Here is a 144,179-nt window from a genome sequence, read left to right as displayed (position 1 = left end):
GAGTGGAAGGAATGAGGCAAGTTTTGACTTTTTGGTATGCTCTGAAGAAACTCTTCCCAACTCAAGAGCGATGTAGAGTGCAGTACACAGCATTTAGCTAGAAACAGGGACAGAGGAAACATATCAGCCATACGCAAAACTCAGATGACAAGAGGCTTAGAGCTGCCAAAAATTCAATAGCTCAAATTCACTCACCAGAATCTTCTAATCAAATGACAGTATATTGAAGCTCCTAAAGGAGGAGTAATGCTATGTGTCTCCAAGCACATGTCTCTGTGCTCACTGGATTAAATTTGCCACTTACAAAGAAAAACTTTGGGTTTGGAGACGGTTCTAATACTGGCGAGATTTCTACAGCATTTAGGAAAACCATGAGGAGCTGTAAATCATTCTGTAACATGTGTTCATGAGTTCATGGGTAGTAGTGTTCCTTGATTTGAGTATCTAAGCCTCAAAAACCAGAGGGACAATTATCATCTTTCTTGATGACGTTGGAGTCACAAAAGATAGCTTAAACTTCCAGAGTGCTTGTCTGCCAAAGCAGCGTACTGAGTATGAACCAAGGATAAACTCTCCAGTATACTGTGGTATGGGACTGAGTTGTCCTGAACAGAAAGTATTCAGGTGGCCATGGGAACACCTGGTGCTCAGAACCTTTCATAAGAAGAGTGCATTTATACATGAGCTGCATTTGCTTTTTAACAAACAAAACCATCAGCAAAGACAGGAACTGAATTCCACTTCATTCAGAGTAACACCCAATTTGCCTATTGTGTTACAGATCTCTCCCACATTTAAGATTCAATTTAGGAGATAATGTCAATGAAATTGAACGTTGTGACTGGATAATAGACAGCTGCTGAAAGATAAATGCTGAAGAGAAGAGATATATTTTCAGAGAAAAAAACTATTTTTTTAATGATGAAAGTTTTGTTCCATTACTATTATACCAACTGAGATGCTATTATTTGTGCCATGCAATAAATGATTTTCTTCTATCCATAGCAAGCGAAAAGAAGATATTTCCTTTTACACTTCACTGTATTTGATTGAAAACCTACATTCCTGTTAGCCAAAAGATGGAGCAAGTCAGTGAGGACTTATTCTGTATTTCAGTGCCCCAGATACCTCTATAATCAACCTGTTCCATCTCCTTTTATAATTACCTAAACATCGGTCATATAGATTAACATCTCGAACTATCCGAACCAGGGGATCATTCAGAACTGCAGAAATGTTCAGTTCAGGATCTGGCCAAGACTTTTGCTGGCTAACACTGAGTTTATATGGTATACTTGCTACAAAGATTGCATTAAAGGAAAAGTAAGGTTAAACACCAAGCATTGGGGTTTCAAAGTTCCAACATTTAAAACAACAAAAAATTAAATAGGTCTGGAAAACTTGATTCAGACCTTTTATACATACACTTTACACCACAAGTCTGTGTTTTGTTTTGTATTATAACAATTTGACCTCACATGGTTATTCGCCATCTCTGCTCCTTTCCCTCTCTCCGTCTCTTATCTGTCTTCCCTTTTGTTTTCTTCCCTAGTCTAATTTATCATTCCATCTTTGCTTCCTTTCTTTCTTCCTCATCCTTTAGTGTTTGCTGCAGCAGGCACAAGGAAAGTCTCCAGGGTCTCGGTCCTCATGTCTAGGCACTATAACAGCCAACCAGTGAAATGGCAAATCCACATTAGCTTCTGCCTCCCTGTCTTAAATGTACTCAGTCACTTTGTTGCTATAAAAAAAAAAAATAATCCAGCCATCAGTTAGGAATTTTAACAGAATTCAAGATCCTTAGTGTTTTACACAGGTGAATCTAACAGCCAGACTCTTAGAAGTCGTGGGGAGCCACTGATTTTTTTTTTTTTTTTTTTTTTAAGGTAGGGCAAAGGCAAATGGAATCACGTCATTATATATGAATAGAGAAAGCTGTTTTTACAAATGTGTATGCACATGGAAACACGCTAGCTAACAGCACACACAATTTCAGAGCTGATCTGCAGGACAGGCTTCCAGAGTGATTGCTTTCATAAATGTATTCATAGCGGATGTCTCACCATTGTCCTCACAGGCACTGCTTGTTGTGTTCTTTTAACTTTCTTTCTTGACCTCGCTGGTAACATCTTGGTTTAGAGGAGTCTGAGCAATATGAATTTAATATTTTGTTATATGGTAGGTCCTGATGTCAGTGCATTGCAGACATTGAAGGAATACTGTGACTGCTAGACAGCCCTTATTAGGATGATCACCAAAGGTTTAAAGGGTACGTTACATTCCAAAGCCAGCCAGTCTTGCATGCCATATAGATGCATCCAGATGTCCTAGAGCTGCCCTAGGGATCTGAAGCATTGGCATAGAGGAATCACTTCAAGCTTGGGACTCTATGACTGTGACCGCACTTGAGAGGGCCCTAAGAATCAGGAGAAGCTTGGGGGTCAAAAGTGTAACAGGCAGAGCTGAGCACAGCTGTGAGCCATTACATCTCCATGCCCTAAGTAGAGACACACGTTTTTCAAGTATGTTGGGGATCTGCTGTTGTGATAGGTGTGCATGGAGTTTCATCAACAGAAACTAATGGAAATATTGCCTAAATTGGACACTTCATGCAGGTAGTTACTAAAATATTTACAAGCATGCCACAAGGTGAAATAATTAACTGTAACATTAATGGTTTTCACGGTAAGTAATATGAGTATCCTGCAACAGCATCTGTTGTTTTCAAATTCCCCACACAATGGGAGATTTCTTTTTGGTTCTTTTTCTTTCCTTCACATTAGACACCATCATATCTCAAACACCATGTAGATGTTTGGTTGTCTTCTCAGCCAACCAGTTCAACAGAAGCACTATATGCCTTATGGCAGTTATAGACTCACTGGAAGGCAAAAAGAGAGACTGCAGCTGTTTACATCCTTTCATTTGTGTTAGGTTTACTTGGCCTCATTGGGATGGTTATTATTTGTTCCTTGTGAATATTTCAATTAAAAGGCAGACTGCAGAACAAATTGTTTGCTACCAAAATACAATACAGGCTTTTCTGAATGTTAATAATAATAATAATAATAATAGTAATAATAATAATAATAATAGACAGTATTATGAAGGTTGTACCATGTCTTGGAAAAGTACAGTTGAGTGTTGCTCGGTATCCAGCAGGGCTTATGGACAGACTGATAAGCCTTCAGTAAAAAAATTTAAAATACATAAACAAGTAAATCAGTGGAAAGGGATATAGAGCTTGTTGTTTTCATCAGTTTTGCATAAGAAGTCAGCAATAATACAAGTATTTCATTTGTGGCTGTATCCAGGGGGTCTCACATGCTGTGCACAGGGCACAAAAGGTAGATTCAGATTTTTAAAATCCACTGTACTTTCCCCCATCAATAGGGATTACATGGGATTTGTTTACCCAATGTGTTTACATTCTTTGACCATCTATAATGGCCATATAATTTCAAATGGATATAATATACTTTAAACATCTATGAAAATATTCTGAATCTTCTGAAAAAAAAAAATAACGTATAACTTACTAAAGAACATCAAAGGGAAATTGCAATCTTTGTCAGAGTTTGAAAATTATTAATAAAAATGTGTCTTTGGAGATTGCAGGCACCCTTGGCAGTAAAGGGGCTTGATGATTTTGTTTTTTCTTCAGTGCAATGAAAGCAAATGATTTCTATGGGGAATATTCTTAATTCAGTGCTGCAGATTCTATTACCTAAACCAATAGTGTTTTTTAATGCAATGAAGTCAAGATATTCATAGGAATTAATTTTTTTCATAAAGTTTTCCACAAAGAAATGAAACAATGGGAAATGCATAATTCATGTGTTTCACAGGGAAGGGGACACATTTTATTTACTTGTAAAAATAAAAAAGAATGTATGTTGTAAAGTAGCCTGTGTAATATTGGATCAAATTCAGTGTTATTAAAAGATAGTGTGAATTAGAGACATAAGGTTCAGGAAAGAAAACAGTTGAAACTGTACAGAAAAAAACCCTTTTGAGGTCTGGTATAGAAAAAGCAGAAGACTGGAGGAAGTGGTTTAGAAGATTTTATCCGAAATATTTTCTGTCAATGAGAACAGTGGGTTCATTTTTAGAAATGTGTAAAGTGATATTACTGCTTATCCACTTCAATCCATCAAATTAGTTCTATAACTACAAATTATTTCAAAAGGGTGCATTGTATTCCAAAACCTACAGAATTCAATTATTTTGATTCTTTTATATTGTAGGTTTATATACTGAATTTACAACTGTTTCTTAATATTGTATTGGGTTAACTGCTCAGTGAATAATAGTATAAATGAAGCTGGAAGGGAACACTCCAAGCAGGCTGTCTTCAAAGTTAGAGCAGGTTGCTCAGGGCTTTGTTCAGCTGAGCTTTGAAATTCTCCAAGGATAGACATTCCACAGCCTTTATGGCAAAACTATGATGATGTCATAGTAGTATTCCAAGACATGTCTTTTTTTAGAAATATGTGCATTTTGTGTCTAAATTCCAACTTTAAATCCTGTTTACATGCCACCTAGAGCTGTACAAGTCCTGAATTTCTTGCTCCCAGGTCAGTATGTTGACTATATTTCAGTTATTTTCAGCATTTTAATGATGTATATGTGAAAGACACATCAACAAAGAATATAATCCCCATAGGATGCATTCAATGTGTACAGCAATGTAATGCTGAATTCATTTCTGTAGTACTGGATATGTTTATTATTGCTTGAAAGCATTTATAATAATTAATATAACTATACCGAGTATTAACTCCTATGGAATAAGTACATCAAGTCCTTTCCCTCTTCTTGAAGCAGCAATTAAAGTTTTATTTCAATAAAGAATTTACCAGAAAATGCCCATTTTCATTCCTTCTTTTTTTCTTTTCCTAAAAGAAAGTGAAAAAATCCTGGTTTTCTCCCAGATATGTAAAGAATCCCTAAACTCTACACGTCTAATGTGGTTTCCAAGTCTTTCAGTTGACTAAACATTCCTTAAACTCACTTAAATTAACTAACCTTGTCTCACTAATTTGTAAGTGGTGGAGAGGAATCTAGTCTATTCTTTGAGAAACAATATTTTTCATATTTGAAAGAATATCTGTATCTTTGAAAGATGGTGTGCATTATTGTAGACACAGATTTGGAAGGTCTATTTTGGAGGTGATGAGGAAAGACAAATCAAATGGTGATAAGTTTTGCAGGCAGTGATGAGAAGCTAAAGCCTATGGAGTGGTGCCGTGAATTTTTATTTTATTGGAGGAGGAGGAGATATTGCACTAGCTAGTGCTCCTTCTGCAGAAAATATCAAGTGCATAGAAGGTGATGAGTTTGCTTTTTAGTATCCACCCTAAATTCAATCAGCAAGATTAAAATCAACTACAATGTGCATGCAAAGCATGTATCTCCTACAAATAAGCAATGCACTCTGAGTGCTCTTTCATCTGCTGCAGTAGACCAAGGTTACACTGCTCACCACTCAAGAAAGAATTTAACTTGATGGTGGTGGTTTGGTTTTTCGGGTTTGGGTTTGGGGTTTGGTTTTTTGCTTGGTTTTTTGTTTTTTTTTTTTCTTTTTACTTTAAAGCTGCTCTGTTATTGTGAAACCCTAATGGTTTTCCTATCACTTGGATAGCCAGAATATGTGATGTTATCCATTGTGACAATGTTATTAATTCACTGTAACAATAAACCATGACTATCTGTAGCACACATGCTGCACACTGAAATTCATATGATTACATTAGTTAATAGCGAGGGATTTTATCTGCCTTCCTTTGTTGTTTTTTCAAACAGCTCTTCATGAAAATTTCAAGTGTCTCCTACTCAGGAACAAGTCATAACTCCTTGTAGGTGCTTCTGTTTTGTCATACATGGTGTAAAGAATGGTCTGCCCTTTCTCCTTCTCCTTTTTTTTTTAATTACTGTAATTACTACTTGAAATCTCTGTTCACCTTCTTTTGATAAAGCGCGTAAAACTACAAAATCTCTTAAGAATTCAGCACTGTCCGTAGTAATGAAACAGACCTAGATGGTGTTTAGCTGTTGATACTAGCATGATCCATTCTGCTAAGTAGAGATTTGGTTTATATATCTTTCTGCATGTATTTAGAAAAACATTGACCCAAACACAACCTTTGCTTCAGTTTCTTGAAGGATAGCTTTGCTTTATTCTCACTTCAGTGACTGCACAAACTATCCAACCTGGCCTTTATCAAGGGAAGAAGTTCTTTTGTAGTGGTGTTACAAAAATGAATTTGGAAGAAGCGGTCTCACAATTGCTCTGAACTGCCCTCCATTAATTTCAGGTAGGGCTCCCAGGTTTCCATCTGAGATTTCCTGGGCAAAATATAGGTCCCAAGAGCTCTACATTTTTCTGGCTTACTTACAACACGTGCAACCTACCAAGGCTTGTGCTAGGGAAACAATATGTTCATTCTCATTAAGTACAGCGCGCGTCAAACACATCAGACCTACTGTGCGGATGATCAATTATGCATGCAAGGTTTAGCATAATGCAAACATGCAAACATTTGCCATCTGAAAAATCCAGCAGAGTAGTCCACTTTCACTTAAAGGATCTAAAATGAAGTCTCCAAAGTCAACAAGGAAAGAAGGTGCTTTGTACCACATCTTATCAGCCTGATCCATCTCTTTGTGAAGACCCTCGCAAAGATTCCCACTGGTTTCAGTTATGGATGACTACCCATGCATCTCCTTCCACAAGAGGAACATGGGCATAGTTTCACTATCTAAGCCAGCAGTGGTAACTAAAAGATGATATATATGTTCCTTCCAATACAATGATACCAATATCCAAAAGCAAACACATCTGTCTGGTTATAGGGGCCATTCTTGTTAGCAAAAGTTTGTTATTCTTTCTGATGTTTTTTGGTTTTTTTCTTTTTTCCCTGATGAATATATTACAATTTTCAACAAAAACAAAATGTGCAGAGCAATGTTTCCTACAGTGCCCCCAAAGGACTTCCATAGGGAACCCAAAAGTTTAGACGAAAATTACCTGGGTAACCTTCACTATTCTGTCAAATGTCTTTACTGTGGCAAACAGTAAATGCCACTATGCACTCCAGAGATACCATAATACATTATTGATTATTACAGTTCCATGAGCAGGGGAAAGCTGTATGCTGCATTATACTCTTCACTGGAAGTTTCAGGAAGATTTATAGTCCTTTTTCTATAGTTTATCCAAAACAGCTGATCATGACTATACAGTGATAAAGACCCAGGCACTTAAAATATTTTAACTGCAGTTTATACTCCAATTTAACAATTCAGTAATATCTTCAACTATCCCATGTATTAATTATGCCACAGCTTCTTCTCCTTATAAGGGTTTGAGAGATGGCATAGTAAGAATGCAGCCTGTCAGGCTGCTTTATCCTCACTTCTTGGGTTAGGAGGAGGAGGGAAGTGGGGGGTTGCTTAGTAAAACACACCATCTCCTTGAATTTAAGTGGAGTTTTACATCTCTGCTGCCCATATAATCCTTTCAGTGAACTCTCTAGAAATAAGGCTGCAAAATCAGGGAGGGGAAAGAGTGAGTACCTTTTCTGCACAGTGCAGCTGCTGTCAGTAGAGAATGGCCTCTGTCACTCACCAGTCCTCTGTGTTGTGTGATCTGCATCCAGGGATTCATGTATGGAGCTGGGTAAAGTGCAGAGAAAACCAATACCTCTCAACTATGCCATAACTAGGATGACTTATTTCTCTGGGGAAAAAAAATGGATATATACATATATAAATTTAGCTGGAGCTTGAATAAAAATGCATGGGAAGGGAGAAGGCATATTCCTTTTTTACTATCTTCCACTATTGGAAAGCCATTCCTTTCACACTTTAGCACTTAAGTACAAGTGGACATGCCATTTATCTTCTGAAGCCTCTTTTTGCTACAGAGAGATTTCTTGAACTTGTTCTGGTGTTCAAGTTCACTTGACAATTTTATTATTCGTTGTGTTAGATCAGGTATATTTAGATCCTTGATCTTCGGGAAAATCATGATCAAGTGCAGGACCTCTATCTATTCGCCAGCTTACCTGTGTCTGTTAAGCTGCGATTGCTTGTATCCACATATCCACAAAGCCATGGCATGTCACTTTGCTTCTGTGTTTTCACTTGCTCAGCATATCCTCTCCTGATACCCAAATTTAGATTCAGTAGCAATTCGTTCTGCAATGTGTACTGCTGACAGGGTAGACAGTTCTGTGGCGATATTCTCTCTGATGTGCTGAACACTGCACAAGACAGAGAAGAAGTCATTAATGTATTAAATTTAACAAGATGACAATTAATGGAGAACATGGCTCTCTGGATGTGTTTCAAGCGTACATTTAAAATACGAATGTAAATTCTTTTGCAATCTGAACCATTCTCTATTTAAGTTTCCTAATCGGGATTGAGAACTACTAATGATATTGACCTGATCTCAAGCCACTTGTGCCAGGATTGATTTTGCAAAGGGATGAACACTCTGGACCCAACTGTGCAAGTGCTTCTTATGCACATGCCTAACTTTAAGCCACATTAATAATTCCATTTAACACAAAGATCATTCTTGTGCTCTCAGGTTGAACATGTACTCAGCTGCTTTGCTGGAGCAGGGCAGGAGCATGCACCCCTTTCAGTAGTTTTTCACCCACAAAAATTTAATTATCTTATCCAATATCTTGTTGCTTGGCTTCCAGGTAAGTCATTTAGACCAAAGTCTCCCCTCTAAATCTTCCTTCCCTTTCTATCTGTTTAACTAAATCTCCCATTTTTAAACTGCTGCAACTGCTGCTATGCCAAACAATGTGCTTTGGATTAGCTTGACATTATTTAAAATTGAATTCTTTTCAGCATGTTAGGAGAAACTTAAAGAAGTCATGATGAAAACTAAGTAAGGATTTTGCATCAGGTTTAGGTCAGATGCATATATCCAAACAATCTTCTTGACTTTCCCTATTATTGCACATCACTTGAACTGTGTCTGCCCTGATGTGGGATAGCACAAGGAGAAAGGAATCACAGGTCCATTGTGTCTGTGTGTTTTCACTTAAATATGGGGCATATGTTGTACAATAAATTTAAACTTAAATTTATTTCACTGCAATTTAAGAATAGCCAGATTATTTTGAGTTTGCCGTGATTATTAGTGTACATCTGACCATCACCATGATCAAACTGAAAAAACTCAAATTTCGTCAAACCATAGCTGCTAGATCATGCGGCTCATAAAATACTTCTGAGACCCATTTATGCCAAGTCCATGCAAGTTTCTTGTGTATACAAGTCTCAGCTTAGATTAATGCATCATGTAATCATGTATCAAGCAGCAGTAACAGCATCACAAACAGGGTAACAGGTGGCCAAACATGGCACAAGCCCAGCTGTAGGGAGCCTGACCTAGTGAAATCTAGTTTATCTGAAGTCCAGTTTATGAATGCTCTTGCAAGACTGCTAACACAGTTATGCACCTAGAAATACATCCGTGGCCTACTGCTTCCTACAGTGAGGAGGAACGTAGACCACAGTGTGGAAAATCAGTTCAGGAAAGGTCTTCTTTGTAACAAAAATGCATTCTTGCTTAAGAGCGCCTAGCATCCTCTGCCCAATCCAAAACCACAGAGGCAGAGTGACAAGTAAGTTTCCCTCTTTAAAGCCATAATGAAGAGCTACATTAACAAGGCAATAAAAAAGATTGTCATAAATTAACTGCTTGGTTTTCTCAGGGAACATCAAAAATTTTCCTCAGTTTCAGCCCTTTCCACCCTCTACACTAAAACGCTCCCGGGGCTGGCAGTCGCTTGGTCCCATGGGGGAGTCCTGCTCTCCCTGTGGGAGATCTGGTGAGGATGGTGCCTACCCATGGCATGAAATATGCAATCTCTGTCCTCTCCACCCATCCACAGTGCTGCAACAAGGAGCCCAGAAAGTTTATTTAATACCTCCTTGTTTGTGTGTAAATTCTTTCTGTTTCTACAGAAACAGAATAACATCATCCTTACAAAGATAAGAAAGCATGAGGCTGAAGCATGACGTTTATTTCCATACAGTCATTTTATTGTGGCTATATATTAATGAGTAGCAGGATCCTAAAAAGCAACAGATATGGAGCTCATATTCTCATGTTATTCATTAATTGTTTTCTATATATCAAATTCAGCAGACTAAGTCTCTTGCTGGGAAATTTCTTGGTATAAAGGTGTGTGGATGTGCATGCATACATGCGTATGCCTGTGCACACACATATGCATGAACAGCTCCCTGTGAGAAGTGATGTTTTAACAGTGTGTTTGCTGGAGCAAATGGTGTTCATGCAGTTCCAAAGCGGATGCACGATATCCATATGCTGTGCTTTTTTCTCTCTTAAACCAGATTTACTGTGAAAATATGTGGAGTATGTGGTGGTAATTTTTAGCTTATCTATTTATCTCTACTGGGTCTTGGATTTTTTCCTTGCTTTACGTGTTTGTGAGACTCCTGGAAGAAGATTCATTATTATTTACAGAGTTGATAAACAGTTTCTATTCTCCAGTCTTGTTATCATTTTCTATTACATTTTTCAAATCAATTATTTTTATTCATTGATATCCAGCCTTGTAAAAACAACTTTGAATAACCAGCACATTCAAATGAAACACCCATTAGAAAACATTTGACAAGAAGTATCTGTCCCCTGCCCTTTGATAGGTTTTCTTACTATCCTAAGCAAACATTTCATCTCTAGGCTGCCCAACAGCTAGATACAGATGCACCCATCTGTCTGTCTGTCTGTCTATCTGCCTACCTAACTACAAGTCTTCTGTTTGCTTACTGAAACAATTTTCCTGGACAGTTTATTTTCTCAGCAGCAATTTACAACTTCTGAAACAAAGTGAATAAAGGGTTGAATATGCTGTTATCCAAACTCTCCCCAAAAAGGGGAGACTTTAGGAAGTTTTCTTTAAATGCTCAGATCCTCAATACTTCATATTCTCTGCAAAAAGAGTGAGTGAAAAATGAACAAGTCATGGATTTTCAGTGCTCTAATGACTTATACTAATGTATTCCTTCATCTAAATACAGATTTCTATTTAAAATTCAGTATGCAGGGGTATTATGAATTCAAGTTTAATAGATTCCAAATAATTGCCCTTTAGAAATGATGAATAGCTGTTTAAAGCCACTGATAAGAATATACTATTTCTCCCCTAACAATGGGCCTTCCACATTAACTGTATCATATATGCTTGAAATTAGTTTATTAATTTTTTTTATTGATATGCAAACTACAAGCTGATGGCAGATGGCAAATAACCCCTCACTCTAACACCAAACCCTCCAAAAAAAAGCCTTGTCTCTGCTACTGTTCTTGTAGGGGGACAAAAAAGAGAGATAAGAAGATAGCTTTTATATTGAAGGCAGGCCACTGAAATGCAGATGATGCCATCCTCTCTTGTACTCAGTTTTCAGATTTTCTGGCATAAAAAGAATAAGATATAAGGTTGAATTAATGACCAGATTTTGCACAACTACAATTCAAGATGCTTTCTCTGTGCTGTTCATGCTATCTCTGACTGCCCTTTAAAACAACCATTCTAGACTTGTTCTTTCATTTAAAAGATGAGCATCCAGAAATACTGAAATTAAAAATACATTATTCATATATTCAACATAGGAATGACCTGACAAAAATTTCACTTAACAGAGCTGATGCTTTCTTCGTAACATATGAAACCTTTTGAAAACACCAAGCAAAATAGATTAAATGCATCTACAGTTGAATTTGCAGTTATGGATACAACAATATTGGAAGTTTCTGAGCCTGTATGTGTTTTGTGTGCTAAACACACCTGCTGTACTTATATGCAGCACTTGGGAAAATATATGCAAAATGTGAATCTATTAGAAAACTAATACTAACAGCTTGTTCCTTAAAAACTATGGGGGGGGGGGGGAGGGGGGAGGGTTGTGAAGTATTATCTCAAATATTTAAGGAAACGTACAAAGATATTGGACACCAACACCAGTGTTTTTGTCAGATAATGTGGTAATGCTGAAAAGAGTGCTATATATATATATGGTTATATATATTATATACATAATGGCTGGGTTCTACTAAGCTTTTAGATTAGAAGCAGAAATAAAACACTTGCTGGGTGAAAAGTACATATATAGGTATATGTAAAAAACTATATTGCATTAAGGAACATCATTAGCATTTCCTCTTATGTGCATATTGCGCAATGTAACATCCTTGTACTAGCGCTTGCTTGCTCTCTCTGTCCAGAGGTGACTGCATGTAATTGTATTTGTGTACAGAGACTGCACCTCAACTAAATGTTTGCTGCTGGAAAAATATTTGCCAGCGTCCTTGTTTGCTAACCCTAACAGCAAAAAGAAAACCTTCATTCTTTCCTAGAGGTTAGAAAGTTACTGTAAGAATTGTTTTACTTTGCTCATTTTCATCTTTCCTACCTACAAGCAACTTAGATTTGCTTTCTGATTCATTTTCCCTTGGCAAAGTTAGCAACACCACAAGAGGTCCTAAAAGTGGGTTAAAGCAGTTTCATGTCTTAACCATAGTTGCATCTATAATGCTTGGCTCTGGTCCCTTTAGCCTTTTATTTTTTTCTATAGGAGCAGGGCAGTTACCCTCCTCTCAGGGCCTTTTCTTCCTCCCTCTGGGGTAGGCTGCCTTCTCCACACACCACTGGTACCCAGAAAAGAATGGTTCTTCTGTTTGTCTGGCTGCCTGCATATTGCATCCATTGCTCCATTCAGCCTGTCTTTTCAGGTCTGCTAGCTGCTGTACAACTTAGCTTTTGTGCTCTACTGCCAGGGGTTTTCTGAAGCCAGACGCTTTTTCAAAAGAGGGTATATTTGCATAAACAATACCATGTGAGGAGGTCTGCTGGAAACAAAATCAAAATTCAGCTGAGCAAATCTTCCTGAACAACTCATTTCTTGCAACCAACACCTCCTATCGTTACCATCTGTGTACTAAATTATGGCCGAAAAATGTGTGCAGCTCTTTCTTTTCACTTGCTCTTGTGTACAGATTCCTCATATCAGCTGAAGTGTATTTTGTTTTCAAATTTAGCCTGAACAGAGACCCTTAAACAGAATTTGGTATATGGAATGAGAAAAATATGGTTGTGTTAAATAAGGAACAGAAGGCCAGCCATGCATCAGCTAGCTTGCAACCCAGATTGGATTTGTACTGAAGGCTCATCAAAATGCATATCAGAAACAAGATCTACCCATCAGCTTGCTGAGATTTCAGGTCCGTGATGGCAGGGCAGCTTTATCAGAACAGAGCAGGGAGAGGAGGGCTTACTACTGTGGCTGATAGCTGAAGGAATCATTCTGGAAATATGCATGCTTAAAAAAAATCTCTAGTGGCTTAAAATATTGGATATACCGAGCGCATGTGTATGTGTATGCACATAAACACAAACATAAAGGGGTCATACATATGTATACATGAGTGAATTCATGTATATTTCTATGCACAAGCAAACATACACACATGGTCTGTGCTACATCCTCTGTGTGCATTTACAATATCTTACCCATGGGAATAAAAATAATTAGGCTAATCCTGCAAAAAGGCAGGCAGGCAAACCAGAAGTAGCCACATGGAAAAAAAGGAAGAATACAGTTTCATAAGCCACTGCTCAAATCTCCCACTTATTTGCATTTTTTATTCAAGTATCTAGCTAGGTAATGCATCTCTCACTATCCCATTAAATTGCAATCTTAATTTTGCTTTCTTGCTCAGATGCTTTGGATATAATTAATAATAATATTCAAAACGTGTCTCCCCTACTGCATTAGGTCTGTACGTACAGCATCTTCTGTTTTGCACTGCCTATTAAACCACACTACTCTGTCAGAAAAATGGTGCCTATGGATGCATTCAGCATATAAAAACACCACGAATGAGAGGTTCTCCTTCTGCCCTGCTGCCCTTGTCACTGCCCACTTTCCAAGCCCTAATGCCAAGCAGGTTGGGAGAAGCCAGATTGCCTCCGAGTGTTGACTCCATCCACAGGTTAAAACAATGCACAAAAAGGATTTTTGTGGGCTTCTTTTATTGATCTGGTTTCTTCTCACACAAAACCCAGCTCAGGGGAGCAGTTTGAACAGAACATCTCATATCATATCTTGTCACCTACAGACAGGGGTCCTATCAAACAGCTTCCCAGGCACCTCCCAAGTGTCTGAAGTAGCCCCTTGCCATGAGTCAGACTTCATTTCTGTCACGGGGCTCCAGTCATGGTACACCTCATCCTGAGGATGTACCCAAATGGACAGGTAGCAGAGAACTGGAAAGAAATACATTCACTCCTTCATATAATTTCCAAGTACTCTATAAGATGTGGAACTTTATTATTCTTACTTGGAATGTAAAGTGTCCCATTTCATATAACACTGGAAAATGAAGGTCAGTGAAGGTCCTATTAAGGAACTGGGCTTAGTAACTCTTTTTACTAGATTTCAGCTTGAGGGAATCATCCCTTTACAGTATTTGCCGTTTGTTACATGAAAAAAATTACTACACAAATAACATACATAAAACACATCCATTTGGGTTTGATAGGTGTGCTAGAGATAGGAATGCCCACTACATAACATCTGTAAATATGACTTTATTATTCTACTTCGTTGCCCATAATAAATCCTTCATTATTCTGAAATCAAATGCATAACCAGTACCCTTTATTCAAATCACCCCCAGTATTAGTTTACAACATAAGTGACTGCATCAAGCAAAAGAGAAAACAGTAATAAAAATAACCAGAATTTTGTGCTTGACCAATAAAATCCAAAATATCTGCTACAACAATGTCATAAAATTATGAGTTACATGCCCTAACACTTCCAGGATGAGTGCTCAGCACACAAGAACTGGTTTCAGTTATGCCATAGTTAAGGAATGCTGCTTCTTTTTTTATTAATTATGGATGATTTTATTAATGTGTGTGCTATAATTGCATTTGTCCTCAACAAGAAGAGTAAATATAAGCAGCCTGGGGAATCTCTGAGACAGGCAGGGCCTGCTCAAACTAGCTGCGGATAAAAAGTTGGTATTGATGGAGGTGGAAATTTGAACACAGGTGCGTTAGCAAGTCTGGATGAGCTGCAACATCAAACTGGGGTCAGCTGAGGGTCAGAAACTGGCCATGAATGCTCTTCTAGTGGTAGCCTGGGACACAGGCACAGCAAGTGGCCATCTACTCCAGCAGAATCTCAAGCTCAAGCACCAGAGAGCATGTTTGTCACCTGGCAGCATCGTCTCCTGGTTTTGTGGTGAAGGAGCGAGTCTCTCCCAAGCTCACTCTTCTCTGCATGTCCCTGCTTAGCCCTGCAAGGCCAAGCAAGGTCCCCTGTCTCTCCAAAAGCCAGACATGACACTATTGCTACCTCATCCAGCTCACTCTGTTCCTGGCTGGTACTCTTACCCATCTTCTCCTAGCGAGGTCTGAAACAGGTCTACTGATTTCACTGGTCCCTTCAGCGGGGGTGAAACTGTTGTAACCTCATGGAGCCCTCCACTGATGTCAACAGGAAAACATCTATATCAGCATATCGAGCTTCAAATCACTGAGGTATAGAGAGGTGTCCTGGTTTCAGCTGGGATAGAGTTAATTTTCTTCTTAGTAGCTGGTATCGTGCAGTGTTTTGGATTTAGGATGAGAATAATGTTGATAACGCACTGATGTTTTGGTTCTTGCTGAGTAGAGTTTACACTAGTCAAGGACTTTTCAGCTTCCTGTGCTCTGCCAGGTGCATAAGAAGCTGGGAGGGAGCAGAGCCAGGACAGCTGACCCAGACTGGCCAAAGGGCTATGCCGTACCGTACGGCGTCATGCTCAGTATATAAGCTGGGGGAAGAAGAAGGAAGGGGGGGACGTTCGGAGTGATGGCATTTGTCTTCCCAAGTAACCGTTACGCGTGATGGAGCCCTGCTTTTCTGAGGATGGCTGAACACCTGCCTGACGATGGGAAGTAGCGAATGAATTCCTTGCTTTGCTTTGCTTGCGCGCGCGGCTTTTGCTTTACCTGTTAAACTGTCTTTATCTCAACCCATGAGTTTTCTCACTTTTACTCTTCTGATTCTCTCCCCCATCCCACCGGGGGTGAGTGAGCGAGCGGCTGGGTTTTGCCTAGTTGCCGTCTGGGGTTAAACCACGACAAGAGGGCAAGCTACATTAGTCTCACTGAAGGCAACTCCTCATGTTGCAGCTAGGACATAAATAGGGAAATACAGGAGAAACTCATATTTCAACATTAACCAGTGTCACCTCACTGGTCCAAAATATGGTATGTCCTCCCTTCTTTTAAGATCGGTTAGCTTCATGGTGACTGGGCTGCTTCTTTAAAATGACCCACAAAGGAAGACTGTTTGTAAAACAAAGCTCAGGATATGTCAGTCTGAAAGCAGAACTTGCACTTGAGTGATTAGCAATTTCGCATCCTGCAGTCAATAGGCTCCACATATGTCAGCATACACATTAATCTGTATGTTAATCTCTCTGCTTTTCTGAGGATTTTCTCTACATTACCCTCCCTACCCTGAAAAAAAAAAAAAGAAATTCACAGAAGAAACGATAGTGTTTATGTAAGAGAGACGTTGCCTGATTAGCTTTAGCTGTGCGCTCGTTATAGTGCAAGAGAAATTAGAGGGGAGGGCTGGAAGTAGGAGAGAAGGAAGAGTGAACTCCGAGTTGTTTGCAGAATGTGTTTTTCATGGAGTCTGCAAAATGCTTTGGAGGGTGGTTTGCATGACTGGATTTTGTAATCCTCATAACTTGGAAATCAATAAGATAAATGGAGGAGAACCGAACAGCTAGTGGCCTCAATCTTGATGATTCCAGGATAAATCCTTTTAATAAACATGAAACTGCAGCAGAGCAGAAACTCTAAGTCCTACTTTTGATTTAAAGATGTTTACCTCTGTATCTGCTACATTTCTCAGGTTTTATTCTCCTCCTATCTTTTCAATTTTATCTCTCTGGCTACCCATACAGTTAATTGGTTTCTGCATTTATTCTTCAACAATGAAGCATGCGTGTACGTACATAACACATTAATATATGCAGACAGCGGGAACATACATATAGTTTTGCTTTATAGTGGCTCCCAAGAAGACTTAATGGAAAATTACTGTCATCCTATAGTCATTTTGTTCATGCTTAAAACATGCTGTTGTCTGTATGGGAAATTCACATTTGTGAAACATGCAGAGGGAGAGGAAAAGAAGGGAAATGTCATTTAGAGAAAACTTACTTACAGGTAGATTTTGCTGGTGATGGTGGTGACAAAGGAATTCTTTAAAAAAATGAAACAAACTGCACTGTTTTTGCAGCATTAGGACTCCTTCACTAGTTAATCCATCGGAATTGGGATTTGATGAGGCTTGGTTTATATAATAAATGTTTGATTAATTTATTAATTTCTACAATATAACAACAAGAATTTGGAAGTTCAAGATTTAATATCCAGGCTTCCCTTGATATACACAGGGGCAAAAAATACATTTAGATCTCTCATTTATTTTCCAATTAACTATTCTTTATCCCTGCATTAATATTACAGATGTCTCAAGAATAATTAAAACAGATAAGCAATTTATAAAAATCTTCACATTTCATGCTAATTATCATAATGGAATGTTACATTTCTATTAGCAGCTTTTGTTCCCTCCCCCCACCCTTTACTTCTAGCAACCCTGGGACCTTAGCCAGTCAGCATGTTATAAATCTTTGTTAAAATATGACGCGAAGCTAAGAAGCTTGCAACCAAGCAAATTGGACAGTGATGGAGCTCTCCTTTCTTTACCTTCATTTCCCAATAGCCAACCTGTCATCAAATATGAAAACAATAATGGTTTTTCACAACTTCTTGCTGTGAAGGCTAAGGGGATCCCAGGACAAAGGGTTGTGAGCCTGGGCTTTGAAGGATCTCAGCCAGGCCATAAGAAAGGCAGAGGAGAGTAACTTGATCCTAGGATCCTGTTAGAGACATAAATCATGGGCCCAGGAAGGAGCTACAGAGTCAACATACCTACTACCACCGTATCACGCAATTATATCCGCAAGAAATTAAGTCCTGTCTGAAAATGAGTTGGCTTGTTTGTTCCCACCATTCCTATGCAAGATTATTATGGGGACTGAAAAATAACCATTCTAAGGGGAATTCCAACTGATGTTTAATGGTCAAGCCATGAAGTCAGAGAAGTAATGCCATGTGGTATTACATGAGCTCTCCCACACCTCCGTTCCATCCACCAGTAGAACCAAACACGTAGTCAAGCCAAACAGCATGGTTATTGTGAGCACTTTGGAGTAAGAAATAAAAACGGGTTCAAAACCCTGATCTTGTGAACAGTTTACATTGATAGAGAGGTTTTCCTTGCTGAAATATGAGACTTCATATCAGTAAAATTATGTACGTGCTCAAGTGTTTAAAGGAACAGGATAAACTTGTCCAATGAATTATCTAGAATGAACAACGTGATCAGCTCCGCTGGTGGCAGTACAAATGGCCAGCACATTAGCACGTGCACACGCAGAGGCACGCACATGTGCACATCCCCTTCTACTCTGGTGCTGCACAGAAAAGCAAAGTGTTCAAGTGTACTGTTAGTTGCATCTCTCAGCAGCCTCTTCCACTCAGCCTTTGAGCAGTAATTTGTGTCATAATACAGATAATGTACCTCCATATGTTTCAAAAATACACTCATCTAAGCTTTCAGAAATAATAATGTAGTTTAGGTTTCATTTTGTTTTTATTCCTGAAATAGACTTTGATACAAGGTGGCGGAAATGAGATATTAAATAAAAATCTTGCTCCGGTGCCAAGTCCTGAAATCTTTCTTTAAGGAGAAGAGTACATATGTGCATCTCCTCAGCTGCTACCCAGTCTATTGATTCAAAGCTACAACATTTTTTTTATATTACTTAATTTATCTTTATTTATTGCAACATTGATAACATTCAAACTGCATTAGATAATGTACTAGATAAGATACCTTTTTAAAACCTCTTACTGAGATCCTATTGGGACTGGCATGTAATTGAAAACACTTAATGGAATATTTCAGGGCATATTGCCAGAGAATGAACAAGAGAATCACATTTCATTTTAAAATGCTGTACAAAAATCACTTAAAATTATCATAGCTGTGGTTTAGTGTAGAAAAGGATGGGTATTATAATTTACATAGACTTTCTTTCTTTCTGAAATTATTTTCTCTCTTTGTTACATTTGACAACTCACCCACTGTCTTTTCAGAAATGCCTGACATTCCTTTTAATTAAGTAGTGAGGGACGACAAGCAATATATTTCTAAAAGATTGCTGACTGCGTTGGGTGTGTTTTCAGCCTCAGGGCCAAAACCCCAGTTGGTTCGCTCCCTGGGGAAAAAATATCAGTGCTTACAAGTTCTGCCTTGACCTATTCTATGATGGTACAAAGCCAAATTGTAATACTCTTAGTTAGGTCTTGGTTTGAACTAAGGATAGTGTTAGGCCATAATAATGTTTAGGTCTTGGAGGGCTTAAAACTGTTAAGTTCGGAGGTTTCTGATGACAATACAGCAAAATCCAGCCAAGACACTTTTCAAGCTGGACGTCTTATCATTAATTTCCTGGGTGCTTGCACAGACTCAGACAAAAGGAGATGTCCTTCTTCATCTATTATAAGTAAACTGAGGAACAGAGAGTTTAAGTGGGCTTTCCTGTGATCACACAACAGACTACCTAGAAAGCTGGGACTAACAGCCAACCTGCCTGTCCTCATCATCCTATAGACTACAGAAGGAGATCCTCTGCAGGCAGCTGAATTCCGTACACATTCATACTGCAAATTTACCATTGAAACTCTCCCTCAAGCACTTTTGAACAAGGAAAGCTTTTGCACAAGAAAAACCATTTGTGCAAGGAAAAAAAGTTTCTACCAAGAGTGTCGTAGTCAGGAGAAGCACTAAAAGACATCTTCAGCTGACACAAAAAAAATCTCTAAATTAAATGAATAAAAGCAAGGAAACTCTTTTCAGATGCAAATTTTCAAAACACGACTGTCCACACACAGAGGCAAGTATATAATATTTTGCTGATTCAGGCTTGGCCAGCCTCATACTAGGGGCCTGTCTTCATATATGTGAAGAATTACAAGGGGAATACATAAATGTTTTGTTGTACCTGTGCAACTTTAGCAGCCTTGAGCACTCAAACCCTTTTACCCTAATTTTGTAGACTAATATTGTTTAATTGCTACTGACATTTTAGCTCTAATTAATGCTAAAGGTATTCATGCCACAAAGACGTGTGTCACCCAGCTCCATTGCATTCTAACAGCAGGCAAAGAATCCACCTGGGGCAAATGATTGTGTTTAATTCAGCTTCTGTTCCTTTTGCAGTCTCCTTTGCAAGCTACATTTCAGAGGTAAACAGCACTGGATTGTTTTTAACCTGGCAATGGGCAAGAGAAACATGTCCTTTTTGTGGCCTGGCATTAAACATTAGGGCTAAATCCGAATAAAAACCTTGATTTCAAAATTCCTCCAAACACTGTATTTTGACATGCAGCTCCAGATTAAAATGTGTTAGAGTCCTGTTTGTAACTAACTCTTCTCAGAGGAATCTCTTAACATCAGTCAGCCAACATCTTAAAGGGTATAGCTCATCCCTTGTCTATAATCCTGGTCCTGGACCTGGATTCACATGAGCACAGGGATGTGACCACGCATTATCACCGTGTGTCAACATATATTTGCCTGCAGGTTTGAGAACCACAGTAGTAAATAGGCCCTTCATAAATGTGCAGCAATGACAATAAAATATAGCAAATGTTCTGACTAGCTCATCCTTTCCACTTGTCACTATCTACAAGAGTCTGTGCTGCTATCAGCTAATGTTCCCTGCAGGCAGATTTTTCCCACTGGGTGCTCAGAAATGATGAGGTTCACTGGAGCTGTCTCTTTTCTTTTCTGTTCTTTTGAGTCCATTGGAATGATGACCCTAAATCTGGAAACTGAACGTAGCGAGGAAGCCACAATAACCAAAATTGAGATGGCTTATCAACTTGATTCCTGTTCTGCAAAGGTCAGCCCCAAGCATTCCCTGATGCTGAGAGATCTCATCTTACAAAGATAAGCCGAATGTGGAAAGAGCCACAGAAATAAGTAAGCAGAAATCTCCATACCAGAATGGAGATTGGAAATCAACACACTCAGGTTACAGCCTGTGGAAAATAAGTTGAATGTGTGAGCTATCTGCATTCATGGTTTTGCCACTGGTGGTGTGGGGGATTTACCAGCTGTTTGAACAGCACTAGCCAATTTATTCAAAATCTTAAATCATGGTCTTCCTAGCTAATAAAAGCAAACCAGTGTTAGTCACATGATTACTAATAATTAATGCCTCTTTCAGAATACATCCAAACCTCTCAAATAAAACAATTGTCTAGATAATATCCTATCTGCCTCTTGCAAATCCCATGCACATTCTCACCAAATGTTCCTGCCATTGGCTTCTGAGGCAAAGTGATCAAGACTGAACAACACACAGCATATGCTCACATGTGGGACATGTCAAAAGCAGGTTTTGAACCAGGGCATAGCACAGAGATGCCTAAAGCAGCAGTGATAAATACCTTTCTTATAGCTATGATTTAAAGCCCAGGTTTACATTGTTTGACCTCATCTGCCTTTGACAAAGTCACAGGTACCAATGACCTATTTCTGTTTATGGTGCCAAGCTGAAGTGGATGTTGTCTTGGAGGACACACTTCATGTATCCTCTGGTATCTGAGGTGATGAACGCAGGCAAGATACAAAAAATAAATAATCAATCAGCGTGGTGAATGTGCCATGCAATTTCACATACCCATCATGGGGGAAGGGGTTTGCAAGGGTATACGTGCGGTGCTGCTTGCCAATAGACACAGATTGTTTAACAGTCACCTCCAGGCAGTAAAACCGGTTGCCAGTTCAAGTGCCAGGTAATTTTATAGGATAATTATTAACCTTACTGAAGTTATTAGAGACTAGCTACTGGGAGACTTGTGAAGTGTGAATTATCGCTATCCATCTGACCAGGAAGGATAGCTAATCCTCTCAGAAATGTTATGTTGAGCTGAAGATTATCCCCCTTTTTAGATATTAGAAAAATCTTCAGAAAGGATCAAATTACATACAATTTTTACAGTTGTGAGAGAGCATTTACAAGATTTCTCTTCCATTTCTCCACCACCCACCCACCACCCTTCATAGCTACCCTTCTTTCCAACAATATGTTAGGAAAACACAGTTCTGTCGCAGCCCTCTCTGATACTGCCATCTTCTTAGTACACCACAAGCAGTGAAGTAGTGATGTGAATCTCATTATATCTTCCATGGAAAATGTTTCTAAAGATGATAGCAGAGCTAACACCATGTGCTAAGGCAGTCAGCACAGCTCTTTCAAGGTCCCACAATCTCCCCTCCTCCTCCTTCCCACCAAAAGTAAAATATGTTGTGCTGAGGATATACACACTTTTTTTTTTCCTTCTTATCAAGCCACTGATGAACTACCACTGCAAGGCAGCGTGGTTACCTTCCTCTCCTTCCCACCACTTTCACCCAACACTGTCCCTAATGTTGAGCTTTCAGTACCTGTCCCAAAGCCAAATGTCACTATGGAACATTACAAGGCCACATCCTGTGAAGGAAAGTGTGAGCAAGGAAGCTCTTTTGCATCTACCAGGGCCAACTTGCTTAAAAAAAGCATCACATGTATGTAGTACTGAAAAGAAATGGAGGTTAACCAGAGGGGAAGAAATTAAGAAAAGCTGTAGCCCAATTTTTGGAGGGTCCCTTCAGTCTCCTTGAAAAGGGAAATGATAGAGTATCACCACAACATGCCCTCTTGCATATGGTATTCCTCACCATTGGTGTCTCAGCCCTGCCCTAACACACAACCATGTGTTTGCACATCCTTTCTCCCTGGGTGTCTGGCACAGTCATCTGTGAGGAACGTGCAGAACTTGACTATTTCTGCAACAATTGCAGAAACATGGTCTCAGTACCCCCAGGGATGCTAATGTCTTTGTTCCAAGCCCCAGCTGATGATGCTCAACCCATTAAGTTCCTGCCACATACCTGCATCCATACATCCTGGTGTTAACTGCACAGATGGAGAGATGGTTTCCTGATGTGAGTTACTGCCATTTCCAATCCATGGCTGGCAAGTGTCTGCCACTAGGGAAAGCAGTAAATTTCAAGTCTGTCCTTTGTTGATTTGTTACCCATCTCACGGCTGCTTCCTCTCCTCCCTTCCACATGTCTCTTTTGAAATAGCACATTTCTATTGGCATGCTTTGAAGGGATGTTCCCTTGATTATCTTGCCCTTTCTTCTCCTATCCCCAGAGCTTTGCAACTGTCTTTTTTAGCCCCGAGAGAAAAAAATGTACTGTGCTGTTGTCTTCTTTTTCAGGGAACTGTTACATGTTAGTGCACACAAGCTTGCATTCTTCATACTGTTGGTCTTCTCTCTACCCACCTTATTTCTTGATGCAAGATCAGGAAATATCTTCTTCAAGGACCATACAAAGGCAGAAATTTGCTATTTCTGTTGCACCAGAAGAGGTAAATCTATGTGACAGTACGGTTGCAGAAAATGCAACTACCCAGGTTCCCACCACAGAGCAACTCCTGTTTTGCACGGCCACAACTGATAGAATGACCCCAGAACTGCAAGGCATGTGGGAGTCCAGCAAACGCTTTCAGTCATTCCCCTAGTATCCCATGGAGATTTTTTTTGTCTTACTTTGATTTGGACTTTTCTGTATGTGGCACTACATTAAATGTGAATTTTCTGTTTCTTATGCTATCTCACTTTGCCTAAGGATGCTCTGCTTATATATTATGTTTGTGCCGGTAATAGACACCTTAGTTATTCCAGAAGCTAAGAGACAGGGACACTTGTACCAATGCATTCTCTTTTACGGAGCATCTGGTAGCTTTGCTTTATTCCCTAATTTTAACTTAAAGCTCCCAAAACACTGACTGTCTTTTCTCCTTTTACACTCTATGTTATAACGAAAAAAGAAGCTTTTTGTTATCTATTTGCCTTTTTTTATAGAGGTCCTGGTGATATATTTTGTAAACTAAGAGAATGCTGAGACAGCATCATTTAAGAGAGGGTTTTAAACTACTCTTTTATATTGATGGGCTTACTTAATTTATTGAACTCCTTGCGCCTTCTACCAGTCAAATGTGAAAATTAAAATAAATTTGTAAATTATTGGTATTTGTTTAGATAGCAGGGGAAATAAACTATTGCAGTCTCTGTATATATAGACTGGTAAGGAATCTATGCATGTAGCTATAGATTCTGCTTAATCACAGCCCAGAGGCCATTGCTCATCCAAAGCAATATTATTCATTTCATAAAGTATAAGGCTGACATGTGGGATTTCTTTTCCTTCGTTCCTTTGCTGGATTTTTTGATTAATCCAAGACACGGCTTGAGTAAATAATTTCTTCTTTTTGTTGTATTGTACCCATTTTGTCCATCTGTGTTTTTTTAGCTTGTTCACTCTCTGGAGTGAAGTTGTATGTGTTACTACAGTGCTTAATGCACTGTGGCTCTGAGGTCAGGTAAAGACTCTAACTAATTTCTAAGTAAATACCACCCAAAGGAAGAATTTGAGCCATCGGGTTTTGTCCCACAAAGACTTCCTGGCTGGCCAGTAAAAGGTGTGAGACTTGCCCTGTCTTTAATCTTGGAGGACCCAACCATGTGTTTGCATTGGTAAGAAAAAATCAAAACATAGCTGTATTGTGCTGGCTGGGGGGAAGGGGCAGGGCAGGTCAGTCTAGACAGGAAAAATGAGTGAGAACAATTGCTTCACAGGTCTGTGCCTCTGAAGTTCCTCTGCCAACAGGCTGATGCTCTCCCATTAGACAAGGACACTCTTTTACTCTTAAAGGTGCTACCTGCAGCAAATACATCTCTTTCCAGGTACATAACGAAGTATCCTGAAAATATATGACGCTAAATTAATGATGCCTGATAGTCAGTTTTTATATACCTTGCTGTTGGAAGGGAACGTCTGCAGGGAAATTTATTTTATTTAATGTACATATTGCATCCCATGATCAACTTTTAGATGAATTTAAAATAAATTACAATAAATATTTCAGTGTGACATGCCAGCTATATCAATGTTGGCACAATGGCAGCAAGTCCCACATCAATAAATAAAGTCAGTCTGGGTCTTTTAGGTCATTTTACTCCTTGTAGAAGTCTGTTCCAACACACACACACCCTGACAGCTAGTGGCATTTACGAGGCGGGGGTCGGTCTCTTCTGCCAAGTAACAAGTGATAGGACAAGAGGAAATGGCCTCAAGTTGTGCCAGGGGAGATTTAGATTGGATATTAGGATCCATGGGGTGAGTGGAGATTTGAGGACAAGAAAAAGTAAAATAAAGATTTTTCATGGTCCTTTTCCTTTATATATAGAGAATTCTGATTGGAGGACTGTGATCATCTGGGGACTTGGAGGGCAAAGTCCCAACTGCTGCACTTAGTCAAACTGTTTGGGTCAATGGGACCTTGCTTGATTAAATAGGGAGTTTCAGAGTATTTAGGATCTAGGCCTATCAATCATTCCACTCTGTACGCATCTTGGCTGATGAAGGTCTTAAATTTTACTCTTGCTAAGTCTTAAATGAGACTCTGACTCCTCTTGCATCCAATGTTCAGGAAGAGTTCTTTCACTGGAATAAAAACATTCCCATATGTGTTTATTTCAAGGGAATGCACCCATTTTTAGTTTTTCAGTTTCCTTGATTTTGTTTCCTGAGATGTAAATCTGTTCTGGCGTCCTTGCCATAGCTTTTTTCTTTCTTTCTTTTTTCCTTTCTCTAATCCTCAGTTATTGCTACAGTCCAGGCTCAGGTTCATAAATTTTCAGCCCGGCTGAATTTAAAGAACCCCACTATTAACTTCCTCCTGTTGTGTGTATCTGAATATGGTAGTGTCTTTTTCCTATGAAAAGCTTTGCCAAGAGACTGATAATCTAACCTTGTGTCATTATATCTTTCATGGAAAACCATGATGTGGAGAGGTCTTTACCATCTGCTTCCATCAGGAGGGTTATCTCAGTGTCTAGACACTATAGTGATAGGCTTTTTAGGGTTGCTGATAGATCGATGGGGCTTTAGAGAGCTTGCATTTAATCCTCTTCAGATGTGGATGGATGTTTTCCTGCAGTCTGGGATGAAGTTCAGGATTGTATTTCAAACAAACTTGCCCTGGAGTGTAAATGGGACAACTTTGGTTACCAGTAAACTCTAACAGGTCTGAGGGATTAAATGTGAGATTAAATAGTATGAGAATCAGAGAGAATCAGAGAGCCTGCATTTTGATATAGGATATGTTTATCTTCTTTTGTTTTTTTTAACACAAATTAAAATTCTTCAAGCAGAGTAAAAAATCACTCATACACTTTTAATGGTAATGGTTTCCTTCAAGAAAAACTGTTATAAAAAACATAAAAGAGCAAAATAGAAGGAGTGTGTGCCTATATGTACATGAAACTTTTATCACTGACACTTTAAAATATATAGATTATAAAAAAAAATTTTAATCTTGCTGCTGCTCACCATTTGTTTATTTTGGCACAATTCTGTTCTCAGAAAATGAGAATAAGGCAAACAAACATACTCCTGCCCCCTGTTGCGTTCTGGTTCTCATGTGAGAGCACAATGCAGCAATGTTTGGGTCTCGAACAGCAGAAAGCAGTGTCTGTTCTGAAAACCTGCCTCCGTGGAAACTTTTAAAACTGCCAGACATTCCTGTGCTGTGAGGTGTATGTCCTCCAACAGCACTCCTGGTGTTCACGCAGTCCCCAGTGCAAGGAATGCAGTCCCCGCTGCGAGGTGGTCAGTGCCCTCACAATCAAGTGGTTTCAAAGATGCTGAATGTGCTTTTACCTGACAGGAGGAGCTCACTATTGAGGTGCTGGTTCTTCACCTGTGCCCTTCTCTGGCTGCTCTGAGTGCAGCTCTTGACAAATAATTCCCCCACCTCAACCACCTCACTTGCAAGCCTCCCTGGGCAGACTCACATCATTCTTGCCCTGGCTCCTACTCTTGCCCCAGCTCCCCAGTCACCTCGCAAATTGAGTTTGGTTACTTTGGGTAGTACAGCTGGGATACGCACAACTCCCCTTCAGGAGAACTAGTTCATCAAGGGGAGTTCCTCAGGGAGGAATTCTGGGACTGATCTTATTTTATTATTTACTGGTACAAAAGTCGGAGTGTGAATGAGTGAATGACAATTAGCCATTAGCAAGGACAGAAAACACTGTCAATATGGAAGACGGAAGGAAGGAAGGAAGACGTTGTTGCCCTTTCAGATTGAAGAGGTAGAAATACAAGCATAAAATTACTCATTTTAAGAACTAACAATATCTTATGGGATATCTTATGAGTTATGAGATAGAATAAGCTGAAAAATCAGAAAGCATAGACATGTGTCCAGATTAGTCACATACAAGATGGTTGGAGCTAGCACTATAATATGGTTATGAAAAAGGTATTTATGGCCCTTGGAGACACACGTCAACTATCTCCGGCAGAGGAAAGAAAGCATTCATGCCCTTGTAAGAAGGTGTTAATAGCATCCCAACATGAACATTGCACACTGCATTTTGGCAATCCACGCTTATAAGCAACAAAATTGGGAATGCAGGAGACCCATGTTACATGGAAGGACTATCATGCAAGAAAGATTAAAAGACCTAGGCCTGCTTAGCCTAGCTAAATGAAAGCTTTAAGGAAATACTATTGCTGAAGATAAATGCAAAGCTGGAGGAGAACTACTGAAGTTATCAATCAGACAGTCCTGGCAGCAGAACAAATGGGTAGAAGGGAGCCATGGATACAGCCATGCTGAGAAGCAAGTGAAGGTTTCTAACCACCAGTGTCCGGAGATGCAGATCCCAGCATGTGGAATAAGCAGCATATTCTTCAGTCTCTTCGAGACAGAACCAGATGTGTTTCTAATGGAGACCACAGAGCGTGGCTTTCTGCAACACCAGAGGACTGAGCTGAGTGACCCCGCACATCCATCACTCTGTGCCCAAAGCTGCTTCAAGCAGCTTGTGATTGGCAAGGAGTACAACAAAGCCAGGCAGCCTTCTTACAGCATAGTACCATTTCAGTTTAAATTTAAGCCATAATACCAAAGTGAAGAGACACCAAAACTTCGACATCTTTGCCTTTCCTGCTGTCTTTTCCTAACCATCCTCCTGAGCAGCCTTCTACAATTCTGGTTTCCTCAACTCCCTGGTCCCCAAAGTATAGCTTTGCTTTTGCTCTTCTCTCTCTCATTCAGAGATTTGTCTCATCAAGCTTTCAAACCCTTTCGTCGGCCTGGTTCACCTGTGGGAGACAATTCTGCACAGTGCTGGAGAAGGAATTTAAAATTCCACTCTGGAGATGAGTCCTACATATTGGCTAAGACATGTTTGTCAGCACATACTTCAGTGACTGCACAGCAGGAAACCCTACATACAGGGCTGAAGGATGGTTTTATTTGCTGCCTCTTCAGTCATTTACCTGTTGAAAGAGACTGTTACAATGCAGTGTACAATAGGGTGGATTAAAAGTCCACCAACACACTCAATGCAAGCTGCTGACCAGCCATTGAGCTTATCAAGAGTGCTGTGTGCCAGCTTGGCATGCACACATCCTAAATCTTTCATTGCCAGGCCTGTAAACCATCCAAGTGTTTTCCAACACGTGGTGGTCCTGCAATGATACTGCCTTTTGTCCACCAAAAGTCAATCTAGTAAATTATCACTGGTAAGGCAAGCATGGGTTCAGGTGCGCACTTCTGCAGAGAGGAGCACAATTCAATTCTTCCAATAGAAGTTTTACACCACCTTTCCTGAAATGGTTTTCTTGAAAGGTTCCTTGAGTAAAAGCATGGTAAACTGAGCGTTGCTTTAACTTGTCCTGGCAGCCAACAGTGCCAAGATGCCATATCTGCAGGTGAAGATACACAGCTGAGGGATTTATGGGATATGCTCTTTGATGTCTGACAGTCTTGCATGAGGAAGAGTGGATGCCCTGCCTCTGCAGCACCACAGAAAGCTGATGCTAGATTGAGCAGCTCTTGGACAGGCTGAGCTATACATTTCCCTTCAGCTGGGATTTAGAAGTCAGAACAACTGAAAGGACAGGGCTTTTTACTTGTGTTTTGCAGCCAGTCAGAAGAATGCATGCTTTCTGGTCTGAGACGCTGTACGGCTATCAGTGTCTGGCTTTTGTAACCGTTGCTTGTTATTGTTACTGAACAGAGAATAACAGGCAAGCTAGGAAAAAAAGAAGTTTATTTACCTAAGAAGTTCTTATTTGACAAGTGAAAAACTAAAAATCAGATAAACGTGAGAACAATCTGCTGTGGAAAAAAGTACTTAGTTGTAACTTAGAAAAACCACCCAAATTGGTGGTCTGCAGTATGATCAGAAATAAAGGAAAGCAAATATACAGTACGAATACAGGTATCCATCGTATCTGATCTGTGAATAGAGCAGCTTACATCCCTGCTCCTGTGTGGGTTATAGCTCAGATTTCAAAGCTCCACTGCAAAAAGTGTAGGAATCTGTTAAAAACATAACTGCTCTTAACCAACAGGCATGTCATAACTTCTCAAACTGTAATTTATTAGCTATTTGAATAGAAAGAAATTGATCATGATAGGCCTCACAAATCCTATCCCACTGTCAATATTCAATAGTGTTTTAACATACTGAAGAGTTTGTGTTGCCCAAAACACTGGGGTGCTATGATTTACTGGCTAGGATTGATTATGTTTCTGGTAGCACAGATGGCTGAAGTTTTGGTTGGGGGAATTTCTCAACACGATGGAATAAATTCTCAGTTGCCACATCAGGGCATGAGGGTCCTTCTCACTGGGGAGAAGACAGCATGCCCCCCATGAGACATGCTTACGGGTGCGTCTGTCATATTTGTGACCATACACACAGTTCTTCCTCTTCTCTCTAAATGCTTTCAGACTATATTCTCCTAAAGAAAACTTCTAGTTATCAGTTAAAAGCAACCAACATAATCACAGTTCCCACTGAAATGGCAAGCATAGACAACCAGTTAACTGGTGAAAGGAAGAAGATAGTTGGATCCAGCCACTGCTTGACAGGTCTTGCTAAAGATTAAATTCTGACCAGTCCAGCATGGAAGCAGTAGGATGAGAGAAGAAAGCATATAGACTTGCTTCTCTGTCAGATCAGCATAGAGTTCAGGGACACACTTGCATTCCTTTGCATATAGAAGAAGGGGAGAAAAAGAGCAAGAGCAGAACCAAGAGCTATTGAAAATTCCACTTGTCATCTGTGCTGAAGCAAGGTCCAACTTTCAAGCAGTGGATGGCAGGTGAGTAATGTTGGTCATTTCTGAAGCAAAAGGTGCTCACATACTTTTCCCAAACTGCTCTGTCAATTCAGCTTCAGCACGTGGGGGTCTTTGCCAAGTTTAGACAGGGTAGACAAGGGAAAGATCTCCATTCTGCACAGAAAGAATCATTGCCATGATCCCACAAATCAGGACATACACTTTCCCAAACCGCTTGGACTTTTGCACCCACTTCCACAGCTTAGATTGCCTGCAGTCCTGAGATGCCTGCTGACAAAGTTGGTGTCTGCACACACTCCTGAGCTTGACTTTGTTGGGTAACAGCTCCATTGTGAAACTGGCTGCCACAGGTCACAGCTGCAGTGGAATATATTGCCATTTGGGTAACATGGGCCACGTTTCTGAGATGCCAGCAAGGTTAAGGTTGTTTGCCAGAGATACTAGGAGCTATAAAAGGCTTCCTGGCCTCTGGATGCATTGCTCTGTAAAATTAGCTTGCTTTTGCCTTCTTTTTTATGCTTGCTTTTTTATTTTTTTTTAAATGAACAGACTTTTGTAATTTTTTATATCATGGCATGTACGTTATTATCTTATGCAGATATTTCATGACTTGTTTTTTTGGGTGGTGATTTGGACCCAACTCCAATTCTTCCAGATAGAATAGGGACTGTATAGAGAAATGTTTCCTTTCTTGTTAAATACTTGTCAGCATGGTTAAAGAGTTGAGCACATTTTGCTTCAGAAGACATCATTCATTGACAGCAGAGAATATGCAGGACTAACAAACGCAAAATCATCCATCTTTTCTCTGACCTTGGCCTGCTACAGACCTTCACTACTGTGGGGATGTTTTCTTACAAATGTACTTATTTTACAGCTGGAATATAGTGTTTCTCCCCACTACTGGAAATGGAGAAGCTCCTGCTGGCTTGCAGCAGAGAGTCTTTCTCTTGGAGCAGAAGTTTCCCCGATCCCTCACTGGATGTAGAACAGCTCACAAAGCTGAGAGGTATCACAAACAGCACCTTCCCATTACCTCTGTTCACAAGACAGGAATTCTCATGCGATGACAGTTAAATGAGTGAGAAGTCTCACTGAATCACACTGCGAAGTTTTCTCCTTGCTGGAGTGAGATAGTGTGCTGTAAAAAGCTGCTTGAAAATGAACAAGTCTCAGCTGAAATAAGTGAGAGCTGACAGGTTTGGTCCCGCACATTACAGTCTTTTGTAAAGCAGAGAGATGCTTTCTGTGAAGATTTTCCATGCTCCATTAAAAAAAATAATCTTTTGTTTTGCATATGTGCTGTAGACAGAGACCGGTTAACTGTAGCAGTGGATGGGATTTATAAGAAAAGCTAAACCTGTAAAGCAAGAGGAAAAAAAAAAAAAAAAGGCTTCATACATTTAAAGGATTACATTTCAGACTATGGAAGGATAAGAAAATAAATTTCACTAAGCGTTACTAACAAGACAGAAAGCTACCATCAGAATCTCAAGCACATACTAGGTACAACTTTCTAAGTCACAGGAGTTGTCTGTGGGGCTTCAGGGTTCTCCTGCTCTCCATAAAGCTTAGTCTATGAATTGAGGGGAAACATTCAGCCTAACATTTGGCAAACCTACCTCTATATTCCACTTTGTCATCATCCACAATAACTCACGGCTTGCACACCGGAGAGGAAGGAATCGCTGAGGAGGAGGAAGAAGGGATGCATTTACAGAAGTAATGAACCTAAGTTGCAGTGGGACAGTTTGGTCAGGCTTTCGGGAAAATCCAACCTCAAGCCTCAAATTCTGTGTTGCAGAAGCCAGTTTTCTACCACAAGAATGAAAACCAATCTTTCAAATTTCAAATCTAATAAATCTGAGGCATTTTGCTTGTGTGCTGTAGACAAAGCTTATTTTTATTGCTGGGGAAAAATAAAAGCTAACAATTAAAAATAAAAGCTGTAACTAGAACACACAATTTTCTTCTTACAAAAAAATATAAACAACTGTATATATGTGGGGAACGTACTAGCTGATACATTATCTTTTGCCTCTGTTCATTGCTAACTTGAGGACAGATGCTGATGCCTTTACTCACAATGAGTCAACTCTTACTCTTTAAGCAACTTTATCATTGACTGAAACAGACTCGCAAGAGGAGTGAAGTACTGCTTGAGTACTCCTTCGGGGTGTCAGCACCTGGCCCTGGAAGCCACATTGATTTTAAATATACTTTTGAAAACAGAACAATGTTTAGGCATTGCCACTTTTGATTGTTAGATTGCTATGACAAACTTTGCCAACTGGCCCATGCATACGCAAAACAGAACTACAAATGTTTGCATCCAGCACAGAGTGGTTACAGAATAAGCTTTATATGCTTGCATGTACACACACACACGTAATTCAGCTCTTTGAAGTAGAACCAGCTTGAGAAAAAGACAGTCCAGAAGCTTTTACCGTTGAGCTAAAACAAAGGCTTGGGTAACATGGTTCTGCTCGGTGCTCTCTACAAAACAGCTCATCCTAACTGGAAGCATGGCTGTGTGACTCCTCTGGGAGTGAGAAAGTATCCAGCTGTTTCCCTGGTAAATAGGTCACTGGTGAGGGAGCTGGCAAGCCAATGGCAAACACGATCCAGAACCTGCAAGAAGTGAAAGCATTTCCTTGTTAACCCATCTCTGGTATTTGCCCTGCAAATGCACTCTCCAGCTTCATTTGCTACCTGATGGCCCCCTGAAATCAGTGGCACATACAGTAAACCGTAATGATGAGAGACAGGACACAGAGAAGGGTCCTCTCAGCTCCTCCAGACCCCCATCTCTTTGTTAATAAACAGAGTTGCATCTGTTAGGGTATATCTAATGGTTGCACTTTACTTCCTATACCTTTTCACGAACAGAACAGCAGGAAATGAAAACTCTGAAAGTACTAGAAATTCAGGCAGGAAGACAGATGATCTGTTCTGCTCCTGATGAAGCCCAAGACCACCGGAGACCAAGAACATGCAAGCAGACATAGGGACTTATTCTAGGGACTGGAGCCAAATTAAATGTTTCTTTTTTAAAAAATATCATGAGCATCATCAATATTTGTGTTTGGGGAAATGACTGTAGTGGTTTGCTTTTCTGACTGACTAATCCCCTAGAAGGAAGTGAGTGCTAGGAGTGAAGAGCTATCACTCAGGAGAGGTTTACTAAACTTATCAGAAACCTTTGTTTGCTTCTCTATCTTATTTGTCTATGTCCTGGTTTCATGCCTGAGAGTCACAGGATCACAAAATCACAGACCCATTCAGGCTGGAAGGAACCTCAGGCATCTCTAACCCAACTTTCTGCTCGAAGTGAAGACAGCTGCAGGATCAGACCAGGTCGCTCAGGTCTTTATCCAGGTGGGACTTGAAAACCTCCAAGGATGGAGAATGCACAGTCTTCCTGGGCTTCTGCCCACTGCTTGGCTGTCTTCATGGGAAAGCAGTTTCTTCTTATATATAGTTTGAACCTCTCTTGTTTTAACTTATGCCCATTGCTTCATCTTCCCACCACACGCTGCTGTTAAGAGCCTGGCTCCATCTTCTTGAGTCCTGCTGAGGAAGCCAAGTATACCAGCAGGTATATTCCCAAAACTAATATGATGGGAACTTTTACAATGAGATTTAGTATGAGCATATTATCACCTTTATGACAGTAGACTTATTTTCTGAAGGTAGAGTGTAAAGTAATACAACCATTGCAAAATTGACCAATTCTGACAGAATATAGGAACACAATCCTTCAAGAGATTAAACATTTACCAAAAATAGACCAATCCAACTAGTAGTATGTAAAATTCTAATTCAAAGAATTATTTTGAATAATAATTCACCACCACACCATCACCTCTACCCCCCCACACACAGTGGTAGCTCCATGTTACAGAGTTTTTTAACGCTGCTTTTACAAGGAAAAGTACATCAATATTCTCCACAGCATCTTTTGAATACAGGCATGAACTAGGTAGGAGCACAGCAGATGGAAAATCTTCATACATGTAAAAAAGAAATGTTGTAAAGCAGATGGTGATCAGTTGTTCAAATCAACTAAAAGGAGGCATTAGTTTTCTTTGAATGAAAGATACTAGCAAAAAATTCCAGTTATGAAGGCAGTGAGGGGTGGACCACATGAGGACTCTATGAGAGTAGAGTAGGCTCAGTAGAGCCTTTTAAGAACAGGTTAACATCTGTTGGAGTTGAAAGGTCTACCTTGGGATACTTCTGCTTCAAAGCAAGAGTTAGATGAAGTTTGATTTCTGTCCATATTCTGGCTTCATGATATCTACCCTGATCTCATGGATCCAACTTTTCTTTGTCACCTTGATGGGTTAGCTCCCAGGCTTTTAATGTCACATGTGAGTATACAATTCAGGAGTAGTTAAAAAAAAAAAAAAAAAAAAAAAAAAAAAGATAACTCACTGCTGGAGATAAAGAATAGAAAAATTGTGAGGGTGGTACAAGGACAAAAAGGAAAGCAAATGAGTAAGGAAGTCAAAGACCTGAAGGACAACAGAGAGATGGATTCCAAGAGAGGGGTAAGGCCATTCTTGAATTTGCTGAGAAAAGTGGTAGACGGTACTGTGGAGAATCATAAATGCTTCCCAAGTCATAAGACTTGATTCCTGTTGCCAGCAGACTCACAACTTCACAGAAGAGCTGTGGATGGGACAGAACCCAAGAGGAAGAGTACCAGCCTTGGGCTGAGAAATGCTTTTATTAGCAAAGACCTTGCACCTTTAGATGATAAGTATCATTCACCCACATTACCGATGAGGTAACTGAGAAACAGAACTGTAGGCTCTTCGGTGTCAGGACCAGCTCCTACTCACTTTGAAGCACAGTAGAAGAATATTTCTTCATTAACTATGAAGTTGTACATTAGTTCTTAGAGAGAAGGCCACATGAAAGAGTATCCTGCTTCTGCCACAGCTCTTGCCCCACAAAACCTGATTTTTGAGCTCCAGTGTCAGGATGTGTTCAGGTTGGCAGGACAGAATCTGATTTACAAATTAGAGCAGAATCAGGTGAAGTAACTGTACCTGCTACAGACCTATGCTTATAAATCTGTACTTGCATTACACAGGAGGAATGGTTAGCGGTTAGATTGCCTGGCTCCTGCAAAACTGAGGGGAACAGCAGAAGAGTTACTTGCATAGCTGCAACAGGCTTAAGACTGTTGAGTGATTGAATGAAGAATGAAAATAAATATATTCACCATGAAATAAGACAATTTGAATCCAGAGCGCTTTTTCAACCATCTCCAGAATATTTAATTGGTATTAAATTGGAGCTTGTATAGTGTAAGCAGAACCCTTCAATTCTACCATGGCAGTGTAATCACAGAAAAAAGGAAAAACACAAGTGTCCTTATAAAGTTGAAGCCTGTGGGTTTGGATTAACAACGTGACATGATTTTTTTTTTTTTTAGATCAAAAGTTCAGTCTGGTTTCTTTTGCTGATTCCCCATACCTCTGCCCTGCCAGGCTTTGACTGAAAGGGACAGCAGAAGTATCAAAATATCTCATATATTCCTGTTCTTGCAATATTTCTGGCCCAACCAAAACCAGGATACTTCTGCTTCCCCTGACCACTGGCTGACTGAAGTCTGTTCTTCCAGGACGGTTATTTAAGAGGTGTGACTGTCAGACCCAGCCAAGCAGTGTTTACTTCCTCTGCCAATCCTCCTTCCCAGAGATTGCTGTCATTTTCCCAGAGGCACGCATGCTCAGAGTAGGGCAGTGCTTCATCAACCCCTCTGAACCATATGCAAGGCGGCTATTTTATTGCAGCACTGCACAAAGGGTTTCCTCCCACTTCTTTTTGTGCAGCCACACATGCTATACATGCCCTAATGTGGGGAAGAGCTGCAGACATGGATCAAAGCTGCTAATAGAATCATGGAATAAACAAGGCTTAATAGGCTAACTACTTCAAATGTGATTAAAGTTACAAGAAACCAATCCTTCTCCTTAACCAGGCCTGGCAGTTCCAGGTTAAAAACTGATTTTATGAGGTTAGATGCTCTTCTTCCACATTAGTCTAGTTTCTGTATTTTTTTCCCCTGTTCCCACAAGCCGCAATTTACACATTTCCCGACAGAACCCTGCCAAGCCATCAAACAGACAAGCTGGCAACTTAGGGACTGAGCAGCAGTTTTAAGCAGAAAAGGAGCCAGCCAACTACTCAGTTCCCCCGCCCCAGCAAATCTCCGCCAGAATTTTGTAGGTCCTGGTATTTTCGTTCACCTTGTACAACCAGTAATTTAGCAAGTTTGCCTCTGCCTGTCGCTTGCAGGCCTGCATATCATATTGATTTAAAATACAGAAGACACATTAAACTTAAGAGAGTTTCCTTGCAGCAGATACTGCATGCAATTGCAAATTCCATGTTTATCTTTGAAGGTATTCTACATATTAAAAATATGAAACAAGATTATTTTTTCATGTTAATTAATAGTTATTGTGACAGAAGGTGACCTAAATGTAAGAGAAATTGGCTACACTAGTGATAGATCAGGTGTATGTTCGTATTTTTTCATCTCTGTAAAATATGCCATGTTATTGTTACGTATTTGTAATCAGCCAGCAGTAAATTCAGGACAGGAGAAGACTTTCAGCTGATGCTACCTGGAATGTGATAAAAATAAATTGCTAAAGAAAGACAAGACAGTATTTAAGGAGACATGTTGCAACACATGTTGAATTTTTAAAGCATCCACCATTTTCTGCATCAGTGAGGCTAAGACCATTTGCAAGGCCCATAGCACTTGGTAAGGGACAGCTTTCCTAAAAGGAAGAGTTAATAATCAGAAGGGACCTACACAGAGGTCTGTGTAATCAAGAACACCACAGAGAAGGTGCACAGGGATTGAGCATTCACTGCCTATCACAATATGAGAGCTAGGGGACCTCAAATGAAATTAACAGGTGGCAGGTTTAAAACAAACAAAAGGAAGTACCTTCTTTTAACCCATTACACTATGGAAATTCATTACCACAGGATGCTGTGGATGCCAAAAGCTTGCATAGCTCTAAGAAGTGATTAGACACGATAAGGCAAAAAAGTTAAACAAAGGCTACTGAGCACAAAGGCATCGCGGTTGTTGCAGAACATCCCTGAGCCACAGGCGGCGGGGGAAGCATCACCCTTGCCTGTTCTTGTAGCCTTCCTGACATGTCTGTCCTCGGCTACCACCAGGGTACTGCTCCACAGGGCCCTTTGGTCTGAGCGAGAAAGTCATTCTTACACTTCTGTATTAACTGGCAGCCAATGTGCCACCTCTGGCCAATAAAGCACTCCTGGCTGGCCTGCTCTGTTTTCCCAGAGGAGTCCAGGAATAGCTGTTCAAGAAGCACGTGCCACCCAGATGGCTCAGCTACACTCACTTGTAACCCAGCACAGAGGAACAGCAGCTGCTGGGGGTGCAGCCTCTGCCAGACAGAGCCACAGCTCCTCACTGCCTCACAGCAGCAGCCATTAGGCTGGCAGGCTCCCGTCCCATCCCCAGCTTCCCCAGGGAAGCAGGGAGCACCTCAAGGGGTTTGCTCAAGACAGGGCCAGGAGGAACATTTATTGTGTGGGGGAAGAACAGCGGCTGGAACAGTATGAGCAGTTACCCTGTGAGAAAGGGTGATGCATCCTGCCTGTGGCACGGAGAACATGTGCACCTACAGGCCAGGCTTAACTATTGTGAACACTGGAACATTTTCAGCCTCACCTGTCCATTGAAACATGTCATAAAAAATGTAGACCTAAAATCTTCTGCATCTCTTTTCTACTCTCCTAGTATACATTCACTGAAGGGAACGGGAGCTCTGCTGTTAGCTGCAGGGGCATAGGATCAACCAAAAAATGCAGACCTGGTGGTACAGGGTTTTCACCCCCTATTTATCATAGTTTTTTCCTCCTTATGTTCCAGGGCAGAATTACATGGAAAATACATAACCCAGTGGATTAATCTAAATAAAATCTCTACTCCAGCTCCTGGAGGTAACCACCTGATCTCCTTATTCAGCATAAATTATATGATTCTGAGGTTTTTGAATGGCAGAAGCCAGAAATATCCCATAAAACATAAGGTACATCTGAATACATTTGATTTTGTAAGATGTTGTTAATATTCAAGGAACATAAGAAGCATGAGTTCATCATCAAGTATTCCAAAGACTGATCAATGTTCATTTATGAATGCATGTATAATGTATATCTCTCAGTCATAAGTTCATGGGTTACGCGCCTGTAAAGAAATCTGTGAAAACTTAAATAAGAAGCTGTCTTCCCATCAGCCTTGAAAAGCTGAGACAGCAGAGAAAGGTACTTTGCTAATGGAGCTCTGGTTCTATTTTTGCTTTCTACCTAATGATTTTCCTTCTGCCTTTTAGTTATTTCATCTACTTTGCAATTTAAAAATAACTATAACATAGCAGAATAGAACACACTGTGTTTCTAGAGATCCTTTAAGAAAACTGGATCAGAACCTTCCTTATAGCCTCCCTCTAGACAGTATTGCCTTTTTAAAAAAAGTTATTTTCTCTCCACCCCACTCCTGCCCCTCCCCCCCCCCCCCCCCCTCTGGTTTCACAGAGTCAAGTATCTTTATTTGTGCAGCAGGAATTAAGCAATTATTAATAACTTCATGATGGACAACATACAATTTACACACATATACATAACTAAAGTAACATCTTTCCAGCAAACACCACACTATCTCCTCCAGAAAAACAGAAAAACTTATGAAAAAAAGGGACACACACACCCCTTTTTCTTGAGCAGAAATCTCTTACCTTTCTAAAGCATTAAACATGTCAGTGCTTTAAAATACATCCTGCTATATAAATCACTGAACAATGGAAGGGCTCTTAAAGAACCAGAAATGCATCAAGATTTACTGCCATGGATGTGTACTCTTTCAAGACTCCTCCATCCACTGCTTCTTTTTCCTTTCCATTTTCCCTTTTTCTTTTCAGTATCTGACGAATAAGGTTCCTTATTCTTGTCCCTGCAGAGGGCAACAAAGAGCTTTGCTGCTAGTCAAATGATTCGATTTGCACCCTAATGAAATACTGTAGCCAGTTATACCATCCTCTGGCTACCAGGTGCCTACGAGGCCCTGACAGCCAGTCTGAAGCTCTGAGCTGACCCATCAGCTCTCTGAATGTGGCACTCCTGCCTGGCTGCGGGTGCATTTCACCAGCCGGCTGGCCAGGTAGCTGGGCTCCACATCAAAGGCTTGATTGTTCTGACTTATTGGCCCATGTGTCTCTCAGGGAAATGTGTAAACCCTGTAGAAAAGGGGATGGATGCAGGAAAGCTACATCATATAATGTTTTGAAGGTTTTGTTGTTTTTTTGTTTTGTTTTGTTTTTTTTTATCTCCTCTAATGCAGTTGTTGAAATACTGGGCTTTCAAAAATCTTAAATCAGTAAATCATTTTTTTCTTTGGAAGAGTAGAAACGTTGACTTAGCAGAAGTGCAGGATAATACATAAAATAAAGTTACATGTAGAAGCCATTTTCAGGTTCTACACTTTGCTTTTTTGCAGGAGATGTTATTAGAAAGCCTGAAATATTTAAGTACATGATAGTTCAAGCTGCATTCTGCCACATACAGGATATTTATTCTTATCCATATCTCTTCTCCCCTATCGTCCCCCTATCTACCACTTCATCTAAAAGTCTGTGTGTATATTTGTGCATATGTGTGTCAGAGTGGGGGAGAGCAGCGTTCACTCTGCTAGTGTGGAAGTTTCCAGCATGCCATATGCATTATGGCTTGCAGCACAACTCATGCCTGCAGGCTGACAGGTTCCCGTCCTGTATCTCTTCATTATCAGGAACCCCTGACAGCACGGCGAAACGTTCAGACAGCAGGATGAGCTGCATGAGTCCACATCTCAGCTGCATGAATCAGGGCTATCAGTCATCAGGTAAAGGATTATACTGGCAACTTTGAGAGACATTGAGGAAAATACAGCAGAGCCTTACACAGCGGGTGAAGAAAAACCTAACAGCATTTTCTGTTGAGTGTGTGAGCAGTGCTCCCTGGCTATGTTCAGGTGGATAAAGTTATGAAGGCATGCATAGATGCCTAATGGTATGTACCCCTACATTCCCCAAGTACCTACCAGTCCTACCGAATCTCTAGAGGTTTGGTGGTTTTTTGGTTGTGGGTTTTTTTGGTTTTGTTTTGTTTTTTTCAAGCTATAGGTAAGACTAGGGAGTTGAATAGCAGCACAAGACAGTGCAAGCCAGCCCCATACTGCAGTGGCTTGTTATAGAAGGGCAAGTAAGTTTGCAGATAACACCAAGTTGGGTGGAAGCGTCGATCTGCTGGAGGGTAGGAAGGCCCTACAGAGGGACCTGGACAGGCTGGACCGATGGGCCAGGGCCAACTGCATGAGATTCAACAAGGCTCAGTGCCGGGTCCTGCACTTGGGTCACAACAACCCCATGCAACGCTACAGGCTTGGGGAGGAGTGGCTGGAGAGCTGCCTGGCAGAAAAGGACCTGGGGGTGCTGGCTGACAGCTGTCTGAACATGAGCCAGCAGTGTGCTCAGGTGGCCAAGAGGGCCAATGGCATCCTGGCCTGTATCAAGAATAGTGTGGCCAGCAGGACCAGGGGGGTGATAGTGCCCCTGTACTGGGCACTGGTGAGGCCACACCTCGAGTGCTGTGTTCAGTTTTGGGCCCCTCACTACAAGAAGGACATGGAGGTGCTGGAGCGTGTCCAGAGAAGGGCAACGAAGTTGGTGAAGGGTCTAGAGCACATGTCTTATGAGGAGTGGCTGAGGGAACTAGGGTTGTTTAGTCTGGAGAAGAGGAGGCTGAGGGGAGACCTTATTGCTCTCTACAACTACCTGAAAGGAGGCTGTAGTGAGGTGGGGGTCGGGCTCTTCTCCCTAGTAACGAGTGATAGAACGAGAGGAAATGGCCTCAAGCTGCGCCAGGGGAAGTTTAGGTTGGATATTAGGAAAAACTTCTTCACCAAGAGGGTGGTCAAGCATTGGAACAGGCTGCCCAGGGAAGTGGTTGAGTCTCCATCCCTGGAGGTATTTAAAGAACGGATAGATGTGGTGCTCGAGGACATGGTATAGATGGACTTGGCAGTGATAGGTTAACGGTTGGACTCGATGATCTTAAGGGTCTTTTCCAACCTTGACGATTCTATGATTCTATGATTCTAAGTCAAACACTCCTTGCTATAAACAACTCTCCATCACATCTGCTGCAAAGCCTTGCTCAGATCTTGTAGCTGAGATTGTCTAAGGATAAGTGCAGGAAAGCAGGTAGGATGGAGCAATCTCTATCAACAGAACAACTGACAGAATTGGGTGGGGAAATCCAGGAAGGCTTTAGGCCACACCAGTCTTTTTCCAGGTCTGAAACAGTCTGGGAGAGCTCATCCCATGTTCACACAGGAAGGAAGGGTTTGCTTCCCGCAGGCTTAGCACATCGTGGGTACAACCACTCCCTTAGGTGACTCAGAATTTCCCATGTTGTACAACTTACACATTTGCAAGTTCAGGGCCTAAAACATGTTTAGAAACTTCAGGGCCTGGGAAAAAAGTCCTGGAAACATACACAGAAAAAGTTAGTGTTGGAAGGGTTTTTTTCTTGGGTCTGGTAGGGAAAAATTGGGGGGAAAATAAGGAGGCTTTCATGTGAAATACTCTGTCTCAGAATGAACAGTGAAAGAATGTTTAAAGCAATGTTTACAATGATACTGGAATTTTTCCCTAAATGAATGGTTTTTCTGAACATCTTCTTCCATCCCCTCCCCCTCCATACTTTCCAAGGAAAATATTTGCTTTCCAAACTTGCAACATTTCCAAAATTTTTTACATCTGTAGCAAGGTTAAGGCTAGGGATAGGACTGGGGAAAAGACCTGGGACAGTAAGGTAGGATAAAATAAGGCAAACATGTTGAAAAATAAGGATTATAAAACAGAAACTCAAGGCTACATCTCTGGCTGGTACAGACATGGGACCCCAACTGAGCTTGAGGAACAGTGTTTATTCCTGGAAATCCACCATGAGACTGACAGCTTTTGCAAGTGTGGATAACCTGACTTGGTTTAATCCTGAAGCTCACAAGCATCTTTCTGTAACAACCAGGTCAGACCTAATGGTTCCTACCATTCAGAGCAAAAGGATAAAATAAGCTACAGTTTTAAAATTAAGCTAGAGTGTGTCAAAAGGTTGCTGGACCCAGCCAAGGACCAGGAGAGGCAGTGCCTGGACTCAGGCAGACAGCAATCCTGTCTAGGGAAAGGATGCCCATGTTGATCTTCATCTTTGTTTCTGGAAGTGAGTTTTTCTATCTGTATTGTAGAGCTACAACTGGGTTTCTCTTTGAAAGCCACATTCACCTCACTTCTTGTTTTGTATAAAACTCAGCACCACTCTTGCTTTCTATTTTCAAGATTTAATTTTTACTTCCTGTCTTCGGGATACATCAACAGGCAGCAAATACACTCAGGAACACTGGTGTGCAGGGAAGCGCCATCTTCAGCATTTGGTACAGCCATTATTATTCAAAACTAAAGTACCTGTATGCATTTATTTTATATACTAATACTTTCTAAATTACTAAGTATATTTAGCTAGCTAAATCAGCAGACTTTATTCTTCTTAAAGAAATGAAGTTTCATTTTTATAAACACATAATAAAGACAAACATTTTGAATTTTCCCCAAATTTCTGGGTTCCCCTTTCCTCTAAGAAAAAAATGTCCTCTGACAATTCTCTTTTCCTCAAAAAGACCTGTAGATGTTCTGCCTTTTCTCACAGTCACATTTGCATAGCTCAGATTAACCTGTGAGAGCTGTATGTGTGTTCACAGTAAATATAAGGTAACTTGCACTCACCATAGTCTCAAAACACCAGAGAAAGGTACTTTAGCCCAGGATAAGATCCCATATCCAACTTCTTTCAGCTATGAAACCAATTTTGTTGGGGGCCTACTTCCCCTCCCTAAATAATGAGGTTAATTACAGTTCACAACTAGGTGTGATTCAGAAAAAACTTTCCTAATATAACTTCCTCTAAGGACCCAGCTGACTTCAAGAAAGTGTTTTTGGAAACTCAATTAAGAGCACGTCTCACCTGTTTTAATAGTGAGGCCAGACCTTGGGAAAAATTGTATCCAAATCCACGTGTTTTTACACCATCTCTAAGAAGTCATTTATACAGTGTAACAATGATGTTGCTTGTTAGGTTGGTATAGATGATAACCACAGCTGAAAGCGGATGGGAAAGGTTGACACAGAAAAAATGTATGGAGGGTAGGAGTTAATCAGTAGCAGTGCTCATTGCAGAGGCCTTTATCCGTAGTTTCTTCCTCCAGAGGTGAGATTATACAACATCCCTCCTCACAGTGCTGCACAAGTCTCTCTTCGCTTTTGCACCATGCATTTTTCATGAATATTGACTTCTCATACCTTCTCATACCCACAGGTCCGTGGCCCCATAGTAGTTAGAAAAATTTGACAGCAGTAAGTTAAACTCTGTTAGCACACATGCACCCTCAGAAATTCACTCTGGGGAGCCACACCATGACATCGAGCTGAACAGTATCTCAGTTACACCCTCAAGTAACTCAGGGTCAAGGCTTAGAATAACTCCTTGGTACACACCCAGCTTACAGTACTCACAAATTTCACCATTATTTGTGTAGGTACCGCAACTGCGCTGTGGGTTATCCACTCATAACACCCACAAACACACCTTAGCCTTCACCAGGTCTCCTCTGCTCTCCGTTACAGCTCAGGAAATAGCTGGGAGAGCAAAATTTGTTTCAAATGTTTGTACTAATACAAAGTTAATTTCTCAGTGAAGGTTTCTACAAATCTTTCAAGATTATTTCACATGAATCTTTCCAAACTCAAGTTCCCCAGTGTGAAAATCCACTGAATAAAATTCTTCCTACCTCATTCACCATCAGCAAATTTCAGCTGAGCTGTAACCCGACTGCAGACATTAACAATTCAAACAGACAATTTCATTTCTGCGTTTATAACTCGCAGTTCTCAGTGGGAATAGTTACATAAATCACCCTGTTTTGCTTTTGTTCCTGATTGCACAATAGAGCAGTGTGACCATACCAGGGTGAAATTTTCATGTCACACCCAGATATGGATTTCAAAATTTCTTCTCTGTTGGCTTATTACTTTGGCCACTGAAAAAGGGAAGGAAACAATACTATATAATTAACAAACACAGCGTACATACTTAGCTGAAAAATTAAACCATTAAAATTTGAATATCCTAAGTGTAACAATTGACGAGTTATAAAACAAATACTCTGTTCCTTTAAACTATTCTGACTGGATGTTTTACAATACATACCATAGGCAAGTCTTATTGATTATTCAATATAACTGTACCAGTAGAAGGAGGGAGACACAAGTGAGGCCAGGGAAACATGCACAGATCCCTCTATCTCTGAAGAGCTTGGCAGCAAGCTACAGCTCTGGCTCCATCCAAATATCCTTTTGTCAAACACAGCTTATGTATTTCTACCTAATCCGTAGGCTTTCTGAGCTCCCACTAAAGTAAGCCAACCTCACAAACACACTCCTGCTCAACGCGAAACAGCTCTGAAATATTACAGGCGCCATCAGGAATGGCATCCTGATGGGTTTTAGGCAAGATTCATTTTGGCAAAAGATTTCTAGCAGCAGGCTGCAGGTTTAAATTCCCCTGGATATCTGCCCTGGGCTTCCTGGAGTTGTGCCTAAATATCTGACTACATCCAGGTACAGAGAAGACCGAATTTGCTTTCTCTGGCCCAGAAGGCTTCTGCCGGGGAGGGCAGCAGCAGCAAACCCCAGGGGAAGTTTCAGAAGCACAGTCCTTTCCAGGGCTAGCCCTGCCAGCCTCAGACACTGAAATATTTTTGAGATGTGGGTTTAATTTTTCTGTTCATTCATAGGAGAGGTATAAGATGCACAGCTGTTTTGTTGGCCTGCCAATCTGTTCCTGTCCCTCGCACTGCCTTGCACTGTGTGCAGCCGTTTAAACCGTGGAAAGAGCAAGTACATCATTTGGCTTCAGCCAGGACTTGTAGTTTACCGACAATTTACATCGGTATCAATTACTAGACTGGAGAAAGCAATGGAAAATCAGGCCATTTGTTGAAATAGTTAGGTGGTATGGGTAATGCACATGAATTGTTTTGAAACTGCTTCCATTTGCTGGCTTGCAGAAGGATGCACAAGCCCACTCCCTCATTCCAGTACTTCAGCAGTGAACTTCATATAGCATTGACTGAGATTTACGGATGGTAGTTATTTTAATAATGCTGGGTGAAACCAATCCATGTTTTCTCAGAGGGAGCACATGCATCTGAGTGAAAAATAAAAACAAACTATTTTTCTTGGGGAAAAAAGAAATAAAAGGAAAAAATCTTAGAAAAGGGTCAATGCAAATAAAATGAAAACCATTTAAGAATGAGATGTTGAGGGACATTGGAGTTGTCAGGAAAACTAACAGCTTAGATATCTTGGACTTGAGCACCCCCTCAGCATGAAGCCTCATCCTGATAGGCCATGCTGTTATTCTTCCCAACGAGTGTTAAACTCGGAGGAAGGGGCTACTGCAGCTATGCTCAAGGAAAATTAGCCATCTGTGGTACTTCACTGTACCACAGTACATTCTAACTTGCCCTATTAGCAAACACAGTCCTGTGCTAATGACAAGCCAGACCTGCACCATGAACAGGAGCCACTTATTTTCTGGGAGAGAATGACACTTTTTTTTTTCCCCCTTTTTCTTCCTCACCTCTAACCCCCTGTGTGCTCTACTCTAATGAAAGGTCAGAGGTTAGGACTTTATTTTCCTCCAGACCATGAATGCTAAATAGCGTCAGCACGAACAGTTCAATGACCCCTGTGTGTTCTGAAGCCACTGAAAAATGAAAACAAATGTTAATCTGGGGTCTGACTCAGACTCTCTTTGCTGATCTATACTTATGGAGCACATTAGGGCCACTTACGAAATCAGACTGAGCAGTGATCTCTGACCTTGCTCCGTTTTCAGATGGCCTTGCTTCATTTGCTGGAAGCCTGGTGCTGCCGCTGGCGTCGCAGCGCGGGGGCTCAACGCTAATTCTCCTGCAGTGCCCACTGCCGCTCACGTGCAACTTACATAAGCCAGAGCAACCGCTAGCACACATCAATGGCAATGCTCCAATTTAAAAGTAGATGGCTGGAGTAGGTGTTATTAGCACCCTGTGTCAAGCTGTGATTGCTCACATATGGCTGCAGGCTGAATAGCACTTTTGATTCAGGGCAGAGAAAGAAAAAGTTGGTGGTAAGAAAAAAAAAAAAGAAGATGAAGCAGGCTTGATCTTACCATTTTCTGATTTAAAATGACTGAATTAGAAATAACTACAGCCAAAAAGAAATCAAGTTGGATGTCATTGAGATACCTATATGTATCATCTTCTGCATTCCTAGGTGGTCCTGATCTTAAACTAAAAGTCCTACTCCAGTAACATTAAAGCCACATATTCGACAGCAAACCAGTTGTTTGCAAAAGACTTCTAATGAAGAATACTTTCTTCTTGGTAGCATGACAAAAGAAGCAAGAAAAATATTTTCTTTATAAAGTTAATATTAAACAACACTACTATTCTTGCATTTAATCTCATCGTTCTGAAGCAGACACTTTTCATTTATGTCTTTTTTTTCTTTTACTCTACCCTTTTTCCTGTTCAATTTCTCTAATGCAAATAAAAACCAGAGGTTTAAGTCTGCACTGTTGAGATCTGAATATTACTGTTGGTCTATGAATGTGAGCTGTGTGAAGACTGTTACAGAATTTGCCTTTTTTTTTTCTGGAAAAATCTCCTGGAGTAAAAATCACATATGTCACATTAGTTTCTATTTGAATATTTCTTACTGCAGGACTGCCTAAAAAGCATATATTGTGCATATAGGGTATTGTGCAAGGGAAAAAAAGAAGAGATGAGACATGATAGACTCTATTAAAGCTTGCAAAGAGAAATGAACAATTAAATAAAATTTTCCTTTGAAACAGTCAAGTCTCAGAAGAAAAACCAATGAACACTTCATTTGGGATGGGCTAAACATATTTATGAGCTCACAGGTACATAAAGCCCTGATATACTAATGTATTGTAATTCTCTGCTTGTGCACTTAAAAGCAATGTGCAATTTTCTCTGCTTCAACAGGGCTCTTCAAGTGAAAAGGCTGAGCACTAGGGGTCAGAAATCACTAGACATTCTCTTTCATAAAGCAGCAATTGTTCACAAATTTCCTGCATACTTTGAGTACAATTAGTTTCAACTGGTTTTAAAGAATACGATTTGGTGTTTGCTTTTGGGGACATCACCTAGCATTGTATTTGCAACAATAAAACTAATGTTGGCCCACTTCACTATTTCCCATTTTCTTTGTTTCAGGTTTCAAGGTAAATCTAAGTCAATTGGTAACATCAACATGTAGTGGTTAGCAATTTTATTCAGAATAACAAAAACCCATACATTGTTATTATTCATTATTTTTATTTCATTTAGATGGGTCTGGCCTATTCTGACTGACTTTTCAGAAGGTCAAGTCTTTTATATTGTGGTGGAGAGATATATATATAAATATTGGCTGGTATTACAAAGTCAGCATTTATGATAAGTTTGTAAAGTACTGTCAGCTGACACTCAAGAAAAAACACTACAAGCTTCTTAATGGTGACAACCATGAGTGGGTAGATTAGCTATAGATGTATATTCACCTTTAAGCTATAAAAATTGGTAACACTGAGGAGGAAAAAGGTGATGTGAGGGAAGGGAAGGAAGAAAGAAATCAATCTATTGGAGCTGTAGATCACCAGCATTGCTGGAAGCAAACCCATGTCAATTTAAGGATGTAAAACTTAATTTAAACGTGCCTTCTCTTGAGTTTCCCAACTTGCTGTCATTACTCATGTTTTGAAATCCATCAGTAACTTTCATCAGGTATATCTTCACAGTGCCTTGTGCAAACAACCTTAGTCTTGAAAACTCCCTCCCTACCTGACAGCCTGAATCCTGAGCGGACTCACCCAGAAGTCCAGGAGCTGGACTGACTGCCAATAGGCAAATGTGTGCAAGATTCACCATTTTTGTGTAAAATCCTAAATATTGAAATATGCATTTTAACATGTTTTGCCTTAGGCTATGGGATGAGCTGATTAACTGATGTAATTTTGAAAGGGGGGAGGGGGTGTCAAGGGGTATTTTGCAGAACTGTCCATGAGAAAAAATCTCTTGCATTGAGTGCTTTGCATCTAAATTTCTGGCATCCTTTAAAACCTGTTTCAGTTTTACTTCATTCTAATTTTGAGGTTGTTTTCTATGTCTCTTCTTTCTTTTTCCTTTTCCTTTCTTTTGGGTATCTATACAGCAAGAAGCCTTGTTCATGTTATCTTCAAAGTCATCTGCAGGTTTTGAGCCTGCATACCCACTATTCATGTAATCTGTACAAATTATCTATATGATATTTCTGTAACTTACGTAAGTATTTCTGTAACAATGCATAAGGATGCATACCATTATAGTAATATAAAGTTGCATTGGCACCACAAAAGACTATAAAACTGTACAAAAACATAGGCACTTTTTCCTGAGTGATCTTACTTAGTGTTGTGGTTTTGGATGGAAGGACAGTGCAAGGGGAGCTGAATGTGAAAGGAGGACTCTCCTCTCTCACAAAATCAGTTGGCTTTGATTACCAGGGTGGTGCTTTCTTTACGTATGGAGAGAAAAAAACTCGCATACTTAAAATATCACTCTTCTGTGAAGTATTTTCTTCTGTTTGATCTAGTCTGGACAAAGTTTGGTGTTCTTTCCTTGGACAGGACTCTAGTAGTCCTCTCTTGAACAGAGGCTATATAAACATTGTGTTACTCAGTCTTGCTTTTTTCAGGGCCAAATGTTTCATTTGGGTCTCGATAGCCTTTTCATGGGGGGCTCCTAACTGGAGGGACTCATACAGATTGCTTCTCACATATTATCCTCCCCTGACTTTGCTGTAGAAGCAACATGCAGACACAGGAAATCCTGTAGGGCTGGTATACACCAATTTGGGAGCCAAACCCGAAAACAAGGCATTGCAGTGAAGCAAGAAGAAAATGTTGGGAGCAAGGCCATGTTTCTCATTGCCCACCTCCAGGCCCATTGGCTGATTAATACAGACTAGCTCCTCTTCAAAACCACCTCACAAAACTGAGAAGACAGGGCTATGAATCCTGCTTCCTATGACACACTGCAGCTTTCAAGCAAGAGGGGACGGGGGTACCATCTCAGCTGGGGACAAGATTTACCTTTCACTGCTCTGAGCATGAAATAGAAGTGCTTCACATGTTGTCAGTTTGCATCTCATTTTACACCTCTCAAATCATAAATACTCTGCCTTTGCTCAGAATATAATAGAAAATGTAGGTCCAGGTCAAAGGGGTGAGTGGTTACAGAGAAGAGAACATCACTGGTTTAACGGAAACATACCATCAGAAAGAATTTTCAGAAAGCAACAGAAAGACAAGAAAAAATTAGGAAAAGGAAGAAAATGTGCATTATCTTCCCTACTTTTTAAAAATACACAGCTTCCATACTGAGCATCAACTGCTAGAAAATTATTGATCCTACACCAGCACCAGCATTTTTCTTCAGAAAGATTTCAGAAAGTTTGTTGAATGGGTTAGGTCTGTGAAATTTATGTAACCTATTTGGAGCAGGAGCTATCTTTTATGTATTCGTACAATATCTAGCACAAGGTATTTGTAAATGTCTAGCCAGATAAATGGAGTTATTGGGTAGTGTCACCTAAAATGCAAATAACAATAACAACAACAGCAATAAATCTCTCTGTACTGAATAGGAATTTAACTCTGAATCACAAGTGTTTTAGCTTCATTTTTTGAAAAGTTATTGCATGTATATCCAGCCAGACAAATGAGATCTGCTGGATCTCATAGCTCTTTCTATTTCTACAGCTCTAAAGTGCATGGCATGCTGGAATACCAAGGAGTAAAATCAACAGGACTGATGGGTCACCTGTGGCAACATGAGCCAAGAACCTGCAGGCAGTCACACATCTTCTTGTGCAAGGCTGAGCCTGCCGGTACAACCTAGACACCTAGCCCAATGTCCAGCCATGCCTATATCTGTGCCTCTCCACAACCCACTGCCAGTTTACCAGGATGGAATAAAGCTCAATTAAATTTTTCTGTCCTAGGAATTATAGAATCCATGACCAAATAAATGTGACACAACAATATATGATAATGCCCTGTTTAAATGCAGGAAATATATATGTGTGTCTATGCATTTATAGATACACATATATACACATGTATGAATGTATGTATACATGCATATTTATGAATACACATGTTCATATGTATACGTGTGTGTGTGTGTACACTCACTAAAGACTATAAAACATAGGAGATCATTTTATACAACATACAGTAAAGAAGAAAGAATTGAAATCCAAAATCACTACCACTACAGGATCTGCATGCTAAGAAACTAGTTGAATAAATATCAGAACGGGTATTTTAAATGATCTTACAGACTTCTATGTCTTTTGGACTAACCTCCAGAATAAGAACCGTATGGAAATATTTTCTAATCTGATTTTCTGATCCTAAAGCGTAATTAATTTATTACATCAACAGACACTTGGCTCACTGGAAGAAGAAAAATTTCATATGCAAAACTCTCAGTCCAGATGAAGTTTATTCATCCTTACATCTCTTTTCTCTTCTTCAGTTTACAAGCATAAAGTCTCTGGAAAAAAAAAAAAGAGTGAAAAAAAAATAGCCTCCCTCATACACCTCCAACTTTGTCATCACTGCCTGACATTGTTGAAAATACTGTTTGATACAGACAGTCCTTGGACCCCCAGGAAATAAAATGGACTATGGAAACAATGACAGCAGCAACTATAGATGAATGAAGACCACAGTTAGCTATAATTTTTCCAAACTGAATAGATACACTAAGAATTCTCCCCAAAAAACCAACCAAGGCCTCCAGGCAGTCTCTTCCTCATCTTAGCCCTGGGTCCTCATATTAACATTGGCTTCTATTGATTTAATTCCTACAGTGCCTCAGCTGAGATCACTGGTAATATTACCATATTTCCTATAATAAAAAAAGGTCTTCATTTTTAAGACACTGCACTCTCAAGAAGTGGGAAAATAGGATTGGTTTTATAGGCCTAGTGAGCAGCAGAGCTGGGTGTAAAACCTACATGTGCCAGCTCCTACCCCTGTGGCCTAAAACAGTTCTGTGCTGACATTCATCTGACTCACCAGCCTACCTGGACAGTGAAAATCCTACCTTAACTACACATTAAAAGGAAGGATGACACACCTCTGTGCTTGCTTTCCCAACTGCAATAAATGCTGGATGCCCTCCTAAGGCAATTGTGTAAGTTGACACAATGTGCACAAGACTCATATTTGCTCGTATTGCCTAGTTAAATGGGTAGTCAGGCAGACCAACAGGATAATATGACTGCAGAGCTGACAAAAACTCTGGGTCTGGAAAGATGGCCTCATGTTTTCCAGACTCTTGTCCCAGTGAACAGGAGCTGGGGCCAACATCCCAAGACTGTGTTGTGGCTAAAGACCAGCAAGTTCTTCAGAAACTGCAAATTTGCCCAAAAATGCAGTTGTATGGGTATGAATGGAAAAATAATTCCAGATGAAAGAAGAAATTACAGAGAGCAGAGTTTGAACCCCCCCACACACCTATTGTAACAGGGTTCGTTTCTATAGGGTTCAAATGACATTTTTTCACATAGTTCTCGCTGTAGTGTTACGATAAAGCTTCTCTGCGCTGCTTCTGTCTTGGCAGATGCTCAGCAGCTCTCCCTCTCTTCTTGTTTCTCTGTCGGCAGCATCTGGCTGCAGCACTTCTACCTCTGCAGCTGTTTCTCAGCTGTGCACACAGACGGGTGGAGCAGGGGTGACACACAGCCACTGGGAAACGAGGCAAGACAGGGAAATGCAGCCTAGGAGAAGAGGTTACGAGGCACCTAGAAGTCATTTCCAACCCTGAAGAAAGGGTAAGACTCAGGTTTGCCAGCTGGTGGAGGATGCAAAGAAAAGACAGACCTGTCCACATGATGAGAAAGCTAGAGGACCGGGAGAGGGTGCATGAGGAAGGGAGTTGTGTCCTCCACCAAACTACAGAAACCTCTAGACAGGTCTCAACATGCAGGCAATCTGATCACCAGTGTCAATGCATAGAGGGTGTGGGGCGACTCCTCCAGCAGCTCTGTGTCAGGTGCCGGTAGCAAGATAAAGAGCTCAGTGTTGTGCACATCTGCTTCAGTGATTTACATCAGAGGATGTGGTGGGCCAGCAAGGTAATGAGAACGTCAAGGGCAGTCTCTGTGCCTCTGCACAGTGTTTTCTCTCTTTCTGTGAAACAACTGTTCATAATCCCTTCAAAAAAATCCCAGCTGTGGACTGGGAGCAGCTTTAAACCAAAACACCCGCACGTCACATGCACAGCCTTGCCATTATGTGCAGGGGCACCGACTCCTCCACGGTGCATACCAGGTGTTTGACTCCAGGTAAAGCTGGAGGGACGGATCTGCTGGATTGAGAAACATGGAACTGTGTGAGACTCTCCTCCTCCCATTGCTGGATGGCCTTTCTCTATCCCTGCTCGAGCTTCTCTCCCTCCCTCCAGCCTCTTAACCCCACGCAATGGTCATGGAGCTGAGGCCCAGTGAAACAGCAGTGCTGGCAAAGGCTTTTACATGTTCTCGGTCTGGGAGGATCATCTTTCTCCAAAGCACACCAAGGGCTTCATGGATCGCTCCTTATCTAGCACACAGCTATCACTGCTCCAGAAAGGGACAGGCAGAAGTTAGCTCCTGCTGCTGCTGCTCACTTGGATGCCAGGGTTGGTAAAACTCCTCTTTTACCAACTCAGCCTTTCGAGAGACTTCTAGCAAATGAAATCAAGGCAGGTTCTTTCTGAATAGGATTTCCTTCTGCCTTCACGAGGTCCACAAGCTGCCCCTTCTGCTGTTGGCTGGCATTAATCTTAAAATGTCCAGTATTAGGAGCTATGCCAGTGCCCATTTGTTTACCTTTTAGAACAGGCTTATGATATGAAAACATTATTAGTTCAGAACATTGTGAAAATAGATGAGAGAGGCACACAGATGAGATTTCCCCTGATCAGAAAAAGTATGGATATCAGAATAAGCAGCATGAGAAAGCTGCTTTAAATGCTCCTGAGTCCAGCAAGGCATCTTCCCCAGTGCCAGGAGCAGAAGCACAGTCCCTCCCTTTCCAGCCCTGCGTGCAGCTGCCTCACCACCTCCAGGAGCCGCCTCAGTCCCCGTCCCCCTGCTCCTCTGGGTGCCAGAGTTGTGCCAAGGAAAACGGGGAGGAACCAGGTCCTCTGCCCCTCATCCCCAGCAGTTTCCCCTATGTCACTGAAGAAGAGCACATATCTTACCTAAATTGTAAGCTCTCTCCAGGACTCCCACCAGACAGGGTGATTTGCATTGCCTCCCATTCAGGTTAGTGGGTAAATATTACCCTTTGGCCTTATGCCTGTTTTTTAAGCTTTAGTTTTCCCCAGCTGTGGTGGGATTGCTGGGGTAGTAGTGGGATGCTGACCTGGAAAGAATTAAAATGGTGGAATATGCTTGCCAAGCATATTCCAAAGACAACCTTTGGAAAACTATGTTTTGTTTTTATGTCTATACATTAAATTAATCTCTCCAGTAAGCCAGGTTTGCTCAAGAATGTGATTTTTGAGCAGAAGTGGCAATTAAAATTCCTTATGTACTTTCCACCCTTAGAGTTGAGGCCAACGCATCTTAAAAAATAAAAGCAAACCACAAACACATGTGCACACTGCGAGCATCTGATCACCTGACTTCAATCAATTGATATTTATTTATCTGAACCCTCTTTCTGAAAAGTGTTGACTGCCACAAGTGATCCCTCTGATCTCTTTATGGGAATGCCTACCAGACAGATAGGCAGAGAGAGGAGGGGAGGAAACCTTCTCCTTGCTCCAATGATTACCATGTAGCTTCTCTTTTTCCTATGGAACCTTTCTAAAAGCCTCCACCAGCTATTTGAAGGAGCATCATTACTGGAGGGGAAGAGAAAAGAAACAGACTTTCATTGTTTTTTAAAGCAGTGGTTAGAAAACCAAGTATGAACTTTTTCTCTAGCCTGGTGTCCTATCTATTCCTTTTATTGACTTTCACAGTCTTGGGCTGTTTGTATTCAAAATAACACTTTGAATAGGGCCCTCAGTGGTCCATGACTTTAGTCAAGAACTTAAATCAGACTTAGCCTCCCAGGGACCTCTTTTTTTCCCGAGAGCAGAAGATTTCCACATGATTTGAGGTTTAAAATGTGATTTTTTTTTTTTTTTTTTTTTTTTTTAACAGGAGCTGTCTGCTGAATATCAGTGAGACTCGGCAACCTAACCGTCTTAAGCTCACTTGGAAATCCCACCCCCAGCCAGATAAAGCACAGTATTTTAGCTGAGGAATGAAGTTAGCATTCACATGGCTGTCTGATCCCAGGTTTTGTTGTTAGAAGACAGACTTAAAGAACACAGGGACTGAACAGCAGAATAATTAACTGTGGAACCTTCTCACTCTGTTAACCAAAATGATTGTGCCTAACTACAGAAGCAAGAAAGCAAGGTCAGAGCAGAGATGAGAAGCTAAAAGCCAGCTACAGGAATATGAGCTATTTCTTTCCCACATTTAAAATGGAAGACCTGAATGTCCTCCTGGATCGCAGTTAGGAATGGAAGTAGAACCAAAATGGTGGGAAGTAGAGCCATGCAAAAAAAGGAGGGCACAACTCTTCTTTTTTCTTTTTTTGCATATTTTAGAAGACACTTCTGTTTTGAGAAATATGTTTTAGCTCTTACGGACTGGTTTGTTCAGCACAGTTTGAAGAGGGCAGCTACAAGGTGAAAAAGTAAGTAAGATGGGAAAAAATGCAGTCGTGCCTAAAAATAATTCTAAATATATAATAAATCTGCAGTCTCAGTTATAGTCTTCAGTTTTATTTAGAGAATTACAAACATGAGTTTAAGGAAACTTGTTTGTGCCTAAGAAGAAGTATAAATATGCTTATAAACAAACATAACCTTTAGTCTGCCAGGAATCCTACTGAAAGCTGTATCTGTCCGTATACATATACACACATATGTGTGTGTGTGGAGGCGGGGATGATATTCAGACACAGTAATGGAGCAATATCAGGACTTTCTTCCCCTTGCCAATAGTGTCCTCTCTGGGAGGGAAGGCAGCAGCTGTTTAACAGTGTGATGTTACCAGTATGAGCACCTTACACATCACAGGTGCTTAGCATATATCCAAATAGTGCACTAAAGTGAACTTAAAGAACTAGATACAATTTCAGCTGAAAACATGAAAATTACCTTGAAACGCAAATAAACACAAATAGCACCTTGTTTTTCCCTTTTTCAATATGAAATGCATCCTTAAATGTTGGTTCAGTAGAGATCCAGAAGCACCATCTTTTCTTGAAACATTAACAGCCTTTTCTTTAGCATCTGGACTGTTACTGTGTCTTAAGTACTAACCCAACCCAATTCTGCTTAAATAGTAAGGTATAATGAGCCGATTTCTTTTTCTTTTTTTTTAATGATGTGGCCTACCAGAGTAAAACAAGTTAAAGAGCTTTGGCTTAGTTGATACCTAAGATTATCAGGCTTTAGCTGCACGCAAGCAAATTTGGCAGTGAATAGCAACTTGGTCCAGTCTGGGTCAAGGCTGGCGAAATCACATTTTGAGGAAGCAGTGATCCCCACTCCACAGTCTCTGAAGATTGCAGCTAAAATTAGATGGTGGCTGCTAGCCAGGGAAAGAAGACATTTTTTCCCTGTTTTGCAATATATCCAAAAGTCATGTTTTCAGGGAGATTATTTGGTACTGTTGACTGTGATTTCTATAAATCTGTCAGACCTTCAAGAAAAAATTTAGATCTTCCCATTCACCTGTGAAGCAAAAGTTGACAACTTGGTCACAGAGATGAATATATTCTGGCTTGGAAGAATATTTAGGAAATAAGTACCATATCATTGCCCCCATTAATGTGAGCTTAAAACAAATACATGGGCAAAGTTTTCACATGTATTTTGGGACACCTAGTCTGAATCTCAGGTTCCAAAGGTGGTCTGAATTTCAAGAACAATTACTAGCCACTCTATAAAAATCAGGCCCCCTTCCCCTTTGTCATCCCTTGCATTAGACCTCCAATGTTGCAAGCCTCTTCTGAAAACCTTAAGTTTTCAAAACCTATACCTGCAGAAAGACACCCCAAAAATGTAGTCCTTGGTGCCCCAGGCAAGTCTCTGTGACCAAGCTTGAAAGGCGAAAGGGCGATCAGAGTTCAGACCCGTTACCTTCAACGGGCCAGAGCTCTGAGTCACCAAAACGGTGGCTGAAATAGCATATTTGCAGGGTTCCTCTGACGAGAAACCTGGATGGCAGATGGGGAAAATTTTTATTCTCATGGGAAAAAAATTTGGTAAACATGTTTCATATTGAGCATGGTCCGCCCACGCAGACAAATCCAGTTTGCAGCCCTCTGTTAGTTTTTCTCCTTATTTAGTAAGAAAACACATATATAAATGTAATCATCTTTTTCATTTTCTTGTGGCTGAAGCCTCACTTACGGGCTTCCAAAATGACACCACTGAAGAGCAGAGCCTAACCTCAATGTTTGGTGAAAAAACACAGGAAAGGCAGCACCTCCCCTGAGGAACAGAGTCGAGGCAGTAAGAAGTATTTCCAAAGAAGTGGACAAACAAAATATACAAAGCAGCTACTACAAAGTCAGTGCACCTCTTCTCATTTCTTCTGGATATTTAAGGTGAATCAAAGCCAAGCCAGAGGCTCATGCAACTGCAGGGAAACAGTCCAGATGTTTAGGCCATTTTCCTGTGGCATTTCATGATGAAAAACTGTGAAGCGCTCTAAGCTCCTCAGTGTTTGTATATTGTTCCACATAAAATAGACACTGACAGCAAAGATCCAGTTGCTTTTTGTTTTGCTATTGCTATTTTGGGCAATGGTAAGTCTCCATTTAGGATGGGAGAAGAGGGGTTTCTTTGAGGACAGGTGACAGTGGTGAGGCAGAAAAACCTTCCCTCCCCCCCCCCCCCCCCCCCCAACTCACTTTCTTTCTTAAAGGGCCTGGGGTTTGTGGTTAGTATCCATGCTGGAAGCAACACGGCTGTCGAGCATTTACCACTATTATCCAGTATAAGAGAGCCTCCTAGCATGCTCTCAAAGGCTGGCAACAAAGAATACTCATTATAACTTATTCCTATCCTAAAGCTGAGTAACTGTTTTACAGAACTCCTGCAGAATGTACAAGAAATACCCGTATGCAAAATGATAGGTGCCAGAGAAATCGTATCCTTTTATCAATCAAAGCTGTATTTATCTTACAATCCTCTTTTTCGATAGAAAGGTCATTTTAATTAGCAAGTGGGGGCAGGGAGTTATTGTTGGTAGGCACAGCCCCATATTGATGGTTTCTCTATACATCAGTGCACGAGCATTAACATTGCTCAGATAATCTTGCTGGCAAGCAAAGAAACAACTATCATGTTACTTGAAAGAACTGAAGCTATATTGTATAGCAGTCATTAGTCTCCTTGAATCTGCTCATAATGATGAATGCATCATTCTGCCTGCCTGCAACTTGTGTAACAAACAGCACAGCCAAGTCTTTTCCAGTTCTGTTATTCTGTTTTAAAAAACACTGACATTTTCTTAAACAGACATAATTTACAATTTTAAGTAACACAACAGTGCCTTGGTGTGTAAGGGCCAGCAAGCAAACAAGACTCCTTTCACAAAGATTAAAAAAAAATAAAAAACACAGTCTCGTGCTCTCTGAGGTCACCATGGCTTAAAACTGGGGTGAAGGGGGGAGGAACCAGGACCTTTATGTGACATATCTTTGGCTTTGAAATATGTATTATGCTCCCACAGCAGAAACCCCAAGTGCAAGTAGAGTTAAAAGCAATATGTAATGCCCTCTGGGGACAAACAGCTGCCTGTGTCTAGACCATCCTATTAAAACACCTCAGGCAGCAGTTTTGGGGTCTAAGCACCCATGGTCTTTTGATCCCTGATTTACATTCCCAGCTTGCCTGAGTTCCCCTGACTGCAACACCGCATGGGAAACATTGGGAACACCCAGCTCTCACAGCACCCACCGAAGTGTCCCACACGCACCATCTGGTTGAACCACTTTGTCGGGCACCACTGCCCGTACCATCCTCCACCTGCCAACATGTACCCCACCAGTCTGCACGGGATGCCCCTCACCACATTCCCAGGCAGAAATCACTTTCCTTTATAGGATGGGCTCAGCTAGAAGGCATGCTCTGCATACCCACCATCTGTGTGCCACCCATCTGGACTGAAAAGCACAAGGTGGTGCTCATGAACTGACCAGCTAACTCCTGACATATGGTGACATATTAGTTAGTAACATGAATTCCCTTCTGGTGGGCACCAAACAGAAAACACAGTCCTGTTTATGGCCCTGACACAGCTGAGCTTCTCCACTGCTGCACTGCTGCCTGGACAATTCAGCTTGTCTCAGTCTAGCAGCTGAGGACAGATCACAAGCACATGACATTGCAGACCTCCAGGATAAAAATAATGGTGTACTTCTTGTCAATGCTGAACTGCTGTGGCACAGGTTTAGAGGAGATCAGGGTGGCAGCCAGGGAGTGGATGCACTTTCCTCTCCAGCTTTGTGTAGAAGCTGCTGTAAAGGGCCATGGAGGTGGCCTTTTATGTCTGGAATTAGCTACTTGCTCTCTGGTTTTCCATGTTTGGAGGAGAACATGCTTCCCCCTGTGGGAGACTGTAACATACACCATAAGGTCAAACTGTTTTCTGTCACGGGGTGTTCACTGAGGGTGTTTGTTAGTCTTGAATCACAGCTATAATACAGCCTATGGGAACCATCTTATCCCTGGTTGTCATGGCAATGGGTTCATTTTTTTTCCCCCCAGCAGAGCACCCGGCAGCCCACTGTTCCCTCTGTTGCCCTCCCATCTTTGCAGGTTGCACTCTGGCCAAGGGGATCAGCATGGCACTGTCGGATGCAAGTAATGAGAGCCAGCTGAGTGTCTATAGGAAGTGTGTGATCGAGATGAATTAGATTGGGGCTTGTGTCCAGAAGGACCATATGAGAAGGCTTGTGGGACACAGATGCTTGAAGCAGCCCCTTGTAATGTGAACGAGCTTGCTTGGAGACTCATGAAAAGCTTACAGGGTGGATGGCACATACCCCACATTGCTCTGTGAAGAAGCTCCTTAGGATTAGCCTAGCAGAGTTAGCAGATACAGCCAGAGATTTTTCATCCAAGATTGCTCCTTCTTCAGCTGAGGTCAGTGATTTACCTTCCACTGGTTTCAAGACACGGGTTCACACATTTAAACTCTGTTTTTCTTCTTTAAGAAGCCAATGTGAAATTTTCTGGAGCTGATTCACTTTTATTATTGGTGCTCTCCTACCTTCGTTCTTCCCTCTTAGAGCTTTAGCACTGGAGAAACTTGGAGCAAACCTATGGTTCTCAGGTTACAACAATACTATGGCTTTACATGAACTACTGACTGATGTCACACCTCAATAAACCATCCCATATATAACTGCCTCAGACAAAATAAATAAAGAAAAGTCCTTCTTTCCCTGAAGGTTATCAACTCTGGATTAGTGACATGAGATAGAGAATCCAAAATGCTTCACTAAAAATGCTGTCTCTCTATTCCACCAGCCCCTGGGACCGCAGCAGGAAGGAATAGCATCTTGTCAGCTGTGGCAGCCTATGAAAAGTATGTGACTGTTATGTTAAATTCATGATGGGCTGAAAAGAGCAGATGACACACAAATTGCAACACTGGTGTTGTCAAATATGTGAGCAGAACCACTCTGCGAGGGCAAATCTTCCTCACAGGCTCCCAGAGCAGCTGAAGTGAGAAACACAACAGTAACACAGCCTGGAGGGCAAGGAGACGTGTGCTAAATACTGTCCCAAACATCTGAGCTCTATGTTCATGGCTCAGACTCACTGCATCACAATTAAAGTTTGTTTAAGTGTTGGGTCATTTTTTTGTTATTGACCTTTAATGGACGTTGGGTCACAGAAATACTCAAAAAACAGCATTAAGGGAGGAAAAAAACCAATGTGTTTACATTCTAGGCTCCATATGAGATCATGAATGTCCTAAGCAGCGTGACAAAGGCTGCTGTCAGGAGATGTTTTATGACTGAGCAGAAACAGGAAGCATGGTGACTCACAGTGATGGCCCATACCTGGATAGTTCCAGAAAATTTCACAAATGTGAGTAGTCCAAATAGCTCAGATAAGGATTAAGTAAAAATGCAAATACAGGGGCTTTATCTGAAAGAAATTCAAGCTGTGAACCTTTTCCAAAACATCTTGGTCTGGGGTACGCTGCCTGTGTACATTCAGCCTTTTGGTCATGCTTACATTTTGCTGAAGAAGCAAGTTTAATAATGTTTTCTTCACTCACTCTTCCCCATCTTCCGAAACTTCAACCCACATCAGTAAAATAACATGATCCACAGGGGAAATTGTCATATTTTTTCTTTGTCTACAGGCTCAAGAAAATTTGAAATCAAATCTGAAATTAAAAAATTGGCAGAATATGAATTGAAGTTGGTATTAAATAGAAACTTCAGCACAAAGTGTATTCATCTGATCAAAGCAATATTCTATATCCCGTGGAAGCTTTTGAAGAATATTTAGAAGTAAAACAAGTGGGAAAAATCTGTCTGTGCCAAATTTTGGGCTGTTTTTTAAACACACATCAAGGCAAAACCATAAAGCAGCCAATTGCCTGTATCTTCTGCCAAGAGCAGCATTCCCTCTCTCTCTCCCCCTCACTTTTCCCCTCCTCCTCCCTCCAAATGAATGAGATCAAGATCAAGAAAATTGTATTAGGTCCTTGAAGCACTTTTCAAGTTTGCAGGAATATCATACTCACAGGAGTACAAACACACACATACGTCCAAGTCCCTTTAGATGCTTCTGCCTCTGCCACCACCAAGGAGCAACCACAGTACTGTGGAGGTAGTTAGTGGCATAGAGAGGTGACCGAGGGAAGCAGGGAATTTGGTAGCCAGTGGAAAGCCAAAAAACAGAAGTGAGGTCACAGGGGAGGGGAGAGAACGGGCAACATTTGCTCTGGATGCCAAAAATGTCTCCCTACAGCTGTGTGCTAATATTATGATTATTATTTTGGCAGAGGCTTTTTTGTTTTCTTTCCCAAGCTGATCCTGCTCCCCTCTTGTGCAGGTATTGAGCTTGTGCTGGGCCAAAAAAGCAAAAGAAACAAGGTCATCAGTTTTAGATTTGCTGTGATCTATCCAAGATATATATCATGGGGCAGCAGGGAAAAGCAGGAGGAGGGGAGAAAAGGACCATGTTAATGGTCGCAACCTGGGTAAGGATCTATGACTTTTCTAATAGTTTTAGTTCAGGGTAAAAAGGTGACAGGGATGAACAGAAAAAGTTTTAATTCCAAATTGCCTCTGGTGTAAATAACTGATGCGAGTATCTCAGTGTATCTAATTAGCCTGAAGATCTCTGAAGACATTGAAAAAGCTTTAGTACTAGAATATTTTACTGGAGGAGGTTATGGTCAGATCTTCTACTCCTCTCTCTCACTCCTCCTTCGTCTATCAAACTACAGTACGTATATAATTAAAGACCTTTTATCGCTGTCGCTAGGTTACGTCAGCTCAAGCCCTCTGCACATCACATGCTGAATCAGCAGCCCTCCAAACAGCGCTGTCTGTGACAGGCACCGATGCCCAGTGGCGGCAAGCCAGTTTTAGTTTCACGATAGCCTGAAAAACACCTTACATACAGTTAAACTTCTGGTCTTGAGCAAAATTATTCCTTAGATACCCCATTCCTCAGAATAATTCCCCCACAGATTATTCCTTTATTCCTTAGAAAACAAAGCTCTGCACTCTGAGGTGTTTCTGCATCCCTCCTGCAACTGGGAGTCCCTGCAACATGAGGCTTCCAAGCACATTTTCTCAAAACTCCCTAGCACAGGAAAGCATGACAAAATAATGAGGCAGTATGGGTACAAATAAGAGTAGAAGCTGAATTTGTGAGTATCAGTCAAGCATGTTATGATTTAGTTTATTAACTTAAGAAGAAGTGTTCAGTCTTAAGTTAACATTCTAGTAGCCCCTATTTGTACGTTCTATTTCCTTTTTTTCCCCTCATTCTAGTATTCTGACATTTATTTTCATATGTTGCTTCCCTCTGTAAGCCTGTTACTTTTATCATACATCTTTTTCCTTCTTCTACTTGAAAGTCCTTACAATATTTCACATACTTTTTCCTCTTTGTAGTGTCTCTTTTCTGCCAGCCTCCATTTTCTTGTGTCTGAAACAGCTACACTCATTTGTCCTCTTTAGGGCCTCGATCCTGAAAACCGTCTTAAATCAGAAAACGCTCAAGCACATGTTTAGCACTGGGGTTAATTTTTACATGAAATGCAAGGTAAGCATTCACCTGAAGTTGATCAAAGTTCAACTGCTCTGCCAAACAGGTGTAGATTTTATATATATATACACACACATACATGCATATAAGATAAATGTTTTGGTTTGAAGCTGAACAGCTTTCCAGAAGGAGAACTGCTGGCTCATGAAAAGTATTTGGCAAATTATAACCTCTGTCTCGGGTACCTAAGACATATTACATTCATCACCATCACTCATCTCAGTGCCTGTCAAATAAGACCCCGCACAAAACACATCCTCTCTTCATCCATGACACGAGTGGGGTTTCTTTCCAAATTGTTCATTCCTTTGCTGCACCGGACCTCTGCAGAGTGAAGCAGCCCCTGCGGTGGAAGGACTCCTGGCAGAGGAGCAGCAGGACAGCGAGAGGAAGCAGGACATCCTCGAGTTGTTCTGGTACAGGGGCACAGGTGGTGTGTCTAGAAGATGTCTGCCAGCTCAGATGACACCTGAAGCTCTGCAAAGCGGCTGAGCTGACCTGCCTTCCCACAGGCTCAACAGAGCTTCCCACTGGGAACCTGCAGAGGAGGGTGGCATGACCACAGCCCCAGGGCATGCAGAAAGCCACCCAGAGAGCTCCTTCAAATTGCAGGGTGAGCACCTTTGCAGCAGAAGGGAGATCAGAAGAGCTTTCACAGGGTTCCCACCCACTGCTACTCATTGTTCGCACTGAAATTTAGGTGTACCCTCAAATACTCATTTTTCCATTCAACTCACATTGCAGCTTTCTCTCAGGTTGCACACACACACATATTTAACAGGGCTTTGCTCCACCTTGACCCAGCCCCCTTCGCTCCGTCAGCTGGATAGGCTGAAAGAGGGGAGCACTAATTTCAGGCACAGGATAGATATGGTTTTCAAACCAGAGCTGTTTCCTGTGCAGGATTCAAGAATTTGGGCAGAGGATCTTGCGTCTGCTTGTGCTATCCGTCTCTGCCAGAAGCGGGGCTTGACCCACATACTCCCTCCACCTTTTTTCCTGGATGAGTTACTTTGCTCCATGCTCAGTTCGTTGCTTTTGCTGAACCTGTTCTCGGGTGCTCTATTTTCCCCTCGCATTGTATTGGGAGCTTGAACTGTGAATTCTGCTGATAACAGATTGCCTAAAAAGCTGGGCTTTACAAAGTCCATATCCATTTGGGGATTCAGTCGTTAAATCCATTTAGATATGTCAAGGGTACCAAATGCGTTTAGGTACCTTGCTGAACAGAGACTATATTAACATTAATAAGAACTACTTCCACAAGAAAGTAATTGTAAAACTGGGAGCCTTTTTTCTTGTTTTACTTCTAATTTCGGAGCCCTCTCTCAGAGTAAGACCTTGGGTGAGGAAGTGGAAAGGCAATTACTTCAAGTGTACTGGATGAATTTGCCAGAGGAGAGAAACTAAATGTTTGATGCATTCCCCAAGGCCAATGTTCCACAATTATAAAAATATACTACCTCCCCTGTAACTCTGTGAATATAAAATGAAGCAACTTACCTATCATTAATTAGCTGTATTTTGTAGTTTTATGGACATTGAACATGGTGTGCTAATTTGCATACATTAGCATCTAATTTACATGCTTACTTCAAGGTATTCAGTTTTATTGCCATTACCTTTTGTGGCCTATTTCTCTAATGACTGTAATGGAATACAAAAGAGATTTCTCATTGTATTTACCCTGTTACCTTATACATGAGTTTCAGAATAATGTGTCATGCTGAGAAGTGGGAATTTTCATGCAAAAGGTTTTGCTTTCAAGTCTGACCCACTTCATGACCACCCACCCTGCTAAATTTTCTAATGCTGCCTATATTTCCTTGGCCACTGTTCTTTTTTCACCCACATAAGGACACACAATATTTTAAAAGTCAGGTACAAGTGTAGAAATTTGCTCCATTGCCTGCACTAAAAAAAGAAAGTCAGACACAAGAATTAATGGGTCCTACTCTGTCTATCAGCACCTAAAGGCACAGAGAGAGAAAAATAATCTGCAGCTGGGGAAAGCTGAGCAGGGTCAAAGGGCAGTGCCTGCATCTGCATTCACTGAGAGTCAGAGAGGAAAAATAAAGGGTCTCTTTTTGTTGCAGCTCAGCACTATTTTAGAAAGCGCAGATACTAACTTAATTACCACAGTTCCCTTTTGCACTAGAGCACTGCAGCAGGCTATAAATCAATACTTAAGGTCACATTGCTAAAAGCGCTGAAAAACAGTCTTTTCTCTCACTATAGCACGTTGTTTGCTGCTCCTGCATCAGTGTCACAAGAGTTCAATATCAGATAGGGAACAGGGCTAAAACAATGATTACAAAAGAAATCAGAATTGCAAAAAAGTAAGGTGTAGCAAGTCCAGCTCATGGCAGATATCACGACTGCATCAAGCCTTCCCTCTTCTCTGAGCTGAGAGAGAGGAGACGCACCAGCAGGTGCCCAGGAGTATGAAATATGTTTCACCCTGCGTTGAATTCTTGTTCTGGAGGCCAAGTTGATGGGAGAAGAGCAGATCTGAAAAAATTATGGTTATTTCTGCTCATTATATCTTTGGCATCTTTACCATACACCTGAAATCAATGATACATGTGCATGCATGACATCTTATTTCAATAAATTGTTAGGAACGCGGCTCAGGAGTCGGGTTTTTTTTTTTTTCCATTTGCTTTTCTGTTATACCTGCTGACCCAGATATTTCACAGCCTTTGGAAGAGAAAACAATTCATATGAGATTGGGAAGACATGGAAAAAGCCTGTTCCAGCTGAGATACGCGTGGCACAGCATTGAATGGTGTAGCCAGAGAGAGGCTTCTTTTTGTTTGGCCTCACACCGGCAGTATGTGGTCAATACTAATATCAGATAGATAGAGGACTTGCATCCAGGTGCCCAGGGTACTACAACAATGAGACACAGGATCCTGTAAATGCCTAATTTAGATGCTAGATCATCTACAGCTTTGCTGTTTACAGACTAATTTATGGAGCTTACAAAAAGTGTGATTGCAGTTGGGGGGGTGGAATTAAAGAAGTTAGAAATCTATCTAATATTAAACAAAAAAACAAAACAAAACAAAACAAAGTCAAGGAATTTTTTATTGTTGAAGCATAAATGGATTTTCACCTAAATTGAAATTTTATTTCCAAAACTTGCATGTTTCCTTACAAGGGACTTGGATCCCAGAGTCTGGTAAGCCCATGTCAGAGCACACTGCTAAAGAGGGTTATTAGTTCAGGTGCAAAGCGGTGCAGACACATTCAGTTTAGAGCTACCGCTTCTAGATTCCCTGGATTTCAGCCCAAACACAGCCCCTGGAGGTCTGCCATACAAATGGGAGAGCGTGAACACATGTCCAGGAGCTAATCATCTCAGGCATGCACTGTGCAGCTCATCAAGGCGTCCTTTGATTTAGAAGGAGAGCCTTAGACAATGCATGTCGGACTCTACAAATCACATTATCTGATGGCACTTTTTGTGAAAAATTTCTAAGAGCAAGAAGCACGATGTCATTTTGAGTTGATAGGTGGATTATTTTTTACCCTTTTGCATAAGTACAAATAGCTCCAGTAACCTGTGACATGTCTGTCCTGGTAGCAAGAGTCCCCTGAGTACCAGAGCCAACTTCCTGAGACATTGGGTGACAAGGAACTGGCTTACATTCTGGCATGCAGAGGATAAAATTGTCCATGTGCATCTTCATGTTTAGATGTAAAGACAAAGCTAATCTCTTCATTCTTTGTCAGCAAGACTCATGCATGACTAGTGAACATGTGCTGGCTAGGAAGAAGAAAAAGGTATTATTTCTCTTTTTAAAAATATTGGTATTCTGATGATGGGCATTACACTGGTTCCTAAAAAGTTACAAAGACAGGGCTTCCTTTGAAGGTATTCTCAGTTACTAATGCACTTTTTGGATATATTTAGGTTGGAAAATTTTGAAAGCTTCCAGACCAAATGGATAAGTATTTGTGGTAAAATTTGACGAAACTTCTATATTATAGTAAAAACAAGTAAAATCCCACTATTCAAAGAAATGCCCAGAGTAAATTTACTACTTCCTAATTCACTGCTGTACTGTTGATTTGAAATCATCAGTTAAGGCCTCTAAGTCCTCTATGATAAAATAATATCTGACTCAACTTTTTTGAAGGCTTAACTAGTGCTATAGGAGGAAGGAAACCTCAATGTACAACATCCATATATATGTATATATATACACACACATATATACATATTTCTATGTCTGGGATGTATAATACTGGCTTGATTCACTAATGAATAAAGAAGGAGGGAATACTGTTATTTCTAAATATCTGTCTCATCTATATTCCTTCCATGCCTTGATAATTGCACAGTATGAAATTAACAGTGCTTCTGCTTACAGCTGTTAGAGATGCATATAGATGTTTGTGGATTTTGAGGACTAGAACAAGATTCAATTAGATTTGTATCCACTCCTGGCTCTTTTGTGGATTTTCAGTGTAACCTTGATCAAGTCAGAGAAAATCTGCTCCTTAGTTAGGTGATCCATAAAGTGGGATGAGGTTTTTAATCTACATCCTAGTAATGTTATGAGACTTAGTTACTGCAATTAAGGCACTTAAGTGTTTCACTTGCTTTTGCAGGAGAATTTCTGCATGGGATACCCATTCCATCAGTGTATGAAGGAGTTGCTAAAACAGCACCAGATAAACATCTCACAGGGAACTTCAGTCACGAGAAGAGTTATTGATTCTAAGTAGCTCAGAAACTGTGCAAAATATTCTTGAGCACCATCTACTGGTACTGCAGATGGTCAAAAATGTCCACAAAACCATCAACAAATATGTCGGTCTTCAACACTTGAAATTGTACATAGAAGCAGATAATCTCAGTTGTTTTAAGTTATGTGGTTCTGTTCGTTTGGTGTTTTGAGAACTTTGGTTATCTTTTGGGGGGTGGGAGACTCAGATGCCTAAAAAAAATGGAAATATCTTGGCCAAAATGCAAAATATAATGATTTGAGATGTGCTGCCACAACATCTCCTGACATACCAAGTTTGCTTACTTTGTGCCTCAGGCTTATCAATTGCTAGACCTCATTGGCCAGCCTACATCTCCCACGCATCTCCTTCCTTTTCCTCCCTGGGTCAAACTGCAGGAGATGTACCCTAAGCAAAAAGCCTTATGCTAAAAAGGAATGAGCCATCAGAAGCAATGATGTTGTATATTAGTCTACAAAGACAGACAGACAGGCAGACATCTTTAATCTCTGTGGAAACATTGATGGTTTAGGGAGAGGACGCATGTCCAGATATCACCACGATGTCACCCAGATGCAGTCAGACTGTGGCATCACCCACATCTAAGGGCTGGGAAGCCCATACAGTTCAGGCAAACCTAAAGTCAGCTCGGACTCTGGTGCAGCAGCATTTATAGGTACAGACTATCCTTTAACCAGAATAGCTTGTTTCACTGCGCAATCTAAAGCACAGCTTGGCTGACATGGCTGCATCCACAGTAGGAGTGTTTCAACAGTTTCCCATACCTGTCAAGTGTGGACAGCACAGACACAGCCGGAGGGGAGGTGGAAGGCAGAGTGTCTTCACCAGCCCTGGAAGCGGGATGTGTTTGCCAGCTCACCTGAGGCAGACAAGTTGTCACCGAGACTGGAGAGACACTTAAGAAAGCAGGAGAGAACTGGGTGTTGCTGCAGATATATACCTAAGAAAAGCTATTCCTTTTCTTGTGTTAACTGACAAGGCCAGTAAAAGGCAAAGCAGGATGATTTTTACTCAGTGACGCCTGCAGATATTCTGCTTTTAACAAGGGGAAGACAACGACCCTCTGCTGACCCTCTTCTGGCAGTGTTAGGCACTGGACTCTCATATTTTTACGATATGTCTTGACAATATTTTGGGCATATTGACTAACTCCTTTCTATGGAGACCACTGGATTCCAGTGGCAGACTTGAATCTATCCAGTAAAGTGCCAGAGGGGAATCAAACAGAAAAGCCAAAAATGAGAAGAATAAGACAAGCTGGAATAAGGCTAGGGAAGCAGTTAAAAGGTCTGATTATTCAAGGCACAAGTTAGCTGCAGTTCAAGCACTATGGAACTGAGGGACTCAAAATATTCTTAATATTATTATTCCTTTGTGTACCGAAAAAGACCAATGTCAAGCAGCTGCTCTACCACTGCAGGATGGTGATCCACTCCTTCATAGCTGAAAGTACAAAATGAGAAATTAATGGGACCGTCCAAGTAAAAATCAGAAGTATTCTCAACTTAGCAAAAAATGACTGCCATACTCGAAACTTCTTCCACTCTGTATATCAACTTAACCACTCCTTACAGCTGTAACAAAACCAAAATTCTACTCTTACTTTTGTATATTATATTTTTCTTAAAGACAGAAAAATAAAAATACTGGGAAAGAATTTTTTTTTCCTTCTTTACAAAGAGTCTAAAAGACCGAGATACAAAGTATTGTGTATATTTAATAATCTACTAATAATATATATGTTTTTCTCTAAAAGATCTCAATCTCTGCCTGGAAGAAACATTTTGAACATCATGAAGCCATCTAAACATTTCCTGCAATTGTAGCAAATTTAGGCAGGATTACTGCAGCAATATTCAGGCTTTTGATTCTGCTGACAAAGTTGAAAACTCTCCACCTAATGTATACCTCCTGTTTCTCCAAGCCACAAGGAACACTTTCCAAGACCAAATCTCCATAGCAATCCCTCTGGCTTTTTGGTTTAAAGGAATTTTGGCCCGTGACATTGGTTATGAGAGCTGCAGAAATTGAGTTACCTGCCAAAAGTCTGGTAACGCATGATGATCAGATAAGCACCCCAAAGCCTTGACTCTGTGATTCCTCACACCTTGAGTCTTTGCAGAAAGACCAAGCTCTAATGACCCTGTGGGGAATGCCTGCAAACAGATTAAGGGCAATTGCTCATGATGATCCAGAGTACCTGGGTGTAAATAGCTAGTGTTTCTGTTCAGATGTCAAACTGAGGTAAGACCTGAAGAAAGAAGAGTCCAATTCCGAGTGAATGAAGATGTGTTGCTGTGGTTTTCCTCATTAAAACACAAGAAGAAGAGCACGTTTTAGGCTTTGTAGGTTTTTTTTTCCCTTTTCCAGTTTGAATACAAAATGAAATGTTTAGCTCAAGGAGTTAAGGGTTTGAACCACAAAATTATTGAAGAGAGAGGCTTTCTTTTCTACCCGACTGCTCAGTGACTACGACCATGATCCAGGAAAGGCATACCAAATTACAATTCCTTCCTCTCCTTCCTGAAGTATCTTCTCATACTTCAGCATTTCTTTGTATCCATTGATGTGTCCTTTCTTTCTTCTGTGGTCTGCTCTCTGTGCACAGCTAGCTTCTCACCCTGCTTTCAGCTGTCCCGTCACCAGAAGACTCTTGTTCCCCCCATCTTTTTGTGCAAATTTACAAGAGAAATATCATAATCTCACTCTATGTAACTAGGTGTTAAATACTACTGTGATAAAGCTATATATGTTTTTTGCTTACCTAGTTTCCAAAAGAGTGAGCGGAGAGATGAAGACAAGCCCAAGAATTATGGCAGAACTGGGGAATGTTTTTAAGAATACTCTCCTATGTTCCTGCCACCATATCACGCTCATTCGTACCAGCAAACGTGATTCATCTGCTTTATGCAACTGCAACTATTTGTGAAAGGATCCCTCCTTTTTTTAGTGTAAAGCTCTTCTTCATTTCATTACATATTTCATCAAGGTATCATCACAGCTTTGTTTGTTTGTTTGTTTCAATTTGTTTTTTTCCTGAGTGTGTACAACATGGCTTTTTCAATAACACAGGTCTCATTACAAGATTTTGTTCAAAAAGGGATTGTGTACTTCATTAAAGACAAAACAAGAAACTCACCTAGAGTAACACATACACACACATATACACACACAGAGAAACAAATGAGAGTAAGTCTTCTGTGACAGCGCCGTTTTCCACTGTCTGAGTGATTAGAGAGTCCAATGCTTTTTATCAAAGACAGCCTTCTTCTCTCCCTTTGAGCTTTAAATAAATACTTGTGCTAATTGCAGATAGCAGCAGAATACAGCACCAAGTGTTTTGAAACTGGCATGGATGTGGAAGGGAATAAACAAGCTATGGTAGATTAAACACTGTGGAGTGCTGTTTTTCTGTCACTGTCAGAGTGTATAATAAAGAGTCCCATGCTATTTTACTGTTTCTGTCCTTGTAATGCATGCCGGATACCTATAATTTATGACACAGAGACATTGCTTCATGAGTTGCACTTCCTTTTAAACTGATGCTGAACTCGTTAGTGGGGGAAATGTGACAGGTTGATAGTGGTTTCTTATCTGCAGGTTAAACATTGTCAGAATAATTCATGGCCAGGCAACTGTTAGAACTGTAATGGTTTTATAATTAGAGCTGGAGCGGACTGCGCACTAAGGATCTGAGCTCCAGCAAACAAGCCCCCGTCGCCATCAGTCTGAAGCTCGTTGCCTTCCCATCCATCAGATTTCAGGGAGGAAACATTCTGAAACTCAATCTGCTGAGCTCAGAGGAAATGTCCCCAGCACTGAAGCTACCAGCACTCTGAAAAGCCAAGGATGACCATATTTCCAGCCATCACCATTCAAAAATAATGAGTCAGGCTCCAGAAATAAGAAGTTTTACTTAAAAATCGTAACACTTTTTTGGGGTGCAGTGTTATTGCTATTTTTGTCCTCTCGACTTTAAATCATTAAGATATGTGTTTTGAAGCTTTTTGACTATCAAGGCCAGAATCTTGATTTCCAGTTCCTTGAGCAAAGGCTACAATTCCTTTGAAATCCTCTGACTCAAAGAGATGGAGATTCAGAAAACGTACTCTGAGACTCGTGACAAAAATCACAGAAGCTCGCTCTATAAAGGTCACAATCCAAATGAGGACTTTCTAACACAAGTCTAATTTCTCTGTTGAGCTATATCAGCTTACATCAACTGAGAATCTAGTTTTGTCTCTAGTTTCAGCAATGCATATACTCCGAATCAGCGTATACTCTAGCATTCCATACAAGGGGGTAAAATTGTATTCAGGTTTGTACAGTCTGCATTATAGCTCTGTATGTTTGGTGAATTGCACCCCAGATAGTTTAACCCAACACTTCACTGTTGGAATGTGCAAATATTCCAAGGGAGTATTTTGTCACAATTGAGCGCAATAGCAATAAGATCAACTGTTGTTTTTAACCCTGCTCCTTTGTGTCTGTCCGTTCATTGACATACAAATTTCTTGTTTATTTTCGTTCGCTATTTTTGTACATTCACAGGACACATGGAAGGTTCTTGGGCCATGCCTTCAAAGAGTGACACCTACCTCTAGCTTCTGTATCATAACATATGGCGTAAGTCCTAATTAGAGCTTGTCCACAGCAAGAAACCTGCCTTATATCCTTCCTTCAAACAGATGAGTTGTTGTTTTTCTTTCCAAGTTTATTAGAAAAATAAAAAATCAGTGCTTTTAAAAAAGAGAAAAAGAACACTGTAAATAAATAAGTAAGCAAACACATGTGCATTTTTAATAATGCATGAACACGTATTTTAAGAATAATATTCATGGAAGAGCTATGATTGTTATATGCCTAAAATTCCCAAATGGCAAAATATAATTAAAGTAAGAACTGTTGAACAAATAAACCTGTTAAATACACGATATTACCAGGCAAAATGGCTATGCATTTATCACTTTGCCACTGTAATTACACTGACTGCTGCTCTTCATGCATATATTAATATCTCACTAACATTATGGAGGCTGAGACATAAATTACAAAGCACTGACTTAAAGGAAGAATTTTAGGCAGACAGAGTGCAGTGGTAACAAGTATTACATACTTTTAAAAAAAATCTTAACATTGAATCTGATTGCTGGTTTTATTTGGATAGTTGTTTCTTGCAGTTCTGAGAAAACCCATCTCCCTAAAATAGTAATTAATGAAGTGCTGGCTTGGAAAGCCTAGTTAGAGTGGGTTTCAGATACCGCAGGTCAAGATACTCAGCCTGGGATTCTGAAAGTAGCTGAAGTGTGAAACTCACAGAAGATATTCAGTTTATCTTGAGAAAAGAAAGGAAAGGAAAAACAGTATGCCGTTTTAGTTTTCTGTGTAAATAAAGACCACTATTTTAAGATTGTTCGGATTATTTCAGGAGGTTCTGCCTCATCATCAATTGGCTGGATGTGGCTTTGAGTGGGTGTGCTAGCTATTCACGGCAAAAAAAAAGTCAGGAAATTCATTCCCATAGGATGAACTTTTCTGAACCTGGAAATGAGCAGAGACTTGGAAGTGACTTTTGACCACTTGGATGAATGATGCCAAAGCTGCCTTCAGCATATTGCAATTCTTATAATGTATGCAGCGCTGCCTGTGTTTTGAGACTAGAAGCTGTTAAATACAGTCTTGTGTCCTGAGAAATCCCTGGGAATATGAGGTTTGGTTGAAGAAAATTGGGGAGAGATTCTCACACAGCATGTCACCTTAAGGACCCACTTACAGAGGGTTTATTAAATGTTAATATCTGACTAATAGCTGTTAAAACCTTATTACAGGCATGAGTAATACATGTTACACAGGGTTATAGGCATCTCAGAAGAAAATATCTAGACCGTTACTGTTCCAAAGTATCAAGTGCATTAGAAAATTTAGGCCACAAAGTCAAGCCTGTGAATATTTAACTGAGCCCAGTTGTGTGCGTTTAACCACTCAGTCACATCCTATTTTCTTCATGCTCCCTGCCTCACCCAGAGTACAGGAAAGAAAACACCTCCACAATGGGAATCAATATTCTTTCCATAGTGCTCCATGCACTAATCCCAGAGCAGAAGACAGCACATAAATCTTGTTCTACATACAGAGATATCAATTTTTTCATTGACGTCCAGCATTTTAAGATTTTTGTTGATACCAAGTATTAATGTATTAATTAATAAATAATTAAGTATTAATTAATTAATCTTTCAAACTCCTCTGTGGGAGAAGAGCATAGGATTTTCCCCATTTAATAAATGAAGAGCTAAAGCATATACAGGTGTTCAGAGGAGTTCTTCTTCATTCCTGAGTTGAAAAACCTAAGATCTAATTTTTCAGGTTCCTTCACATGTTATATCATTCTATGCATTGACAGCTTCAGAAAAATTAAAATTCAACTGTAAGTACTTAACACTTTGCAAAGCTGCCACTGGGTGCCTGAAACTGACACTGCAGAAAAATGGGACACAGATGAACAACCGCCCAAATGCATGCTTATTTCCATGGATTTCCCAGAATTGTGCAGAAATTGTGCACTACTAAGCAGCATAGAATTGCATTTTGATGGCAAGTATTAATGCTGCCTTTGCCACAAAGTCTTGCAGTCTCTTCCTGCCATCTTGCCTCACCCACTGCACGTTTTCCAAATCCTGCTATCAGAGAGGCACAAATGTTCTGGTAAAATCTTTACTCACTAGTCAATGTTGACTTGTTCCTTGAACAAGTTTATTCAGTCGTATTGAATGACACAGAAGCAATGTAAGAAAACTCATGATCACACGCATAACCAACACGAACCTGTAAAAGGACCCAAATTCAAATTGTGTTGACAACTTGAGGGCTGATATCCCTGGCTTCTCACCACATGATCATGCAACCTAAATCAAAACAAAACAAAAATACAAGAACATTGTGTTAAAAATGTATACATAAAACTGCATCAAGTGGAACCATAATGGGACCGTGATCTCTGCTTCCACCACATTGTCTTCTACTGATTAAACAGAGTAAGAAAGAGCAATGGGAAGCAGGAGGCTGTTATCTTCAGTAATCTGCCCTTAGCAATGGGATGAGGACAAAGCTTGACAGTATGTTTCACAACTACTTGCTTCACAACTTGAAGTGATGTTGCAATTCAGGAACCTCATGTGCTTTTCCAAATCCATGGAAGTACAGTGTAGAAAGCTTCCTACTGTTCCCTCCCATAGCTCTCCATGTTCCTGCCTCCCTAACATCTATATTATCCCTAGTCATCCTTATAGACCTGTGACCAACCTCTGTCCCATCCTGCTCCATTCTTTTCTCCCTGCTCCTATAGCCTCAAAGATGCAAGGGCAATTGCAGAAAACAAAGCAGCTAAGGTATATCAAATTTCTGCCAAACTTCTTGAAATTCTTTAGACTGAACACCTCACCAGATTTGGACAAATCTTCACATTTTAAGTGACTCCTCCAAAGCATTTCCTTCACATCAGACTTTTTTTTGATGAAGCCAGTCTACTTTGGTCACTATTATGTTCCTATGGATTATGTTTTTTATTGGGGTTTGAGTAATAGTTGTCTACAGACTAGATGTTCTTGTCACCAAATGGATGACATACATAGAGAATATCATTATTTTAAGAATGCCTTTGTTGGGACCATCAGTGACACCTACATAATTGAGCAGTTCCATACAAATGAAGAATACAGGTTGGAAGAACAATAATTTTCTTGGTAAATTGCCTATGTGGTTTTATTAATGGAATTTTATTTAGCAAAGTATAAAGTTCAAAGAGCAAGTTTGGTTTGTTGTTTTGGTTTTTTTTTTTTCAAAAAAAAAAAGCTTAATTACTGTTTTTGAAACAGATTTTCCTTTTCTTACACTTCGTATTGTCTTACTTCAGCAGTGCTCCGACTGAAAGTTGCAAAGGAAGACACTGCATAAGAAACATTATCAAAGTCTAATCCTTAATTCCTGTAGATGATTTTTCAGATATATAAGCATACACAAGGTACCTTTAGTCATCTACAACTTACAATAGGTTTGGCTACTATATGAATTTGACAAGAACTGAATAAAAATTTTTAATAAAGCAAGAATTTCCAGATTTGATTTATGTGACTGTAGATTAAAAAAAAAATTGTCCTTTCAAATTCAGATCAGATATTATCTTGTAGAACATTCTGAAAAGTTCCTTCATTTCTGCTAAAATAATAAAATTCCTACTATGTAACAGAAAAAAATATCTGTCATCTCATATTTCAAGTAATGGAAAAGCAGATTTTCAGCTGGTATAAGCTGCAAACATTTTCATGAACTCTAAAAAAGCTACACTGCTTTATACCCCTGTGCTTAAGGACAGCCTTGTGGTTTAGAGCAATAACGATTATTAGAAAATACGAAGAAAACCAATTTTTTGCAAAGGTGCTCAAAAAATGAAATTTAAGGGAAAATTCTCTGGCAGAAATGACACTGTCAGAGAATAACATAGACCACTGGAATAACAACCATGCTGTCAAAACACAGCCAAAGGAACACAGTTTGAAAAGAATTAGAGTATCATTATCAATGACATGAAGAAAAAAAGATAAGAGCAGCTTAACTACTGCCTGTCATTGCATGCACCTAGTTCAGCACCCAGCTTAAATAGTATTCAGGCAGCTGCCTGTGGATATACCCAATATTACATGTTAATGTAAAAGTTAAGACTGCCAAGAGAATACTTTTTTTTTCCTTGTTCATTCGCACGGAAACACCAGAAATTATGTTAAACTTTTTTGCATGATGTGTACTATCATTGCAAAATTGAATACCAAGATATTCAGGGTGGTTCCATGACTGACAACTGTTCCATGCCTTACAAGCGTAGTTGTAAAGGGAATACACCCAGCAGGATTCAGCATATGGACAGGACTTCAAGTTGTTATTAAAAAGACTCTGAACTTTCTCAATGTTAATCTCATCCACATATCTTCACCTCCCAGTAGCTCAGATTTCCCACCTCTAGAATGAATAAGAACACCACTTGTCTACTTGGATAGTACTGGAAAGGAATTCAGTATCTACCTGTTGCAAGGAAATTCTTGTTCAACAGATAGGGGAAAGGCACTTGAAATATCAGGTCTGGGTTCTAGCCTTGATTTTATGGTAAACCCATGGGGTAGCAATGGGCAACTCCTTTTTACGTTTCCATCTCTTTGCTCCCCCCCCCCCCCCCGCCATCTTGCATTGGCTACTAGAAAGTTTATGGAGGGACTGTCCCTTACTGTGCACTTTTATGTTTCTTTTCTCCTGCCTAGCACAGAGGAGTCCTTTAATGGTAACACTGTTCAGAGCATCTGTTGCTGTAATTTGAAGAATTTTTGAATGATTTCATGTAACTGCAAAATAAGTGTTTTCTTTCATGCACTAAATATATCAGACTGTAACCCCACAAATCCTGAAAAGAATGATAAAAGAAACACAGTGTAAAATTGAAATAGATGTCAACTTGATAGGCTACCATGGCTCAAGAGGAATTACAGTCTGTCATTCAAAAAGTCAAATACACAGTGGCTAAATACTAGAAAATATTTATGAGACAAACAGCAGTATTCAGAGTTCAGATAAAGAGGCTGTTCTGAGGCATGACACAAAATGGCATCTGTTGAAATATTTCAAGCACAGAGAAATCTGAGATAGCATTCTTTCTTTCTCAGGTATGGCAGACTCTATCGTTTCCCTCAGTAGATGGATTAAAATGATGACAGATGAAGATCCATTGCCAAAATAAATGAAGGATCACATTTAGATATGTAATTACTTGGTTCTGGGCCATTACAAAATACAAAAAATGGAAGCTCAAACACAGACTCAAAGACCTAGCAATATTAAATTGTTCTTTGCCATTTTATCAACTGTCAGAAACTCAAAGTAGCAGTGCATTTCTATCAGTAAATATCACAATTGTGGTGAGGTGCTGACCCTTTCCCTTAGTTTTTAGTAAATTTCTTTTGTACCATACAGCTTTCAGCTATAACAGGTGCATAAAATCATCTTCTTCAAAAAACACTGTCTAGTTTGTATGTGTGCAGATTTTCCAGATCTTCTGTACGATGAAATAGGTAAGTCTTATTGCAGTGTTGAAGATTTGGCATGAATTCCTAACCCTACCTAAATAAATAGGATTTATTCCACAAATTTCAGTAGGGCTTGGATTTCACCTCTGGATGAGAGAATAACCACTCGATACTTCATTTCATTCCTAACCATTCCCTCAAGTCAAATAGGACACAATGTATTTCTATGACACTCCTCAAAGCTGCTCTTTTTGTTTCAATGTGGTGACAGATGCCAGCCATACTGGAATCTTTTCAAATTGACTCTGAGTGAGACATTAGCTTACTGCCCAGAGAATAAACTTTCCACTTCCATTTGCTGAGTGCATTAGGGAATGTTTCAGACATGTTTTGCAGGACAACCCCTTTTGTTTTGCTAACAGGGCTCATGTACACACTTCCAGTGGGAAAACATCTGTTTTACAAATCTGTCCTCCTAGATATAGCTGGATTCAAGCTACAGACTTTGGAACCTCATCCAAGCATTCCCAAAGTTCAACAGCGTTTGGATCGGGGGTTGGCCTGAAGTCATTACAGAGAAATAGGCCAGGTTTGAGATTTAAGCTTCCTACACTTTCAGGGACAATTTGGTATTTTGCCTTATGTCCAGTTCTGCTTCTCTGTTATAAGCACAGTCATTTAATGTTGCTTTGGGCAGGCAGGCAGCACCTCTCCACAGTGACATAATACAAGCACATATCAGTCAAGGGAACTGCACTCATGAAAAACTGAGGTGAGATTAAAAGTGACTCTCTAATTACCTTTAGGTCATCCACCAAAGAAATTCACAAACTTCTGCCTCAGGCAGACAATACAATAATATCTACAACAAAATCAAGGCTTCATTTTTTATTTCATAACAGAGTGTGTTAGCTAGCATCCAAGGGTGGTCAGCTTTAGCATATTGATGGTTTTGTTTTAATATTGGGCTTAGTTTTAAATTTAATTATAAATATTATAAATATTATAAATAAATTATAAAAATTATATAAATAAATGTAATAAAGAGAGGTAATTATCTGTCTTAGTTTTTTGAAAATCTGTAGGTTTGGTTCTGCTCCTTAAACCGTCATCCAATAAAAATAAACAAGAAATAATTCAAGGAAACCTTGAAAATTTGGACCAAAGGACCTCTGTGAACTTTTAAAGTGAGGGATTAAAGTCTTCTGAAACATCTGCTGCTCAATAGTCTTTATTGGGTCGAAAGTTTCAAATGGAAAACTTATAACAGATGTTGTTGTTCATTATCTTATATACAATGTGTGAGTATGTAAGAGAGGGAAAAGGAAGGAGACAAAGGCAGCAAAAAGTGTTCTGAAGCTACTCATGTTCCTCCTGGACACAATATCCAGATATATCCCAGTGGAGGGCCCACACTCAAAGTCAGAGCTTCAGGTACCTAATAATTTTTAAAAAAACTAAGCAAATGAACTGTCCAAGCATAATCAAACAGCCTAAAACACTACCCTGAAGTAGCAAATAGCCATAGCCAATTACAATCTACACTCACTGCGATCCGTAATCAATAGCCTAAGAATTAAATATTGCTCCAAATGCTCATTAGGAGACACACTAATTACCAATAATCAAAATAATGCAAATTGTAACATCAATCATTGTATCTATGTGTAACATCTGACACAAGAGAAACCACTAAAAGGGAAGGTCAAAGACCACTGAAGCTGATGAAGCCACAGTTACACAGATCTCTTTGCAAATGAAGCAGTCTCTGTCTTACTCCCTCCTGCTCTTGATGCCTGTTCAATTCTTCCCCCACGCCACAAGTTCCAGCGCAGCTACGTAACTGCACGGTGAACTGGAGCGAGGGGGAAATTCTGCTGAGAAATACCTTTTTTTGCCACATCATTCTTCACTCACAGGGAGTGAGAATGTAGGGAGATGGTAGCAAGGAGCAGGTACTGCCTAAAAGGACACCAAACAGGAAATGGCAGCCAAAGACAATTTCAATAGCTGCAGTGAGCTTTGGGCTGGGTCTTATCTCTCTTAAGGGTTTGCCACGCAGCTATCGTCCCTCTCTCTGCCTAAAGGAGAGAGCCCAGCCCAGTTCCTTTCTTTACCTCTTCTAGCAGTAAGTGATGCTGGCAATAACCATCCCAATATCTTCTATAGATTTTCCTCCCCAAATGTAATAGCAACTTATACTGTATTCTGGATGACATAAAAACCCGGAAGTGGTGCAAATAGTCAGGAAAATTTATATGCCATACGTGCCATCTAAAATACTGTAGTTCTGTAGAGCTGGGAGAGAGAGGCACTTTGTACATTCACAAATGAAAAGTCAGTACAAGAAGAACAGCTCCCCATTGCCATACCATTCTCTTTTAGGGATGATACATGCTTGTAAGCTAAAGCTCTGCTCCTGCCCTAAAAATGCTGCCACTCTAAAATACCCAGGTGTTCTCAAAACTGTGCCTGATGCAGAGCACATTTTTCTGTGAGAAGGGCTGGAGCCAAATGCCTCAGAGCCAGGCTAGAGGACTAGATGACACGTTGTTTTACCAGAGTTACTTTGGTCTAACAAACAGATTAAAGGAATCTAGGTTTCTTCCAACCTTCACCGCAGGACTTCAGCGCAATACTTTGGCGCGTCTCAGACTGTGGCACAACGAGGAAAGTGTGTGGAGCAGGTGGTTCACCTCACTCATCGTGAGTCCAAGATAGATGAGAAGAGAGGCGGCTCTTGAGAGATCTCTTGCAGCCTGGCAGCAGTTCAGTCCATTCCAGTGCTTCTTGCAAAGAGCTGCCAGGATCTAAGCACTTCAAAAAAATCCCTCCCCCTGCCCCCAAAAAAACCCACAAAGTTTCTTTCTGTGTGGACTTTGCCCCATAGCTCAAGAGGGTCTGATAGCTATAACCAGGAGTGAAAACACAAGGTCACTGCTGGTGGAGTTCATTCTGAGCCAGGACTGTTGGCACACTCTCTAGAAGAAAGCACAGAGTAAGCACAATTTTAAAGAACTAGCAGTCAGGTAAATTTGTGGATGTTTTGCCTAGAAACAAAATTAACATAATGTATTTCTCTTCCCTTGGGATTACATGGGGCACTGACATCCCAGAGAAGCCAAGAGTCACTAAAAAGTTGGGGTATGGCACCATCCTCACACGTCTTTAGAGGCAAGATAAGGCCATTCTGAGTATTCCTCCTTCAATCATTTTCGGACAGAGGTCTTTAAGTATCAGACAGGACAGCTCTTTTTACATCCCAATATTTAACTACCTCCCCACTATTGAGAGAAGATCCAAGGAACAGAATAATAAAAGACATATGGAAGAAATGAGGGCTCACTCTAACAATATAAAGGTCCTATTGATGACCTTGGGTTGGTAAGAACAAAAGCTTTCAGACTTTTGGACACTTTGTGATCTTAAAAAAAGGGTCAGTGACCCCCTCAACAAAGTGTCTATATAAAGACATGGGGCCCACTATCATCATGATTAAACTAATCAGCATTTGTGTTGGCAACAAAGCAGCTAAGGATTTAATGGGTACAGAGACGAGACAACCTTCCAGCCTAAGGGGCTATACCCCAGCTATTTTATTAAGCTGATACATACTAGCCTGAAGAAAAAGGACAGAGTTTGCCCATGCAAGACTTGCTCAGCATGTCACACTCAGGAATAATTATGGAAAAACATAGGAGTTTTTGATCTGTTCTTCAAACATAAAGTATGAAAAGACTTTTCTATTGGTGACAAAAAACCTTCAGCATATTCTACCAAGACTCAAAGTAAGACACCCTGTCCTTTCCCTTTAAAGATTCCCAAGCTAAGGCAAATTGGAAAATTATAAAAGCTCTTGTATCCCAAGGAAAAAAGCATTTCTATACTATGACGTTCACAATGTACGGACTCTCTTTACTTAGAAGAGAGGAGAAACATGGCTCTACCTCAAGATGCAGGTCCCAAACTGAAAAACAGTTTAGCTTGCCAAAAAGGCAGTATGGCTAGTACACAGGGGGGGAAAAAAAAAGGCATCTCTTTTTTCATGATCTAGTTTTGATTTGAAAGGCATCAAAATTAATACAATCTTCCATAAATGAAAACTCCCTGGAACTTGCAGCTGTTGAATGAAACTGATGTCCCATGAGTTTTACAACTGAAAATTATGAAAATTCCCATCAATCACAAGGGAAATTAGAAGTTCCCCAAATCTGCTAATGAAAATGGTAATCTTGGTATTGGCAGTGCTTGCAGGGTACTTGTTTCTCAGCCATGTCTACAAGCTATGTCTATATTAGGGTTTAGTGTGGACCAATAGCAGATCGTAGAAACAGTCAGTGCTGAGAAACCACAGTATACATATTTCAAGGGGCTTTATCTTGAATACTTACTCCTCTTGTGGATTGAAATCCCATTAGTGACGGAAGGAGGTTGTATGTGCTCATTGAATACATGTTTTGTTTCCGTTTAATTTGAACAGAATCCAGTTATGGAACCTGAGTCCTCTGTGCAATGGAAAGCACAGCACATGAAGTACAAGGGTACAATCTGGAAACTCGTTTCTAGATGGTACACTTCAGCCAAACAAAAATGCTCATGTAGATACTCCTTAAACAAAGAAGATGAACAATAATTTTGACTAGAGTGGGAGGAATAAAAAAGAAGCAGGGTATCCTGGCTGTGTGGATATATGGCGAGGTTATCCTTCCCTGCAGTATTTCAGCCCTTCCATGCCCATCCAAGTGAATCTCAGAGGTACAAAGTCCTGCTCAGCTGGGCAAAGACCATGTCTTCTGGAGTCAAGGGAAGGGCAGGCTTCACTGATTTACTCAAGTGAGTCTAATCTTTCCTTATCACAAATAGATGTGTAAAGCTAAAAATAACAAGTTCTCTTCCTATACACGTATCGTATGAGTCTTCCCATTCATTGTGAAATATGACTACAAAAGTAAGTATGGCAATCGAGGCTGTCCATGTTTTCTGGGTGTTTGCTGGGAGTCCTGACAAACAAAGCAAATCATCTTATTTCATCCAGAGTAGGAATAACAATGTAAAATAAGCACACAAAAAAATCCAGCTGAGGCTAAGTATCTGGGTCCAATCCAAAGCTTGCCAAAACTAAGTCAAGACTTTCATGGACCAGGCACATTCTACCTTTCTTCTCCTGCATCACTGGAGGATGAACAATTAATGATCAGTGGAGAATTTATGACTTGATTATGAATCGCTTTCTGCCTGACTTGGTCTCCTGAATAGTTTTTATTGTAAACTAAACTCTTTGTGGATCATTGTCATTCATGAATTCTCTGGTAATATCAGTTTTGAGGCTGATATCTACCCCTGATAACTTGCTATCTGACAAATTAGGGAAGATAGAACTTCTGTTTTTCCAGACCATGAATATCTGTAGAAATTATGTTCATCAGCACCTGGACAGTTTTATAAAAACTGAGTACCAGTATAACATAACAAAACGATCAAGCAACTCAAGGACAATTGCAAAAAAAAGGCACTAATAACAGCCATCTTAAGGCTTCTCAGCAGTGTAAGGAAAATTGAACTATGTGGCCCCAAAAAAGGACAAAATTCAGTTCTGAGACACCATCAGATCTTGTTCTTGGGTGGAAAAGGGAAGGCCTTGGCAGGTATAGTGGGAAAACTACAGCTGTGAAACTGAGAGGACTGAGGAAAGAAGGAGGTGGACTAGAAGGGTCACTGGGATATGGAAGCCTGTATTGTATTTTGGGGGAAATTTCATACTTTATCCTATAACGCTGCAGGACTTCACTCAATCTGTTTGTCTATGGCAGCTGACTCTGGACATGCCACTGACATGGGATCATAGTTATCATGCCAGTGCATGATATCTGCCATCTTCCACAGTCCCCCGGCTCTCATCCTTTCCACGATTGCTTCCCCACCTCCCAAGACAGTGGACATGATGGGACAGCCAATGGGTCTCCTTCTCTGCCTTATTGTCAGTGAAGGATACACCAAGACGTTTCCAAGGCTGGTCTGGGCTCAGAGGGGAGGAACTCTGTGGCAGACATGTGTCTCTTGGTAAGGCAGAAGTCAGAGGCTGTCTGGGGATCACCTCCTTTTGAAGACAGTGGGTAACCCAACTTGGATGCTGAGTGTACTGACCCTTGCATGACAGAAGGGGGAAGGAATGGACTCAGCTTCTGTTGGCAAGACTTGTGTCCTTGTCTCTGTTTTGAAGTTCCCACCATCTGCATGTTTTAGGTCACAGAGGAGATGGGAGTGCAAAGAGAGCAAATTGCCTTAATGGATGCATAGGCCCATAAAAGCTACCCAGGCAATCTAAGCTACCCAAAAATATCCAACTTCATTGCTTTGCAGACTTCGTTGGAAAACAGCAAGAATTCTTTTGCTCTGAAACACAAAGTAGAGCTTGTTAGAAAAACTCAGGAAAATGTCTTTCTATTTGGAAACATAGGGTCACCTAAAATGACATATTTTGTCTTTGAGAAAGATTCCTTTCATAAGAAAAATTTGGGTTTTAAGCATCTGATAAGGTCAAAATGTTCTAATTCAACATGTTTGAATGGCATGTTTCATTTTCTCTCTTGAAATTAATTTTTATTTATAGTTTTTACATTACAAAACATAACCACAAAGTAACATTTTGATTTCTAAGAAAGTTTTTTTGCAATTTAATGTGCCATGCAACCCCAAATTAATTGTTTTAAGAATTTTAAATTAAAACAATTGTTGATGCTTTTGGTTTTATCCTGTTCCAGAATAAAATAAACTTGAGAAACACAACAAAATGAAAAACCCAGCTACCACTGAACTTTCTTGATTCCTCTGATCAATTCACTATGCTTTTTGCATTCTTTCAAGAATTCAATAAAGATTCTTTCAAGAGATTACCCCACACAGGACTTAACGATGACCACAGTGCTTTTCCACTCTGGATACTCATTCACTTCCTCCTGCTGCATCTCATACCAGCTTGCAGTTGGGCTTCTTAGGACAGGAACACAAACCATGGCCATCTTTAGGGTTCTCAAATCACTGGATTCTTAATACATGTTGTAGAAATATATTACAGGTTTCCTGTATTAAAATACAAAAGTATTTGTTTTCATTAATTTGACCAGAGTCTAGACTCCATCTTCTGCCCAAAGATGTAATTATAAAACTGATCCTGCATTCTCCATCAGCTGTACAACATGTGGTTATGAGAACACAGATGCCCTTGGACTTTCATCTTTCCACAGACACTGTCATGCAAGTTGGTTTTGTTGTCACATTCCACAGTTTCCCAGACAGGCAAGGCCCAGACTACAGTGAAAATGCTACATTTCTTCTTCACATAAGAATATGCAGAGCCCATACAAGGAGCATCAAAATATCGTTGTTCCCTGCTGTGCAAGTGTGACAAACATACAGACAGCTTTCTCAACAAACCGAGAGAGTAAGAAAGGCATGTTCGGCGTTTACGTAAATTGCAGGGCTCTGCTGACTGTAGAATTTAATGAGAAAGCATGCAGTTGTTGGCTAGCATGGGCACTGAATTCTGGCAATCTATATACTACCAGCAAAAATTTCAAAGATGAGAGCTACAGATATTAGAAATACTGTGTCGATGGGTAGGACTTTACACCACTGAACTATTCAATGGGCAAGATTTTGTATGACAACAGCAATGAGAGTGAAGGATAATCCAGTGCATAAGGTGCTCAAATTTTGTTGCACATTAAACTTTGATTGTTCACGAGAACAGATGCACTATGAATTAATAAACAGGTGATACCCTTGTAAAAATTTCAAAAATTGATATCACTTGAAAGTTTACATTAGGACAGACTCAGGGAGACAGAGAGGCAGGCACACCCACATCCATGCATTTACTTGCACGTGCAAGTTCAGGTGCATGTGAAAAGCTCATTTTTATTTGCAGGTGCAAACTTTTTCCTGTGTGGAGGTTTACAACTCAGGAAATCTTGCACATTTCACAAGGGTGGAAAAAAGTTTTGATTTCATGGTAAATATTTCATGAAACAAAGACCAGATGTTTGCCTTAGCTCCTGTCTTACTTTCCCAGCTGGAGTTATTACTTATACCTTTTATTCTCCTACTGCAGCTCTTAACTCTAAAAGATTAAATGGCTTGATTAGCACTGTTTAGCTTTTCCTAGGTGGTTTATTGAATGTCACATTTAACATTCTGGCACCTCACAGATGAAGCTAGCTTCTTGCAGCCTTGAAGAAATATGACTATTTTTTTCCCAGAGAGCAAGAGAAGGGCATTTGTTACATATTTATGAACACATCACATTGGACATTTCTATTTATTCTTTAACACACTCTCAAAAACACTCTCTAGCCTGTCCTAGACTGTATGTTATTTATAAATGTTGATACTTAGTTCTTTTGGAAATGCCTCCTGGAAATTTTTTCATAAAAACAGTGACTGTAAGAGTTACAGAGATTTGTGGAATCCTTGGAGTCAACAGAATATTCTCACATGATTTTTCTAGCTCTTCTACTTTCTTGGAAACATATAGAAAAGAATGCAATGAAGTATACAATTCTTTAGCGGATAAAGAGCACTTAATTCTTCATCCTGGTGCAGCTTATACAGCTGTACCTATGCTCGTGAGACAGAATCAATAATTCACCATAAGAGATCTTTGATGCCACTTCATTAGTGACTGGTTAAGATAGCGCCAAGAATCGTACTTTAAAATTGCCTAACACCCAAATCCTAAAGCTCTCTACTCAATTGAATCTTGAGCCAACCATCAGATATGGCCATTCCAAGGTTTGCATTGGACAAGTATCTAAAGCCAGAAGGCTGGTGTGGGATTTCTGTGAAATAACAAGCAGCCTTAGCCTTAACACACTGGCTGTGAGTTAAAGTGCTTGCAAACGGCTTTCTCTCTTCTCCCTCCTACCTTTAAAGTCTAGGACGAACTTGGGTAGCTACCTAGCTAGCAGAAAGTGCTTTCAGAAAAACATAATTTTAGATCAATTGAATCCATGCTCTTCAACATCTTTTCAGATTCTAATGTTTTAAGGACTTTTTAAAAAATGCTATAAGATTTCTTTTCATGTGTTTTTTACCTCCAAGAAAATGCAAAGATGACTAACCAGCCACTTACTCTGAAGAAAGAGAGAAGAGATTATGTGGACTCCAAGTGTTAATAGTAGAATACAATAAAAGGTAAAGGTTGAACACAGATTTCACCCTATGCCAAGACAGAGGTCCTGCATAACGACTGAAAGGTGTTCCTGTGCAGATGGAGCCAATGTGAGCTCAGTTTGGTCAATTTTTATAATCGTATCTTTGAATTCAGAGGTACCTGGTCTGAAAAAACAGATCGTGTACTTCTTCCACTTTGCATTCGCATACACATATAAATGCCCACAGAGGAGGGGCTATATCTGCATCACAACAGAGCACAGGGGTGAGGGCACTGCATGGAGCTTGCCGGCTGGAGGAGCTCAAACTACGAAGCTGGGAGCAGCAAGGTCAAACTCTGAGTAAATTAGACAGAGACCCCCTTTCATTCTTTGCACCATATGCCAAGCATCCTGCACACTAGGCATGGGGCAATAGCAATATGCTGTGTTTACATACATATGCCAGGAGCTCTGGCCATTGGCACAAGTGCAGGAGCAATTAGTATTCAGAGAAGTTTCTAAACCTTAAATGATTTTTATTTGTCACGGATTACCCCCTCACCCCACTCCCCCCTGTGGTATCTCACTCTGGTTGGTTTCCCATCCCATTTACTTCCAGAGTGACCCCCCAAGCCCTGAAAAAACAAAACCAGATGTGGGACTAAAATACTATTTTGTGTCACTGCAGCAGCCCTTTGTTTTGCCTTGTTTGTTTAGCTCTAGTTTGTAAGAACTTTGGGGCAGAGGCTCTCAATTGCTCTTTGTTTACATCTCATCTGCAAAAGGGCCTCCTCCTTCTTTGTGGGCTCTTGCACTCTACCACAATAAAGATGACTATTAATAATATGACCTTCAGCTAGCTGGAATGTATTCAGCAGTTTAAGGCATTGACATTGGAGAAATCCTTATGAATGCTTGAGATCATATAACCCTTCCATTTGTTTTCAGGCCTATCTCCAAGCTGTGGTTAAGTAGCTATCATTTCTAACATTTGCATTCCTCTTACCCCATAGTGTGTGGGGGGGATGGTACTATCATAATTACACCACATTCTTCTGGGTTCCATAACGAGCTATTATTTTGCTAATGGAATATTCAAGCAGTCTGCAGTAATTTATCAAATAGTCCCAAGTCCCATTTTCTCTGTGTGAATCTTTTTGTTCACAGGTAAATTGATGTGTGGGGGGTTATCAAGGCTTTTTTGTAATTCAAATTAACCATTCCACCCCCCTCTCTGAAAAAAGATCGTTAGACACAGAATGTGTTTTTTTTTTCTAATGATGTTTAGAATTAGAATTGTGCAGGCTTCCTGTGAGTGGCAATTTCTGCATTTTAATTCATTCTTACAGTGTTTTTGCATTTTAACGCCTAATTTTGAAAATTTGCCTAAACTAAAGGGGAGCAAAATGTAATTCCATTTCTCCTTACAACTATTGTCTGCTCCACTGTCAGATTAAACTGCCAACAGGGTAGAGTGCCATTGAATTGGAGATGAGAGAGAAAAAACACCACCCTCTCAGTTTATTTTACTTACAGTAAAAAAAACCAAAACCCAACACCTGGACACATACATAGACCACACTGAACACACACACACATCTTTTCCACTGTGTATTTCTCTGTGTAAGAAGAAGAGGGAAGGAGTGTGTGTGCATGCATGTGTGTCCACTTGTGAGTGCATGCAGGGTAGGAGGGGGGACTGGTACCTAATAAAAGAACAGTAAGTGCAAATGATTTCTGTGAAAGACAAGATTTCTTGCCTTCTCAAAAACTCTCTGCCACAGTGCCTCACATCTCCTAACTACAGTTAGGAAATTAATGGCTGGCAATGTCCATGGAGAGTTTTAGCATAGAATCACAGAATGGCTGAGGTGAGAACGGACCTCTGGAGATTGCCTAGTCAAACCCCCTGCTTTGAGCAAGATTGCAGATGACACAAAACTGGGAAGAGTCGTTGATACACCTGATGGTTGTCAGCAAGAGCAGGTTGCTCAGGACATTATCTGGTTTTGAATATTGTCATGGATGGAGACTCCACAACCTTTCTGGGCAACCTGTTTCAGAGTTGGACCATCCTCACTGTTAAAAACAGGGGTTTTTAAATGTTTAAATGGAATTTCCTTTACTTCAGTTTGTGCCCATTGTCCCTCTTCCTGTCACTGGGCACCTCTATGAAAAGTCGGTCTCCATTTCTTTAGTCCTCCCAATCAGGTATTTACACACATTAATAAGATCTCCCAGAGACTTCTCTCCTCTGAGCTGAACAGTCCCAGCTCTCAGCCTCTCCTCATATGGCAGATGCTCCAAGTCCTTAACCACCTTTGTGGCATTTTGCTGGACCCACTGCAGTGTTCCCACGTCTCTCTTGCACTGGGGAGTCCGGATCTGGACCCGGGAGTCCAGATGCATCTCATCAGGGTCAAACAGAGGCTCACTTGACCTGCTGGCAATGCTCTTCCCAATGCAGTCCAGGACACCGTTGGCTTTCTTTGCTGCAAGAGCACATTGCTGGCTCATGGTCAACTTGGTGCCTTCCAAGACCCCCGGGGCCTTTTTTGCCAGGCTGATTTCCAGTCAGTTGGCCCCAGCCTGGCCTGGTGCATGGGGTTATTTCTCCCCAGGGGCAGGACTTGACATTTCCCTTTCTTGAACTTCATGATGTTCCTGTCACCCATTTCTCTAGCCTGTTTATGTCCCTCTGGATGGCAGCACAACCATCAGGTGTATCAGCCACTCCTCCCAGTTTTTTATCTGCAGTCTTGCTGAGGGTATGCTCTGTCCCATCATCCAGGTCATTAATGAAGATATGAAATACTGGCTGCAGGACTGATTTCTGGGATACAGCACTAGTGACTGGCCTCCAGCTGAACTGTGTCACTGATCACAAATCGCTGAGCTCATCAGTTCAACCAGTTTTCAACCCACCTCAGAGTCCACTTCATTTTCCTCATGTCATAGTCCATACTTCCTTCATTTTCTATGAAGATATTAGGGCGAGCATTATTGCATGTTACAGAGAAAATGAAAAGAAAAAAATCATATGGAGAGATTATTGCTTTCATCTGCCTCGATATATGTTCTGTACATCTCATCTTCTTAGATCCTTGTCTTCACCACAAATATGATAAGTGGGGTCACGTGGCTTTTCTGGGGATCTGCCTCTATAAAGTACATGGCACAGGGAGTGCTTTGGTTTTTCAAACCACAGAGTTAATTTTCCTTTGCGTTTGAACACCACATACTGCCATGAGGTTGCATTCCACTTAGGGTGTCTGAGTACAAGAACCTGTTTACTTCCTCTCATATAGAAAAACCAGCTCCCACTCACTTATTGTGGAGTGGAAAACAGAACCAGCTAACAAACAGTTTTGAGATTCAGTCCATGAGGCATGAAACCAGAAAATCTACCAACCATAAGGTTTTTCATCCCTGGCCTGTTATTTTAGCCCAAAATTATATCCTGTAGCCAAGCATTCCTCCCAGTGAAGGTTTATATTAAAACTGACATGTTACTAGGGGGAGAGGGGGAGGTACAGTTTTGTTTGTGACTAGCTGGCCTTTTCTAATGAAAACCATTCTGTCACAAAGAATTTCCAATTTGTCCCAGTAGATTATCTTTCTATAGCCTTAGCTCCAGCAAATACTGAGCCAGGTATAGTCTGAATGTGCTGATCTGTTCTAGTATCTTTATTAAAAATGCTGCTAACTTCTTAAGTGCTCTGCTTTTTGAAATACATAAGAATCAAAATAACGAAAGGACTTGAACTTCATCAGTTACTACCCAACCAGTCTCTCCAGCCTTTAGTTCATGCCCTCAGAATAAACTGGTTTCCTCCCTCACCTGCTGGATAACAACTGCACGCAGGGTTGCGCAAGCTCCTCCTAGCCATGTGCAGTGCTGACGTCCAGTCTTCTATTCCAAGAACTCACATCAGATTCTTCATCCCTCAGATGTATGCATGCCTACAGCAAAGTATCTCACAGGGCGGCCTTATAGATGGGGTATCCTGATAGTACAGCATGAAAACAAACAGGTCAGACACTCATTTTTACCCAAATTACACAAATGGTACTAGCCACGCTGTTACTGGCAGAGGGGGCTGTGGAGGTGGGCAGGAATTTGCAGCCTAGCTAGGAATTCCTACCAGAAGAAGTATACCCAACAAGGCAATGTGTAATGTGGAAATTTTAACACTGAAGCAACATTCTGCTATAAACAAGTGAGTGAATCTCTTGCAACTCCCTGCATGCAGGCATTTTTTTAATTTCCATCTTAGAACATATGTTAGATCTTACGCTATTGTAACACATTTCCTTTGAACCGTATCTCTCCCATTTATAAATATGTCATCTGAAGTGGTGAAATGCCAGGAGACTGCTCTATTGCCACATCATTCATTGGACATAAATATTCTGAAGTTGAGCGTCACTAGTCTCAGTTGAAGAAAGTTATGCAATACAAACGTTTGGTTCCTAAATAAATAAGGGATAAATGTCTTAGAATGCTGCCTCCTGCAGATAGCAGCTTAGGTTAAATGTAAGCTAAGCCCTCTGTGTTTCCGGCAGATTCATGGCATTATGGTTAAACCAGAATTCACTTGTTTGCTTAGCCCATCTTCTACTGTGAAGGTTGCCATCACTGAAAACCTGCAGTCTTTGCTTAAGACAAGAATCTGAAAAGGTAGTTTGTTGAGCATTTCCCCCTGGATTTATACTTGCTTATTTGGAAGTGTGAGGTTTGGTATTGGTTTTGCTGGAGCAGAGAGGCAAAGCAATGAAACAAAACTGAAGTCCTATATTTTGAAACTGGAGAAATTAAAAAACAGAGGTATGCTTTGTGCACCACAGTAACACTTGCATGAACACAGTAAGTGACTTGCCACTGTTTTAAAAAGCTACACAAGCCATTATCTACTCTACATCCAAAAAGTTACATGTAATTTATGATTCCTGTAGATGAAGACAGATATACAGTACATATTTTGTTGGCAAAGATCAGTTGGTCAAAGGTTTCTCCTCTTCATACTATTACCAACAAAACTGTACAAGAAAAAGCTTATATGAAGATATGCTATTAAAAGCATGCTTTGGCCAGCACAACTGCATATACTCAAGGGAGTGCTGGGGAAGCTTGAATAAGTCTTGGCAGTGCTGCAGCTTTGCCTGTGTAAAAGCACTGCAAACGTGAAGGCATTTGCCATCATAACATACTGATATAACTATTCAGACCTAGTTCAGATTTGTCCTGAAATGGAACTAAACATGAGTGCAGCTTAGCAAGACAGGAAGACACTAGATACATACAGGAGACATTTGGTGATTCATGGGTGCACATAATCTACGCCAGCACTTACCAGGGATGGGGTAGATTATGTGCACCCATGAATCACCTTTGCAACATGGAAATCTGTGCACTGAAAATGATGCAAACTCATTTTGCAACAGGCTGATGAACAAGACAGCAGAAAGCAACAGCTTCCAGCTCTACCAAGTAAAACTGAAACAGAGAGGCCTGCCTAGAACTGAATATCCCATTGCTAATCCTGTAAACCAGTCCAGTATTTATTTGTAGCATGCCAAAATGGAACAAGGCCTTTGGGGGAGGGGGATAAGGGAAGATGATAACTTCATCAGCAATACAATTCTCTTTTCGATACTAATTTATGTTACTGCAAGAGCACACCAGACCTCACAATGCGTGCTGTCATGATACTGCTGTTTCAGCTGACTAGGATCCTGCTTTTCAGCTCATTTGATCAGTTCACGTTGTCCAGGGATGAATCCTACCAATTTTGCTTCAAATCTAAGCAGTAAATGAGCACATACTCACACACAGAGGAAGGGTGGTCCAGCGGTAAGGGCACTATCCCTTGGAGACCAAGGCTAGAGTTCCTGCTTTGCCGCTGACTTCTGATCTCACAAAGGTCGTTAACTGGGTATGGATGAACACAAGGAGAATAAAACTTCCCCCCTTTACCAGGGGGAGGAAAGGAAGAGTAAAAATTGTCAGCTGCTTATACATACAGGGAGGTTAAACTGTTAAAGACACACTGCCAACTTAACATGTTTCAATCATATTTCAATCAATCACAGACGTTTGGGGCCAGACCCAATACTCCGTACTTCTGCCATGGTTGACACAGTGGCACCCTGATCTCACTTGTTTCATTCTGCCACAGAATGTATTATTGTTACTTTTACTATAACAGCTCACTTTTTTTGAGGCACATAGAATTCTGCTTCCCAGAAGCATATCATATATACAATGAAATACATCTCAGAGGAGAGCTGGATGCTCAGCTGCAATGCTCTTTTTTCACCAGACATTTTTGTGCAATTGCATGTCCAAAAGAAAGTTTTCCAAAATAACAAAACTTCCACATTGCTGTTCTATGGAATTCAAAGCCTCCCTGCCTTTATCCAGCAGATTTTCTGAGTTCAGCATGTTCAGTCAAAAGTTACTCTTTCTATCTTCAGTGCTGCTGTAAAGTGATTTCACTAGTTAATGTGGAAAGGAAGGCTGAAACTGCTTGCCCTGCTAATACCACTGCTTCGGCCCACCACTTTTGAAGATCCACTCCATCTTTTAAAACTAATCAGTGGTAAAATACAGTCACAAAAGTCCTTCTTCTCTGAGTACAAGAATGAGTGGAGATCCTAAGGACTGCAAACACAGTGCATTTTATAATAATTCAGGAGCCTTTGTGATTAAGAGACCACACACTGATACATTTGCTAATTTTCTCTCTGCCTCATTGCTCATGAAAAGATCTAAATTCTACCTTCCAGCAGAAGGTGGGGGGGCATGGAGAGAACCTCAGTCCCTTGAATGGCAGAGGCTTCACTAGCACTTCAACAAAGATGTGCTGTACAAGCAAACATACTTGGCTTCTGTGACTAGCAGTGGTGTCAACAGGGGAGGCAAATCCTTCCTGAAGAGAAGCATATCACTCCGATCTTTTTCAGAGACAGGATTCTGCAACACTCAGAGGCTGCTTCCATGGCCTATTCGTGCAGAAAACGGGAGTTCTGTTTCCCGTAAGAGGTGATGGGCCAAGATGACAATGTTCACTAAAACCTACCCAGTTCAAACTAATATTCCCCTGCCCTCATCTCTTGCTGTTGCCATGGTCTGGTTAATGTAAAACTCAACTGAAAACACATAATACTGAGAAGAATTTAAACACACTCATGTATGCACAGTAACCACAGTTAATGTGGAGGTCTTCCACAAGGTTACTGTCCCCTCAGCAATACTGTAGGACAGTTGAATTTGTAGCTGGTCCCAGGCACAAAAGTTTGCATTGCTGTTTTACAGGTGACATCCTAGTAAGGTCAGGAAAGGAGAAAACTTTTAGCTCGCCCTTGATCCTGACAAAGAGCTTATATGAGCCCCACCGCTGCAGCTGTTTCAACTGAGAAATCTTAATTTTGCTGAAAATCCTTTCCTGCCCCCTTGCCTTCAAAATCAATATGTCGTAGTGAGTTATTTCATTAAGTACTCCTCATGCTCTGTACACAGCTTGTCTTTGAGGACAACCTTTAGATATACCTGCAGTATAACCTTTAGATATACTAGCAGTGCTGCTAGTAAAAAGACACCTGGTGTTTTGTAATGGGGATATGCCATGTGGGCTCTTCCCTAGTCTTCTTCATAAATGTATATTACAATTGTTCCCATTACTAAGAAAAAGAAAATTGTCTTTTGGTCCTTAGTGAGACATACTTGTTTCCTTCTCCCCTTCATTTCCAAGCTGACCTCTCTCCTACAGACAGACATGAAGACAACCTTAAGTGACAATGAGACAGGTTTCATTTTGTTGTGAACTGCCTTTTCAATTATTTTTCTCCCCTCTATTTTTCCTGGCTGACCCAGACCAGGCTGTTACTCTGACAGGGGTCCCTAACCTCCAGATTAAAATATGCAAATTGTTATCTTTCCTTCCACTTAGACCTGTGTCAGATGCATTGTAATTACAAGGAACTGTTTGATTCGGGTTTATATCAGAAGAACATAGTTAATTACTTTTGTCATCTTCCTTAATAAAATAAACCCAATTTGACATGATGTAATCAATGTCCAGGTACAATATAGATCACAGAGTATTTTGTATTCACTAAGGCAGCCACTGTTAAAAAACAAACAACAACAACTGAAAATCTCTAACACCCACTACGTTCTACCTTCTACCTCCCACCTTTAAATTAGTATTAAATAAGTTATACTAAAACAATGGAAAGAAAAGCAGGTGCAACACATCAAGTTTTGCACTTCCTCCAAGTAATTCACACTGAAGTCTTTAGATTGATATTAATGACCACTGGCTTAAGATTTTACACAGAAATTATTTCCAAAATCCATGGATATATTCCAGTTTTCAATCACTGTAAAGAAAAATTTGACCAATATTTTTAAATTACAGAATTATACTACACAAAGAATGGCTCTGTGCAGAGATTTTTTTCCCCTCCTTTCTAATTCCTCCTGTTTTTTAACTGATTCTAAAAAACCCATTCAGTAGTATCATCATTAACAATGATGATATAACAGATGTCTCTAGGTACACAGAGATTTGAAAATACAGTGTTGAAGGAGAACTGTACATGGTCAAAGCAAATTCTTTAATTCTTTCCAGATTTTCCAGGGAAATTTGGAGACATGTAGCCAAAAAAGAAAGAAAAGAAAGAAAAAAAAAAAAAAAAGACTATTTCCATAATCATGAATCACTTTCTGTCCCAGATACTGTTACAGAGTAACATAATAGCTGAAAAGCTGGAATTCCTTAAATGCAGTCCTACATAATTGGTCGAATTCTACCAACACGTGACATGGAGGGTGCAGTGCTTGAAACAAAATGCATGTGTTAGTGAGGACCTGAGTAAGAGAAAATAGAGGTTGTTAGATGTCATGGTAATCTTCCCCAAATACCTGGGGAATTATACATTTACAAAAAGGTCCACTTCTAGCCTGTTACACCTTGCCAGCACCTAGCTAATAAAATAGCCTTATGAAAAATATTAATATCTTCATAGGATTTCCTCATATTTCATTTCACCCGCTTGTACATCTACAAATTGAGAAGTTTTCTGAAATTTTGTAATGTGGTAATTTTGGCAAGATATCATTAAATGCTTCTAACCTTGCCCTAATGTACTGTAAAGACCATTTGAAGCAGCTGAGCTACAGCATGTTAAGAAATTGTTCCTGCTGACAACTGCACGTTACCACTCTTTCAGCTGTGATGTGTGCCTGCACTGCCAGTCCAAGCCAACGATAAGTAAAAATGTTGCAATGACGTGTTGCCAGCTTCTTTTGTTAGACTCTGAATGTGCCCATTGTACCAGCTTTTTCACTTAAGGATTACTAACATCCAGCAGAAGGTGCAATAATTGCTTAAACCACACTGATATAGTTGTTTGTAATTGTCTAACACAAAATTGTCTAACACAAAAAGAGATTAATGTGATTTCAGTGGGTTTGGGGATGAATAAGATACAGCCCAGTAATTATGCCTCTAGGAAGGGATTCAGGTCTCTGTGACAGACTCTCTGTGCAACCGTAACCACATCACATGGGGCCACATACACAAAATTTACATTTGCCAAAATAACTAACATAAACCCAATTTGGTACTTAAGCACAAATAAGCATTTCCTCGGCAGTCCAGCGGAACACTTGCAAGGCTGCAGGCTTTTGCTCTGTAGCCACCAAAGTAAATCACATAACTTTATGCATGCCCACAGGCCGTTCTGGTCAAGCTGCAAATCTTGCAACCTATCTCTTCCCCAAGCCTGAGACTTCACAAATTAGTCTCATGCCATGGGTCTCTTTACGTACAAAAGAGCATTTTAATTTGTAATCCTTGTTTTTAACAGGCAAGTGAAACTAACTACTCAGTCATTGTTAGAGGAAAAAAAACTAATGAAGTGTTCATACTCAGAGAAGCAAATTGAGTAATTCAGTCCAAAAAGCTGTTTCAATCTGAAAATTCCAGCTTCATCAACATGCCTGGCTTAGCCCCCCAAGCAAATGTCTAAATCTGAAAAAAAATGAACACCTCTATCCTCAGTGTTTCTTCCTGGATTAAGCAACCTCTCCTTCATACCAGGCCTAGACACATAACATACTCACTATTCACTATACAAGGAATCTCGATGTCTGCATTACCATATGTACTTGTGAACAGGGTATCCCAAGTCTTTAACCACTATGGGTGTTGCTCCCTGAAACACTCCTGTAGCCACAAGCCACATCCATACTTGTAATACATACCTTCAATTTCATGCTACAGAAATGCTTTGGTAACTGGCAGCTACAAAGCCCTCCCATTTTTTTCGGAATCTTTGAACAGAAAAAAATCACACACAAAAATAATAATGATATTGTGAGGCCATGAGGGCGCCCTATGATACCCAAAAGAGACACAGAACAAAATGCTATTTAACTCCACAGTTATCCCCAAACAGGGTGCGCACAACCCAGTCTATGCCACCTGGCTTTGTCCTTTTATTGAGTACCTCGGGCACAATCTTGATGATCTTCTTTGTTCCCCTTCCCTTCAGTCCTCGCTCTCTGCTCGGCAACCTCCTGGGGAGGCTGGCATTCCTTCCATGACTGATCCATGACAGATAATACCAGCTCTTTCTGCAGCATGGCCAGCTGCCCAGCTGAACCAATCCAGGACCTGGTAATTTAATGTATCTTAGCAAATAGTCAACAGATTGTAAGAATTATTCATTAAAAGCACTAAGTATTACAGTCACAGTGGCAAGGTAAAGAAAAAAGATTTAGTATCCTGTTGCCAATCCTTCAGCCTGCTATATAAATAATACTGCCTGGGATTTCTTACTAACTACAGCACTTCTATTTAAAATCCTTCCTAAAAGTCTGGAAAACTGATTTTAGAGAAAATTCCAATTTAAACTAGGTTACAATTTACTTGTTAGATTAATCTTGCAAACTTTTAATGGGTATATTAATTAGACATCATTAATAACTCCAGTATCAGCCATGAATTTCTGTTGTCCCTTAAACGAAATATGATTAACTTGACTCTTTCTCAAGGGCATAATTTTGCAAAAAATTAGCAAGCACGAGAGTATAAACTATTATAGTATTAAAAGTGTCATTTTGTTTATGATTCAGGCTAAGAGGTACCGAGAATCTCATGCATTTTTACACCAATATCCTTGTGGGACAGAAGACAGCAATAAAATGGAAAATGACTTAAAATGCCAAATTTTCAGCCATATTTCCTATATCCTAAGGCAGGTTATCTGAAAGAGAACTATCTCACCTCAAATGGATCTTTTTTAAATATAACAGCGTGCCTTGAGGTATTGCAAACTTCCTACTGATGCTCAAATCTCTAATACAAAGGGTTACAAAGTACGCAGTCCCTGTTGTGCAGAATGCAATTGTAAAAAATGCAATTAAAGGTTTCCCTTCATTCCTATAATTTCAGCCATTTAATTAACCTTTAGACTTAAGGTATCATCAAGACCCTGGAAAACAGAAAATTACGCTGTTCCTAGCATTTTCATCAGGTTTTTGCTTTGCTGCTCCATTGAGTCTCTCTTGCTATTACTACAGCAGCTGACAAACTAAGTGTGTGCTGCGCACAGCAGAAGGACAGCCCTCCAGCAAGCCAGCATAGCGCTCAGGTACCTAGTAGCTACCTAGCCACACACGGTTCCTAGCAGGTCCCATCTCTCACTGTCTCCAAACAGTACCACCAAATAGGTTTATGACTCCTGCCTGCTCTTGAAATACTTACATGTTCTCCATGTTAATCTAGCAAAAAGTTTTGTACATGCTTCATTTCCCCAAGACTTACTTACATTACAAGCATGCTGTAATCACAGATGCCCTTTTTTTTTCATGGCATTAGACATTCTGGGTCCAGTTCTTCTTTCCTTTGTCCTGACAGAACCACTTTACCTTTCAAGAAGTTAAAAGTAATTTATAGATAGTAGGTCAGCAAACTGCAAAATACAACATTCCCAGTGCATGAGGGTACTGTGAAGGCTGGTATTCATTCAAAGGATGGTAAGTCACCTGTTGCATCTCCTGCCAGTGCATCCCCCACAGGACAGAGAGTACCCTCTTTTTCACGCACAGGGATTGTTCAGTTCATGATATTGCATTAAATCCTATGTAATCAGATTTAGAGCTAAATATTCAGGCCCATATGAGAGACAGTTGCCACAACCCCATGCATCTTGTCAATTGTTTACACCCCTGTCTGCTCCTTCCATATGACCTAACAGTCCCCTGTGCTTAATCAAATAAAGGTGAACACAGCAACAAAGCATTCACTACTCCCTGTCTGTACAGGACAGACGATGAATCAAACTTCTGTCACACAACCACTCCCAAAGGGAGAAGTCTTCGGGTGATCAATTGGTGCTTCATCAAATGGACTCTTTGTCCTCCCAGCTCCAACTCTTCTGATTGTTTTCTGTTAAACATCTATGACAAAGAACTGATGACCTCAACTTTCAAACTTCAACTTTCAGCATCGATCAACAGTAAATAACAGATAAGCCCTTGACAATACATTTCCATGCTATATCATTTTTTCTTCAGCTGGTGTATCAAGTCACAACGATGCAACTCTGACCCAAGAGACCATAGGAGTCTTTGAAGTTCCTTTAAGCTGAGAGCAATCCAGAACTTTATACACTTAAATCATCTTCCCACTGGTAGGGACACCAGACAGTTTACAGCCAATGTCTGGGACTATTTATATAATTTTAGGCAATCTACAGCACAGCTTTCAACCTTTCAGAATATTAATTAATTCAGGACAATATAGTAAACTCAGAGCTAAGAAAGGAACCATCACATTTGTTGAGTGTGTTATGATTTCATATTGTATTTACATGGTGAAAAAAGCAATATTGCATGGCTTTTTTATTACATTCATTTGCCTGAGAAAAGGATACTGGGGAATCAGTGGGCAAAAAGCTAAAGCTCATTTTGGATGAGGCAACATGTAAAGCAAATGCCTTCATATAAAATAAGTTAGTGAATACCTAGTGCAGCTCTTTAGATATTTAAGTCTGGGAATCAGCTGTGAGGAGAATGGGGGGAAGGGATATCTACATTTTTCTATGTTAAAACTTTTTTTGTTGTAGGTAATTTTCATATTTCACAGCTTCATCTAGTGACATTCAGCTGATTCATCGTTTTCGAAAGAAATAACGAGTCTTCAAAATCAGGTCCCTTCCCTATTGAGCTCAGTAACATGGGAGAGTGGGGGATACTTCTTTGTCTTTTCTCAAAGTGCAGAGCTTCATGTTTTTAGCAAGTTCTCATTTTCTAAGCACCAAAAACAATTTCCTTGGCAGCTTTCCTTCCTGGTATGAACCTCATTTTCAGCAGGCAAATGTGTGTCCAGCCAGAATTCACTTATTTCTTATGCTAATACTGAACCTCTACAAGCTGACAACAAGGAGCTTTTTTGTATCTGTTACATTTTGGGGAAACACAGCCTTGCTTCGTGCACCAGGGCCTCAGGCTTGTTTATATTAGTTTACTTCATGGAGGAACTTGGCCTAGTAATTCCCGATGTTGGCTCATCATTGCTGAACTATAAATGGATATCTCCTGTTTGGCTGGATGCCCAGGCAGCTTTCTTTTAAATTCTTAATCCCACTTAAACAACATGTTCCTAATAGAAACAAGTGGTGGTTTCCATACAGTATCTAAGTAACTAAATAAAGCACAGCTACCACCAATTACCTTCTCTCCAGCATGACTTGCCAAAATGCTGAAGACTAAAAGCTATCTGACAGTTCTGTTTCTGATGCTGCTACTCCTGCTTTTTCCAGTGAGCTCTTCAGCTTTCTTCCTCAGACAGTCTGTAAGAAAGTCATATTCTGCATCACTTGTCTCAGTGCAATGACCTTAGGTCAGCCTCGACTAACCACATTAAACCCACCATTGTATGTACCCTAATGTGTTTATGACTCTTGAGCATCTTGGTGCCTTCCATACATCTCCCCCAATATTCAGTTTTCCTCCATAGATCCTATACTGCTCACCTACTTTATGGGCAGGTCTTATTCTCCTTTTTGTGGCTACGAAGAGTCTTGTTGTCATGATAACATTTATCCCCACAGATATCTCCACTCTGTCCATTGTGTTTCCTTTAAAAACCATCCCCAATTTGATCTGGTGTAACTAAAAATGTTTTGCACCAGGGAAAAACAAGTAGTACATCAGCCAAAGTATGTAGCTAAGAAGGAAGAACACAAAAGAAGGGTTCAGTTCTGTAGTGGATAACTATATACCTCAAAGAGGTTGAACAACACTTAATGAGCCAAGCCAAAGTATCCCCGTTACAAAAGAAATACAGTCCTCTTGTCACAAATACACCTCCTGCCAGCTTGTTCTTTCACCAATAAAATACATAAATACATAATGGCATTTCTGATCTATAAAAAACCTGAAAACCTCTTATCCATATACTTCGTAGGCAATAAAATGTGGGCCCATGTTTTCCCATCTATTTTAAGACTTCCTAATGTAGTTCAGGCATGGAAGCTGGGGGAAAAGAACACGTGTATCAGAAACTTACTTTCTTCTCCATAGTACAGCTTTTAGCCACATTTGTTATAATGCCCTAACTTGTTCATAACTAAATATTTGTTCGTATACTTAAACAAGATAAGCCTTGATTACAGCTGCACTGGTGAATTTATGCGGCTACAGCTAGCCAGTACCCCAGCTGCAAGTCAAGAGAGCCTGATTTGGGACACTAATCTTCTTCAGAAGGAATAACCCATCTTTAAACCCATGAATAAGATCCACTTACTTCCATGGTTAATGGATGTTGTAAATACACATCACCGAGTGATTTCTTTAATCAGGGCCTTGTTTTCTTTAGAAAGAGGTCCTGAAGCATTCCCATACGACCAGTTTGCTGCTTTTTTCTCTCAGCTCTGAGGGCGAAGGACATCCAGGTCTTCTGGCCAAGCACTGCTGGTGTGACCTGGGACACTCTCTGCAGGGAACATGGCAGGTTCCCCACACTGGGAAACTGCAAAAGCGCCACTGTAGGAGTACAACTCAACCTTTTTCTCTATCTCCTAGTCCAAACAGATTGTCAGAAGCTGATCACCAAACCATAGGTATGTTTTTAACAAGAACTCTTCTTCCAGTTCCAGCACAGTATCTACTCATTCCCTTCTTTCATACACTAGTCACTGCCTATTGAGCATAAGTTGTTTTAAATAATGCAGTTACTTATCTATTTGCCTGCAAACAAATAATAAAGAAAAGCCTTCAGAGATATGATTAACTCTAAAGGTCACGTTAAAGTTGGGAGCGAATGGAGAGAAAGAGACTTCTACCAGAATGTGGGAGAATATGTGCATATGAAGGCTGCAAATATTTCAGTTGAGTGGATTTTATTTTGCATTCTATCTGGTTTCACTTATATCGTAATTGAAGGGAAATGGTGAGAGAAAATAAAGCACTTTCCCATGCTGTGTCTAAAGCTTTTTTCGTGATTAAATGTCATCATGTCTCAAGAGTACCGAAAATAGTGGTGAAAGCCATCTTAATTTTGAAAAACAAATATGCATGAGAACTGGTTGTAGCTGGACACAGTTTTGAACTAGAGCAGGTCTGCTATCAGTGTAAGTTTTATTGTGATGTACCCTGGAGAGTTTGCATTAGCATCTTCAGGAGAAAAACAGCAAAAGATTTTTAAATCCAGCTAAAACACCCCCTCTACATGAAACCCTGGCCACACCACTTGTTATTGTCTCAAGTGAAAATGCCACTAAAGGCATATCTATAACTTATCCCCCAAGAACAGAGCCAATCTCTGCTCTCACTCCAAGAGATGTACCTTTCATTTATAAGAGAAAACAGAGTTGGCCCTTAACAGGAAAAGAAAGGAAGGCAAAAGAAGTTCAGGGAAAAGCAAGCAGCTAAGGAAAGCACAAAAGGGAAAAGTGGGCCAGAGAAAAACTTGTCTCACTTTTTCTCCAGCTGATGATGCCCAATCAGGAAGTTTCTCTCATTCCTACTGACTTGGCTGTAATTGAATTAAGAAGCTGTCCCCATATATTGAAACATTTCATTCCCGTCCCATATGACTCACTATCCAGTCGTCAAGTATATACATCAATGTATATATTTATACCCCATGCATATATCTATACATCCAGGCCTAATCAAAGCAGACAGTTTTAATTGCTCTATTTCCATGTATTTTAATGTGACATTTCTATGTTCCTTTTAACTTGGTTCTGGACATTTCAGTTATTTGCAAGCCAGTTTCTTTGCTATGCTTTGAAAAACTGGCCAACGACAGACACGCTTTCCGTAAGACATCTCAGTTCCTTCCTGTACAGCGACAACCCGTCAGAGGGAGATGTGGGTGGTGGGAGTCAAAGTGTAGCCAACGTGTGGTATTAAAGAAAGGTGAGAGCAAAAGTCTGATAGCTATCAACCTGTAAATGTGAATTCAAACTGAGTTAATAGTTCTGTCCTAAATCAGTTATTTGACTCAGCTTGGGGTTTTAAGATAAACACATGTGCCGGTTTCCTTGCAAATTGGGACGAATTTTTTGAAATAATAAATCCTCACTAATATATTAAAAACTGACTTTTAAACTCCCATTGGTCACAACAAAGGCCAAGTCAGTTAAGCAATTAAGAGATTACTATTTTATTATTCTATATTATTCATTTTAGGACTCAATAATGATACTTTGCAGAAGATTTTCTTCTGTTGGCGCATGCATTTGGACACTATTTTATAAATTTCCACTGTGTTTGGACTTCAGAGGTCTCTATTCCCACCAGAGAAATCTCACAAGATTCCTACTATCTCATTTTCCCTTTTTCTGGCCTTGCACTTTGACCCTGGCATTCTCAAAAGGACACTTGGCTTTTTACATTAGGCTTCAACAACCGACTGGTTTTCTAAACAATAAAAATCAGTAACTTGCAGTCCATACTTGTCCAGAGTCAGAGTGACATGCTCCACAAGCCAAATATATACAGTGGGAAAGTATAATTTAAAATGTTCCAGACTAAACAGTTTTAAATCAGACAAAATAAATATTTCAAAGCACTAACCTGTAAACTATTGCTTGCTGATTCTGGAGCTTGATTTTGTTACTGCTATAGCTCCTTGCTAAAAGATCATGCATCTTTAATGCTTTCAGACATCTTACAGACAGCACAAGCAGTGTACATTGGCTCACAAATTATTGCTGTCCTTCAGCATAACCTGCTATATCCAGTGTTGTACCTTTGAAATTTGGAGTTTCAGCAGTAAATGGAAAGCCTACCCTTGCTAGGATCAGTTTATCAGCTGATGTCGTGTGATTGTGAGACACTGCAATAGTCCCATTTTTTCTGAGAAGCATCTACTTCTAAGGTAAAATAAGATTTTTTTGTACGGAGCAGGTGAGATGTTAAGGTTCCAGAAACATATTCTCAATGTTTTTCATGAGCTCAGCAAAACTGAAACACAGAGGCGCTAAACTCTCTTCTAGATAGCAATTCCGGGCCCAGGATGCCTTAGGGAGCACCAGGCTTCTAGAAGAGATGCATCTTATAATAGGATTCTCCAGTACCATTTCTTAACACTCATGTGTTTCTTGTTCCCTGAGCCCCATATGCACCCAAATTAAGAGCATTTGCCCTGTCTGATCTGGTTATTTACTTTTTTAAAGTATAACATTTTGAACAATAAGTACTTCCAGCTATATGAAATAAGAATATCAGGCTCAGGATAGTAGTAATAATAGGAATTATTAATACTATCATTCCACGGATAAAGCTGCTGAGACCTGCGGGGATTACCCTGGTATTGGGTAATTGCAGAGAACACAAGAAAGGCACCGCTGGCTAGCTGAAGTAAGAGCTTATAGCAGGGCAGGTTCACCCTCCACAACAAGGCATTGCTGCTTCTCCCAAGTACTTGGCTTTCCTGAACCTCTACACTTCTACATCCTCAGACAGGCTCTCACCAGACTCAGAAAGCAACATAAACATTATCAGAATATGTCTGGCATCTTCTGCATTCCTCAGGCTTTCTCTCCAGAGGTTTGGGAGGTTTTTTGGAGGGATGGAGGGGTTGTTAATTATAGGATTAAACTCAGTAGGGTATTCAGCTCTACAGGCCACTTAATAATTTAATATCACTTAACCTTCAGCACGCAGATCAGACTACATCCTGTGCAGAAGTGTTCATGATATCAAACACGAAAGGGTTTCGAGATTATCTAGGGCCTGTACCCTGAGCAAATCACCTGCCCGAGCATTAAAACCAGTAGTGCAGATAAGAAGTATCAAAGTTGGATTTATTATTCCAACTAGAAAAATGACATGTCTATTTTAAAAAGAAAGAAAAAGTAAGACTTGCAGCTCGGAAGCCCAAGGAAGGCTCCGATAAAAATATCTTGCAATTACATTACTGTAGGTGTCTGTACCAGATGATTTCATGTTCCAGCGGGAAGTTTATTATGTGTCACAAACCTTGAAACTGAGAGGTCGCACAAGCTATTTCTAGAGCCTTCGGAAGGATCTGAAAGAGTCAAACTTTTTCACTGACCAATGGGAAGTACATCACTATTTCTCCAGTTTGCTTTCCAAATTGCTTTATTCAGCTTACGTAGGGAGAAAACATTGTCTAAAGCAAATGAATTATTAAAAGATGTGATACTTGTATCAATGAGGAAAAAGCGTACACTACTACTATTACTGTCACCTGCAAAATTAAAGACTGAGCAAAATACTTCTCTTAGTCAGTAAGACGTGAAAGTTTTGATTTTTTTCTAGCTTTACTTTGGGATTCTGTTAGCAGAGGATTTAAGTATAAAAATATCAACTTACTCTTTCAAAGTTAAATCTGATGACCCCACTAATGTAAAATTCCCAGAGTTAAAACAAATTTGCAATTTGGATCTACACTGGATCTACACTTGGATCTACACTTGACACATTTCTAAGAATGGAACCCTCGGGAAGCAGGTGTTCTCTCTGTGTTAAGACTCGGAGGCAGAAGATCAGGCCATGAACATGATAACATTGCATACTGAAGCTAATAATTTTGTATCACTTTCAATTAAGTGTTGAATGCCAAGCATCCAGCACAATTTGCAGTGGTAAGCCCAAGAAGCTATGACACAAAGGGAGACAAAAAGATGTCCATTTTCATGATACAAGTTAGTAATTTTACAATATTTAATTAGATATTACTAGGGACCAGGTCATAAAGCAAAAAGAGTAGCATGTATTATGGAATTATCTATACAAGCCAATAGACAATCACAGAAGTTTATTTTAAAATCCAAAACCATCCTGTAGCATCACTGCTGGGACAGGACATTTTATAATTCATTGCTAGGTGCAAGTGAATGCTATACAATCTCTGTGTGTGTGTGCATGTGTGTGTGTATGCATGTACTTTAATTTTCTCATAGTACAAAAGCTATTCATTAATGTGACTGTATACGACAGGGTTGTTGAAAGCCACTAGAAAAAAGCATTTGCGCTACCCTCGTGTTTCCTGTTTTCTGAATAGAGATTTGTATTAACAGATGACATAAATTCCCAGGCTCTGTAACAAAGCTATTAGCTCCTATGTGACCACATATAGTAAGGAAGACTTTAAAAACTATATATGAAGTCTTTTTCAGCTATTAGAAGGAAGCAACAACCTGACTCATGCTACCGCTTAAAGTCACTAGATACTAGTGTCTTCTTTTAGAACAAGTCCCTGTGTGGACTCTTCTGGAATAAGAATATCGGCACAGAGGGTTTATACAACCCACACTCTCATCTCTGGAAAAAGAAAAGCGTTTATTTCAGAGCAGCTGTTTTGTAGATTCCCATGTGTGGACAAACTCTTGCATCAGTGATCACAGGTTAATGTGATACACTATGATGTTGAATGTCGCAGTTAATAAGGTCTATGAGTGCAACCAAATAAACAATCATGTGTCATTAAACATCAGTTTTGCAATTAATAGTAAGATAATGATAAAAATCAATCAATTAGTTCAATGGATACTTCAGTGGATACTGGCACTTACTTATCTCTAACACACTAATACTTCTTAATAGCAAGTGTGCATGTTATCCTTCTTCCTCACTATGGGAAGATTTCTAATAAGCCAAACTACTCCTGGTGGGAGCAGCACTTATTGCATCTCTTTCTCAAATGCAAAAGCTGTCATTTAAATTACATATTGTAAATAACTGGCAAGAAGAAACATGCTACATGAACTTGTCCGTGGTTTTATAAGAAAATGAAAAACATGGTTTTCCACTGCACCGCCAAAAGCGAATTAGCTTTACACATACACACAGTCAGCTATTGAGGAACTTAAAACACATCCAGCACTGCACTGGAAGGTCTTAGCCCTAAGTCACAAAATTCTCAAAGGCAAAGGTATACAGTAATCGCTGCACAGCCCAGGAAGGGAAATGCCATCTGCCCTACCACTAAATACAACACCGCACACCTAGTCAGGTGAAGTATTTGATCTGAATTGTCCTATATACCAAGGACAATACAGAATATATGTACACCATAGAAACAGTCAACACCAACTCACTTCCACTGGCATTAAATCCAGAGCCTGAACTCCTAGCGGTGTTGCTGCAGGGACACTGATTAGACATGACACAGGAATAAAATAGACACACTTGAAAATACCAAATACTGCTCCTGGACTCATGCTGGTAAGCCTGTACAGCTGCTGTGCAAAACCAAATGAATACACTGGTCTGCATCTGCACTAAAGGAAAGATCTTAACATCGTGCTCAGACAAATAATGTAGACACTGCAAAGGCCCTTTATACTACCTCCATGGTGAAGGAACCAGTTGGAGGGGGCTTAGCTCAAGAGTAAATGATATTTACTTTTAAAAGGATCCATTTCCACTACCAAGGCAGAGAGAGGAAACATGACTTATGTTTTGAAAGGTAATACATCACAACTTCTTACATTAATAAAACGATGCAGGAGCAACCGTGCCTGGCATATTAACTTCTGATAGTTCACTCTGTAATACTTCCACCTTTCTAAAATATTCACAGTGTCAGAGTGTTAATCCACCTTTTGCACATTCTGGATGCTCTGGATTTCCAGCATGAGACTTTTTCTTCTTTTTCCCTAGGAAAACTGCATTTTAAGAATAAATTTCATAATCAACTGTTTCAAAGACAAATTATTTATTACATTTTAAAAGTGAAGAGTAATCTTCCTATACCTTCAGATTCAGTGAGATGCAGGGACATATCTGAAGGAGTAAAGGATTAATATGACCATATATTCCAAACGAGGCAGTAGAATTCCATTTGCTTTAAGAAGTGTCTATGTGTCTGTTTTCCATGTTCTTCTAATGAATATTTCATATGGGTTTTAATGCAATGCAAAGGTAGAGCATAATGTAGGTAGGTGTAATGGATATAGGACAGTGCATTGCTGCTGAAAAGCCAAGTAGATGTGGCCAAAGAGGAAGAAGCAGTGCCCCTGTGGAACTTAAACAGCTGTAAGAAAACTAACAGTTCAGCAAGCTTTAGTAAGTACTATGAAATTTTCTCCTTTGTTTTTACCGTTGAAATATGCTTGCATGTTTTCTATCAGCCGTTTCTCTTTGTTGACTGAATGAGATGTTTTGCAGTCCTGAATAATAATAATAAAAAACAACACTTCTTGTTTATAGTTTCACTTCATGAATGGTTCCAGATTCCAGATTCCAGATTCCAGATTTCATTCCAGATCATCCCATCATAAAAGAGCACAGCACTCACTCTATTCTCTACATTGTAAAATTAAATTATCACAGCTTTTCAATTAAGGAACCCAAGATTTTCCCTAACTTTTTCATAAGTAATCATGAAGGAACTAGGGTTTCTTTCCCCAAAAAGGTGGCAGGAGCCATAGCCCAACTGAAGTGCATCTACGGCAATGCACACAGCATGGGCACAGAGGACCTGGAAGCCACTGTGCAGCAGGAAAACTATGATGCAGTTGCCATCATGGAAACACGGTGGGATGACTTGCACAACTGGAGTGCTGCAGTGGATGGCTATAAACTCTTCAGAAGGGATAGGCAAGGAAGCAGAGGCAGTGGGGTAGCCTTATACGTTAGGGAATGTTTTGATTGTCTAGAACTTACTGATGGTGACGATAGGGTTGAGTGTTTATGGGTAAGAATCAGGGCGAAGGCCAACAAGGCAGAAATCATGGTGGGAGTCTGTTATAGACCACCCAACCAGGATGAAGAGGCAGATGAAGTATTCTATAAGCAGCTGGGAGAAGTCTCACAATCGCTAGCCCTTGTTCTCGTAGGGGACTTCAACTTACCAGATGCCTGCTGGAAATACAATACAGTGGAGAGGAAACAGTCAAGGAGGTTCCTGCAGTGTGTGGAAGATAACTTCCTGACACAGCTGGTGAGGGAGGCAATTAGGGAAGGTGCCCCACTCGACGTCTTGTTTGTGAACAGAGAAGGTTTGGTGGGTGATGTGACAGTTGGAGGCCATCCTGGGCATAGCGATCATGAAATGATTGAGGTTTTGATTCTCAGAGAAGTAAGGAGGGAGGTCAGCAAAACTGCTACCTTGGACTTTTGGAGGGCAGACTTTGGCCTGTTCAGGAGCCTGGCTGACAGAGTCCCTTGGGAGGCAGTCCTGAGGGGCAAAGGAGGCCAGGAAGGCTGGACATTCTTCAAGAAGGAAGTCTGCAAGGTGCAGGAGCAGACCATCCCCATGTGCTGAAAGACGAGCCGGCGGGGGAGGCCAGCCTGGCTGAACAGAGAGCTTTGGCTGGAACTCAGGAAAAAAAAGACAGTTTATGATCTTTGGAAGAATGGACAGGCAACTCAGCAGAACTACAAGGATGTTGTGAGGTTATGCAGGGAGAAAATTAAAAGGGCCAAAGCCCAACGAGAATTTAATCTGACCCCTGCCATAAAAGACAACAAAAAATGTTTCTACAAATACATTAGCAACAAAAGGAGGGCTAAGGAGAATCTCCATCCTTTATTAGATGCAGGGGGAAACATAGTGACAAAGGATGAAGAAAGAGCTGAGGTACTTAATGCCTTCTTTGCCTCAGTCTTCAATAGTCAGACCAGTTGTTCTCAGGGTACCGAACCCCCTGAGCTGGAAGACAGGGACAGGGAGCAGCATGAAACCCCCATAATCCAAGGGGAAATGGTTAGCGACCTGCTACACCACTTAGACACACACAAGTCTATGGGGCCATATGTAATCCACCCAAGAGTCCTGGGGGAGCTGGCAGAAGTGCTCACCAAGCCACTTTAATCATCTATCAGCAGTCCTGACTAATGGGGGAGGTCTCCGTTGACTGGAGGTTAGCAAACGTGACACCCATCTACAAGAAGGACCGGAAGGAGGATCTGGATAATTACAGGCCTGTCAGCCTGACCTCGGTGCCAGGAAAGGTTATGGAGCAGACCATCTTGAGTACCATCACACAGCACGTACAGGACAACCAGGTGATCAGGCCCAGTCAGCATAGGTTTATGAAAGGCAGGTCCTGTTTGACTAACCTCATCTCCTTCTATGACAAAGTGACCTGCTTAGTGGATGAGGAAAAGGCTGTGGATGTTGTTTACCTGGACTTTAGTAAAGCCTTTGACACTGTCTCCCACAGTATTCTCCTGGAGAAACTGGCTGCTCATGGCTCGGATGGGCATACTCTTTCCTGGGTAAAAAAACTGGCTGGATGGCCAGGCCCAAAGAGTTGTGGTAAATGGAGTTAAATCCAGTTGGCACCCAGTCACAAGTGGTGTTCCCCAGGGCTCAGTACTGGGGCTGCCTATGTATGCATTTATTGATCGGAGTATTGAGGCTGAAAAGACAGAGAAAATAAAACAACATTGCAAGCAACACACCAGGTATTCCAAGACTACAATGTCATTTTGATGTGGAGGACATTTCATTTTTATGTCCTATTTGAAGTATGGCCAGTTTCCATCTAATTGCTAAGAATAAACTATGTTGCATTTTCAGTGAAAGCCCTTAGGCTTCAGTCATCCACAAATGTGTTTGAAGCTTTCCACAATCCAGCAGATGTTTGGTCTTCCTGTATTTTTTTTTTTTAATCTGATGGAAAAAAAAAAAAAAAAAGCTGTTTCATCTTATGCTTTTAAGGTTGCTCAAAAGTCTTGCTCATGAAATACATAAGATTGCGCTAGAAAACACAAGGACAACTCAAAGTCAAATCTATACCTCATGGAGGTGGAATAGACTGTTCCCCTAATCCATTTGCTCACAGTCTAGAGGACTGTAAGGGATGAACAGTAGGGTTCTTTGCACAAAGCACATGGAAGGGACCTCAGCTGCCCTCCTATGAATAATGGGAGTTACTGCAGTGAGGTGATGGCAACGGTAGCAATGTAGTACTTTGTAGCTCCCACTCTTGAGCGAGGCAGGGAAGGAAAAAATAATTCAGCCCTCGAGACATTTGCTGTGCTAATATTTTTTCCTCTTCTTTTTCATAGCCCCAGCATAGTTATAGCAATGAACTATTTATGCTGGTACAGCTAACAGTCCCCCAAGCGTAACAGTTGACTCATCAGCCATCTTAAGGGCATTTTAAAAAAAAAAAAGAAAGAGAATCAAACAGTTGCCTTCAATAGATTGTCAACCTAAAGGATTCATTATGCACAGCTTCTCTGAAGACAGTTGCTGTTATGACATTGATGGCATGCATAAACAGACAGGTACAGCTAAGAGGTGATGGATTTAGTCAGAATATTGTCCTCCATCATTCCCATTCACCCTTTTCATTATTCTTTACTTTTTAACTATGACAGGGAATTATCTAAAGGGACACTCATGTTATCATAATCAAATTATCATATTCTTCTTTCAGGCACTACAGAGATTTTGTAGCGGTTTCCAAGCATGTTGGTTTGACTATGGTGAGATACTTTTTTTTCCTCCAAGCACCCTCTGCCTGGGAACTTCTTCCTTTTCTAGATGTTTTCCTGCTCAGGACCTGTACAGGTAACTGTCTATGAGATGGAAAATAATGAAAGAATATATTCCTCGGAGCCAGATTTTCTGCACTATCCTTTCTCCAGAGTATTGAAAATGAAGACCAGATTTTCAGTTCTAGCCAAAATTCAGACAGAAAAAGGAAAAGGCTGTAGCAAGGGTATAGAGTGTACTATGGTATTTCTTCCTCCTCATTTCTCACTCCTGTGTATACGCAAAAGCAGCTGTGTCTTGCTCAGGCTAATGTGGGTAGTACAGGCCTGAACTTAAAATTGAGGTTCACAGCAATATCAGCATGAGTACCACTCTACTCTAGTCATAACTGAGCTCACCTAAAGTGGTGCTGCAAGAAAATTTTCTTAAGAATTCAACAGTTTGATCCAGGACTGTAGTCTGTGTCTAGAACCTCACAGCTTTAACATTTCAGTGCACTAAATGCAGAAATGTTTAAGGTATCTCCTTGAAAAGCAAGCTGCCTACATAAAATAATTCACTATACCAAGTATTGGAGGAACCAAAGAAGCCACCAGAATATTAGGCTTACTGAAGCCCTGGATCTCTTTGAAAAGGCCCGGAAATATTTTGGGTTTTTTACAATTTTCTTATCTAGTCCTGCGATGCTGTTTTGTTTGCTATGCCCTTGTACTCTTCACATGGGCAATGTACCAAAAGAAAATTTATCCTGAATTCTTCATGAAAGAAAAACTACCCTTGATATTTGGGGGATGGGGAGTAATTGAATATTGTCAGGTACCAGGAAATTCCAGTTTCTCAGAAGCCTTATTGGTCTCACGTTCACGTGACAGCCACAAACATCACTGCTATTTTTCTGGCTACTCAAACACACAATGGTCAGCTTTACAAAGTCAGCCTTTACCTGCGCGTAAGGATGGCATGTTCCATATCACTGAATCCTAATTGTTTTCTGTTGAGGAAAAAAAATAGAAAAATTATCGGCTAACTTTCTGATTTTAACTGCTTCACAGTATAAAAAATTAAAAAAAAACCTGGGTCTCCAGTATCTTTATTTGTGAGCTTACTTTTAACAAGTTTCCTTTGGAAATAATTGTGGATTCTTTAAAGAAATATTTAATCATCCAGCCAAGTAAGAAAACCATTTCTACAGAAAAGTTCAAACAAAAAGTTTCTGACAACTACAACAAAACAATAGCAATATATTTATAAAAATATATTAAAAAAAACCCCAAACAATTACAGAGGATATATTTGAATATGCTATTATGCCTTGGCTTTAGTATTCAAGCTCAAGGATAAAAAAGAACAAAAATATTCCATATATAGATACATAATGTAAGCTAAAAAGGCAGTAGTATATCATATAGATGAGATGATTAGTAAGAACAACATGAGAAAACTACACCAGAGGGTAAAAATTAATGATTGACAAATATTAAGCACCAAAAGGACTGCATGTAAAAGGGGAAAAAACTGGACTTATTGACAAGTGAAGAGCAGTGAGAGGAGATGAGCCGAACATATTTTTTTTAATGAGGTGTTAAGTAGATCAGCTCGAGAGGTTGGATAATGACTGTACTGATGAGTTGGCCAGGGGTGTGAAAAAAAGCTGAATAACATGACATTTGGGAAACTCAGGAGAGCAGTGAAACATGAGATGAGATAGCTTCTGAGAAAAAAGGTGAACTTCTTGGACCACTCAGGTAACTTTTAGTGATGTTAGTGCTGCAAAGACTGGACATCTTGTTAAGGTAACACATTTTCAAAAAGCATGCACAAATTTAAAGAAAAAATTCCTACCTTATACCAACTCCCTCACTCCCTGAGAAAACTTCAGAAAATGCAAGTGCTCTGTTACTCTTCCTGTCTTCAGGTCTTGGTTAAGCAGTCAAAAAGTGCAGCTGAATGTAGCTGCTCAGCTAAACTATACTGAAGTTAATGCAGAAGTGCACTGGACAGTCCTTGTAAGGAAACAAGTATTCATCTGAAAGAGTCCTGGGACAACGTCAGATATTTTAAATGCTCCACAGAAGCAGAGCACAATAGCAACACCACTAAACACAGAGTAAGATTGTAAGTTTTCCACCTTCTGACCTTTACCAAAATAGTTTCCTCCAGATAGCAGGGGACAGTACATTCAATTAAGGCAGTCTTCATATCATAACTACAAGGTCCTCAATGTAGAAGGATAGGATGTACCTCTGTGGTTTGTCTGTTGGATGTCTGAATACTTTAACGTACCTGTAGTAGCACCAAGCGTCTCTTAGCTTTTCCTATGCATTGCCATTCTACTCTATGTCCGTAACTCTGGTTTCCCTCTGGACAACTCGGGGCACAGACCTACTACCAGCAAGGCAGTACCACACTTGTGCACCATGCTAATGGAGCAGGGGGAGAAGAACAAAAAGAAAAGGCAGGATTTGCTTCATTGAGTATCAGAATTTAAAAAAAAAAAAAAAAAAATCAAACCAATCCTGTGGGAACATTTTAATGGGAAACAGAGCGAGCAGGAGCATTGTCAGGTTGTGCAAAAATAAATTTTAAAAGTGTCTAAAATAGCTAGTGGTTGTTTGAAGGAACTTGACAGTGACAAAGGCAGAGGAAGTTTGTGGTGGGTGTTCAAGGATGGCAAGGAACAGGATATGTTTATGTGCAGAGATACTAAATATAAACTCCAAGGTGCAGCAGAGATGAAAGACAGCTCATCAACAGTATCTGTAGAAGGTCAGGGTGCAGTATAAAAGTGGGGAAAAAAACATAGGCCACTATTCACACAGAAGATAGCAGAGAGAGATTTTATGCCACTTCCCCGTGGTTTTGCTGGGCCAATATATAAAATTACATAAAAGCCACCCTTACAAACTGAAATTTTATTTGTACCAGAATCACAGAGAACACAAGCTGAAGAACTGGTGACTCACACTGCAAAAGTATTATTCTGCATAAACAGTATTTTACAGAATAAATGTGATATTAAAGACAGTGCAATAGTATCTGACTCTGGCTGCTCATCAGAAGAGATGAATGGAAATATTAGGATTTCAGACTTGTCATTTCTTTTCCTGTGATGGAAGTGAAGATGGCTCTGAGTTCTGAGAATGTCATCAAACACTGCCACAAAATTAGAAGAAAGGGCTGTATAAATACATAACATAAAATTTCCTTTAAAATAGAGTTTGAGATACTGCTGGCATGACAACCCACATCATACCAAATTTAGGATTAAATATGCAGTTTTGTTTCAAAGAAAAATTTTCAAGTTTCATGGCCTGTGAGTTATATCATTAAAAAAGTATGAGAATTGAAGTGATTTACACATAAATTGTTACACAAAGACTAGGCATGGAAATTCATGAAGCCATGTAAAACTACTAAAGAGGGTTCTGACCATATGACTTTGTTCTTTGTTTCCTTTCACAAATGATCAGTTGATAGGCAAAACTGTGTTTATCAGCCTCTCAGCATAGACACTTCCATTCATTACCTGATGCAACTGTGGTTTTAATTCATCAAGCAACTGGATTTTTAATTCATCAGATGATCCATTTCTGACCACTGTTCTTTCCAAGTCCATTTCCTGAGTCTTATTTTGCAGGTAAGAATCCAATGGTCCTTGTTTCAGGTGATTGGGACAATGAAGTTTTCAATTTCCATTTCAAATAGAAATACCGAATGTTTTCCTAGGAAGCATGTCTTTATGGGCCACCTGAAAAATATATATGTTTTAATTGATTATTATGCTATGCAATCACCAGGACATTATGTGGCCAGAGGAGATTGCAGCATGAAGTAGATAATGAGGTCCCCTAGTTTAGTAATATTCGATAGTTTTAGGGGTATTTTTTTCTACTGCTCTTAATCAGAACACAGACACCAGCAGACAGGCCACCTGTGATGAAAGGCAAGTAGAAAAATTGAGCTTGCCATTGTTTTTAAAACTGTTATGCACATATCTGACAGCAACTAACTTAGATCAAAGCAGAGTACAGACGGGATCAGAAAAAAACAGCCACCAAAGCAAGAAAAGAAGATGTGAAAAGAGCTACAAGCTAACTAACCACAGGGACATAAAATTGGTATTGACCAAAGCTGCAAAACAATGGCACCCAGCAGTATCAAAGACATTGTTTTATTTCAGAACTACAGAAGACATGGAAACATTAAGGTGTGTCATGAAAGAAAGGGTTGTAATAAAGTATAAAGATGTAACATTGAGAGCCTCTTGCACAATTAAAGTTGCAAACACCCAGCAATGGAGATAGGACACTTTCTGTATTTTCATCTACATAAAAACTATTTAGTATAAACAATCAGGTTTTGGCACAATAAAAAAGCAGTCCTGCCATTATGTATGAGGAGCAGACTGGAATACCCTTTTGCTTCCCATAGGTTGCTGCATTAAATTTCAGGGATTGTTAAATATTAAAAACAGGGATCCTTAACCAGTTTTGTTTTTCTCACTCCAGGCTGCTGTCATCCTAGTAGATCCATATACAGGGAGAGACGTGCATCATTATTTGTACGCCAGTCATACTCACCCCAGGCCAGACAACCCTGTCTTAGAGAGAGCCCAAGAGAGCTGATAACCATAAAAACCTTCTCTTGGATATTGCTCAGCATTGATCCCTCCATCAGTGGGAAAGTCAGGTAAGCCAAAGGGCCCTCCCCAGACCACCAAACTCAGGCGTAGACAAAACACTGCAGATATGCCATCTCCATGTCTCTCTGGCAGGGAATCTTTAAGGGATTCTCCTATTTTCTAAACAATAAGGAAGTTTCAGTCTGGGCTTTAATCCAGCTAGGACAATCACAATTGTCATTTCTAAACCAAATTGTTTAGCCATGTGAAACATAGAAAGCAGTGCACATGGTCACATGTCAATGGAAAATCATCAAAGAAGAGCCCTTTCTTCTGACACTAAAGTATAAGCTTTACTAGATCAATTGGAGGCAAAAATGAAAAAAAGAAAAAAACCCAGCAGCAGTATCTTCTACTCCTCTCTCTTTATTTCTTTTCTTCAAACTATAAATTCTCTAGCCTTCTCTTACTTCGCTTCCTGGTATTGATTTAGAGAAACTGCTAGCAACTCTTCACCAAGGTAAGAGGCACACAGTGTCACCCATCTGCCCAAATGCACAGCGGAAACAGCATCAGCTGCCTGCTCTGCCTTCTCTGCCGCTGAAACAGCAATGACATGGCAGCTGAAGAGCAAACAAGATGGATGGGAAATGGCTCTGTGCTGAAGTCTGCAGTACCATGTCAGGAAAAGTTCAAGCAGACGATGTCAGGGTCAAGGTCTGCTTCTTCCCTGTGACCTGTCCTTCCACGGGGACAATTTGTACTGGGTAGCTGTGTACGTTTGTAACTATTAGAAAAAGGTACTGTAAATTGTTTCCTTTCTGTCAGATTAATTGCTGTGCGCTTTAGTTAGGAGCAACTTAATCACACAGAGCATAAAAGTAAATGCATGTTCAGCAGCTCAATTTATTCTGAAGTCCTGCTCAGCCTGCTGTGAGGCTACGGTTTCAACCATGAGATGAGCTTCTCTTCAACAGATACATTTGCCAGACATTCAGTGGAAAAAAAAGGCTTCCTTTATAGCACACAGCCAGTCTGCAGAGAACCTGGCATTTGTTGACATTGGCTTCACTGAATTCAGGGACATGGATTCCAGCCTCACCAGTTCTTTTAAGACTCCAGTTTTACATTGGCTTTGAGGAACCATTTGCTAGTAAGTCTGAAGTTGAAAAAGAAATAGGAAGCCATGTGCTCACAGTAAAAAAGAGGTATAAAATGAAAATGACAGGGCTTTTTAAAAGAAGCTTGCACTGAAATTCTTCCCTCTGCATCATGACTACATGCCGCGGCGGGGCGGGGGGAGAAAGAAGAAAAAAAAAAAAAACCACAACCAAAAAACCTGGAGGCTCCACTCCTGTATGTGAATGTAAAATATGCAATAATAGTTCTCATTAATTCACATGTTGAGCTTGAAATGTCTCCTGTACATTGAAAGAACGTATAAGTATATGGGACAAGAGTTTTGGAAACTATTACCAAATGATTGCTTTACTAGTCAACCAGTGAACTCCAAACTCTATTTGGAGAGCTGGAAATGGCTTCATCTTTTAATTTGTCCTTTCAGTACCATCAGAACAGAACTCCTGTATCAGAACACCTCCCAGTCTTATCCTTAGAAGTTGGTGACACATCTTGAAAGCTGCCTTGCAAGAATGACTAACATTTCAACAATAAGCCAATATAACTGCTTAACAATAACACAGTAGTGACATAACAGTATTATCATTTATCTGTTCTATTATTTTTAACTTAACTAAAATACTGTAAACAGTTATACCACAGAAATATAAGAATTTGGTTATTATTTTCATCAATTTTTTTAGCTTAAAAAATATACTTTTCAGTTTTCTGAGAAAAGAGGAACAAATTATCAAAAAGAAAAACTCCTGCCTTAGAAAAATGTGGGCCCAAGGCTACTGACTCTCAACTAAAGGAATTTATCTTTTAATGAGGTGGTGTGTGCATCAGCCTTTGCTGCTTTGGAGAGTGTGGTCTCATGTTCCTGGAATTCCCTACGTGGCAATGGGCCTCTCACTATTCCCCCATTCACAGCAGAATCAAGTGAGCTGAAGAAATAAATGTTACATAGTGTATTATATTTAAGATTTGAGTGATCATTCTTAAGATTTTTATATTCCTAGAAATGTTACTACATTATTAAATATACAAAGGCTTCACAGAATAGGGAAGGACACTCACCAAAAACATGGGTTAGAAAGATCACTGCTATTATTACTTCCACTGAGAGCAATGCTTTTCTGTTAAGGAGTGATGCAAATGAACTTTGGTGTAAAAGACACAAAGAATTGGTTATCGTTTCAGACATATTCATAAGAGAAGCTGAGAAGGTATAGACTTGAAATATTCTTTCATCTTCCTCCTATAAAACACTGGAGTGTAAGTGGGATTGAAATGGGTTTTGTAAGACTTGAACCTACAGCAGGGAGAACAATGCAGGGAAGTTATTGGCAAGCTGTACTGTGGGAGGGCTGATGGGTCACTGAAAACAGAGGACAGTATGAAAGAAGGCAGGAAGAGTTTCAGGGGAAAACAAATTTGCAGATGGAAACAAACAAGCTACATTAATATTGATGCAACAAAAAGAGAAAGATTAACATGTAGATGCGGACAAACACTGCAAATTAAAAATACGGTACGTTTCTCTTTACAAAGTATTAGCTGTCGGGTGACCCATAGTTATAGACACATATATGAAGCCTTAATCATGTTGGCTTCTCTTTCCTAATCCTTGTACGAAAAGTATCCTGGAGAGGAAGGCTATGGCCTGGTTGTAAGTATCACAAGACAACCAAAATTGGCACAAAGAGAAAGCAAAGACAGAAGAAATTGATGGAAGGAGCAAGAGAGTGTATTCCACTGTCTTTGCTCAATGAAAAGCAAGAAGAGATAAAATAAGTTACAGTCCTTTGAAATATGAAACACTGTTCACATATTGGATATTTAATCTGGTTCAGCTAAGTTGTATTCCCACAAGCACTCTAAAGCCTAGTTTTCAAAAAAATCTTAGTTGAATCTTTGAGTGTTGAAAATTGCACTGAACGTCCACAAAGAAAACCAGAAGTGTCTTTTTAAGATTTCCTTGTTTGTATGCAGAACTAAATACCTCAAAAGATTTTTTTCTTTTATGCTCTCTCTTCCTATTTGATCCCAAATATGAAAAAAGTACATATTAATTTAATGCTAAGTTTGAATGTCAAAAAATGCTATTCTCAGGATGTGGCAGTTCATATTTTATCTGAGCAGGCTTGCCTATTCCTGAAGAATATCTCTAAACACAAAACAGAAGAGTGAAGCTAAGAATAAAACAACAGGAAGCATATATGCACCACAGCCAGCAGTACAGAGGAGAGACTTCAAATGCAATCTAGTGTGCCAATCACCAGCACAGCTTTAAAATCAAATAATGCTGCCACATCTCTAGTTCTGCCATCACTTCTCGTTAAAATATTGGTTCAGATATTTTCTATTTCATTTGTATATACAGTAGAAGCACAAATTCCAGCCCAATGAGGAAAGCATGGTCCGCCTTCCAAGAGACAAATGAAAGCCTGAACACTTCGAAGCTGGCATATTATGTTCCCACACCTGAAAGCTGAGTGAAAAATCCCCTTCTACAGCACAGTTGACCCATTTCTGCTCAAGGGACTTTAAGTGATAAGAAGCCCAGCATGAAAGACACACCTGTTGGAGTTCTTTTAAGTTCCTTGTTGAAATTCTGACACAGGTATGAATATGCTAAATATATTATCAAAATATAACCAAGTGGTACAACAGAACACTCTTTTTAATAACTCTTTAAATAAACTCCACATTTATGTTAACCTCTCCACACACACACACACACACGCAGAGAATGAAGACCGCATTTAATAATTAAACAGTTAAACCATTTTGAATCATAGAATCATAGATTCGTTAAGGTTGGAAAGGACCTCTGAGATCATCGAGTCCAACCTGTTAACCTAACTGCCTGGTCTACCTCTAAACCATGTCCCTAAGCACCACATCCACACAGTTTTTGAATACTTCCAGGGACTGCGATTGTACCACTTCCCTGAAAGGGCAGATATGCCATGCACTAAGGCCCTACATTTAAGGAACTAGACAGTTTATAAATCCCAGATAATAAACATCAAATGCATCTTAGTGACTGTGTTCAAGTAGATACTACTGTCAGCTGCTATTTCATCTTCAGCAATTCTCTGTATTTGGGTAGTGTGGAATTTTCTTGGTACAGACTCAAAACTAAATTTTGAACTAATTCAGTGACACAATTTAGAAGTATTTAATGCTTCTAAATTTCTAGATTTTTGTTTCTGGTGTAACCATTTAACACATTACTTGGATCAATTGAACACTGTATTTACAATGAACAATCTAATTTCTGCTTCTTCTCCTGTGCCACCACAAATCAAGGACATAAAACTGAAGTTGCATTTACAAAAAAAAAAATACTTCTAAAGGGACTTCACTACATGAATATAGGACAGTAACAGAAGTCAGGAAGAGGCACTTTGATAGGCAAGGATCTTATCACATATGTAGGTCTTTGAATATGTAGACTTACTTAGACTCCTGAGAACTACATGCTAGTCAGTGTAATGCTAGCTGTATAGCTTTTACTTAGTATAATCCTGTAGCCTATTTGCTTTAACCAATGCTGAATGGTTTTAGAAAAAAAACAATGGTAATTACCAGTCTCAGCATTTTCTGTCTCATCTCAATTTAGAACAAAGAATCAATTACAAACTTATAAACAATCCTATGAGATACCTTTAGAGAGTTGTTTGAAATCAATCCATAGTCGCTCTACAAACAATATGAGAATATACTTATTCATCCTAATGTTCGGCTTTTCTGCTTCTAGATCTAGCTGTAATGCAGCAAAGATGATTGGGAAAAAAAGAATGAAAATATTTATTTTGTCACTCTGTGTTCTTACATATTCGAACTTGTATTAGATATACCTTTTAAGTTTGCTTTGAGTTCGCGTATTCTTGCTGCAAAACTGATCAAGTTACCCTTACAAACTATGTCCTTATGTAAAGCTCACCTTGACTTCAACTGGGGTTTAGCACAAAGAGAAAATGAAAAATACAGGCCTTAGAGCAGGGGGCGATAGGTTTGTGTGGGCATTATGTATATATTTATATATAAAATCATTTGCGCCACTTTTCTGGACTAACACAAAGGTTTACAGGAATGGTCACTAGGCCAGACAGAAAGTGATACATTTTCATAAGCATTTTCAACCTATTAACTTCATGCAATTTTGCCCCTATTGATGCTGAAGCTATGAAAAGTCACAGTGCATGCTGGATAAAGCAAACTTTCAGCATTCACACTCCATTAATTAATTCATCACCTAAAAGCTAAGTATTGATTTTTTAATGGCTCTACAAATCTGTTTAAGCTAGTATGATGTAATTAAGAGGACGTGTGTTTACTGTAAATTATCTAACAAGTAGAAGGGCTGTGCTTCCAGCAATAACAAAAATCTTAGCTCAAAGCAGACAACAGGGAAAACAACTGTTTGAAAATGTTTCTCCACTAATTGTATAAACTACCATGACATATAAGGGAAAATTATTGTCAAGCTGGATTATTAAACGCCCCCTATAGCACTAAAAATAGAAAGATCTGATACTCCTTCAATTGAAATCAACAGGAGATCTTGTGCAAATTCAGTGGTGTGGAGTCAGCTACGTAACATAGGTGTCCACAGGGAATTAGAAATCTCAAGCCGAGCCTTACAGAAAAATTAATATAGTGCATGAACTCCTTATAATATATTCTATCCAAACTACTAGCAAAAAGAAGAACAAAGCCATAATTCCCACAGGTGGCATCTGATTATCCACTAAAATCATACTCAAGAAGTCAAACTAACACATGAAATTGATATTAATTTCTTCCATTAGAAGCATGAAGACTTACGGTTAAACGCATAATGATGTGCAACGTAAGTCTTGCGTGAGTGTGAGAAAAGCCACAATCAAGTCAACTGCTGACATGGAGACTATATAAACAATAACAGAGGAGCAACCTAATAAGGAGTACAGACATACCTTGTTGCAAATACAAGTAGATTTCTTACATTATATTTATATTACATTATATTTATACACTGCAAAAATGAAATAGGCAGAGTGTATCATTATCACTAGCAGAAAAAAAAAGGAAAATGGGGGGGTAAGGAGGGAGAATTGTGACCACAGATACCAAAACAAGAAATTTAAGATTTAATGTTTCTTGGGGGTGGGCCAGGGTGAGGAGGGGGGCAGAAATTATACAAGGTAAATCTCTTATTGATACATTAAGAAATCACTATGGAAAGGTCCATGAGATCTTGACCTCTGACCAACCTCTGCAACCTCTTAAACCTAAGAAGACATCCTGCAGCTATGTTTGCCTGCAAATCCCTCACTTTTCAATTACTGTGGAAAAAAATTCCAGCCATGTATACCTTTATGGTTGAAATGTGGAATGCATATTTTATTTTATATCAGCCTCCAGAGGGAAGGCTTCAACAGTTCTGCTGAGAATAGTTACTATTATTACTCAGTTTTCAAAGGACATCCAACTGTTAATGGGAGAAGGGAGGATATTTGAAGGTACTCATCATGCAGAGATAAAAAGACACCAGAATAATCCGGCTATGTCTTTTGATAATATTAATTAGCAGTAGAGCTTAGTTAGATTTTTTTTAAATGAAAAATGCATCAGAATTTTATTCTTAGCAGCAAAAGTGTAGAAATTTCTAAATATTTAATAACAAAAGCATGAACATATTTTTTTCAATGTCATATTTTGGTTGAAAGAAGGACTTTCCCAACAGTTTTTTTTTTTTTTTTTGCTTTGCAACTGTAATGAAATTTTGCATAATCAACCTTTTTCACCAACCTAATGTTCCATGTTTACTGATAGGAGCAAAAGAGGAGCTGATTTTTACATCAGCAGGGCTCACAGGGGACAGACATCTCAGTATTCAGAGTCCATTCTCTTGAAGGGTTGGGAAAGACACAGGCTAGCTAAAAGCAGCTCCAAACTATGGCAACAGAATAGAAGAAAACATGAAGGTAATTATTGTATGTGTGCACAGCACAAAGTGTGAATCAATAATTAAAGAGTTAATTATCTCACCAGTTATGGATACAGGCTGGGGATTAATCCCTGCAAATAGGCTGAGAGACAATTATGCTCACTGCATGCAGTGCGAGATAACCAGCCCTTCTCTGGCTGCACAGATGGGGATTCACAAAAGGTTCCACACTCCCATGGGGTAAAATATTTGGAAATGATCAGTGGCAACACAGTGCAATAACCAGTGGCAATACAGTCGTGTTCTACACCTCTGCATGTCCAGATTGAGAATCCTCTAGTAGTGATAATAACATAGTGTTAATGCATTCTTTCACAGAAAATCAAAATTAGTACTACTAAGTGAATCATAATAGCTGGTAAGACAATTAATTCGCTTTTTCATCATTGTTGTATGCTGAAAGCCTTTCTTTGTGCTATAAAAAGTGAAGCATGGATTTAATGAAATCATAATAGGTGATCTGGAAACTGAATAATTTTTAAATACTTCAGATTTCCTTTCAAAATATATTCATCTGCCCATTTTCCCATATAAGATCCCAGTGCAAAAGCAGCAAATACAAAAGGGAAAACAGACACAAGCTATAGTTGAAATATACCTCATGAGATCAGCAACAGAATTAATTAATTAATGGCTTCTACTTTTTATCCTTTGCCTGGTTTTGACAACTACACATATATTGTATGGAGAAGCTTTTATTTTTAGTCTAATTTCCAAATGAAATGAGATGTATATACAGCCAGGATCTCTCCCAAGTGTTTTCAAATTATTAGCCAGTTTCGGTTAGACCTGAAGAGGAGAGAAGCCTCAAAGATGATGATGTCCTCAAAATGATGAACATAAATCCATAAGGAAACAGAGCTCACTAGTTTCATGGCTTATAGAACTGTTTATTTAAGCATAGGATGTAGTTTTTGAGATTCAAGCTCTTCTTACCAAAGCCAGAGGCCTGGACTGCCAAACACAGTTCCTATGGCAGCAGACTAGAGCCCACAGCAGAATCTGGTTTTGGCATTATATAACCCTTGAATTTAAAAAAAAAAAAAAAAAAAAAAAAGTTACATACAAGATGGTTTTGCTTTGTATGTGACATTCTATGTATTACTCATTATTGCCAACCTCAAGCTTTTGAAAACCTTGAGTTAAGCCACAAGACATCATGAGATTAGCTGTAACATGAGTTACTGAAAAATAAATAAATACATTTGTGTGGTTTATTTGCCTTTTCATGCAGGGTGAGTTCAGGTCATGTTTTTGAAGCTTTCCTTCACAAACACCAAGGCTACAGACTCACTTTTTTTTCCAAGTGGATTTGAGCTAAGAAACCATAAGACTTGGTAACACTAACACTTTTCAAGTATCACGTGTAGCTATGCCGACTGCAAGGGACTTTTGCTTCCCTCTGTGCAGTGGTGGTGAAGGCCAGTGCAGTGATTACCGGGACGTAGATGCAGCAAAGGTCTCAGCACATGCTGAGTCTATAGACAGCCTCAATGGCAATAGGTCTGTGGGGAGCCAACGGATATATGAGAACCAAGTGGCCAGGGTATCCTGCCACCAAACATGCATAATCATGGTTTGAACAGATCGGTACGCTTATGAGACATCTCACCTCCCCACTCATTGAGTGTTAGCCATGCAAAGAAACTGCATTAGGCCAAGGGAGTGGAATTTCAGTCACAATGGCTCTTTCCAAAAACATTTTTCTGCAATTAATCATCATTCTTCTCAAAATACTTGGGCATTCAGAAAGAAAACACAAGCATTACCCCTAAAAATTAAATAGGGCAAAGTCTAAATATGCAAAGGTAAATTGCATGCTATTGCATCGAGTTCAATTTGTGTGGAAAGATCTCACCTTTTCACGCAACAAACATAAGCCTTCCCTAACTCCTGTAGGCTCTTAACTGTTTTTCTTATGGCTAATTTTAATGACATCAATATACAGCACATAACAACCAGCTTTTTATATTGTTGCTCTGTACTCACATTGTTCAGACTCCACATTTAAGCCTGAGACGTTCTAGTTATTAACATGCATCACACAGAGTTATTCCTATTTTCTTCCTCCTGTGCTCCTTCTTGGGTGGCATAAATTAAAAATAGTTTTGGGGGGTGTTGAAATTAAAACTACCCCACAGGAGCAGTTAGGAGAAGTCTCAGGAAATACTTTCTGGTGGTTTTTTTTTTCCTTGATTATTTTTTGTGGGGGTAATTTCTATTCATCGGAACCAAAACTTTCTGTGGGAATAGACCACACCTTTTCAGCTATGTACAAAGCGTCTGTTCGAAGTAAAGGAGATCATTGCACACAGTGAGAGCAGCTATTCACACACTGCTCAGGGAAATTATCTGGAGCATCCCACTGCAAATGCCAGCTCTGCTTCGTTCAGAGTGGGGACTTATAGCCAAGGCAACAACCTAGACAGTGGTGGGTTTTTTTTTTCTAGCCTACAGAATCATATAAAATTTCAAACTGGAACAAGAAAATTTCTGAAGTTTGAAAAACTCCGCAGGATAAATTTACCTTTCCAGCTCTCATAAACAATTAACTTGCAGATTACCAATTTAAGATATTTGCCAGCTCTAGGATTTATACAGGTATCGGTCATCCCTGCTTGACAAAAATTCAGCACCAAGAGACTGGGTGTTAATTTGGATAAATATTGTTTCCAGAAGCAACATTAAGAAACCGTACCTCTCATGTTGTTCTGGCTCCTGAGTTCTATAACTTCCTCTTTTGCTCACTCTTAACTTCCAGTTTCAAGCTTTACCTAGAAACCTCCCATTTCTAAATCTTGTAGCTCTCCACGGTGTTTTACACCAGAAGTACTTAACCTGCAGACCAAATCCTGCATGCCAAAATTATGCAACTAGCCTTTGACACACTGCCTGGCATGCTCTCCCCCAAGAGCCCTGTGTCCTCTCTACTCACAGTGACCAAAAGGCAGGCATTTGCTGCTTTGTATCAAGGGAGTGTACATATAGGTAGCAGGAGTATATGAGCATATCACATCACATAAAAGGCATTAATCTCACTCATCTCCTGTATTTTGTTATGATAGTACATTTGAGCAGCCCCTACGCACAACTTCACATGTATGAACACTCCCATCGTACAACCAGATACACTTCAATTGGTCGTGTGGTATCCAGTAACGGGACAGCTACATGATAAGTCCTGATATACTGCATCTCAGGACTTTCAGGAAAGCCAAAGAGATCTGTCAACAGTGTTTTATACATTTTTCTTTGAGAGAGATTAATACAAAGGAAGGGATAGAAACAGAAGAAATGGATCTAACTTGCGCTTCCACGGAAGTAAAATAAGATGAGCTTACTCTAGCGTGCTTGTAGAAACATACCTTGTGTCCTCAGGTGAAAGAACGGGCAAGCTTCCTTTTTGGATGGACTATGGCACCCCCAGGGACTAGGGCCTCACAACTTCAGTTACAAAAAATGCAAAGAACGAGAATAAAACAATTTTAAGGCACTTTAGCAGCCCAGGATTTGTATAACCCACCACCCTTGTGTTATACAACCCTATTCTCCCAGTATCTCCACTAGTGAACTCGTATCCATCACAGGATTGCGGCACAGAATCACCTGGTAGCAAAAGAAAATTCCAATGAGAATGGAGCCTGGGGAGCCCACAGTGCTGCCAGGGGCACTGCCACAGACACTGAGCCCTTGCATTTTGGCACCATCTTCGTTTTTAGTGTTCCAGCTCTGCTATTAAGGCATGACTTGGTATATGGTGCTAGATTCTTGGCATGTCATAGCAAAACTGTATCAGGAAGACTGCAGAGGCTTTTCTTTTAAGCTGATGCAAACTTCTTCAAAACACACTGTTAAATTCAACCCATTAAAAACACCAAATGTTTTTGTTCGTTATTTGAAATTAAATTCCAGCTGGTCTAAGAAACTCTATCTGCCTCTGGTTTGTATGTCCAAATCCCTGGTGCTGTAGTAATTCTTGTAAACACCACAAATAGGTTTTTACCAAAGTCTGCCGCTGAAGAAATGACAAACCACTGTAGATTCGTAACAGGAGTGTGTCATTGTTAACTGCAGTTGCAACACAGAGCAAACTAAAAAAAAATAACTGTGGTAAAACTGTATTTTGGAAATCAGTGCAAACAATAAGAGCTCCATTTAACAGACTTCAGTTTCATCTTATTGAGGTGTCCAGCTGGACAAAAGGTGTGAGAAGGGAGGGAAGATTACTTTCAGGAAAATTTCATACATGCCAGTGTATCAACTGTATCAACTTCCTGACAATTACACATGTTTTTACATGTAATGAAACAAACTGAAATTTGATAACAAAAAAAAAAAAAAAGGCATTTTTATATCAGTAGTTAACAATGAGTATATTGTAGCAGTTTTACACTGGTGTTTCTTACTGCCCTGAGCTTTTATATTCGTACGGCTGAGCTGTCATGTGTTCACAAACAGGAACTTCAAATTTTCTTCTAGGTTTTACATTAGCACGTACAGAAGTGATGCCTTAGTATAAAACCATATGGCCCAACAAACCACTGACAGTAGAGTAGGGTAACAATTCTCTGGGGCTTTGATAAGGCTCCTCCTTTTTGGTTCAACGCCTTTGATTTGCTTCAACCTGTTATGCATATGTTTTCACACAACCTTACTTCTTTCTGTGCCCTCTTCAGAAAAATATTTCTAGGTCTACTGGTGATTTATAGCAACTCCTCAAAATAAACACCTTTGTTTTCCCTGTTTGCCACTATATGATACTGCTATGATGGATTCCCTATTATTCAGCTTCAACCAACTCTTTTTTATTTGTCCATTTGACTATCGCAACACTGCTGGATAGATTTCCTATGACTATCTAAAGTATATTTCCTTCATTTATCAAGAAGTCTGAATTTAGTTGAATTAATATGGTTGATTTAGCCTTCCCTAAAGGAAACGTATAATACTTTACAGAAATAGTGCGGCTTTTTATATAAAAATCCCACTATAAATCATACCAAACTAACTTGGATATCCTGCTTACCCATGAAAAACAACTAACTCAAAATAGCTTTACCCATAAGCAAATACACACATGCATGGGCTTCTTTGTCTTTTCTTCACCTGTTTCTGCATGAAAACAGTGTTCATGGGAAGTGCTGGAAGGGCAGACTTGGAAGCACAAATCCTGATTTTATCTACACACTCAACAGAACAGACACTTGCAGAACCGTGCCTTTGCAGAATGAGATCAACGAACAAAGAAGCGGTCCCCCTTGCATGCCCTCTGCTTCCCACCGAGCCCTCTCTCAACCAGCCAGAGTCCATTGCAAAGGCAGCGGTTTGCAAGCTTGCCTACAGATGCAAAAACAGGCAGACTAGCTATTCTGTCCTGATAGCAATTTATGATTGCTGTTAACTTAGATTAGTCTTCCAGGAAGAACCTAGCTCTTCTCCTTTTCTCTTCTTGAGCTTTCCCTCTGACATCTCCCAGTCGATAAATAGCTATACTGAATCTCAGAGTGCTTAAAACATCATAGCTTTCCATCTTGAGCCGAAACTCACCCATCTCCTCTATCATCTTTGTTTTAAAATTATGTCAACTTCTACTTCCCTTCAGTATGCGATACAGGCCTCTATCAGCCACTTGTTTGAAAATTGAAAAAAGAACAGTTTTATCTTATACTGCCCTTCACATATGAGACTTCCTGTCAACATCAACAGCACTTACGCGTTATCTGTTTTCAAATCTCGCCTTGAAAATATTCTTTGTTATGATGTGCAAAGCAAAAACAAAACAAAAGAAAAAACCCCAAAGCAAGACAATTTCAGAGACAGGAAAATAAAAGGCCAGCAAACTGAACATAGAATTGTTTAAAATATATAATGGCTATTTCTATTTAAAAAAAATAAGTTGGATGGGGTTAGTAGAAAAGTACAGAGAAAAGAGATACCTTGTCGATTTCAAAAATCTTGACTCAGTCTTCTCCATCTCTACTCTACCCTTCACAAAACACTAGGTTGTATCTTCAGTCTCCTTTTGAAATCTTGAACCTCTGAGTTTCATGTCTTCCAGCTTTCCCATACTATAACAAAGGCTAAGAAGTTAATTTATTTTTCAATGAAAAGCAACATCACAGGACTCCAGGAGGGGAAACTTTAACAAAGGCATCAAATACCACAAACCTCATGATGCAAATAATCAGATTTGCTAGCGCAGGAGAATTGGAAAATGGTCTGTCTCACACTGATGCCTGAGGTAGTTGTTTGCCTCAGCTCACAGGCTCTCTAAAACAGCCTGACCTACATATTCCTCTCCTTTTTTCTAAGCTTCATTGAGAAGACAGACTTCTTAGTATTATTGTGAGGTTCACTGGGAGGTTAAAAACATGGAGAGTTATCTTTAAGTATAGAAAGAGCAAAGTTTATTGTGTAAACATTTACACTGTGAGCTGACCTTCTACTGACTTCAACTGCTAAAGAGACCAGGGGGAAATGTTTTGGGGCAGGAGTCCAGGAAGCTGAGTGGAATGGGAAGACAAAGAGTGGGACACAGTTGAATGGGTCAGTCAGGAGAGAGATGGGGACTGCTTCCTCTGGTCCACAAAAAGGATTGCACGACACTGTGCTCTGAGGTGAGCAGGGGACCAGAGCCGGTGACCCAGAAGTTCCTTCCTGTGTGCTTATCAGGACAGTTTCTTAGAAATCCAGGAAGACAGAGCTTTTCCCTGAGGGTGCAGAGATGGAGGGCATCCCAGGGACATGAGGTAATACTTGCACTATACCATCCTTTGAACTACACAGCCACAGCCACAATCCTCTGAATGACTCCTAATCCAAGGACCTGAATTCTCCTGAGGTTAGGCTGTGCAGTGGGATCCAGCTGCCTAAACACAGTGTTGTTTTAGATGCCCAAGGGCATCCCACTTGCAATCCAGAAAACATGTGTGTTGGTGCGGTGGGTCTCTTGTAGGTCTCAACATCTCATCTGTCAGCCCCATGGGAAAGTTTCAGATGCTAGGATACCTCAGATAGCACCTGACACATTTACATGTTTCAATCTGCAGCTGGCTACAAAGCATACTGACTCCCAGAAGTGTTTGAAAGCCTATAGAGTGATATATCTTATCTATTAATATATAATATACACCCTGCGATACATTAAAGAAATTATTTCTCATATTTTCAGAAATCTGAACTGAGGACCTGCTTCAGTTGTCCACACATGGCATATAGTGCCTAGGACATTTAAGATATCCTAGGGTATCTAAGACATCCAGGTAGGAATAGCAAGTATTACACAGGACCTGAAAGAAATCTACGACAACCTGGCTTTGAGCCAGGTAGAAAACTTTAGGGTAACTCAAACCATAGCAGATATCTCTGAATGAGCAATTGACTGGGGTTTTTTTTTCAACTGTAGAAATTTGATGTGTGTTGGTTAACTTTAACACTGACAATGACCCCTCACCTGTCCCCTAATTTCTGTGTGCTTGGTGTGATGGGCTGTGTGGTTTGTGATGGGGATTGGCAAGGATCTATGCTGGTAGTATACTAGTGGTCTGTAACTTACTGACAACTCAAATGAACTGCCAGCTCCAAACTACTGGATAATTGACATTTCCCGATCAAAACAACACAGCAGATTTTGTGTAGGTGTGGACATGGGAACAGTGTGTGGAGAGAGATCCGTATAACTTCCCTGCTTGTAAAATAAACAACACACTACCACTGTCTATTAAGGACAGTGATGACGAAATGTGTGACATAACTTCTGCTTACCCTATGTTGGATTTTTTTCTATGCATATCAAAGAGAACTGTAGAGATACTTCACCAGGTCACTATAAAATACCCTCGAAAGTGAAGAAGCAATGAAGTTATAAGAATGTTTTGCCCAAAGCTGAGGCAATGTTGTATATCCTCAGAGAATGAGCTTACACTGTAATATAAAATCCCAGACACCACTTCTTCACATTTTCATTCTTGCTTGGGGTTTACATGCAGAGACCCATTTTCACAAAAGAAAGAATAAAGATTTTCTTTGGCCAGATGGATTCCAAGAGCTATCACATCCCTTTTAACTCCAGTTCACTGTGTCTGTCTGTATGCTTCATATAGGATATTGTTCCTCCAAAAAGCAGTCACTGGGAAAGAAAAAAAAAAAAAAACCAGTTACACAGAACCAAAAAAAAAAAAAAAGCATTCAGCACAGAATTGCAGGTGCAAATGTTCAGTTAATTCAGTAGTCTGAGGTCACAGAGACAGCTAGTTTGGATTTTTTCTTTTAATTAATACTTCTAGGTTTCTTTTTCTCATCCGTTTTGGGAAATACAGTAGAGAGAAAGACTGTGCTGACAATATCAGGAGCCTCTGTCAGAGAGTCAAGAATTCAAGTAGAATTACAAGGAATGGGTTTTAAGTGAGGCAAGAGCAAGAGCGGAAAAAAACAATGATGTGGCGCTGCTTTGAACTCTGACAAGACAGATGAACCTACAGCTAAGATACTTGAGAGTGAGACTGATGGCTTCCCAGGGCCGATATTTGACTGCAAGTTCAGACCATCCATGTCAGAACTTGATGTGAGGTTTAAAGTACAGAATGATTGTGTTATCTAAGAAAAAGGTATTAGTGAGCCTTCGAGCAGGAAAGGCAAATAATTACTGTTCTAAGGTATCCAATACCTTTAATACAGTATGAGATGCCGGCAAGACTTCACGCTTTTCAGCTGTGGAGAGATTCCCCTCTTCTTTAACAAGGCAATTAAGGCACTGCACACTCACTGTGCAGTGAGGACTTGCACAGGTATTGAGCAGTACAGAAGTCAATACATGAAGTCATTAGTGAAATTATTTCTTATGAAAATTCCCCTCTCCCTCTCTTCTCTAAACAAAGTTGAGAAATGTCTGTCTCCTGCTGCTACCCTACATATATCCACTCTCCTCTCTGGGTAAATTCTTAAATTGTCCTATGTAAGGGATGTGAAAATTTGCCATAAATCAGGCCCTAAAAATCTGACAGCAAATCCCATGCTGAAATCCTAGATGCAGAGTGGAAAAGATTTCTGGAGAATAACTGGAATTCTGCCAAGAATTTTTAAGAGCTTGAATGTCTTGAGGGAATATATAAAAACGACCTCATGATTCAGCTAACCAAAGCAGTAAAACAAGTTCCCGAAGGCAGGGATCAGCAGTTTGAATATATTTGGGTGCTCCCTTTAATTCTTCTGTTTCTTTTTCCTTCTTCTGTCTTTTTCCCAGTTCCTTTCTACTTTGAAGTTAGGAAGGTAGGCTTTATAAGTTACTTTTCCTTCTCACCCAGCCAACAGGGAAGGGTCATAAGTAGGGCAGCCAGTTCCCTCTTCTTTGAAAGCTGTATGACTGTTCTACTTTAGATACACATTCTCCCGTCTAAGCCCCAGCACAGTGTGAGCCCTATCACAAATTTATAAGCTCCAGTTCTGTCCTGTGTACTACCTAGTCCAGACATGTAACAGTCATCTTAATTATAACTCAAATGTAGAAAGCATGCCATTGTTGTCTTTCATGATTAAAACAGGGCAAAGCATCTATAGCAGTGTCTTATGAAATGGTGTTTAATTTCCAGCACACAAAAGGCTACTACTGCAGCACTTAAAAATGCTTATATGTATTGTCTGTTCTGGAAGCGGGCTCTCTCCGGTTCGAAGAAGCCTGTCTGACCTCCATGAATAATGAACTCTTTAAGAACTTCAAGAAGAATCCTCAAAGAGATCAATCAAGTGAGACCAAAGGGAATGACAAGAATACAAGATTAAAGGAGAGTCTCTGATGTAGTCTTGACAAAGTTGATTTGAGCACCTAAAAGTTTAATAGATTTAACTGACAGTGGCTAAAGCTAACTCACACTTTATGGCTTGCGTGATCCTTGTTGGAAGCATTTTAGATACATGTGAGCAGTCTCAAATCACTTGGACTTTCTAAATTATGTTGTACTTGGCTATTAGTTAGGTAAACATGATGGCCTTATAGGTTCTCAGAGGTATCAGGGTAATATCATGATTTGCTCAACAAAAGAAGAGCTTCTAAGAACAAGAAAGCATCAGTTATCAGCTATATCTATGTTTAGCAAGTGATTTGCCAGGGTAGATAATCATTTGAAGCAGTCACTGCTGACACCTCTACCCTATATGCAGTTCACAGGTTTTATTTCAGACTTTATCTGATCTCATGAACCAAATGACTCTTCCATATACATCGTTCAACACTGCCAAAAGGACCAGTCCTTGGTTTAATACCACTTAGAATCATAGAATCATAGAATTGTTTAGGTTGGAAAAGGCCTTTAAATCATCGAGTCCAACCGTAAACGTAGCACTACCAAGTCCACCACTAAACCATGTCACTAAGCACCACATCTACCCGTCTTTTAAATATCTCCAGGGATGGCGACTCGACCACTTCCCTGGGCGACCTATTCCAATGCTTGATGACCCTTTCGGTGAAGAAATTTTTCCTAATAGCCAATCTAAATCTCCCCTGGAACAACTTGAGGCCATTTCCTCTCATCCTATTACTTGTTACTTGGGAAAAGAGACCAACCCCCACCTCGCTACAACCTCCTTTCAGGTAGTTGGAGAGAGCAATAAGGTCTCCCCTCAGCCTCCTCTTCTCCAGGCTGAACAACCCCAGTTCCCTCAGCCACTCCTCATAAGACTTGTGCTCTAGACCCTTCACCAACTTCGTTGCCCTTCTTTAAACATGCTCCAGCACCTCGATGTCCTTCTTGTAGTGAGGGGCCCAAAACTGAACACAGTATTTGAAGCGTGGCCTCACCAGTGCTGAGTACAGGGGGACGATCACTTCCTTAGTCCTGCAGGCCACACCATTTCTGATACAAGCCAGGATGCTGTTGGCCTTCTTGGCCACCTGGGCACACTGCTGGCTCATATTCAGCCAGCTGTCGACCAACACCCCCAGGTCCTTTTCCAACAGGCAGCTCTCCAGCCACTCTTCCCCAAGCCTGTAGCATTGCATGGGGCTGTTGTGACCCAACTGCAGGACCCGGCACTGAGCCTTGTTGAATCTCATAAAATTGGCCCTGGCCCATCGGTCCAGCCTGTCCAGGTCCCTCTGTAGAGCCTTCCTACCCTCAAGGAGATCAATGCTCCTACCCTCAAGGAGATCAATGCTCCCGGTCAGCATGGTGTCATCTGCAAACTTACTGAGGGTGCACTCGATCCCCTCGTCCAGATTGTTGATAAAAATATTAAACAGAACTGGCCCCAATACTGAGCCCTGGGGAACACCACTTGTGACTGGTCGCCAACTGGATTTAACTCCATTCACCACCACTCTTTGGGCCCGGCCATCCAGCCAGTTTTTCACCCAGCAAAGAGTATGCCCATCCAAGCCATGAGCAGCCAGTTTCTCCAGGAGAATGCTGTGGGAAATAGTGTCAAAGGCTTTACTAAAGTCCGCTGAGTTCCCTGTCCGTTCTTCTAAAGACCATAAACTGTCTTTTTTTTCCTGAGTTCCAGCCAAGGCTCTCTGTTCAGCCAGGCTGGTCTTCTTCCCTGCCAGCTCGTCTTTCAGCACATGGGGATGGCCTGCTCCTGTACTTTGCAGGTTTTCTTCTTGAAGAATATCCAGCCTTCCTGGACTCCTTTTCCCCTTAGGACTGCCTCCCAAGGGACTCTGTCAACTAGGCCCCTAAACAGGTCAAAGTCTGCCCTCCAAAAGTCCAAGGTAGCAGTTCTGCTAACCCCCCTCCTGACTTCTCTGAGAATTGAAAATTCTACCATTTCATGATCGCTATGCCCAAGATGGCCTCCAACCATCATATCACCCACTAGTCCTTCTTTGTTTGCAAGTAACAAGTCCAGCAGGGTGCCTTCTCTAGTTGGCTCGCTCACCAGCTGTGTCAGGAAGTCATCTTATCTTCCACACACTCCAGGAGCCTCCTTGACTGTTTCCTCTCCACTGTATTGTATTTCCAGCAGGCGTCTGGTAAGTTGAAGCCCCCTTGGGGTTGTAGTGCATCTGATATGCATTTGGAGAAGACCTTTTAGTTTGTCTTCTTAATAACTTTTGGTTCAAACATGAAAATAAAAAGATTTTGGAAAGCCAAATGAGGACAAGCCTTTCATTTTTCAGGTGGAAACAATACGAAAATAGAAACTTCATTGCCTGCTTGCTACATTTTGGGGCATTTTAACGTTGCTAGTAGCTTGGAGTTCTAAGGAAAACGGAATAGCAGTGCAAAAGACAATGTTTCACCACCAGGAGTGGCAACATCTTCCATCTTCAAAGCAGTTTTGGCATAGAAGGTGGAAGGCTGTAACAAGGCAAGAATTTCTATTTAGAAATAACATAGACAAGAACACTAAGGAGCCTTTAATGACTGATTGAATTTCCAAAGAAAACTTGACCAAGGCTGCCACTGAATTCCCTAGAAGAGGTCCCAGCTGTTCACTGTATCCAGTGCTTCCAGTAATATGAAGAATCTTCAGCTATCACTAGGAAACCAGTAGTCATCTGTCTTTGTGACAGAAAAATGGTTTGTTCTTAAAAATGTATTGTTTTTTTCTGAGGTAATTTATCTCAGGTAGGACAAGCAATGAAATATTCCAGCACTCTGAAGAAGAAGGAAAGCTCAGCATCTGAAAATCCCACCAGTTTAGTAGTGCTCCCACGGAATGAGGGAATATAGTCAAGGAGATTTAAAATAATGACATCATCCATATACACATATTAATCTTCTTACGAACAGCAGGAAGTATACTACTAGGCCTTGCATCCCAAATCTCTAGTTCATTTAAAAATTGTGTCTGGTGCTTGATCTCTAGCTCTCCAAAAATACTGAGCCAGCAGTCAAGAATAGAATTTAACATTGTGATACATATAAAGAATAATTATCCATGACTCAAAGTCCCCAGACAAAGCATTTTTGAGTCACACTGAAATTCAGTCCCAGGAACCAACAAATGTAAACAAACTGTTCCACCAGCCATGTGATGGGCTTAGTATACAGTAAGTTGCAAAGTGAGGACATACAGTAAGGCATGTGAAAACTAAGCCTCCCCACTAGAGATTACGCCTCCACAGAACTAACCAAGAAAGAGTTTTGCACCAACTCAAAGAATTTGAGGATCAGAAAACAAAGGACTGACTTACTTAAAACTATCCCATCGTTACCCTCCAGAGCACATTTCGTCAAAAAGAACTAGCCTTCTGTCAGTGGAGACACAAATAAACTTCAAAGTGATCAAGAATATGAGAATACTTTTACAATCAAATCTCTGCTTTATAAATGTCTGCTTAAATGGCTAATTTCAATTGCACCTTTCCTGATTTGAGAAGAACAATACTTCACCCCAGCAAAGGGGTTCCACATGAAGGAACACATACTTAACATCTTTAAAAATACAAATAACTCCACTGGGGAAAATTGGCCCATTCACAGAGTTTAAATGATGCACAAATTAAAGCACTTCACCAAATCAAGGTCTCAGTTTGCTGAACCAGACTTCCCAATTGGCAGCAAATAAGCCTGAAGTACAAACAAGAGGCTTCTGTTGTCTGTAGCATGAAGTGTCAGGTGTTACTTGCATATTTAAGTACAAAAGGCCTGCATTTCATAAGCCCAGCAGCAAAAGTGAGTGCTTTTAAAAAAAAAAAAGAAAAGCAATCAGTCTCATTCTTTTCTCATTTATACCTGCATAAGAAATTGAAGCCAAAGGATTTTCACTGCCACCTGCAATCATTAATCTCAGCATAGAAGAATGTTTATCACAAGAACATAATTTAGCAATGAACTTTAATGTGAACCAAACTAGTGAACGCCAAGCCTCATCATATAAAAAAATAACACCCCTCTGCAATATCTAGTGGTTACATTTTGTGTTTTCATAGGCCCCTCTAAGTATCTTAAGATTTTCAATTGTTAATTCAAAGAGAAAAAAGGAGACATTAAGCGTGGGCAGAATACTCTTTCTCTCCCCCTCTAGTGATGTGAATTTTTGACTATTTTTAGCACACCCTAACTGAAGTCTTCTTAATTGACTTATCAAGTAAAAGACCCTTCCCTGAGAGTTCTCCATAGACAGGATTGTCAGTGACACCAGCAGGAGTTCCTTGTGTGACGCTCTGACATATTTACATCTCTAACTCTACCAAGAATTCTTGAAGAGACAGCAAGAGTTAGACCACTCTACGATGCTGGTACTCCATGAGTGACTGGATCAAATCCAGCAACGATTTCAAAGCTAGGTGTGTTTGTCAATTTAGTGTTGCTGAAAGAATGCCAATGAAAGTATTCTCAATGCCCAACAGTATTCCTAACGTGAAACAACAAGTGCATTTATATCCTGAGATCTCAATGTTGGTTCTATTAAGAGACACAGATATCGCGTAATCACTGAAACTATTTTTCAGGTTTTGGCAATGAGGCTACTGAAGTATTCATACCAATAATGAAGGTCTTCTGTAATGCACCCACCCTTCGGTGACAAACAGATCAATGGGGTCCGATGGACTGTGACAGGCAACAGACACTGTCTCTACAAATGCCTGTGAAAAGCCACAGAACTTGCCTTTGGTAAGACCTTGTCAATCTCTTACTAAACTCTTTCAAGTACACAATGGAATACAGCCTAGATGAAATTAGTCTGAGGTGGGTGCACAGTTAGCTGAAAGCTGTATTTAAAATGTGGTTATCGGCATTCACAGTCAAACAGGACATATTTATTAAATATGACCTTCTGAAGTCCATGGTATTATATAGTTTCATTAACAAATGGAGTAAAGAAAACCTTTGTGACCTTTGAAAACAGCATCAAACAGGGTGGGTAACAGGCACTTCTGAGAATAACACTAGAATGGAAACGATCTTTGTCCACTGCAGCAATACTCTGAAATACAGATGAGGTCAGAAAGGAATAGTGCAAACTCCTGCACTTAAATCAGAATTAACAACTCTATAAATATAATAGGGGGAAAATCCAGCTGATCAGAAGCTTGCAGAAAAGGATCTGGGGGATTCCAAACTGTATATGAGTCAGCTAAGTCAGGGTGTTTCAAAAATATACCATACACCAGTTAAAGAGGTAAAAATAGGAGCATTATAAGAAATGCAACCTAAGGAACCCTCTCACTTTTCCTAGCGCCACAGCTGGGCATTGTGTCAGCTGTAGGAGCACTCTTCTAGCAGGACGGCAGCCGCTGAGTGTCCAGAGGACAACACGCTGTAAAGAATGAATGGGGTTCTTTAGTCTAAAGAAGAGAGGCCTATGAAGACACGTGATTGTCTTAAAATATGGTACAGACTGCCACAAAAGAACCAGCTGTTCTCTTTATTTACCAGGGCTAGGACAAAAATAATAGGTTTAAACTCCAGTTGCGAAGATACAGAATAAACATTAGGAAAATGTTTCTAATAATAAGGTGTTTAAAAAAAAATTAGAGAAATAAGGGTGAGAGCACTGTAAGATCCTTCCTTAAGATTTGGGATAAACAAGTTAGATCTTACGGTCTCTTTCTGCTGTTTTGTCTCTGAGTCTATGAGAACAGAATTGTCCTCTGCATCTTTTGTCAGAAGAGCTGTAGAAGAGCTCATCTGCTAATCTTAGAAGAAGCTAAGATAAAAACCAGCAGACAGGCAGCTTCTCCGAGTCTTTGATTGCGTGTGTGTGTCTGTGCGCACTCACATAACTTTCTGTGTGAACATGTACACACCTTCATACATGTGTGCATGTACATGTACAAGCCTGTGTTTATACACATTCTCATGTGAATGTGGTGTCCTTAACTATCTGTAATTTAAAGACATTTATCAAAGATTTCCCTCCATTAAGCCTCAATAGCATAAAGGGTTGGAGCATGTAGGGTGGCTAGTATCCAGGCATGCTTTAATGATGGTATTCTTGCCCACCTTTTCCTCCCAAAGCACATCAAGTTTAGAGAGGTATAAAAGTAAATGTGAAGAGGCTTTTTTTTTTAAAAGGGCAGTTGACATAGTTCTTGTCTCATTTACATCTACATGTAGCACTGAATGCAGCAAAATGGCAGCAGTATAAAACTGATTTGAAGAGAGAAACAGAACTCTGTATGATTATAGTAATACATGAAGAGCTATTGATCTGAAGATTTGTTCCACAAGGGTCAGTAAGGCTATTCAACAAGCATGCTCGATGAGACTTGCACATAATAGCCTAATGGTGGAACCAGAATATGATACAAAATAAACATCCAAGCAATGCAGACTACATCTAAACCTGGTGAATGGAGGAGACAATTATCCCCAGTATTCAGACCAAATGGTTTTCATTTACACTTGGCAGCTCCTCTTCTCCATTTTGGAATATCTAGGCAAAGTTTTCTTCAGTATTGCATTCCCACTCTATAGTTTCAGTGCTCTGGGTGACTGCCCAATGAAAAGCTGATCAACTACGTGCATTTCACTTAATCATACCAATACATCACCTCTACTCACGACCACACAGCCCAAAGAGTGGCAGCACAGAAGAAATCTGAGAGCATGCTGAAGTTAGATGGGAGGACATGAGGGAAGTTAGGTAATTATTATGAGAACAAAGTTACTTAATTAAATCCCTTTAAAAGTTTATGAGATGGTCTGACAAGGCCAGGAAATAAAGCTTTCCCCAAATGGAATGCAGCAAAGGCCAGCCATATTACTTGCAGGAGGGAGGGAACGGGAATTTACCCTAAAAATATTTAGCTGCTTCCAGCAATGAAGAAAATTATTTGCAATATTAAAAAATCCTGGGGATATGGTTTTTTTTAAAAGGGCCCCACTCACTGGAATAGCGGTATGCCCTCTATTGTTGCGTCAACAAAGATATAAGCCCGGGGATGGAGAGAGAAGAAAAACCCCAGCTTATGCAGGGTCATTAGAAAATTTAGATTCTCTCAGCTAAAAGTCCCTGATCTTCTCTGCATTAAATGTGCTTGAGGCTCTCATCGTTCCTAGTAGCGACTGCTTCTTAGGCTGCACATGTGCCTCCCCCCGAGGGTGAGTAAGTATGTTCCATTCCCTCAGAGCTCCCTAGGCTCGCCGGGCTGCACATGTGCAACCTGAACAGATACGCTCCAGCCCAAGGCTGCTGCGGCTGGCAGAGCCAGAATTTCACTGTAATGGCTGGAACTGTGACCAAGAACCTGTCTCTCCACCCCTCCCAGTAATCCCCCTGCTACCCGTATATGGCAGGAAACCATCTCATTCTAATGCAGGAAGGACAAGAGGAAAAACTGAATAGTAAAACCAGGGGAGTGGGGCACAAGAAAAACAGGCATAAAGATATGTCTAGGCAAATATATTACTAACTGGGAGAATGTCGGGAAGCAAAAGATGGAGAAAATTACTCTCATGAGCTAAGAGAGCTTGAGGTTGGAGAAGATGCTTGGCAAGGAAATGGAGACATGACAGAAACAGTTTAGAGGAGAAAAAGGGATCAAGCTGGAAAGGGAATAAGTAGAAAAGTTTGTGCCCAGCAGAAAATGTGCTCCTGCAGAGCCTGAAATGAAGCACAGCATCCCACTTTGTTTGACCATTAAAAATGATATTATCAAAATATCTTACGCTCATCTAGTGGTGATCATTCACACAGGACAACAACTTACAATCAATTCTTCCTTAAGTCAAGCAGCAGAAATCTGAGCAGTTCACCTAAAACCTTATGATTAACTACTCTAGAAGACCATTGGTCTCATTTTCAAAACAAGGAGAAATTATACATGTACACAAAGAATACTCAATGAGTATTGCTAAATTTGCAAAGTCAAACACTTAGGAAAAAGAAAATGCTAGAATCAACACTATATCTATCTTGTATAAGTCTCTCATGCAGCTGCATTAGGACAAACGTATGATTGCAGACTGCCTTTGTCTTAATCAAGAATCAGGATGCATCAGATCTGAACTAACACTCTGCTCTTCAATATTTTGTTTTTTTCCTGGATTCCTTGTTTCCTGCAGTTGACTGTTCTGTCTTTTTTTTTTTTTTCCTGTTCACTTTCTACTCTTGCAGCAAATGCAGAGGAGGAGGGGCAGAATTCCATGAACAAATCCTTTTTCCTGTAACAGTCCTCATTAATTCCCAAAACTAACGTGTGCACCTGTGTCTATGCTACTGAACAAAATAAGCCAGGCACTCTTCTTTGGCTGAGAGCAAGTGACAGCACAGTCCAGATCTACATGACTAAACTCTTCTCCTCACCCCCAAAACAGACTGGCTGCATCTAAACTATCTATTAGATGATCTGGGTCCCCAGCTTGTGTTCAGGCATTGACTGCCCAGATGTTCTTCGGCTTGAATAAAAAAACACACCAAGGGGGTCATGTTAAAAATTACACAGTATGGAGAACGGTAATCCCATGCTTAAGCTCATATACTTTCCCTGTTTCATTTAGTAGGAAAAGTGTAGCCAATAAGACCAGAATTCCATGCGAGAAGTTTGTGTTGTTATGCAAATAAAAACCATCATCATGTGTACATCTTCAGATCTGGTGTTTCCAAATAAATGTACGTGTATTTGAAATTTCAATAATGTACTTTTAGTATCATTTGTCTGTGTGTTGTGTAATCCATATAGGGACACCAAACCCTGCATAATAAGTTGGTCGGCAAATCTAGAAAGAGACTAAAAAAAAATCTGAAGAAACAAACCAAAAGAAACAACTACAGGACTGGAAATCTAAGCTCTCCTATTAGATAACATTCAGGTTTTATGCCTTTGCATTGAACAAAATGCATACATTATGTACATGTATCACTAATTTCTGAAATAACATGTGCAGCATGGCATATCATTCTGCAGACAAGCAATTGGCAGGTAGGTTTTACAATAGCAAGATGAATTCACAGTATGGGATGTGTTGATTGCTCATGTCAGTCCCTTTGAAATTTTAAAGCGATAGTAATCAGAGCTATAAATCTCTCCTAAGTATAATTAGATTACTATTTATACCTACTGTTGTTAAAACCAGCCCAAGAAATTACTTTTAGGGCACCATTACCGAAGAAATAATCTCTTTAAAACAATAATCACTGAGTTAAGTACAATTCATATACCTGCTTTCTATAATGAGAACGCATAATTCAAGAATTTAAGAATACTGAATGTCTTTTCCTATTTAAAAGTTTGATAATAGCATTTTCAGACTTTAAAGTTTTTTTACATTATACTGCAGGTCTGGGAGCATCCTCCAATGCTGTAACGCACTGAGATGAAGAATAGATATAGTTCCATCTCTGCATAGAAGGCACCCATGAAGGGATGCAAGTTTTGTATTACAGAAAGTGCACGTTATGACTACTGTGGGGCCGTGTAGGGAGTATTATGATAATGAGACAATTATGATCAACTGACTAGAACTAGAGTTATCTCCATAGACTTTTTATCTTTTAGGAACATATTAGGAATTCCAAAAGATGGTAAATTTGTATAATCTGGTCCAGTGGTTCAGTCTTGCTAATTTACATCTTCTTTCCCATGTGAACTGTCTTGACTTTTTTTTTTACAGCAGAGAGAAGGCATAGTAACATGCAGTCTGTAAAACCTGAAAGTGTCTAGTACCATCTTCTGATTAAACAGATCTCAATAAAGATATTTATGTGATTCTAAAATAAAAACAGAGATCTTTAATCCCCAGGTAGACACATGGCATTCCAGAGGAATGGGGAATTTTTTTTCTTTTTCAGAATGCTCCAAGATATAAGTGTTCATGGCCAGCTACCTCACTGTGGAGTTGCAGGCTTCAGTTGGAGAATGCTGATACAGCTCAAAGCTTGCAGGTATTCTGCAGTGAGTACCTTCATTAAACACTAACAATCGCATGAAAAACACTGACAGCAGAAGCTACTTCCAAATCCATGGCTGGAATTAACCCAGGCAGATAAAAGATCAAGGGGTTGTAGTACTAAGAGACAAATTATGCCTCTCTTGATGCATATAAACCTCAGTAGACTTTGTTCCTCATTTTTCTAGTGGAGGTTCATGATCTTGTAGTTTGCTTCATGCAAAACAGATTCCTGAACTCAGCAGCCCTCAGAGAGGCTTTGTCCATGACCTACTCATGTGAAGTCAAGGGCAAAACTGCCCCCAAGGTCTCACAGCACTGTAAAGTTAGTTCTCATATGGAACGTCCTCTCTTTCCCTCAAGGAGTCACTTCGTTCCCCCATTAATATTTTATTACATGAATCTCAGAAATGGAAAAAGCATATGTTTGGAATGATATGTAGCAGTAAGACTAGGACCCCATTTTTATGTAGTTTTCCATTGCATGATCCAGCTCATGTATTTAAAACAGTTTGGTTCCATTCTCTTCCAATTTTATTTTTCTCTTAAAATCTTCAGCTGAAGAATTTTTCTAATAATAGTTGTATTTAATCTTAATTGTTAAGAGGCCTTGATTTAATTCTCTAGATATTGCAAAACATAATATTAGTCAAGTCTAACAACTTATAAAAATCAGAG

Source organism: Platalea leucorodia (assembly GCF_965183815.1).
Source record: "Platalea leucorodia genome assembly, chromosome: 1".
NCBI lineage: Eukaryota > Metazoa > Chordata > Aves > Pelecaniformes > Threskiornithidae > Platalea > Platalea leucorodia.
This window is presented reverse-complemented; position numbering follows the sequence as displayed.